At 31.5% G+C, this 119,370-nt stretch overlaps 8 protein-coding genes across 14 annotated transcripts; 3 read left to right on the top strand and 5 right to left on the bottom strand.

Annotated features, from left to right (window-relative positions):
* Positions 1-11,764: 11,764 nt before the first annotated feature.
* LOC114168520 (myb family transcription factor APL-like) lies at positions 11,765-15,923 on the top strand. Of its 2 annotated transcripts, none has more exons than XM_028053372.1 (7): positions 11,765-12,099; positions 12,254-12,330; positions 12,463-12,529; positions 12,648-12,714; positions 12,990-13,032; positions 13,734-14,352; positions 15,790-15,923. In XM_028053372.1, the coding sequence occupies exons 1-7, from the start codon at positions 11,922-11,924 to the stop codon at positions 15,795-15,797; spliced, it is 1,059 nt and encodes a 352-aa protein (XP_027909173.1). In that variant the 5' UTR covers positions 11,765-11,921; the 3' UTR covers positions 15,798-15,923. The 2 variants fall into 2 exon arrangements, with proteins under 2 accessions (XP_027909173.1, XP_027909172.1); XM_028053371.1 differs by having other exon boundaries at positions 11,766-12,099; positions 13,728-14,352.
* A 16,303-nt stretch (positions 15,924-32,226) lies between these two features.
* LOC114170111 (S-protein homolog 5-like) lies at positions 32,227-32,697 on the top strand. Its single transcript, XM_028055599.1, has one exon. It carries the CDS (start codon positions 32,227-32,229, stop codon positions 32,695-32,697), a length of 471 nt encoding a protein of 156 aa, XP_027911400.1.
* A 12,654-nt stretch (positions 32,698-45,351) lies between these two features.
* Positions 45,352-45,792, top strand: LOC114170110 (S-protein homolog 5-like). Its single transcript, XM_028055598.1, has one exon. The coding sequence runs from the start codon at positions 45,352-45,354 to the stop codon at positions 45,790-45,792; it is 441 nt and encodes a 146-aa protein (XP_027911399.1).
* Positions 45,793-59,418: 13,626 nt separating this feature from the next.
* Positions 59,419-66,557, bottom strand: LOC114169928. 3 transcript variants are annotated; one of them, XM_028055331.1, is made up of 13 exons: positions 66,250-66,557; positions 65,839-65,950; positions 65,209-65,405; positions 62,296-62,374; positions 62,019-62,097; positions 61,481-61,527; positions 61,328-61,401; positions 61,006-61,108; positions 60,749-60,910; positions 60,488-60,664; positions 60,099-60,146; positions 59,824-59,880; positions 59,419-59,746 (listed from the first exon to the last, which is right to left on the bottom strand). In XM_028055331.1, exons 1-13 carry the CDS (start codon positions 66,522-66,524, stop codon positions 59,660-59,662), a joined length of 1,497 nt encoding a protein of 498 aa, XP_027911132.1. In that variant the 5' UTR covers positions 66,525-66,557; the 3' UTR covers positions 59,419-59,659. The 3 variants fall into 3 exon arrangements, with proteins under 3 accessions (XP_027911132.1, XP_027911130.1, XP_027911131.1); XM_028055329.1 differs by having other exon boundaries at positions 59,419-59,880; XM_028055330.1 differs by having other exon boundaries at positions 59,419-59,880; positions 61,481-61,524.
* A 5,374-nt stretch (positions 66,558-71,931) lies between these two features.
* LOC114168389 lies at positions 71,932-80,383 on the bottom strand. Of its 3 annotated transcripts, none has more exons than XM_028053180.1 (14): positions 79,914-80,383; positions 78,584-78,716; positions 76,056-76,225; positions 75,685-75,778; positions 75,149-75,227; positions 74,992-75,029; positions 74,645-74,697; positions 74,451-74,553; positions 74,074-74,172; positions 73,908-73,970; positions 73,365-73,586; positions 73,209-73,256; positions 72,329-72,385; positions 71,935-72,248 (listed from the first exon to the last, which is right to left on the bottom strand). In XM_028053180.1, the coding sequence occupies exons 1-14, from the start codon at positions 80,282-80,284 to the stop codon at positions 72,162-72,164; spliced, it is 1,617 nt and encodes a 538-aa protein (XP_027908981.1). In that variant the 5' UTR covers positions 80,285-80,383; the 3' UTR covers positions 71,935-72,161. The 3 variants fall into 3 exon arrangements, with proteins under 3 accessions (XP_027908982.1, XP_027908981.1, XP_027908979.1); XM_028053178.1 differs by having other exon boundaries at positions 71,937-72,248; positions 74,992-75,032; XM_028053181.1 differs by lacking the exon at positions 74,074-74,172 and having other exon boundaries at positions 71,932-72,248; positions 74,992-75,032.
* A 2,191-nt stretch (positions 80,384-82,574) lies between these two features.
* Positions 82,575-92,855, bottom strand: LOC114168390 (E3 ubiquitin-protein ligase RGLG4-like). 2 transcript variants are annotated; one of them, XM_028053182.1, is made up of 11 exons: positions 92,570-92,855; positions 88,899-88,983; positions 88,599-88,739; positions 88,395-88,508; positions 85,548-85,645; positions 85,397-85,470; positions 84,849-84,954; positions 84,235-84,362; positions 83,921-84,050; positions 83,280-83,336; positions 82,575-83,193 (listed from the first exon to the last, which is right to left on the bottom strand). In XM_028053182.1, exons 1-11 carry the CDS (start codon positions 92,774-92,776, stop codon positions 83,107-83,109), a joined length of 1,227 nt encoding a protein of 408 aa, XP_027908983.1. In that variant the 5' UTR covers positions 92,777-92,855; the 3' UTR covers positions 82,575-83,106. The 2 variants fall into 2 exon arrangements, with proteins under 2 accessions (XP_027908983.1, XP_027908984.1); XM_028053183.1 differs by having other exon boundaries at positions 88,599-88,765; positions 92,570-92,783.
* Positions 92,856-96,474: 3,619 nt separating this feature from the next.
* Positions 96,475-100,671, bottom strand: LOC114168816. The gene is made up of 10 exons (XM_028053775.1): positions 100,290-100,671; positions 99,636-99,727; positions 99,373-99,480; positions 99,128-99,210; positions 98,527-98,660; positions 98,151-98,200; positions 97,812-97,904; positions 97,278-97,369; positions 96,837-96,943; positions 96,475-96,739 (listed from the first exon to the last, which is right to left on the bottom strand). The coding sequence occupies exons 1-10, from the start codon at positions 100,497-100,499 to the stop codon at positions 96,698-96,700; spliced, it is 1,011 nt and encodes a 336-aa protein (XP_027909576.1). The 5' UTR covers positions 100,500-100,671; the 3' UTR covers positions 96,475-96,697.
* A 2,415-nt stretch (positions 100,672-103,086) lies between these two features.
* Positions 103,087-111,301, bottom strand: LOC114168973. The gene is made up of 10 exons (XM_028053977.1): positions 111,079-111,301; positions 107,916-108,007; positions 107,663-107,758; positions 106,057-106,139; positions 105,447-105,580; positions 105,018-105,067; positions 104,671-104,763; positions 103,917-104,008; positions 103,437-103,542; positions 103,087-103,332 (listed from the first exon to the last, which is right to left on the bottom strand). The coding sequence occupies exons 1-10, from the start codon at positions 111,298-111,300 to the stop codon at positions 103,293-103,295; spliced, it is 1,008 nt and encodes a 335-aa protein (XP_027909778.1). The 5' UTR covers position 111,301; the 3' UTR covers positions 103,087-103,292.
* Positions 111,302-119,370: the final 8,069 nt, after the last annotated feature.

The following is a 119,370-nucleotide window of genomic DNA, read 5'->3' as shown; positions in this document are numbered from 1 at the left end:
GCAACAAATATTTTTCTTTAAAGCATTTAAACCCCAAATTTGCTCATTGTACAAGACTAAGAATAAATGATTTCAAGAACCATATATATTATCACTTATAAAATTTGCTCATTTAAACTCTTTTTTATTATCACTTAACTAAATCTTAGTTACAACCGTCTATATTAAGAACCAAATATACATAACTGCATACTAAATGAAAGTTTAATATGACATACATCAGGAAGTCTCACAAGTTTATCTTGATGAAAGTTTAGATTTGGTCCTTCAACCCTAAGACAATTACAAATATCTCTTATTCCTTGTCCATGAGAAACAGCCATGGCTCTTTTGAATGCATCTGATGCTGCATTGCAACAATCAGAAGATGGATTAGATTTGTTATTCACCAAATACTCTCCACATAAGCTTAGTAACTTTTCATCTCCATTGCATGTTGCAGGAGCTTGAGAATAACTCAGTGTTGTTACTGTGAAACCATAAGCCATAACAAACATCACAAAACCCAAAACTTTCTTCTCTCCCATCTTCTCTTCAATACCTATGCCAATGCCAACTTTCTTTTCAATGGTAGTGTGATTTTGTTGACTATTTATAGCATAACATTGCTTATATATACACTTATAATATTTATTTTTAGAATAACTTTGAATCCTTGTACAATCTTTTTCAATATTTTTTATAAAAAGTATTAAGTAAGTTGACAAAAATAATTAATGCAAAATATAGTATTATATAAGTTTTTACTATGTATTTAATTCCTAAGGACACACAAACAATGTTAAATGGATTTTTCCAAATAAAGTTACGTTAGTTATAACTATGAATTTTATCTTCGTTAAGTGATATTATAAATCATTTATTAAGTAAATATATTAAACTATTTGTATTATTTTTTATGAATAAAAACTAAATTAGTTAATTTATTATTATAACGATTTTCTTTCCAAAATAATGATAAACTTTGAATTATATATACATAAAAAATGCAAGAATTAAAGATGATTTCGTTCCTGATAAATTTTTATTTAAACGTGTTTTTATTAAAAATTATTATTATATTGTTTGAAGTTAATGTTTTACCTTTCTATTGTCTATTTATTTCCGTCTAGGATATAGTGTTGTTTTGGTAAAACTTAGAAAGAGAATAAAAGTGTGAAAAAATATTGGGAGAGACTGAAGTCAAACAATCAGATTTTACCAGGATCAAAGCATAATGAACCAAAATTTGTTATTTTTTGCTATTATTTAAAAAGTTACTTTATAGAACGTGTTTAAAAATGGAAATTTAGAGTAGTCAAATATTTTCAATACCTGAATTCAAATATCAATTCAGTTAAATATTCCTTAAAATATTAAATGAAGCAATAATACTTATTTAGTCAATTAATTTATTCAATTATTTTCCACGCAGCTATTAATTTAATAAATTTTTAAATTCAAAGTTGATTTACCAAATATTTTTTAAATGTATTAATTTATTTAAATTTTAATAAAAATATTAATTGAATATACGTTATCAAATAATTTTTTTCATCACAAATTTTTATTTAAATAGGCAACAAAACTAAATGTTTTACGATTGTGTTACTATGTATTAAGTTTCATAATTTAAAATATATTTTCCGTTGGAAAAGTTTAAATATATGCTAACATATCAATTCTAATTTAATAAAATAATTATTTTAAAATATTAATTTATTCAATTATTTATTTAAATATTAATCTAATTAAATCATTATTTATTAATTATTTGAATATATCTTTGTTGCTCACGGTCCATGATCCATGTGCAACAGAAAAAAAAGTTAAATTTTGAAAACACACCTAACTAGAGGATGAGAAATCAATTCGTTCATGTTGGTAATGTCCGAATTCATCTCTGTTTTGACGAAGAATTCCTGTATTGACTAAATATTGATATAGGTATGAGAAATATCTGATCTTTTCAATTAGATATGAAAATATACATATCCATCCCGTCGCGTCCTTGTCCTCATCCTCATCCTCATACCCACCATAAACTAATTAACTGGTTATCAATTTAGAATATATATATATATATATATATATATATATATATATATATATATATATATATATATATCCATCAAATTATACTATTAAAAAAACACATTTCTTGTTAATTTTCTTTTTTTTTTTGAAATTTTTTTCTCAAGAAACACTTACAAATTTTGTTATGAATAATAGTCTGTAATAATTTGCTACCAATATTTTTGCAACATATTTTGCGCAAAACAGTTTTTGCATAAAATTTTGTAAGAAATACTATCGAATTTTATAATTTTGTAAGAAATATATTCATGAAAAAATTACCCGTCAATTAAAAATCTTAGAAAAAATAAAAAAAATAATTCTTTTCTTGCAAAATTTATAACAAATTTGCTAGAGAAATCCTATTAAGTTTGAAGTATTCTAGTAGTATAATGTTCATAATTATTTCCATAGAATAATGTTTATAATTATGTTCATACATAAGCTAAAAATATGTTTTGTAAATAATTATGTTTATTTAAACATATCAAAAGGTTTTAATAGTAACGCCCATAATTGTTTAAAAGAAAATAGCAGCATAAATAAACACTCATATTTTAAAACCCACATGCATATATCATGTTTTAATTTGTTAGCAAAATTGAAAAAAAAAAAAAAAAAGTGGTTTGGGACCTTCAAGTTTACCTTGAAAAGGAATATATTCATTGGAAGGAATATATTCATTCGTAACCCACAAAGATGCGTTAAACAAAAGCAAACATGTTGCACACAAAACCGAACCTACGTTTTATGATTTTTTTATAAAAGCATTTCCAAAAAGTGAATTTCGTACTTTTCTTGCTTATCGGAAAGCCATGTAGATCATAGTAATCTATTTAAAAGTCGAGTTTAGAAGAAACTTCTCCAAAAATTTAATAATAATAAAGAAAAATAAAATAATAAAGTGAGCTTATTAAAAAATTTAGTTTACGCATATTAAGAGATTTATATAAATTTTATTTTTTGGAAAAATTTACATGGAAGTCTGTTTATAAAACAAATCCTTAATTGGAAAATATAACTTGCATATAAATTGAAAATAATAACTCTACAAAAAAAATTTAAATAATGACCAATTTTAGTGTCAAAGATATGTTTAGAGACTAATTCAGTGATCAATTTTTTAATTAAAGATCAATTTAGAAATCAATTTCTTTGTTAGTCAAAACATTGGCAGTTAATGTTAGTGATTAATTTAGATACCAATTTATAACATAAATTATTAATTACTAATTTAGAAATTAATTATAATTTTTTATTCATAATATAAACTATTTTAGTTATCAATTTAAAAATTAATTATAATTTTTTATTCATAATATAAATTATTTTAGTTACTAATAATTTTTAGTTTATAAATTAGTATCTAAATCGGTCACTATAGTGTAATTATTTTTGTCACTAAAATTAGTAATTTTAGTAGTCATTATTCTTGTAATGTAGTATATATATAAAAGCTATAGTTAAAAATTCACATAAACTACTCTATAAATTTTATAAATATACACGTTTAGGGCTATTAGATTATAGAGGGAAAGTATAAAATGTACGACAATATAATATTAACAACCTTTTAGATTATCTTGTTAGAAAAGAAGATAGAACAAAATAATGTAATTTAGCATAAGAAACTTTCAAGTTTGAGTCATATACCACATATAAACTTCTAGTTGATAAAATGTGAAGAGTTAATTGTTTTGAGTACATACTTTTATAACTAGGTTTTTGTAAACAACATATACAATGCATCGAAATAGAAAGTATAAGCTTATTTAATATTGGTAAATCATATAAGAATTTTTTAAGGAATTTCATTTCAATATAACAATATCTAAAACAAAAATCTTTGTTTCCATAGTGGATCGTGAAATAATAGTTTGTTTAGCAAATTTTTATGATATTGCATTTCCATCCAAAATAAACACATAATCGAAAGTTGTTTTGTGTCATCAGAATCAAAAATTCAATTTGTATCTATATATACTTCAATAAGAACATAAATTTTTAATGCAGTCCAATTAGAATGATTATGATTATGTATATATTTTTCTAATTTATTGCATATCTATTGCATATGCAATATTAGATCTGGAGAATTTATCAAATATTATATTGATATCAAATATTAAAATATACGAGAAAAAGCAATTAAAACTTTAATGATAATAATTTTCTAAATAGGTGATTATGATAAATCTATACCTTTTTCTTGGTGGCAACCAATAACAATGTCTTGCCTTAAATCTATCCATTTACATCCGATCATTTCACAATCAAAAGAAAGATCAATTAAAAACCAAGTATTATTTTTTTAATAGAATTTATTTCATTATTAGCAATTTCTTTCCAAAAGGAATTTCAATTGATCTCATTACTTCACCATAAATTTTAAGATCATCGCCGAACAAAATAAATAAATAAATAAATAAAAGTCAGGACAAGAATCTAGCCTTTTTCTTCTTTTTACTCATCCTAATTTCATTTTGAACATTAAAATTATCACTAAAATACAAAACAAAACTAGAAGCATCACAAATAGTATTATCATTACAAGACAAGGAAGTCGGTGCTAGAGGTATCACATTTAACGAAAAAACATTTGAATTTATCAATTGGAAAGAATATAAAGTGAAATAGAGAGGAAAAAGTAGGAATAAAAAATAAGGAGAAATGAAACAGATTTATTTATTCTTTTATTTTCTTAATCTTGACATTAATATAGTAAGTTAAGTAAGTTGATTATTTATGGTTTTGATTTTCAGTTTTATTTTCTTAACTCTAATGATTGGTTAGATAATAATGTTGTATATGTTTTCAAAATTTATTTTATATTGTATCGAGTGAGCTTTATTTTTTTCTTTTTTAAATTTAATGCAAAAGTTATGTATTAACTTTAATTTGAAAAGTATTACTAATCGATTATATTGAATCTTGAAATAATTGATGGAATATTTAAGAGTATTAATAATTTTTAATAACTCATCAGTGTATATATATATATATATATATATATATATATATATATATATATATATATATATATATATATATATATATATATATATATATATATATATATATATATTAATTTCTATTTCACATAATTGTTTGTTTTGTTCAAAAGAGATGCTTCCAAAAATAATACATTACCTAATCATAATTATAAGGTGAAGAAAATCGTTTCTCTAATGGATGTGAGTGTAACTATTATATCAATGTACGAGCTAATGTTGAAAAATGTTGGGATCAAGTAATTATGTTCAATTAATTCATTATTAAACAAATTATGTTTAGTTTATAAACTAATTCAAGTTATTATGTGTTGTAATATTTTATGGATGTTCAATCGTTCAATTATGTATTCATTGACTATGTTTGATCGACATGAACTACCTATTTTATTAATTTCTACAACACATTATTTTTTAATTTTTCTTTAAAGTTAAGGTTTTTAATATTTTAAAATTCTTGACATTTGCAATACTTATTTATAATTTCTTTTTATATATTTTATCTTATTATATTGTTTTATCCTTGAGTAATATATCGATGATTTATGTTTTTTCATATGATATTATTGATTTTAGATTGTGCAACAAATTTTATATACGCATGTTTTTCACTGATCTAAACAACACAAAACAAGCAAAACATTAAAAGAAATATGAACAAAATTTGTTGGTGATAGCAAAAGTCAGTCTGTAAAACAAAATTTTAAACGAAAAAGTGACAATTAAAAGTCTATTCTAAAATTCTTTTTGGTAAATTTGATCGAAGAATAAGAAAAATTCATCAGTAATTATTCATTGACATTACTGATGACCATAAATCTATCGGTAATAGTTCATTGGTAATTATTGCAGTTTGGTTCTTCTTTTTCAATTCATTTATATGACAAATTTCATTGAATTTAGTGAAAAATTTGACATCCATTTTATTGACAAACTTAGCAATGGATTTTTAAAATAATTCAATTACACACGGATTTTATCATGCAATGGTCAAACTCAAAAGGCGAGAACTTTGATATTTATTTTACCAACAAAATTTATTGACAAATAATTAAAACATCCAATTATCGACATATTTTACCAATATATCTATTATCGATTGAAATATCTATATATAATAAAGTATAAATTACTAATGAATTTTTTCGACAAAATTTATTGATGGATTTATTCCGGACAGAAATATCTATTAAGAATACAAATTTTAAAATTTATTTCTAAAATTTATCGTCCAATTCTTTTCCATCAATAAAATTTTGTTGATTGTTACAAAATTTCTAGTAATACATGACAAATAATGAAAACTTAAAGTCTTTCAAAAAGCTTCTATACAAACTAGGCCAAGCATAAACACTAAACAGTTGCATCTATTTCTTCATCTATTCACACCAATTAAGGTTGTGGTCATTGCAAAAGAAGAAACAGTTACAAAACAACACACATAAAAAGGATAAACTAATATGCAAAAGAGTTTTCATCTTACAGAAATATAGTTAACATTACATACAAATTGTTCATAAAGGCAAGCTTATCACAATTTAAAGACTTCAACAAAACTCAATTATTCAGATACATGCATTGATATTAGACGCTAACAAATTTTGCACTTGTGATGGCCTCTACTGCTCTAGAGAGTCATCACTAATGGGTATCACCCTACCATATATAAGGTTAGTTCGTTATCATCGTAGGCCAAGGTAAAGTCCTTATACTAGGACCTCTTGCTCTTCTCACCACATACCCCCATCCTTCTCTACATTGAGTCTGGGTGGTTATTAGAGCATTACGATAACTTCTAATACTGAATCCTTATATCAATGCACACACTAATAAAACCCAAAATTAATCTTCCTTGGATTAGTACCAATAATTCTTACACCATTCACATACATAGAATTTATCTTAGTAACTTATAAGAGTACATCAAACACATAAAATCAATAAATATTGAAGAATGAATAACTCTGTTAATCTTGCTTAACAAGAGCATCCACTTGCTTAGAGAATAGTGCCTAAAGACCATCCACTTGCCCAATGACTAAACATATCGAAAAACGACACTAGCACTAGAACTCACAGAGATAAGATCACAAAAAAATTGTCGAACAAAGTCCTGTCATGCCCAATAACCACCAAGTCAGTGAACACTCTAACTTTGGAGTCACTTAGCGAGAATATTCTTGCCTAGCGACTACCAAGTCAGTGGGCTCTCTAACTTTGGTATCGCCCAGCGATGCAACCTCTCACCTAAGAAGTCTACATAATTTGCAGAAAATGCAAATTTGTAGTTTTCTGCTATTCCAATCATACAAATTCTCGCCATAAACATACCAAAATTTGAATTACAACAATCCAACTTATTCCAAATCATTACAAATGAAATATTACTCATTAACTTACTTCAAAATTCATCATACAATCAAATCATGTAATTTAAGAACCTAACGCCCAATTCAACATGTGATGCTCATCACACAACTCAATCATATATGTAATCACAATACAATCATTAAATCAATAAATTGAACGTATATTGAACTTATAAATACTGCAATTAGCTTCCCTTACCTATGAAATAACTTAAACAGCTCCAAGAATACCAAATTCCCTTTTGGCTCACAAGATGCTTTATCTATACCTAGGAACAACACAAACATGATTAGGGCACACCATTGGAACCAAAATTGTCATCTTATTAAAACCTTAATTTTCAATTTTTTTTAACTCTAAAGTGATTTTGGCGATGATTATGTACAAAATATGTCATCGTTTAAGGATATTTACAATGATGGTTAACAATCAAATTATCGTTTTAAGTAACATACAACAAATGGTTCTATAATGAATCATGGATATATTTTCTACATGTTGTTTCTTGCGAATTTTGTCTCGATCGATTTTCTCATGTTGTTCACAACTAAATGGACTTGATATGAGTTCTTCTTCCACACCAAACACTCATGTTTCAATCTAACTAGAGTGTTTTCACATTTAAGTGTCGATGAAAATGAGTAATTTGACATAAAGGTTACTAATTTCACAAACCAATTCACCCAAACACTTAATGAATTTGATCTTCTTTCTACTTGAAATTTCAATGAGAATCTTGTTCATAAGCAATTTGTGTTTTTGTTTGTTTAATAAAGATGGAAATGGAAGTGTAGTAACAATGGATTAAATGTAAGTAAAATGTGGTAAAAACTCAAAGTGGTGGTAAGTGTGTTGATAGAAAAAGTTGTAATAAAGTAACAAGAACGCTAAAGTAAATTGCAAAAGGTAAATTATTGAGGAAAGTAAAGGAAATTGTAACATAAATCAACGAAAGCGATGACTCAAATTGCAACAACCAACATTGACTTCGCCATTTTTCTTGTCCTTGACGTTTATCAAAATGTATGTATTGTTCCACAATTTGTTACACCGTAAAATAAACTTATTTATATTTTATAACCATCCTGGACATTTACAAGATTTGAAGTCAAATTTGAACAAGTTACATATAACTGCCCTAAAACTACCCTTATTAGTTTTTGAGTCTAGGTGGCTTAAGTAATTGATATCCACTAAGTTTCCAAGGCGGTTGTCGCTTTGTCCTTCTCAATTTTCTTCCTGGTTTCAATCAATAGTTGGTCTTCTAGTTCCTTTTTTCCATGATCAATGTTCTAACTGGAGGTGAATAGGTGGCTCTTCACGAGTAACGTGACTGTCTTATAGCATCCATCTCACAAAAAAAAAAAAAAACTTGATTAAATTGACCTTTACTTACCCCATTTTTGTAGAATATAATCCTCTACGGTTTACAGCTAGCAAAATTCAGAAAGTACGAAACAAATCATTGATTACTTTTAAAGATACTATTATCCTTCACTAACACTGTCCTTGTAAAATATGATGTGTCATGGTCCTTTGTTTCTCGTTCTTCAAAAAACTTGACTTTTAATCGGTTGAATGACATAAAATTTGACTTTCAATCAATTGTATGTAATTTATTTCACTAGCCTTTAATCTTACAACGATTAGATTTTTTGAATAATTTCTTCCTACTTCTCAAAACACGTATGATGATTTCACCCATTGTAAAAAATTTTATTTATCAACTATATCTTTATCAATCACTGCTCAAATATTGTTATATACACTTGGAAGCATCATTAACGTCTTTTCAAGTAATGTTTTTCTATTTTTTCATCTTTCTTCTCAATGCCAACATAACTTTTTTTACCTCTTTCTTTTCTCTCCATTTCCGAAAAAAAATAAAATTGGGTTAATATAGTTACATAATGATGAAACTTTATATTTAAAGAGAGACATATTGATACGTTAATAAAAAAGGAGCGGAAGAATACAAAAGCAAATCTATCAAGTGCATGAATATGTTGAGACAAAGTTTTCTACAACAACCTCTACAAGGAAAAAAAATTTGAAGAATAAATTAAAATTAACTTTTCTTGGACTAAAATTTAAATTTTGAAAAAATTAAAAAAATTGGAATAAGTTATAGGAAATAATTTCTATAAACCAGGTTATACAAAAGTAAATTTTAACATATAAAAAAATCAATTTTTTTTATCTTGTTTCTTTATTAGCAATCCTTAAGAACAAATAAATTAATCAAAACATGCTACTAATCACTTAGATTTAGAACCGTGGGAAAAATTATAGAGTCGGTTTTCCAAAAGCACTATTATATAAGCAAATTGTGTATCATTAACTTTCATACTTTTTGAAGTGGAATCTTCCTTTGATTGTCAAAAAAGAAAGCATTTATTCTCATTCGATTTGGAAGAATCACCCCATTTTTTTTTCTTTCTGTTTTCCTTTTAATATTTATCTCCATCATTTCTTAATGTAAGTAAATTGAATTAGAAATTTATTATAATGTGTATTCACTATTTAAGATTATTGGAAGGGAAACTTGAGCAACACAAAAGTTGTAAGGGCTTGAATCTTATAATGCTTTATATCTAGAAGCTCCTCCATATGATTGCAACGACAATATTTACATTTTCAAATATTTTAGGAAAATAATTTTTCCTAAATCATCATATATTTTAGGAAAATAATTTTTATTCTAAATATTTACTTGATATAATTAAATATTATTACATGATTTGTGTACTTTGAGTACCAGCTTACTGATACTACCCTACATATACGTACCTAACATGATTTTTTATATTAGAAAAAACACTATTATATAGATTTTCTCAACTATTTAACTACTAAGTTATATACAAAAATTATGAAACCAATCCAACTTGTTATATATGGTTCTCAAAATTAGATTAGATCAATTAGTTGAATTGGTGAAATCTAAATGCAACTCATTCTTTATCTGGTTTAATTGTGATACAATAATGCACAAAACGGGTACACTAGTAAAAGCAGTTCAATAAAAATAAATTATTATTTTTTTTCTTGAAAAATAAAAGTCAATTTGATATTTTTATTTTTTATCACACATGTTAATTTTTTCCTATTAATAATACTAATGTATATTATTGGAATTTTAATTTAAATAGGAAATGCGTATTTTATTTAAACTTTTATATGTATTTTAAATGTTAAAACTTTTTAAATTGATTTTTTATTTTAGATTTTAACATCATAGAATTGTTAAATTTTAAAAGTGTTTTCATATCTTGAATAGCCGAAAAGAATGGGAAGAACATTGACAAATTAGGCACAAGATTCTTATGGGTACAGTTAGTGATCGATACAAACTTTTCTTTTCCATGTTTTTTTAATATTTATATACTCTTTCTCTAATCTAGATTAGATATGGTGTTGATATTTTATATGATTTGGTCTCATATTTATTATTATTGTATCTTCTTGATAAATTTTCTTCAAAAGATCCATAAATATTATTAGAATTAATTACAATTTTTTTCTATTTTAATATTAATGGTTTTTTTAAGAACAATCTTAATAGAATAAAAGAGCAAAAAAATAAAATAAAATTCACATGTTATCTCTAATTTGTATGTTAAAAGATGTAAACATATTTTGCAGCATGGGAACACTATCTAAGATGTTGTTGATAAGTTCATACTAATGATTATGCTGAAAAGGTTGTCGTACCACGAAACGACCATGCAAACCTGAACGATCAAAATTCTGAGGTTATGCCATATGCCAAACGTACAATTTAATATGTAAAGATCTACTACTACAAAGCATAAGAAAATTGAGAATTATTAATATATATTGAAAAATGAATTTGTATTCATTATTATATTAAAAAAATATAAAAAAACGTGAGAAACTTGAATATAATAATCTCTCTTAGTCAATTAAATTAAAAGTTAATGTTAGTTGCAGAAAGTCGAAGCTGAAAAAATTATAGAAATCAATTTTGATATCAAGGTGAATTAATTATTTTTTTTTTAAATATCAGAGTTTGTTTTTAAATATCATTTTTCTTAATTAATCTGTCTCTCACTTGCTCTCTCTATATTATATACATTATAACATGAAAAATTATAGTTATATATAATTATATGATTGGTATTACAAATGATTTAGTAAATAATAATGAAAGGGTGTGGAATGTGATAGAAAGAGACTGTGTGACTTTTTACAAAGGAGGGTTTGCATGTTAGAATAGGAATGCTTTATTCTTTTTTAACATTTAAAAAAAAAAAAAATGTTTTAATTTAATACATTCTTTTTAAGCAAGGTAGCTCTTCCCTTATTCTCTAGACTTTAATCATAAGAGGTGTGTATGCAGCAGCTATAGCCAAAGGCTTTCACATCTTCATTTCCTCTTCAATAAAAAACGCACCATATTCATCGAATTTGTTCTTCAATTTCTTTGTATTCTTCTCAGTTTCTTCTCTCATCACAGAAATAATGGAAAGAATGTTCCCTCCAAAGAAGCCTTCTACTATGAATTCCCATGACAGACCCATGTGTGTTCAAGGAGACTCAGGCCTTGTCCTCACCACAGACCCTAAACCTCGTCTTCGTTGGACTGTTGAACTCCATGAACGCTTTGTTGATGCTGTTGCTCAGCTTGGAGGACCTGACAGTACTCCTCTTAACACCCTTTTTCTTCTGCTTCAATTTTTCTTGATTTCGTATTAAAAGTCTCACGTCGATAAGAGATAAGAGATAAGAGATAAGAGATAAGAGATAAAGACTAATTTAGTCGGTAACTCTCTTTTGTGTTGTGTGAATTGCAGAGGCCACTCCTAAGACAATCATGAGGGTTATGGGTGTGAAGGGTCTCACTCTTTATCATCTCAAGAGTCACCTTCAGGTTTCAACGCTTCTTTTTCCTTTTTGTTTTCCATTTTGGAACACTTTTGTGACACTGGGTTTCTCTGGCTATCTTGTTGTCTCTCTTTTTCTTCCTTTTGCTTTATGCTAACTCGTTCTTTGAAATTCGTAGAAATTCAGACTTGGAAAACAGCCCCACAAGGATTTCAATGAACACTCTATTAAGGAAGGCATGAGAGGTGCTTAATTACTTAATTAATTACTCTTTTTCTTCTTCTTCTTCATCACTTTCCTTAATTTATTTTAATTTGTTTACATTTCATGAAGTTTTCTTCAACTGTATTTGTATCACTGCAGCTTCTGCTTTAGAACTTCAACGAAATATTGGCTCCTCTTCCGCCATGATTGGTCGCAACATGAACGAGTATGCATACTTCACTATTCCGTCAAATCCATACCACAATAAACAAAACTCCAAGAGAATTGGTTTTCCACCATCTTCTATTCTTTCCATTTACTCATATACTTTTTCGTTTATTAATACATTATTCGTGTGTGTGACTTAACTTATTCTTCAGAAAAAAGTAATTAATTTTTCTTATATCTAAACTCAGATTGTTTCTACAACAAAATATCAATAACATGCACTGAGTTTTTCTTTTGATTTTCTTTAACTGGTTTGTTGGATGCAATATATAGGATGCAAATGGAAGTGCAAAGAAGACTGCATGAACAACTAGAGGTAAAACATTACACTTTAAAGTTCACATGTAATTATGTGCTTCAAAAATCCAAAGATTTGAATAAATTTAGATTCTTTATTAGATTTTTTTATATTAGTTTTCTGCTATACTTTCAAAATATATTAATAGACACTTATTTAAAATATATTAAAAGGACGTTTAAAGTACATACATCAATTTACTTCTAATACTAAGTAGAAAACAATACCAAAAATCTAAAAATTCAGAAGAGGATCTAGTCTCAATTTGAACATACATAGTATATAGGTTTTACTTTTTAGTTAAACACTACTAAAATTTGTCATACTACATGAAATTTTTCTTACAAATTTGTTAAATAAATTTGTAAGAAAAGACTTTTTCTTGCAATTTTTTCTAAAAATTTTAATTGACAAGTAATTTTTTTGTGGATAATCATTTCATACAAAATTATTAAAATTGTAAGTATTTTCTATAAAATTTGTTGTAAAAAGTGTTTTATACAAAATATTTTGGTAGCAATTTCTTGCAATTTTTTTTTTACAATAAAATTTGTAAGTATTTTCTACGAAATTTTTTTTTTAGTATTAGAAACACAAAGATGGAATATATACATGAAGAAAACATTAAACCTTCAAATAAACTCATGTTTCTAAGGTTGTGATAACATAACATGTTTAACAAGAGTTTAGGTGTATTAACTATGATTTGTCAGGTTCAGAAAAACCTTCAACTGAGGATTGAGGCACAGGGAAAATACATGCAAAGCATATTGGAGAAGGCTTATCACACACTTGCAGGTGAAAACATGGGCACAGGCATGAAGGGTATGGGAGGAGGTCAAGGAAGCAGCAGTGACATGGGTGTGATGAAGGAGTTCTGTTCTCTGAATTACCCTTCTTTTCAAGATCTGAACTTGTATGGTGGTGGTGGTGGTGAAAACCTTGAAGGGTTCATGGCATCAAACACTGAGAGTGTTTTTGAGGGAAAGAAGAGGATTTGCAGCTACAGTGGAAGTGGGAAGAGTCCATTGATTTGGAGTGATGATCTGAGGCTTCAAGATTTGGGAACAACTTCATCATGCATCAGCCCTGAAGAGGAGGACCCTTTCAAAGGGGATCACAATAAGGTTCAGATTTCAGCACCATCAATGGATAGTGACCCCATGTCAGAGATCTATGACACAAAGCCATTGATGGTGCATGGAGAGAGTGTAGGTAACAATAGTCACAAGAAATTTGAAGGTTCTATGAAGCTAGAAAAGCCATCACCACAAAGATCACCACTTCAACCAGAAAGGAATAACAGTCCTATGATCAATGCTACTTCCATGGCACAAGGTACAATTATAATTAATCTCCCTTTTGGATGATAATTATTCATAATTATATTAAGGTTTATTTTCACTTTTCACTTTCTCTATCTACATATGCATTTACTTTAGGCTCTCTCTCTATATATATATATACATGCATTTTAGTTCTTTTGAGTTCTCATATGTACTATTTTAATATGATTTATTTATTTTGTTCAATTTAATAGTTTTATAAGTAAAATACTTAATCAAGTCTTTTAGTTTTTGAAACATAATAAACTGATCTTTAAGATGTAATAAGTCTCTCGTTTTAATGAAATATTATTGCATTTTTAAATTTAATTAAAATTTAACTTTTTTGAGTAATATTATAATACCAAGTTAAGCAAAATATAATAAATACTACGATTTAAAAAAGTAATTAAGTTTAACGTATTTTAATATGTGAGTTTTTAAATTCATAGAAATTAAAAATAATATGAATTGGAATTAAAAGGGATCATTTTTATTTTTAGTTTACATAATTAAAATAATTTATTTTAGTTTATATACATAATTTTATTTTTATTTATAATATATATATATATATATATATATATATATATATATATATATATATGATTTTAATTTATTTTAATTTACCGACATATTAATTTCAATCTCTTTTAGTTCTTGTAGTTATAAAGACTAGAAAAAAAAATAGTAAAATAGTATATATTAGAATGAAAAGTTTTCTACCTAATAATAGAAAAAGGTAAAATTTGTTCAAATATAGGAATAATATAAATAATCTAAGGTTAAATAAGTTTTTATAACTTCAAAATTAATTTTATCCCTACAATAAAATATCTCATTAACAACTAATATTAGTGAGCAAAACTTGTTAGTCACTATAATAACAGATTTAAATACCAATTTATAAAATAAAAAATTATTAGTTACTACAATATTTACTATCGTGAATAAAAAATTATAATAGGTCACTAATTAATTAGAGACTAATTTAGAAAGTAATCCTTTTTGGTAACAAAAATGTTTAATGACTAATATCCTTTTTGATAGCTAAATTTTAAAAATCAATTTAGAGATTAATTATAATTCTTATTCACAATAGTATCTATTTTAGTAAGCACTAAAATCGGTTGCTAATGAAATATTTTGTTATAATGTATTGAATTTAATGCTTCATTTTATTGCTCAACATTTAATAAATAAATATTACTTTATTTGTGAAAGTAATTTATTGCTGTTAAATTAATGGTATTGACATATAATTATTCAAATATGGTAAGATATATTGATAAAATTAATCTGTCAACACCTTAGTATAATAGTAACAAAATAACTTGTGATTAGATTAACATATTTATTTTGAAAAATTGAGAGATACCAAAATCTTATTCATTAACCAATAATCTCCTTAATTAATTATGTAATTAACTACAATTTGTATGCGATGTAGGGTTTTGAATTGGTTGTTAGAGATGAGAAGTTGATAAGAAGGTTACTTCCCCCACAGAGCTATATTGTTTATATAAAGCCTTTGCATGGCTAATCAAAGTCTCATTCTAATCTATCATATATGTACTTTAACAACAGCTTCTCTTATGTTCTTACATCTAACATATTCTACAATTTTGGTGGATTATTTAATATTTAATTTTGTTAACATTATACTAATTATTGGTATATATATTATTGTTTGTTAGTCAGTGTAATGTTTATTTTGGTATTATCCGTTTTAAAGTTTGAAATTTTGTTAATTTTTTTTAAAGAATATCTTAAAGAGTTAAAGTAGGATTTATTTAAGGGTCAAATATGTTTTTCGTTCTTCAACTTTTAGTAAAAATTATAATTAGTCCATTTTCGAAATTTTGACTGAATTTAGTCTCTCAACTTCAAAATTGCATAGATTTAGTCCTTTTAACTAAATTTTATTAAGTTTATTTGACGTTTCAAATACGTTTCACGATAACAATTCAGATGTTTATACCATTTGACACATTTTTGCTTCAATACTTGAAAATGTGTTTGAAACGTTAAATAAACTTAACAAAATTTGTTTGAAAAGACTAAATCACACATTTTTAAAGTTGGGAAACTAAATTTGACCAAAGTTTCAAGAAGGGACTAATTCCAATTTTTATTGAAGGATCAAAAATATATTTAACCCTTTATTTAAATCGTCACTATAATATCAACTTTTAAATATATAAGGCTATTAGACATATTAAAACACGACTTTCAACCAAAATATATAAGAGAAATGATAAAATATATAATTGATTATTATTGAATATCTATTATTTTATAAATTATAATTTCTCTTCTTTCATATATTCACATATATATCTAATGGATGGGTAGGTAGAATTTTTTTTTCACACACTTCTGGGTGTACACAAGATAGAACTAGTTTTTCATATCTAAAGAGAGAAAATTTAAAAAGGAAGTAAAATTTAGAATAAATTAAAATTAGCTTATATATAAATAAAATAAAGTTTTTAAAATTTTAAATAGGAGAGTTTTTACAAAATTAGTTTATCTAGAAATGAAGTTGATTTTTTTTAAGTGTTGTTGTGGGAAGAAGTTTCTGTAAATATAAAAATAAAAAACTTTTAAGCAATAAAATTTCACTGAAATGTATTCGGAAATTATTTCCTATACTTAAAAGAAGTGAATTTTTAAAGCTACAATTAATTTATATATATATATATATATATATATATATATATATATATATATATATATTAACTAATTTGTGGAAATTCTCTCGATTTATAAAAGATATTTCATTTAATTTTTCTTATTATAATTCTTTATAAAAAATGTTATTAAAACATATCTCAATTTTTATTTTTTATTTTTGTATATATTCCTTCTGATTTCTTTTGGCGAGTGTGAAGAACATTCTTTGCGTGGTTATTAAGCATTTAATTCTGATATACATACGAATTCAAAGCGAGAGAATATAATGAATCTCTTTTTCAATTAAAGGAATAAGTTGATATAGAAAGAGCATTCTTTGCGTCACTATTAAGCTGTATCTTGTAATTTTATTTTCATAACATAAAATGTCCTTTTTGAAGTTCATTAGTATCCTGGTTGCCATAAGACACACCTGCAACATCCTTAATTTTGAGACCTTGCTTTATGATATCTTCTTCCCTTCATTTGAGGAACCTCCCTTTGCTTACTTATTATAGTGAAACACACAATATTACAATATCACAAGGATTTTAAACATGTATTATGTGGGAATAAGTACTAATCACTATAGGAGAACATGACAACTGGGATTTTGTGTTTCATTCACACTCAAGCTACCATTTGAGCATGACTAAAAATTTCTATAAGATCAACTTTCCTTTGCTTAAAGATTACACCATTCCTATGGTTCCAAATTTCTCCTATAATAGCTAACCACATTCCTCACTAAGCTAGATTTTGTCTACTATTAAGATAAAAAAGATAGAAGTGTTGAAAGTTGGTCCTAACTTTAATATGGTGCACAATGCATACCCTTAGCCAACTGTCACACATATTCCACACCATTTGGGCCACCCTATAAGAGAAGAATAAATGGTCTGTAGTCTCTTCGTGTGCATTACACAAATCACAAAGACTGTTGTAGTTGGACCCCCCTCATTAGCAGATTATCTTTAGTCGGTAATTTATTCAAGAATACCCTTCATCCTAATATTTGAGCCTTTAGGGTTACTCTTATGCTCCACAACATTTTGAACTCGTTGTTCTATACTTCTTCAACAATTCTTTACGATGCTTTATAAGTTGTCTTTACTGAGTACGTCCCATCCCCATCTTCTTTCAATTTCCAAGTATCTACGTGCCCCTTACATAGTTGATTCCCACACAAATCGGGGTCTCCTCCATAACAAATCCCAACACCAGACATTGTCCTCCCAGGGACCGACCTCCCTAATGGCTCCATCTTTACAATTTGATATCAGGTACAGCCTAAGGAACCTACTTTTAAGTGTTTCTTCCCCTACCCATTTGTCTTCCCAGAACTTCACTTTTTTCCCATCACCTAACGCCCACTCAAAGCTATTATCGAACCAAAGAACTTGTAATGTGCTCCCACACACCTTATGTACGTTTATCCACCATCTTGAAGCAGACCTCAATATGTCAAGATCGTTAAGGTTTCTCCACGACCCGTACTTTAACTCAAGGACTTGTTTCCATAACCCATTATCCTCTGTTCCTAATCTCCATTTCCATTTGGCTAAGAGTGTGTCATTAAAATTCCGAATGTTCTTTATGCCCAGCCCCCTGCCTCCTTTGATTTGCATATATTATCCCATTTGACCCATGTTATTTTCTTGGCTTCCGAACTCTACCCCCAAAGGAAGTTTCTTTGCACTTTTAAGAGTTTGTTGCTCACATATTTTGGCATTTTATAAAAGGACAGATAGTATAATGGCAAAGCAAATAGGACAAATTTAATTAGACATACTCGGCCAACCATACTTATAAGTTTTCCTTTCCATTTAGCTAATCGGCTATTGACATTCTCAATCATGGGTTGCCAAAATTGTTTTAGCCTTGGGTTTCCTCCAATTGGCATTCCAAGGTACACGAAAGGAACATCCATATGTTTACAATTTTGGGTGTTTAAGAATACTTTCAACAAAGATGCATCTAGGCCCAACCCCCCGAATTTGGTTTTGGAGAAATTAACCCTAAGACCTAACACTAGTTCAAAACTTCTTAATATAACCTTTAAGGTTTGTGCATTTTGAGCTTTTGCTTCGCACAAGAAGAGGGTATCATCAACAAACTGTAGTAACCCCACATTTGTGTCATTATAGCCAACTTTAATCCCATTGTATAAGTCTTTCTTAATAGCTTGTCTGACTAACCCTGCCAAGTCCTCTACTACAACAAGAAAAAGGAAGGGTGTCATAGGGTCTCCCTTCCTAAAGCCTCTTGTTGGAGCAAACTCCTTAGTGAGACTCCCATTCACTAAAACTAACACCAAGGAGGAGCCCAAGGATTCTTTAATCCAACTGATCCATCTATCACAAAACCCCATTCTCTCTATCATATGATATAGAAAATCCCAGTTGACCGAGTCATATGTTTTTTCATAGTCAATTTGTACTATTTCCAACCTTTTCTTTTTTCGCCTATATTCCTCCACTATCCCATTAGCTACCAAAATACTATCCAAGAGACCTCTTCCTTTGATGAATGTTGATTGAGTACTATCTATAACCTTAGGCAACACAATCTTAAGCCTATTTTCTAGGATCTTAGATATTATCTTGTACACACAACCGATTAGAGAAATATGTCTATAGTCATCTAGGTCGAGAGTGGTTTGTTTTTTTGGTACTAGTGCTATGAAGGAAGCATTACACCCTTTTGGGATCTTCCCCTCTTTCCAGAACCATCTCACCGCATTGTTAACATCGTTCTTCAGCACCTCCCAGTTGTGCTTTAAGAAGAGAAAGTTAAAGCCATCGGGACCTGGACTTTTAGTTTCTCCACATTGGTTTCCTTATCACATATTTCCTTCATTAATAGCATGTTATCCTCCTCATATATTGTTTGAAACTCAATGTTATAGAAGTTAATGTTGAAAGATTTAGGTGCGAAAAACCTTTTTTGGAAGACTCACCTTACTTCCCCCCTTACCATTGTTGGGTCCTCACACTGCAACCCATTCACATCCACCCCTTTTAATTCATTCGTGATCCTCCTCCATCTTATTCTTGAGTGGAAGTACTTTGAGTTAATGTCCCCTTGTTCTATTCATTTAAGTCTTGCCTTTTGATTTAACAATGCACTTTCCTTGTGTAATAGCAGCTTCAACTCGCTTAAGAATTTCATGCGCCTTACCTTATCTACATCCCCAAGATTGCTTACATCATCTTCCCTATCTAGATAATTAATCATTGATTAGTTAAAGTCTAATTTAGAAACTAATTCATTTGGTAACCAAAACCTTGTAACTAATTTTAGATACCAATTTAGTAACAAATTATAATTTTTCATTCATAATAGTTACTATTTTAGTAACCAATAATTTTTACTTTTGTAAATTGGTATCCAACTTGGTCATTATAGTTATTAACAATTCTTGATCACTAAAATTTGTTACTAGTTAGGAGTTTTTTTTTGTAGTGTATATTTAAAAATTTTCATTTCAATTGTTTAGGTGCTTTATGTATATCTTCAAGAACAACTAATTGTGAATTTGGTTGTTATAATTTACTTCGCCATCTTTGTAGTTAGTACGCGAGAAGTTTATAAATATTGATTGGGTTAATGATGTTTTTAGTTTTTGTATTTATACATGAAATTAAGATTTATCCTTCTCTCAAAGTTTATATAAAATTCATTTATGTATTTTAGTAATGCAAGGAATACGTCCTCTAAAAATAGACAACGTTAACATTTAGGTGACATGTCTAACGATCATGCTGACCGGATTAAATGTCACAACACGTGACTAACATGTGGCTACCACGTGGCTGACACATATAATTAAAAAAACAACTTTTTTGTTCAATTTTTTATTTTTATTTTTTTTACATTTTTTTTAAATAATGTATTTCATGCATTACTAAAATATTAGAATGAATTTTATTTAAACTTTGAAAGAAAGGGATAACTTCCAATTTTACATGTAAGTAGAGAGGCCATTACTAAAATATTAGAATGAATTTTATTTGAACTTTGAAAGAAAGTGATAACTTCCAATTTTACATGTAAGTAGAGAGACCAAAATCATACTTAACTCTAATTTAAAATATAAAATAATTAAATTACTGTATTTATTATGCATTTTATTTATTTTTTCAATTTTGTTATAGAAAATGTGATTAGATGACAAACACTTACAATACCTTTGGATTCATAATATAATTAAATATAATTTATATTTTTATCATAAATTATCTAATTAATTTAATTTTTAAAAATAATAAAAATGTTTTTCTATTATTAAATGTTAATAGTTTGAAAATAGAAATAATATAATAGAATGACATGATTTTACTTTGATATAAATTATTTTTATTTTTATCTATATTAATAAAAAATTAGCCAATCTATCACATAATTATATAATAAGATTAATTATAAATAAATAAATTATAGCATTTAAAAATATTTAAAGTTTTTTTTTTTCAAAGTTTAACCGTTCGGTAAATACTTGACTAAATCAACTTATATTAATTTTTAAAAAATATCAAAACTTCAAACACGACTTAAAAGATTGTCTTAAAAATAGAATAAGTTATTTTCATCTCAAAATTAATTTATATAAGTGGTGTTATCATTTGACTTTTATATAATTGAATAATTAATTAATTACTCAAAAAGAATTTATATTTTGTTTTTCATAATCTTATTTCATACAGAAATTTAATTATTTTATATTTTAAATTAGGTTAAGTATGATTTTAGTCTCTCTACTTATATGTAAAATTGAAATTTGTCCCTTTTTAAAGTTCATATAAAATTCATCCATATACATTAGTACTACATGGAATATGTTCCCCATAACCAAAAGAAAAAAATGTAAAAATAAATAAATAAATAAACTGTTTTTTTTTTTTGTAAATTACACGTGACCGTCACGTTCTGACATTTTGATCCAATGAGCATGATTGTTAGACACATCACCTAAAAATTAACTCTACTTGTTCTAGAGGAAATATTCCTTGCTTTACTAAAGTACATGAATATATTTTATATACGAACTTTAAGAGAGAGACGAATCTCAATTTCGCGTGTAAAACACTACAAGAAAACTTCTAAATAGTGACAAATTTTAGTGACCAACAATAATTAATAACTATAGTAACCAATTTAGATACTAATTTACAAAACTAAAAATTATTGGTTACTAAATTGTAATTTAAAATTAGCTACCATAGTTTTGGTCACAAAAAAAAATTGGTCTTTAAAATTAGCTACCCTAGTTTTGGATACCAAAGAAAATTAGTCACTACAAATCAGTTACTAGGTTTTGATTACTAAAATGACTTAATTTCTAAATTTGTCAATAATTAAATAATGACCAAATATAATTTTTTATTTATAGTGACTATTTTAGTAAATAATAATTTTAATTTTTTAAATCAATATCTAAATTGGTTATTATAGTAATTAAATAATAATAGTTTTAATTTTTTAAATTAATATTATAGTAATTAATTATTTTTTATTTCTAAATTTTTATTTGAGGATTTTTTTAATAAAAATATTTTTTATAAATTATATTTGAATTTCACTTCTAAAAGTAACCCCTCAAAATTTGCAGTTTTAACTTTATTAAAACATGTAGATTCTTGATTTACCGCCACATTACTATGACAAATTTCTTTTCTATTGCTTGAGAGACATGTGGACGCTTGAACAATAATGTTTTATATCAATTTTTTGTTACTCTGGAAGGGATTTTGAAGCTACACAAATGATGATATTCTTTTCCATGAAGTTCCTAGAAGATGATAGTTGAGGCAGACAAAGAGCATCTATCTTTCACTCTCCTTTTTAAATTCCTTTACTGTCTTATAGTCCTTCCGAATAACATAATCTGCATATATACACATTTTTCCTCCAACCATTTGAGAAAAAACTTTTAAACGTTACCAATTTTAGTGATCAGTAATTATTAGTAATTATATAACGACTAATTTAGATATTAATTTACAAAATCAAAAGTTATTGATTAATAAAATAGTTACTATTATAAATAAAAAATTATAGTTGATTATTAAATTAAATTGGTCTTTAAAATTAGCTACCAAAGAAAATTTGTCACTAAAAATTATCTACTTAGGTTTCGACTACCAAAATTAGTTAGTTTCTAAACTAGTCTCTAATTAATTGGTGACCGATTATAATTTTTTATTTATAAAAGTGATTATTTTAGTAACCAATAATTTTTAATTTTGTAAATTAATATCTAAATTAGTTGATATAGTGACTAACTATTTTTTGTTTCTAAAATTGGTTTTTAATCGAAGATTTTTTTGTAGTGAACTTTAACAATTGTGTTAAAGTATATATAATTCAATTATATAACCTAAAGGAAATGTCTCTAAAATTTACTTGTATTTTCTGGAAAAAAAAGGGAAAGTTACTTTTATTTAAGAATATATTTGGATAAATTTCATCATAAGTACTTCTATAAAAAAATAAGAGAACAAAAGTTGAAAATAATTTGTTTGTTAAAATTTAGTTTATTCATTATGTTAATTTAAAATTTTATAATATTTTATATTATTGTTATTATTTAACTTGTGCATAACTTAGAGAGATCATATATCATTATTTTTTCTTATTTTTCAAGTATTTATATGTATGGATAAGTTAGTTCAACACATCCTTAATTTATTTAGATTTTTTTTTATGTAAGAATTAGTCGATGTAAAAAATATCTTGTAAGAACAAAAGCTAATGATCATGTATGGTTAACCTCACAGGAGCAAAACTAGAATATGGTACCTCAAAATTTTACTTAATATACACGATAGCTTCTTTCTTGAGTTTTATTTTTTGTTGTTGTGCTAAGCTTCGTGACTATCTTCTGTTATTCTGAGGATTAATTGTTAGAATTATGGTGCTTAATTTAGTCCCATATTGCTTAGAATAGTGAGATGTGGTTATCTATTTTACTATATAAGAGACTCTATGTAAAGCTTTAAGATACACCAGAAATACAAAAATACAAATACTTCTTAGTGTAGTCGTGGATGTAGGCATACACATTGTACTTGTACGCCGAACCACGTTAAATCCTCTGTGTCAGTTTAGAGAAGTAGTAGGAGCTTTGGTCAAAAGCCGCAGCAAAAGCTTTGGTCAAAAGCCGCAGCAGGAGCTTTTGTAAAAGCAGCAAAAGCAATGACATTGGAAGAAGGGAAGGTGAGGATTGGGAAGTTTGATGGCAGTGACTTTGGGTTCTGAAAGATGCAGATAAAGGACTACCTGTATCAGAAGAAGTTGTATCTACCCTTAACAGGGCAGAAGCCAACTAACATGGAGCAGGCGGAATGGGATTTGTTAGATCGGCAGACACTTGGTGTGATCCGGTTGACATTAGCCAAGAATATTGCGTTCAACATCATGAACGAGAACACAACCGTATATTTGTTGAAGGCATTGCCAAATATGTATGAGAAGCCATCTGCAGCCAATAAAGTGTATTTGATTCGCAGACTAGTCAACCTAAAAATGGGTGAAGGTAACTCGATTACTAATCATATTAGTGAATTCAATACAATTATTGCGCAGTTGACATCAGTGCAGATAACATTTGATGATGAGGTGAAAGCATTAATTTTATTATCATCTTTTCCGGAAAGTTGGAGTGCAACTGTTACTGCAGTTAGTAATTCTGCAAGTAATAGTAAGTTGAAGCTTGATAACATCCGTGACTTGATCTTAAGCGAAGATGTTCGCAGGAAAAGTTCAGGGGAATCTTCCAGTTCTAGTTCTGGTTCAACATTGAGTACTGAAACTAGAGGAAGAAGTAGCCAGAAAGTTCGTAATTAAGGCCGAGGCAGATCAAAGTCTAGAGAGAAATCAAAACCAAAATTCCGGAATGATATCACTTGTTGGAATTGTCAGAAAAGGGGTCATTTTACAAATCAATGTAAGGCTCCAAGGAAGAACAACAATTACAAGAGGCAAGATAGTGATCAATCCAGCAACTGATGAAATTGAAGATGCACTATTATGTAGTCTAGATAGTTCTATTGACTCATGGATTATGGACTCAGGTGCGTCATTTCATACTACACCTTCCTTAGAATTATTATCTAACTATGTTCCAAGAAAGTTTGGGAAGGTCTACCTTACAGATGGAAAATCTCTTGATATTATAGGAAGATGTGATATCAATATCAGAACCTCTAATGGAAGTGTGTGGACTTTGAACAATGTCAGACATATTCCTGCCTTAAAGAGAAACTTAATATCTATAGGGCAGTTGGATGATGAAGGTCATTACACCACCTTTGGAGATGGACACTGGAAAGTAATGAAAGGTAATCTTGTTGTTGCTCGTGGAAAGAAGCAAGGATCTCTTTACATGATTGCAGATGAGGATATGATATCAGTTGCAGAAGTTGGCAACAGTTCCTCTTTGTGGCATCAGAGGCTTAGGCATATGAGTGAGAAAGGAATGAAGCTCATGGTCTCAAAAGGTAAAATACCTAACTTGAAGCATGTTGACGTTGGACCTTGCGAACATTGTATCTTTGGAAAGCAGAAAAAGGTTAGCTTCTCCAAAACAAGTAAGTCGTCTAAAGTTGAAAGACTAGCACTAGTGCATACAGATGTTTGGGGGCCAGCTCCAGTGAAATCTCTTGGAGGTTCACAGTATTACGTAACCTTCATTGATGACTCTACAAGAAAGGTATGGGTTTATTTTCTTAAAAATAAATCTAATGTATTTTCTATGTTTAAAAGGTGGAAACAAGAGGTTGAGACTCAAACATGTTTAAAGATTAAATGTTTGAAGTCTAATAATGGTGGAGAATATGACAGTAATCAATTCAAGGAGTTTAGTTCAGAGAATGGGATCAGAATGATCAAGACCGTTCCAGGAACACCAGAACAAAACGGTGTGACAGAAAGAATGAACAGAACCTTGAATGAGAGAGCAAGATGTATGAGAATCCAGTCAGGATTACCCAAGGTATTTTGGGCAGATGCAATAAGCACAACAGCCTATCTCATAAACAGAGGACCATCAGTTCCTTTAGGCTATCAGTTACCTGAAGAAGTATGGTCTGGAAATGAGGTAAACCTTTCACATCTGAAAGTTTTTGGTTGTGCTTCATATATTTTGTTGAACTCTAATAGTAGAGATAAATTGGACCCTAAGGCAAAGCGATGCTATTTCATTGGCTATGGATCTGACATGTATGGCTACAGGTTTTGGGATGACCAAAACAAGAAAATTATCAGAAGTAGAAATGTTACTTTTAATGAAAACATGTTCTATAAGGACAGGACTGTAGAATTTGAAAATGCAAATAAAAAGCCAGAGCAAGTATCATTAGAAGAAATTTCAGAAAGTGATGTAGCCAACAGAAGGCAGAATACAGAAGTAGAGCCTGAGTCAGAGCCCGAGTCACAGTTTGGGTCAGAACCTGAACAAATAGTAGAGTCAGTAACTCCTGAATTACCGACTAGAAGGTCTAGCAGAACAATTGTAGCACCACAAAGGTACTCCCCTTCATTGCATTACTTGTTGTTGACTGATGCTGGTGAGCCAGAGCATTTTGCTGAGGCTATGCAGGGAGGTGAATCTATTAAGTGGGAGCTAGCAATGGAAGATGAGATAAAGTCTCTTCAGAAGAATAAGACATGGTCTTTAACCAAGCTTCCAGAAGGAAAGAAGGTTTTGCAAAACAGGTGGGTCTATCGGTTAAAAAAAGAACCAGATGGCAGCAAACGATATAAGGCCAGACTCGTAGTGAAAGGGTTCCAACAGAGACAAGGAATTGACTTCACTGAAATTTTCTCTCCTGTTGTCAAGATGACTACCATCAGAGTTATCTTGAGTATAATAGCTGCAAAAAATCTTCATCTGAAGCAGTTAGATGTGAAAACTGCAGTCCTACATGGAGATCTTGAGGAAGAAATCTTTATGGCACAACCAAAAGGTTTTGAAGTACAAGGCAAAGAGAATCTTGTATGCAAGCTTCATAAAAGTTTGTATGGGTTGAAACAAGCACCGCGACAATGGTATAAGAAGTTTAATGAGTTTATGAGAAACTCAGGATTTCACAGATGTGAAGAAGATCATTGTTGTTACGTGAAGAAATATGTTGATAGTTATATCATTCTTGCCTTGTATGTTGATGACATGTTGATTGCTGGTGCTAATATGACAGAAATTGATAGGTTGAAGAAACAATCGTCAGAAAATTTTGAAATGAAGGATCTTGGTCCAGCTAAGCAAATTCTTGATATGAGAATTTCCAGGGATAGATCTAAAGGTATTCTAAACTTATCTCAGGAAAAATATATAGAAAAATTGCTTAGCAGGTTCAATGTTGGAAATGCTAAAACCAGGAATACACCTTTGGGAACTTACTTAAAGTTCTCAAAAAGGCAATCTTCTCAGACAGAGGAAGAAGAAAATCACATGTCTAAAGTGCCATATGCATCTGCAGTAGGGAGCTTGATGTATGCTATGGTTTGCACCAGACCTGATATAGCACATGCAGTGGGAGTTGTGAGCAAGTTTCTATCCAATTCCGGAAAGGAGCATTGGGAAGGCGTGAAGTGGATATTGAGATATTTGAAGGGCACTTCAAAGATGCATTTGTCCTTTAAAAGAAGTAATCTCACTTTACAGGGGTTTTCTGATGCAGATTTAGGAGGTGATTTGGATGGTAGAAAGAGCACAACATGTTATATTTTTACGTTGGGTGGCACAGCTATCAGTTGGAAGTCCAAACTTCAAGGAAAAGTCTCCCTTTCAACCACTGAAGCTGAATATATAGCTATCTCAGAAACAACAAAAGAGATTATATGGTTGAAGAATCTTCTAAAAGAATTAGGAAAAGGGCAAGATGAACCTTCATTGTTCAGTGACAATCAAAGTGCCATTTGTCTTGCTAAAAATCCAATTCTTCACTCCAGATGCAAATACATTGAATTGAAGTATCATTTTATCAGAAACTTGATAAATGATGGAGATTTGATTTTGTTGAAGATTCCAGGTGCAGAGAATCCAGCTGATATGTTGACCAAGACTGTCACAACAACTAAGTTGAGGCTTTGCATTGCCTCAACTGGCCTTCGAGAAAATTGATGATGAAGGCACTACACTAGGTGGTAATGTAAATCAAACCCCAAGTGGGAGAATTGTTAGAATTATGGTGCTTGATTTAGTCCCACATCGCTTAGAATAGTGAGATGTGATTCTCTATTTTACTATATAAGAGACTCTATGTAAAGCTTTAAGATACACCAGAAATACAAATACTTCCTAGTGTAGTCGTGGACGTAGGCATACACATTGTACGCCGAACCACGTTAAATCCTCTGTGTCAATTTTTCACTCTTTTATTCTTTCCTTTATTGCCTTGTTCCTAACATTAATGTGTCATATCACTATCAGTTTCATGCAATGCTTCTCACCATTTGTTCAAGCTCAAAAGTGTGGCTCAACAACATTTCTCAAGCTCAGCCAAAGAATCTTTATGATTGTCCTGACTTTGCATCTATCATGGCTGAGCTTCTTCATAATGGCCCAGCTTAGTGCCTGATTTCTCCACTTTTCTCCTGCAGATTAGAGTTAACTTATTAGTTTTCTACTTTTCATTCAACTAAGTGAGATGTTTAATGATGTCTATAAAGGGTTTCATGGATAAAATAAATTTAAGCATGAAATAAGTGTCTAAATTACTATGCATTTTAATATCATGGAGACACTTATCATGTACTATTCACGTTCAGATAACAACTATTAGTTTTGAATAAGAAACCTATACATTTGTGTTTAGATAAAATAATTAGACAAAAAGTGACAATTTTAATTTTATTTTTCAAATTACACACCTTGATTCTTTAGTAATTGAATCATATATTTGTATAGGCCTCGGTTTCCCAACAATCGAAGCCTATACCTCTACACTTTATTAAAAAAAAGAGCAGCAATTTTAATAAATTTGCGAACTTATAAATTTTTGTTCCTTATCAACCGAAGCATATAGGAGAATAGGCTTCCGTTTCTCGACAACTGAAGCTAATAAGTTCGCGATAATTTTAAAAGTGCCATCATATTTTTATATGCTTCGTCTTCTTTAAAACCAAAGCATATAAGACGTTTTCAATAGCCAAATCTGCATTAGTGATACATCATAAGACGCTGGCTCTTTCTAGTAAGAAACCTTATCTTTGTGATATACAAACCTTGTTTGTTTAGCCATGAATGATTGTTTTCCAAAGAATACTCGTATTAGTCAAGACTGATTGTTATCCAAACAATAGTTAGTTTTAGTGAAGAATGGTTGCATTCCAAAATAATACTAGTCTTAGCTATATAATGGTTGTGTTCCAAAGAATATGTGTCTTAGCCAAGGGTGGTTGCATTGAAAATAATGCTATGTGTCTTAGCAAATGGTTGCATCGAAAATAATACTTTGTGTTTAGCCATGATTGGTTACAATTCAAATAATACTGTCAGAAGTGACTACGTTGAAAATAATACTCCATATTTAGCTGAGTGGTTGGGATTCAAATAATACTCAATTTTAGCTAGAAAGTGGTTGTGATACAAACAATACTCAATTTTAGTCAATAATGACTAAGGTCTAAATTATACTTATTTGTATCTTTTGAAAATAATCCACCTAATGAAATTCAACATGTTGATTGAGAACTCAACATAATTTTCATTAACAAACAAATCAATATAAAAACAATGTAAATATTTCTTATCCTTTATATTTTTATATAACATGGTATTTAACTAACTAATGTTTGAAGAAGAGATTTGTGAAAACAAGATTTGAGAAAGTCTTTTTTGGATATTCCATCTGTTCAACTCAAGGTTCCTTATTAGACACAATTTCTTGAGAAATACTTTTTGACAAATTATCTCTCAAGTGAAGCTATCCCTTATTGTACATCATCATCATGATATCTTACAACTTTTTCAAAAATTTTAAAAAGACAATTCAATCATTCTTATCATTTGAAGTGTTTTTTCACAGTGTTTTTCATCCCTTTTAGAGCTATCAAAACGGATAATCCGACCCGACATGACTCGACCCATCACGGGTTGATCACTTAGTGAGCCAATCCAACCTGACTCACTTATTAACGAGCCAAAAAAATTTGAACCCGGTCCGGCCTGACCCACCACGGGTTGGTGGGTTAAACGGGTTGGCTCACATGCTCACTTAATTAAAAAAAATATAATTTTTTTTACTTTTTTCAGTCAAAACTAAATTATAATTCTAATAAAATCTAAATAAACTTCAATACAATCCAAATACAAACTAAAATCACAAAAAATACAAATTATTTATGTGTTGGCTAAAAAAACTACCTAACTTGACCCAAATACAAAGCCAAACTTAACAAAAAACAATTGTGTGACCCTTTATTTGCGGGTTGTTGAGCCAACCCGGCTCACCACGAATTCAATCCAGATGAGCCGGGTTCTACGCGAGTCAAGTGAAAAATCAACTTGTATTGAAATTTATAAAAAAATTTCAACCCAACCCGGCCCGAACCTGTGGTGAGCCGGGTTGGTTTATGGGTCCCAACCCATTTTGACATCTCTAATCCCTTTAGATGTTAGAATACTAATTATTATAATTGGATAAGTCATGTTTGTACTATTGGTATATGCATATGTATACCGAGGTTGATCATTACTAAAAAAACTCATATTTCCCTTGCCAATTTTGTTTAGAAATTTTTGTTGTAGGAAATAATTACAAATTTTGTTATGGATAAACAATTGCAGAAAATTGCTGCCTTTTTTTATAAATATTTTGTATAAAATGTTAGGAATCCAAGTGTGAGTCTAAGTCCACATTGACCAGAAATGAGAAAATAGAGCACCATATAAAGATAAAGACCCATAAACCCATCGCCTTAAGGTTTTGGGTTGAGAGTGGTGTCAGTGTCTTATGTGGTTAGGCTCAGATCTCATTGGTGTTGTTCTCCCCAGTGAAGCCCCCTCCTTATAAACCTGACAAGTGGTATCAGAGCCGATGGTTAAAACCGGCTCCGACGAGTGCAGTATGGTCCTAGTATCGAAAGTCTTCCTGACAGTGTGGGTCAGGTAAAACGTGTCCTGTTAAGAAGAACGGCGGTACAGAAAAGTAGGTGATACCCCCTCCTTAAAAACCTAACATAAAACACGTTTCACAACAAATTTTGTATGAAATACTTACGAATTTTATAATTTTGTAAGAAATAATTACTCACGAAAGAATTATCTGTCAATTAAGATTCTTAGAACAAATAACAGGAAAAAAATTTATAATTATTTTTAATAAATTTGCAAGAAAAATTTCATGTAATATAATAACTTTTAACCGTGAATGCTGCAAATAATTAAGATGGTCACAACTTGAGACTTAGGAAATGTCTTCCTTTCACCTTAAGCTCCTCTTCTATCTCTTCAAGGATCGAATTCTCGGAGGATATTTTATATTATTTTTTTTATTTTTAAAGGATGAAAATACTAAAAAAAATAGAATAAGAGAAAATTAATTTAAAATAATCAATTAAAAATGATGAGATTAGATTTTAATTGCTTCGATAGAAGAAAACTAAAAAATAATTTAAGGCGTATAAATTTTAGTGTTGTAATATTAACTTTGTATACAGTTTGAAATAAAATGTGTTATGATTAATAGTTTGTAGAAAAATATAAGTGAGAAATAAAAAAAAAAGATTTAAATTTTAGAACATTAATTAATAATTATTTTTTTTAGTTTTTCTCCCATTTTAAAAACACAAACAAGAACAGAAAACTCTAAACATATTCACTTAATGTTCCCAATAGGTCTATTTAAGAATTTTTCTTTAAAAAAGTGTTGTTTTGAAGAAAAAAAAAATCACTTTGTTGTCCTGTGATTTTGTTTTCTATGAAAAAAAAAAAAAGAGACATAAACCTCTTACCCACGTATGTTAGTTTTGCATGTACTTTGCATTTCACAAACAAAAGCACTCGCAAACCTCAAATTCAGGTACTACTTTGGTTTCACTTTCAGACGCAAAGGGTAGCAGAAACCCAATGCAAAGAACTGATGCAACAACCTATATAAACACATACAACGTTGTTGTCTTTGTCATAAATCTCCAGCAAGAGAATCATCATCATCATCACAACATGGGACCCTTTTGCAAAACCCTTTTGTTTCTACTCGTTCTCATGGCTACCTATGATCCTGCTACATCCACAAACTCTACCACAGAGACATTATCAGAAGAAGAACCCAAACGCTCTCCCGATGGATTGTTCTTGTTCACCGTACATATGCTTATAGTGAACAAGCTTGGTCACGGCACACCTCTCACTCTTCATTGCAAATCCAAAAACGATGATCTTCAGGTTCATGTCATTCAATATGACCAAAGTTTCAGGTGGAAATTCCGACCTAATTTTTGGGGAACAACGTTGTTCTACTGTTACTTTTGGTGGAGTGGGGGAAGAGGGGCTTATGATATCTACAAGGATCGGAGGGATCATGATAGGTGCACTCATAACTGTGATTGGTATGTCACCAAAGAAGGTGTAGAAGGTTACACAGAAGAGAATAAGAATTATGGCAAAAAACGTAGACGAGACATATTGTTCAAGTGGGACGAAACAGACAAACTTACTAAGGGTGGAGAAGTATAGGATGCTAAATTAGGTCATCACAATATCCATCATCCATGACAATAAATATCTCATGTTTACATGTGATGTATGTTTCAAATATTTAATATAATTTATAAAATATATAAAAATTATGATATTGTTATTAATGACTACTATTATAACATTCCTGGCGTCACCTAATACATCCCAACCCCTCGCTCCAAGTGTCTCCCCACTTCGCAAGGCATGTTGTTGTCAGTGGATATCGAACTCCCAACCTGACCTTTAACACCCTGGTAACGCCAAAGATGCTAGGGGGTGGCGTCAGGGATGTTATAACTATAATCTTATAGGTCAATAGTTTTTACATTTATTTTAGTTTAATCAAATTGATTAATATTTGTTCTCTTTTATTTATAAGAAAAAATATTGTTTGATACCATTTCACGACCATTTGAAAACTTGTATAAGGGTAAAATAGTATTAATAAAAGTTAACTTTTATATTTTTAGAAGAAAAAGAAAATAAATAGTAGTGAGGAGTAATGTTAAATGGTAGTAAAAAAAAAAAAGTGGTGTCAAAATATCATTGTCCTATTCATAAATACTATCAACTACTTATAAAAAGTGTTTTTTAATTTTCCATTATATATTATTTTTTTAAAACATTAGTATTGTTAAGAGGTATTTCGCTACGCTCGTCTGATCTGACAGATAGTTGTATCTTTAAAAAAAAACATATTATTTTATTTGTCTTGTGTAATTGGACTGCTTTTGCTTTAAGGAAAACATTGTGCGTCTTAACCTAGATTTTTTTTAATACTTTGTTTATAAATTTATTTTATATTATTATTATTATTTGTTATAAGAAATTCTTAAAAATATATGCAATGAATCTATTCTCACCTCAGGATTTGAAACAATCATTCAAAAAGATAATAACAAGTGATCATAAATGCAAACACCCTATCAATTTCATTGTTCTTAGTGAGTAGATTTTCAAGAGTTTAAGTTCAAATAACAAACGAGTAGTTATTAAACTTTATATATATACATGGTATGATGCTTTCCCTTTCTTTCTAGTAATTATAAACAATATTCGTCTTGGCTATAATCTATCTAGTTAGGAGTGATTGTATTGAAAATAATATTACGTGTCTTAGCCAAAAATGATTATATCAAAAATAATATTCTATGTTTAATCTTGAGTGGTTGCACTTCAAATAATATCGTAATTTAATCATAAGTAGCTAAGTTGAAAATAATACTCCATGTTTAGTCATGAGTAATTACAGTTAAAATAATCAATTCTAGTAAAAATTTATTGTGATAAAAAGAATATTCAATTTTAGTGAATAATGATCGAGATCCAAATAATACTGATATATGTAACGTCCCATTTAATTATTAAGCGAAATTAAAGGAAAACGTCACACAATATAAGTACAGTAGCAAAAACCTGGGGTCCTTAACACAACCCCGATAAAACTTGGGCACACCACGATGTCAAGGAAAGGCTGAATACGAATACAACATAGAGTGTAGCGTAGAAAATACAGAAAGGAATACATGGGCCGTAGTCCTAAATAAAACAAAAGGAAAACTCCAGCCCAGATGGCTAAGCAGCGGGATCACCATTCGCTTGTTGACCATGAGAACCTCGCCCATCTGCTCCCATCAACCAAGTTGATGATCATCGCAAGAAAGAACAGCCACATACAACACAACCATGCAACAAAACGGGTAAGCTAGAGCCAATCAACATATTCAACATGCAATCAAATATATATTTTCATCATCTCATCCACATAGCAACCAAACATGTTATGACTCTTCATTCAATACACTACGACTCGACTCGACTCATCCGGATACGTATAACTCGGTCGGATTCAGCGGATGCTTGCACTTGTGGTGGATACCCCTGCTCGACCCTGAGCTGCTCGATCCTGAGCTATGTGTTACCAGTGTTACGATGAATCAAAATCTCTCCCACCACAAGGTTAGCCCTTAATGAGTTTCAGGCCTCCTGCTACTCCCACCACAAGAGTCAGTCCGCTCTAAGTGAGACTAACTAGCTCCTCGGAGCGTCAGGATGCAACCTTACCTTGAATCCTTACCTAGTTATACAGATGGGGCACCACCATGAACACCCACTAGCAGGGGCCATGGAATTACGTCCCGACCACTGAAGCGCAACCCCAGAGGTCTCACCGAGAGACCCCAAGGAATTACACGCTGACACAGACCAACATTCATAAAACAACATTAGGAGAATAGCGAAAACATATTTACAACCTCATACTCGTCCATGAGATCTATTCCTCATACGCCTCACATTTTGAATCCATACCTCTGATCATCACCGTCCCATGAGTCTAGGGTCTCATCTCATGACAACACCATGTTCCTTTAATTTCAAACCACCCATTCATTTATTTCTCATGCCAAGTCTCATGCCAATCCATTCATCCACAATTCATGAATCATGCCAAATATATATTTCATACTCAATTATATACATGTCCATCATCACACAATCATACTCAGCCCACATGGTTCATTCGGGAAACATTAAACAACCAAAACACAACACGGTCTCGTCCAGCATCTCGCCCAGGCTGAGGGGTCTCGCTCAGGCTGAGCCTCCCCCTCGCCTAGGTGAGAGTGCCAAAAACAAGGGCAGGAGCAACGCGGGATCTCGCTTAAGCGAGATCCCTCTCGCCTGGGCGAGTTGCCTGCTCGCTCAAAAGTTGAGCGAGTCGCCTGGGCGACTTTTCGTGCAGAGGCCTCCCTGTTTCATCTCGCCTAGGCGAGATTGACTCGCTTGGGCGAGATTAACAGGTCTCGCCACTGTTCTTCACTGTAACAGCCATGGAAACGAACCAAACCAACATGCAAAGCGTTCTCATACCCACATCGAAGGATTTAAAGCATACAAGCAGAAACCAACGCAATCACAGACCAAAACTACTGGAAAACAAGAGCTCTAACTTCCCGTACCTGGGATTCAAGCTAGCAAACGCTCCGACCCGCACAGCGAAGGTAGAACTGTTCCTAGGGAGGTTAGCAGCTGAACTGAATGGCAGAACAGAAGAAAGGAGCGGGTTATTACCAAACCCTAACGATACAGAGAACACAAACCATGAAAGGAAGGAGCATGGGCTGGGGAGTGACTTACGTGAACAAGGACTGAGTTCGAGCTTGAAGGAAGGGGACCTTAGGGTAAACCCTAGCAGAGCTTTTCGTGAGAGCAAGGGGGAAGGGTTGACGGCTGCTGCGTTTCTGTGAGAGTGAAAGTGAGAGTGGGATTAGGGCAGACCTTAGGACCTTATACGTTGGGCCGGCCTTAGGCCCACTAACTTTAGGGCAGAAAAGTTAACATATTTTAAATGGGCCTTACATTCCCTCCAACAACAAAAATTTTCGTCCTCGAAAATGAAAGACTCACCAGGTAAACAGATGTGGATGTGATTTTCTCATGTCCTCCTCTAACTCCCAAGTCGAGTCACCCGTCCTCCGATCCCAAATGACTTTGACAAGACTGACGGTCTTTCCACGACGTTCTTCAACCTTGCTATCCTCAAGAGCGATGGGTGGCACTTCCACTGTGAGATCTTCCCTGATCTGTATATCCTCCGCTTCCAACACGTGAGCTGGATCGAACACGTACTTCCTCAGCTGTGACACATGAAACACTGGATGAAGGTTCGCCAACTGCGGGGGTAAGGCTATCTCGTAGGCTACCGGTCCGATCCTCCTCGTGATCTGATATGGGCCAAGGAACTTAGGCGAAAGCTTCCTTGAGCGTTGAGCCCTTCCCACGCCCGTGGTTCGGGTCACCCTCAAGAATACATGATCTCCTGGTGCAAACTCCAAAGGTCTCCTCCTACGATCAGCATAGGCCTTCTGCCTACTCTGAGAAGCCAACATCCTATCTCTCACCATCCTCACCTTCTCGGTGGTCTGCTCTAACAACTCAGGTCCAACCAACACGGTCTCTCCATCCTGATACCAGCAAAGAGGAGTCCTACACCTCCTGCCGTAAAGAGCCTCGTAGGGCGCCATGCCAATGCTCGCATGAAAGCTGTTGTTGTAGGTGAACTCTACCAAAGGCAATACTTCATCCCAAGCACCCAGATGGTCTAGTATACATGTCCTCAACAACTCTTCTAACGACTGGATCGTCCTCTCAGACTGAGGGTGATAAGCTGAACTCATGGTGAGCTTGCTACCCATAGCACTCTGTAGCGTCTGCCAAAACCGGGATGTGAACCGTGGGTCTCTATCGGAAACTATGCTCGAGGGGACTCCGTGAAGTCTTACTATCTCCTTAATGTACAACTGGGCCAGCTTGGTCATAGACATCCTCAAGTTCATCGCCAAAAAGTGAGCACTCTTGGTCAACCGATCCACTATCACCCAGATAGTGTCATGTCCTCTAAAAGTCCGTGGAAGATGAGTCACGAAGTCCATGGAGATACTGTCCCATTTCCACACCGGTACCTCCAACGACTGTAGAACGCCACCAGGCCTCTGATGCTCCACCTTCGCCTTCTGACATGTCAGACAGGCGGATACAAACTGAGCCACATCCTTCTTCATCCCCTGCCACCAGAAAGTTTTCTTGAGGTCCTGGTACATCTTAGTCATGCCAGGGTGCAAGCTAAGACGACTCTTGTGTCCTTCCTCAAGGATCAACTTCCTCACCTCAGCATCATCAGGAATACATACTCTGTCTCGAAACCTCAGTATGCCATCATCACCCACAACAAAATCCCTAGCCTCATCTGACTCAATCTGTTCTCTAACCCTGTTCAGACTGGCATCCAATAACTGCCTCTCTCTGATTGAGCCCAAGAAGTCACTAGATATAGCAAGGGTACTACACCTAATGGACTCGGACCCCAACTCCACATGTATCCTCATGTCTCTGAATTTCTCTAGTAGCTCTACCTCTCTTATCATGAGGTGTGCCGTATGTACCGTCTTCCTGCTCAGAGCATCTGCCTCTACATTTGCCTTCCCCGGATGGTATAGGAGCTCGAAGTCATAGTCCTTCAGGAATTCCATCCACCTCCTCTGCCTCATGTTCAACTCCTTCTGATCAAACAAGTACTTTAAGCTCTTGTGGTCGCTGAACACCCGAAACTGAGCACCATACAGATAGTGCCTCCAGATCTTCAAGGCGAAAACTATAGCCGCCAATTCCAAGTCATGAGTGGGATAATTACGCTCATGTATCTTAAGCTGCCTTGAAGCATATGCCACCGCCTTCTTTTCTTGCATCACAACCAACCAAGTCTACTGAGACGCGTCGCAGTAGACTTCAAACGGTTTCCCGACATCCGGGATCACTAGTATCGGAGCGCTAGTCAATCTTCTCTTCAGCTCCTGGAAGCTTTCCTCACACTTATCCGTCTAAGTGAAAGGTTGGTCCTTCCGAGTAAGCAAGGTCAAAGGCGCCACTATGTTGGAGAATCCCTCTATGAATCTCCTATAGTAGCCTGCTAACCCCACAAAGCTCCTGATCTCTGTGGCCGATTTAGGACTTTCCCACTTAACCACTGCCTCGACCTTTGCTGGGTCCACTGCAATCCCCTGGGCGGATATCACATGCCCCAAAAACTGAACCTCATCCATCCAGAACTCGCACTTGGATAACTTGGCATACAACTGCTTCTCCCTCAAAACACCAAGCACCAACCTCAGGTGTTCTACGTGTTCCTCCTGCGTCCTAGAGTAGATAAGGATGTCGTCTATGAAGACCACGACAAATTTATCTAGGAAGGGTCGGAAGATCCTGTTCATGTAGTCCATGAACACTGCTGGGGCGTTGTTCACGCCAAAAGGCATAACCACATACTCGTAGTGGCCATACCTGGATCTGAAGGCTGTCTTCTGTACATCGTCAGCCTTTACCAAAATCTGATGGTAACCTGATCGCAGATCTATCTTCGAGAACACTGATGATCCATGTAACTGATCCATCAAGTCATCAATTCTCGGGAGCGGATACTTATTCTTGATCGTCATCTTGTTCAGCTGCCTGTAGTCCACACACAGACGCGAACTCCCGTCCTTCTTCTTTACCAGCAACACTGGTGCTCCCCAAGGCGAAGTACTAGGCTGTATGAACCGTTTCTCCATCAGATCTTCTATCTGTTTCTTGAGCTCTACCAACTCTGCCGGAGCCATGCGATATGGGGCCATCGAGACCGGGCCTGTTCCTGGGACTAGATCAATAGAGAACTCCACCTCTCTACTGGGAGGCAACCCTGGTACCTCCTTCGGAAACACATCCACAAAGTCCTGGACGACTGGTATCACAGACGTCGTCTCTCCTCTCTCCACCTCCATGTGTGTGAAGATCATGTAGCACTGCGCACCGTCCTGTAGTTCCCTCATAACACCCTGGGAGGATAACAACTCATGTTCCTCCGAGTCGGGAAACAACAACTTCTTCTCCCGACAATCTATCAGAATGCGATTGGCAGAGAGCCAATCCATCCCTAAGATCACCTCCAACTCCTGTAGAGGTAGGCAGATTAAGTTCACCCTGTATCTGCGTCCCTCTATCTCCACTGGAAGCCTAGCACACAAAGACGACGTCCTGACCAAACCCGACGCCGGAGTAGACACCGCAAGCTCACACTGCAGCTCGCGCACCGGCAAACCCAACCGTTCCACACAAGCAAAAGACACAAAAGAGTGTGTCGCTCCAGAATCATACAACACACAACATCTCATCCCAGAAATCACATAATAACCCATAACAAGGTTACCTGAACCTGTAGCCTCAGCTCCGGTCATGGCATAGACTCTGCCCGTTGCCTGAGGCCTGTTGCCTCTGTCCCTCCCCTGATGCTGCTGGGGTGCCTGAACTGGAGGGCGTGTCGCTGCCCTAGAAAGGTTGGGGCAATCCCTCCCAAAGTGGCCTTCCCTGCCACAGTTGTTGCACCGACGGTAACCTTCCCTACGTGGACATGCATGCCTCGGGTGGGGTCCTCCGCATGTGTAACACTGCACTCGACCCTACTGAGGAGGAAGACCCCTAGACCCCTGAGACTGATGGTGTGGTCTATCATATGGTCTCCTCCGCTCCTCCTGCCTGGGCCTGGACCCAGATGGTCCACCGATCCTCTGAGGCGGCTGTGGCTGCTGTGGGCGCTGACCTTTCACCTCATGTTTCATCTTCTCCATCACTCTGGCCTTCTCTACCAGAGCAGCAAAGTCCTTGATGGACAAGGGTGCCACCATCAAGCGGATATCTCCCCTGAGGCCGTTCTCAAACTTACGGCATCTCCACTCCTCGTCAAGCGGTTGGGTATAAAAACGGCTGAGGTGTTTGAACCTCTCAGCATACTCTGTGACAGTCTTCCCTCCCTGGGTCAACTGGAGGAACTCCACCTCCTTGGCGTACCGGATGCTGTCAGGAAAGTACTCCGATAGGAATCTCTCCCTAAAACTCTCCCATGACACGGGCTCATCCCTCTCCTCCAGGATGGATCTGGTGCTGCTCCACCAATGCTCCGCCTCTCCCGTGAGCATGTACACAGAGAACGCCAGCCTGTTCTCTGCAGGGCACATCTTCGCATCATAGATGCGCTCCAGGTCCTTCAGCCATTGGTCTGCGGCGTCAGAACTAGTCTTCCCGTCAAACTTCGCCGGGTGGTGCTTCAGAAAGTCCTCCAGACTCCACTCCCTGACTGCAGGTCGCGGTTCAGGACCAAACACAGGGGCAGCCGCCCTGTTCTCCTCCAACTGGCGGAGGGCTTCCATATGCTGCCTATGAGCATCCTCAGCAGCTACTCTCTCAGCCTCCATCTGCTGCATCACAGCCTGCTGCTGCTCAAACGACGCCGCCTGACGCTGCATGGATGCCTCATGCTGCTGCATCATCGCAGCACTCTGCTGTGCCATCGCTGCTACCATTGCCTCTATGGCTCTGGCGAAATCTGGTGCGTCCCCCTGGGATGATTGAGAAGCTCGACGAGGAGGTGCCATAGTCCACTGGCATATAGAAAATCACTTGGTTAGGCTTGATAAAGGCATGAATTTTAACTAAACACTCAGAGACACACAGAGAAAGCTAAGCGGACAATCCAAGTCCACAGACCTAAGGAATGACCGCTCTGATACCATAAATGTAACGTCCCATTTAATTATTAAGCGAAATTAAAGGAAAACGTCACACAATATAAGTACAGTAGCAAAAACCTGGGGTCCTTAACACAACCCCGATAAAACTTAGGCACACCACGATGCCAAGGAAAGGCTGAATACGAATACAACAGAGTGTAGCGTAGAAAATACAGAAAGGAATACATGGGCCGTAGCCCTAAATAAAACACAAGGAAAACTCCAGCCCAGATGGCTAAGCAGCGGGATCACCATTCGCTTGTTGACCATGAGAACCTCGCCCATTTGCTCCCATCAACCAAGTTGATGATCATCGCAAGAAAGAACAGCCACATACAACACAACCATGCAACAAAACGGGTAAGCTAGAGCCAATCAACATATTCAACATGCAATCAAATATATATTTTCATCATCTCATCCACATAGCAACCAAACATGTTATGACTCTTCATTAAATACACTACGACTCGACTCGACTCATCCGGATACGTATAACTCGGTCGGATTCAGTGGATGCTTGCACTTGTGGTGGATACCCCTGCTCGACCCTGAGCTGCTCGATCCTGAGCTATGTGTTACCAGTGTTACGATGAATCAAAATCTCTCCCACCACAAGGTTAGCCCTTAATGAGTTTCAGGCCTCCTGCTACTCCCACCACAAGAGTCAGTCCGCTCTAAGTGAGACTAACTAGCTCCTCGGAGCGTCAGGATGCAACCTTACCTTGAATCCTTACCTAGTTATACAGATGGGGCACCACCATGAACACCCACTAGCAGGGGCCATGGAATTACGTCCCGACCACTGAAGCGCAACCCCAGAGGTCTCACCGAGAGACCCCAAGGAATTACATGCTGACACGGACCAACATTCATAAAACAACATTAGGAGAATAGCGAAAACATAGTTACAACCTCATACTCGTCCATGAGATCTATTCCTCATACGCCTCACATTTTGAATCCATACCTCTGATCATCACCGTCCCATGAGTCTAGGGTCTCATCTCATGACAACACCATGTTCCTTTAATTTCAAACCACCCATTCATTTATTTCTCATGCCAAGTCTCATGCCAATCCATTCATCCACAATTCATGAATCATGCCAAATATATATTTCATACTCAATTATATACATGTCCATCATCACACAATCATACTCAGCCAACATGGTTCATTCGGGAAACATTAAACAACCAAAACACAGCACGGTCTCGCCCAGCATCTCGCCCAGGCTGAGGGGTCTCGCTCAGGCGAGACATGCTCGCTCAGGCGAGCCTCCCCCTCGCCTAGGCGAGAGTGCCAAAAACAAGGGCAGGAGTAACGTGGGATCTCGCTTAAGTGAGATCCCTCTCGCCTGGGCGAGTTGCCTGCTCGCTCAAAAGTTGAGCGAGTCGCCTGGGCGACTTTTCGTGCAGAGGCCTCCCTGTTTCATCTCGCCTAGGCGAGATTGACTCGCTTGGGCGAGATTAACAGGTCTCGCCACTGTTCTTCACTGTAACAGCCATGGAAACGAACCCAACCAACATGCAAAGCGTTCTCATACCCACATCGAAGGATTTAAAGCATACAAGCAGAAACCAACACAATCACAGACCAAAACTACTGGAAAACAAGAGCTCTAACTTCCCGTACCTGGGATTCAAGCTAGCAAACGCTCCGACCCGCACAGCGAAGGTAGAACTGCTCCTAGGGCGGTTAGCAGCTGAACTGAATGGCAGAACAGAAGAAAGGAGCGGGTTATTACCAAACCCTAACGATACAAAGAACACAAACCATGAAAGGAAGGAGCATGGGCTGGGGAGTGACTTACGTGAACAAGGACTGAGTTCGAGCTTGAAGGAAGGGGATCTTAGGGTAACCCTAGCAGAGCTTTTCGTGAGAGCAAGGGGGAAGGGTTGACGGCTGCTGCGTTTCTGTGAGAGTGAAAGTGAGAGTGGGATTAGGGCAGACCTTAGGACCTTATACGTTGGGCCGGCCTTAGGCCCACTAACTTTAGGGCAGAAAAGTTAACATATTTTAAATGGGCCTTACAATATATATATATATATATATATATATATATATATATATATATATATATATATATATATATATATATATATATATATATATATATATATATATATATATATATATATATATTCTAACAATAATCTACCTGGTGACATTCAAAATGATGATTGAGAACTGAACATACTTTTCATTAACAGACGAACCAATTTGACCTGGTTTTTCACAATGTTTTTCATCGCTGTAAGACGTCAAAATAATAATTACTGTAATTAGATATCTAGTAAGTCATGTTTATGTATGATAATTTGGAGAACCCTATTGTTATGTTGACACTCTCACATCACTAAGCTAGAAGAAGTTGAAATTGATTAAGTTAAAAATAAGGGTTAAATATGTTTTTGTCCCTAATTTTTAGTGAAAATTGAAATTAATTTCTCTCCAAAACTTTGATCCAATTTAATTCCCAACTTTTATAACTAAATTTTGTTAAGTTTATTTTACATTTCAAATGTGTTTCATGATTGTTTCTTAGTACACATTGAAGAAAAAAATGTGTTAAACGATGTAAACAACTCAAATGCTATCACGAGATGCATTTGAAATGTTAAATAAACTTAACAAAATTTGGTAAAAATGATTAAATCCACACCGTTTTAAAGTTGAGGGACTAAATTGAGTTAAAATTTTGAGAAGAACTAAGTTCAATTTTCACTTAAAGTTAAGAGATAAAAACATATTTAACCCTAAAATATTGCTAATAATTAGGATGGTCACACAACTATTGTGAGTTGATAAATGTCTTGATTTGATCCTTTCACACAGTGGCGGAGCTACTTGGGGACAGGGAGGGCCCGGCCTCCCAAGAATTGATTTTTTATTTATATATATATATATAATATAAAAATATATTTAAAATTTATTAATTTTTTTAAATTATAGATAATATATTAGAAATTAATAAAAATTAAATTTTTTATTTTTTATTTCTTTTATTTAATGTAAATACATAATAAAACATAAAATTAAATATAATAAAAAATAAAAATATTTAGGTTTAGTTTTTATTTAGAACCCTGATTTTATTTAAAAATTGATAGTAGGATTAGGTTAATTATACCAACAAAACAAATCATCCATATTAAGAGTTTCAATTTTAATGAAAAGATCATTGATATGTTTTGAGGAATTTAACAAAATTTATCATATAAGATTATCAGTTTTTCAAAAATTGGGATCAAATTAAAACAAAAAAAAAAAATTGGAGGACCAACTTAACATTTTTCAACGAAAGCATGAATCAAAAGAGTAATTAAACCAAATATTTATTAACCTAATTTTTATTTTCCTTTTCATTGTTTTTTTAGTTTTTCACAAATTGTAATAATCTCTCACTCTCACATGTCTTCTTTTTGTTTTTAAAAAAAAAAAAGTTAGACATAAACTCATTATATTTCTCATTTATCCTCTTCCTTTCCTGTCTTTTGTCTTATTTTATAATGAAAACATTATTATTTTTTATCTAATGAGCTTTTTGTATATTCTTTTTTTTATGAATATTGAAAAAAATAATAGTGTATTATGTATTAAGAATAATGAATATATTTTTCTTTTAATAATTACATGTCTCAATTTTTTATTAGATTATGATCAATTATTTTTTATTATTTTAAAAAAGTATGTTGATAAAGAATGAAAGAATAAATTAATCGTTTAAGAGTGATGAAAAGAAAATTATTGACTAAAACAAGATAGATTCTACCTCTTCACATATTTTAAAGCATTATACTAATGATAAAAAATGTTCAGTTAAAGAAGTCATTATTTGAAACATTATACTAATGATCGAATCTAATGATTTCAAAATTATATTACTTTGGCTCCTAGACATTTTTAGTCAAGATCCGACACTGCTTTCACAGCACCTTAAACTACTCTTTTAATCGAATTCTTGGAGGATTTTTTGATAATTTTTCTTTGTGTTTTTAAAAGATAAAAAAATTAGAATAATAGAAAATCAATTTTAATTAATTAATTAATTAAAAATGATGAGATTAGATTTTAATTGCTTCGAGAGAGAAAAACTAAAAATAATTTAAGGGTGAATAAATTTTAGTTTTGTAATATTATTTGAAATAAAATGTGTTCTCTCTATAACCGTTTGTAGAAAAACACGAGTGAGAAATAGAAAGTAAATTTATAATTTTAGAACATCAATAATCTTTTTTTTTTTTTTTTAAATAAGAGACATAAACCTTTTACCAACGTTACTTGGTGTAATAGTTTTGCACGAACTTTGCATTTCACAAACAAAAGCACCTCCAAAACCTCAAATTCGGTTGCTATATTGGTTTCACTTTCAGACGTAAAGGGTTGCAGAAAACCAATGCAAAGAAGTGATGAAATGAAACCTGATGCAACAACCTATATAAACACATACAACGTTGTTGTCTTTGTCATAAATCTCCAGCAAGAGAATCATCATCATAACATGGGACCCTTTCGCAAACCCCTTTTGTTTCTAGTTTTCGTGATTATGGCTACCTGTGATCCTGCTACATCCACAAACTCTACCACAGAGACATTATCAGAAGAACCGAAACAGCCTCTGTTTGGATTTTACTGGTACACCGTACATATGGTTATAGTGAACAATCTTGGTGGTGACAACTTACCTCTCACTGTTCATTGCAAATCCAAAAACGATGATCTGCAGGCTCATGTGATAGACTATAAGAGAAGTTTTAGGTGGCACTTTCGTCCTAATTTTTGGGGAACAACGTTGTTCTTCTGTCACTTTTCATGGAGTGGGGGAGAAGGGACCTATGATATCTATAAGACTAAGAGGGATTCTCGTAGGTGCACACGTCACTGTGATTGGTATGTCACCCAACAAGGTGTAGAAGGCTACACAGAAGATGATATGTTTTTGGGGCCACGTAGGAAAGACATAGTCTTCAAGTGGAAAAATCAATGACTCTAAAACATACTAAGATACTAAATTATGTGATCACAAAATCCATCATCCATCACGATGTGTGTGGTGTTGTGTATGTTGAAAATATTTAATAGAATTTAAAAAATAAATATTGTTTATAGAAGAATAATTTTTAACTTTATTCAATTTGTTTTAGTTTAAAAAGACTTATTATTATTTAATCTCTTTTACTTATAAATACTTCAAAACATAAACAAACACAATAGTTCATGAAAAAGTGTTTTTCAATATTTCGTTCTATATTATCTTTTTAAAACATTAATGGTTATAAAGTTTAAAGATATATTTCGATTCACTCGATTAATATGATAGGATTATTGTTTCTTAGAAAAGGAACACATTATTTTATTTTTCCTGTGTAATAGAGGTGTTTTATCTCTAAAGACATCACTTTGTATGTCTCAATCCATACTCTTTCTAATATTTATAATTTTATCTTATATTGGTATTCTTTGTTATAGGAATTGTTTGGTATGATCAATCTTAATATCTCTTTTTTATTATTGTTGTTGTTATTACTATAATTATTATTGTTATGATTATTATTTTATTTTATTTTATTTTGACTGATTCACTAACATAAAAAATCAAGAAAGAACATTAACATCACCAATTTCACTTTGGCAAAAAAAAAATTATTTTTTATGTCCAATAAAGTAGATAATTAGCTAATTTTTACATAAGACCTTGGTCTAGTTCATCTAACTTTCAAAATTGATTTTAAAGTACACATAGCACATGCTCGAAAGTGAATGTCAAAGGCATTGGAGAGAGAAGGGAAACATTTAATCAAGTATACACATTGTAAACTTGATATGTTATTTTTATAGGGTTTGAGACGTTAAAATGTCTCATCTTTTCGTGTTAAGAGTTTTCATTATTAAGATACAATTTGCTTTTTTATTTTAAACTAGAATAATCTTAGACATTTTTTTTATCAGCAAAGAATGAAATTAAATTAAAGAGAACACTTAAGGGGTGTTCTAACCCTTATACAAAACAACCATGAACAAAAGGATGCTCTGGCTTAGTTTCATGCTCCAGTAAACAGAATTTCTAGCCAGAACCGAACCTACACGTAACAACTTTGTAATTGACACTCCTAGAGGGAAAAACATGTAGGTATCCCTTTCATAAGGCCTAAGTATCTGTAGAACCAGCCCAGCCACGTTTTTTGTTGCTGTCATTGTGACCTATACATTGCAACAATCTCTAATTTCAAAATAAGCAATAGTGCTAGGAGGTTACCAGCTCTGCCGTGAAATCAAATTGTTAAGTTTGCAACCAACCCCCTCACATGGTGCTTGTTTGCTCACTGTTTAGAAGTCCCTGTATCGTGATCAGATCTACTTTGACCCTTGGCCTGAGTCTCCTGCTTTTCTTTCCTAACACACATAAACACACGGCATTACCATATCACATAGATTTTAGACAGGTAATTGGGGATAGGCACCAATCACTGTATGAGAACTTAACATCTGAAATCTTGTGTTTCATCCACACCCAAGCCGTCACTTGGGCATAACCAAAAATTTCTATAGGGTCAACTTTCCTATGCTTAAAAATTACCCCATTTCTATGGTTCCATATTTCCCAAATAATAGCTAGCCACATTCCTCTCCAAACTAAATTTTGTTTACTATTAAGGTCAAGAAGATGAAAGTGTTGAAAGTTGGCCCTAGCTTTTACATGGTGCACATTGTTCACCCCTAACCATCTGTCACACATATTCCATACCTTTTCAGACACCCTACAAGAGAAAAATAAATGATCAGTGGTCTCATCATGCTCACTACACAAGTCACATAGACTATGTTGTAGTTGGACACCCCTTGCTTGTAAATTGGCCTTAGTCGGTAATTTATCCAAAAATACCCTCCACCCTAGTATTTGAGCCTTTGGGATTACCCTTGTGGTCCACAACAATTTAAACTCCTTATTCTCTTCTTCTTCATTAGTCCTTTGCAATGTGTTGTAAGCTGACTTTACCGAGAAGACCCTATCTTCGCCGTCTTTCCATTTCCAAGTATCGGGATGACCCTTGCGAAATCGTGGAGTATTAATAATAAGGAGGAATTGTTCCTCCATAGTTGACTCCCAAACTAATATAGGTCTCCTCCAAGTTAGGTCCCAAGTCCATATGTTGTCCTCCCAGTGTCCAACCTCCCCAATAACCATATGTTTACATTCAGACAACAAGTACAACCTAGGGAACCTACATCTAAGTGTTTCTCCCCCTGCCCAATTGTCTTCCCAGAACTTCACTTTTTTCCCTTCTCCTACCACCCATTCTACACTTTTATCAAACCAAAGTCCTTGCGTCGTGCTCCCACACACTTTATAAATGTCTAGCCACCACCTAGATGCAAACCTTGATATGTTAGGATCGCTAAGGTTCCTCCATGATCCGTACTTCGACTCTATGACCTGTTTCCAAAGACCATCGTCCTCCATACCTAATCTCCATTTCCATTTAGCTAAGAATGCAATATTAAAATTCCAAGTGTCTCTTATTCCCAGGCCCCCTATCTCCTTTGATTTGCATATATTTTCCCATTTGACCCACGCTATTTTCCTAGCTTCTGATCCCCATCCCCAAAGGAAGTTTCTTTGAATTTTTAGAAGTTTATTGTTCACACACCTTTGCATTTTATAGAAAGACATGTAATATAATGGCAAAGCAGATAAGATGGATTTAATTAGACATACCTGACCAGCCATACTTATAAGTTTGCCTTTCCAACTAGATAATCGGCTTTTGACATTCTCAATCATTGGTTGTCAGAATTGTTTTAGTCTTGGGTTCCCGCCAATTGGCATTCCTAGATACGTAAATGGAATTTTCATATGTTTACAGTTTAGAGTGTTAGAGAACTCATTTACCATAGACGCATCCAAGCCCAGTCCCCCAACTTTAGTTTTGGAGAAGTTAACCCTAAGTCCTGATACCAACTCAAAACATCTTAATACAGCTTTTAATATCAGTGCGTTTTGAACTTTTGCTTCACACAGGAAAAGGGTATCATCTGCAAACTGCAATAAACCCACTTTAGTTCCATTTGAACCCACTTTTATACCATCATATAAATTTTTCTTAACAGCTTGTCTGACTAACCCTGCCAGGCCCTCTGGAATAGGAAAGGCGCCATTGGATCACCCTGTCTGAGACCTCTTGTCGGGACAAACTCCTTAGTAGGGCTCCCGTTGACCAGAACTGACACCGACGAAGAACCCAAACATTCTTTTATCCACCTTATCCACCTATCACAAAATCCCATTTTGTTCATCATATAGTACAAGAAATCCCAATTGACTGAGTCATATGCTTTTTCGTAGTCAACCTTTACAATTGCCAACCTCTTTTTTGAAGCCTACACTCCTCCATTATCTCATTTGCTACCAAAATGCTATCCATGAGCCCTCTTCCTTTAAGAAACGCTGATTGAGAGTTATTTACAACCTTAGGCAATACATTCTTCAGCCTATTTGCTAGAATCTTAGATATGATCTTGTACACACAACCAACTAGAGAGATTGGTCTGTAGTCATCTAGGCTAAGAGGAGTTTGCTTTTTTGGTACTAGTGCTATGAATGATGCATTACAACCTTTTGGAATTTTCCCCTCTTTCCAGAACCATCTCACTGCTTGATTGACATCATTCTTCAACGTCCCCCAATTATGCTTTAGAAAAAGGAAGTTAAAACCATCAGGGCCTGGGCTTTTTTTCTCCCCACATTGGTTAATCGTCTCCTCTATTTCCTTATCTTTTATTTCCTTCATTAGCAGCATGTTGTCATCCTCAGATATTTTTTGAAACTCAATGTTTTTTAGGTTAATGGTGAAAGATTTAGCCATAATATATTGTTTACTGTCTGGCCAGTGCTCCATCCATTCAGGAGAAACTAAAACCCTATCTATTCTGCTCTTAGCCGTTCCATTATCCTTATACCAAGTATATTTCCTTCCAATCAATGATACATCTACCAGCTCCATAGATTCTATGAACTTATTAAAGCCTTTCACTTCACTTAATGTAGTGTTTCCCCTCGGGTTTAGACCCTTTCTTTCACTAACTTTTCTTACCGCATTAAAATCTCCCAAGACACACCATTGTCTACACACTTCCCCCGATTTTATGCTTATTAGTTCCTCCCACATATGTACTTTTTCATTGAGATTACAGGAAGAGTATACATTAAATATGGCCACTAAAATTGGGTTACTATTAACTGATTTGCAATACTCACTTATGACTCCTATGTACGACTCCCCTACAAAGTGTTTTACTCTCTTGAATTTGTCTTTGTGCCACATTGTTAGGGTCCCTCTTGAGTTTCCCATTGCTAGTTTATTAACCCACTCAATCTTATTGTCACCCCACAAATTATAACAACTAGATGGTTCTAGATCATGTAGCTTAGTCTCTTGGATGCATATCATATCTACTCCTTCACTTGCTATAATCCCTTTTAAGTATTTTCGTTTATGTCCCCCACCTAGACCCCTTATATTTATACTAAAGATTTTCATCGGCAATTATATTCTTCCCTACTTTACTTTTCCCCTTATTCTTATCCCTCTTTTCCATACATTCTAGTTCCTTTAATATTTGTTCCTCTTCACCTGAAAAAGTGGCAACTAATTCTTTTGCTAAGCTCCAAATAGTCACCATTTCAGAATTACTCGATGGGCATCTTGTGGACCAAAACAGTCTATTGCAGTTTAAAATATTGTCATCAGATAATGAATTACTTATAGATTGGACCACTGACCTGAGAAGTTTTCGTTTGGTAGCCTTACCGTTATCCTTCACGCTGCGATTCATGATCGTTGGCCGTTTCTTGCTAGATTCACCTGTCCAGAATTGTCGCCTCTCTTGGAAGACTCTTGGATCCAGAGTAGATTCATTGATTAGAACCATTTGTTTCGTCGATTGGTTTCCACAACAAGCATGGCTTCCGGAGATCGATGGCTCAACGCTGGGATTCATTGATTCAGAGTAGATGTTTACTGGGCCTGCATTCACAGTAGGGCCCAATGCTGTCTCCTTCACAATAGATACAGTGCACCCCTCCCCCTCCCCATCAGAATGTGCTACCCCAAATTTTGGCCCATTATTGAAAGTAGTATGATTGCTGCACATGTTTTTCTTTTCAGAGGGATTGGTTCCCTTTAACCTTTTTTTGTTAACAGGCTCTCTATCTGGCAGCATAGCATCCATCTTAGGCACATACATCCCATTTTCAGCTTTCATGTCGCAACGGTTAGGAATAAAGACGTTACCGACTCCACTTGACATCTCCGCCGTGGCTTGGAAGCTCTAATTAGCATAGGCTACCAGCGATTGAATCGTACGTTCCTCTTCCAACTTTTTCTTCTCCCAACCAAACAAAATATCCTTTTCACCCCATTCTGATTCAGAGCTGAAATCATGCAGTTCGTTACAACTAGTGTTGGTGTCAGAGGAAAAATTATTCTCGTTTGCACAACAACATATTGATTGTGTTCCATCAAAGCTTTCTTCCTCTAGAATCACATTGTAAATATGCCCGTTTATTTTCATACTTTTCTGGACCGAGATTTTCAATCCAAAGGGAACCTTTACTTTTAATCTGGCGAATTCTAAGCATTCCCAATTAAGAGTGTTTTCATCTACCGAGACAAGAACCCCTATTGGAGCCATAATTTGACCAAAGCATTGTTGTGACCATAGATTAAAGGGCAAACCCCTGCATCTAACCCACACCAATTTATTTTGTACTATCTGGGATGGGTTCCAAGGGATAATAGAATCAAAGTTATCCTTCCACCACTCTTTGTTCTCACCCATGAGGTTACCAAGCTCAGCATTGTCAATTCCTTGAAATAATAATGCATTCTCTCCCAAATACTTTATGTTTAATCTGTCGTGTCCTTTTTGTATTACTTCCTCCATTACCGTGTCAATTCTGGAATAGTTAGTTACCCTGCCAATGTGGCTTCCTTCCAACCATTTTATATCAGCTTCTGTCGTATATTAATCACATGCAAGGAGGGTACTACCAATCTCAAACATATTCAAGGTCTCAGGTAGTTTTCATTGGTAAAAGTTGTAATTGTTAGGAGTTTATATAATTAGGAGTTTTCATTAATAGAAATTTCAATTGTTATAGGAGCTTTAATTATTAGGAGTTTATATAATCAAGAGTTTTCGTTGTGTAGAACTTTTCATTATATATGAGTTCTTAGTATATAATATTATTAGTTCAATAGTTTATAATATATCTTTTTGTATTTTGTATTGTGTATATTATTAAGGGTAATAATGTAAACCTTTCCGATTAGTTTAGGTCTGTCCTGCAAAAAATGTGAGTCAAACTTGTTATTCTGCATAGCTATTAGCCCGGGCCTACGAGACCCACTTTTTTTTTAAATAAAAAGAACATGTAGATTCAATTTCAAAGTTTGAAATGTTGGTGAAAGCGCGTTAAATTAACAAAAAGAAAGATGATAATATTTATTTTATTAATGATTTATTTTAAATACAAATCTTATAAGAGCATCACGATAACAAAAAAAATAATCAACATGCTGCTGTGCAAATGAGAACAAATTGTCTTCTGATTTTAGCTCTACATCAGAGTGGTGTGAGAATGACATTTTGGATGATTTTGAAAAGAAAATGATGGGGGAGGACTGCACAATTCAATCGCCGGCACCATGCGTGAATAGGAGCTCCAAAGCCTCACCGAAAAAGTTTAGTGGAAACGGTAACAGATCTCTTCCTAACCGTTGTGAATGGAATGATGAAAATGGGGAACCTATGCCTGACTCGGATGTAGGCCTGCCACAAACAGAACTCTTTAACAAAAAAAGCTTAAAGGTCACTTACATACCTGATAAGCAAACAACTCCGGGTAACAATGTTATTTCTAGCATTGGGCCAACACTGGTGGCAGCCCAATCAGCTAGTGTAGGCTTTTCAGCTTCAATCGTTAAGGAAACACTAATGGGCTCGAATATGAACGCTGGCCTAGGAAATGGGGTTACGCCTACGCTTTCTTTGACCAAAAGTCATAATACGTCTCCATCAGGTCCAAGGCTAGCAAATGAAGAATTGGGGCTTGTTTGTCACATCAGCGGGTTGGAAACTCACGATCAAGAGGGAACGAACCAAGATGTTTCAAAACTCACATTGCACCCTGATTTCAACGTAATCGCGGCAAACGAACCCAAGCACCAGACTCCGTCTCTCAACCGAAATGTAGATCAAGCAAATTTTGGAGGCCAAGGCCGATGCAAAATTCCTATGACAAAGCACATGACTCTGATCAATGAATCGAATCTCGAACCAATGGATTTTAAGCAGAGGAGACAATTTTGGATTGGTGAATCAAGTAAGAAACGACCAACACCCCAGAATTGCAATGTGAAGGAATATAGCAAGGCTAGCAAGCAAAAAGTTATCAAGTCAGTCTTTCAATTTATTTGTAATTCCTTATCTGATGAAAACATGGTCAACTATAATAGATTATTTTGGTCTAAAAAGTGCCCATCGGATGATTCTGAATCTGTTCCAATTTGGACCTTAGCAAAACATTTAGGAATTACGTTTTCAGGTGATGAGGAACAAATTTTGAAGGAATTAAAATATATGGAAAAGAGAGATAAGAACCAAGGGAAAAACAATGAAGGGAAGAAAATAGTTGATAATGAAAATCATTAGCTTCAATATAAGGGGTTTAGGAAGGGTGCATAAATGAAAGTACTTAAAAGGGATGATAGGAAGTGACACTGTGGACATGATTTGTATTCAAGAGACTAAGTTAGGTGATTTACAACCATCTAGTTGCTACAACTTATGGGGTGACAATAATATTGAGTGGATAAATAAACCGACATCAGGTAACTCAGGGGGAGTCCTAACGATGTGGCACAAGAACAAATTGAAAAGAGTAAAACACTTTGTAGGGGACTCGTTCATAGGAGTGATAGGTGAGTATAGTAACTCAATCAATAGTAACCCAATTTTAGTTGTTGTGCTTAATGTATACTCCTCCTGCAATTACAAAGAAAAAGTTGGCATGTGGGAGCAACTAATCAACATAAAAGCAGGAGAAGCATGTAGGCAATGGTGTGTCTTGGGTGATTTTAATGTAGTAAGAAAAATTAACGAAAGAAATGGTCTAAATCCAAGAGGTAACACTTCATTAAGAGAAATGCAAGGTTTTAATAACTTTATTGAATCCATGGAGTTGGTAGATGTACCATTGATAGGAGGGAAATACACCTGGTACAAAGAAAACGGATCGGCAAAAAGTAGAATTGATAGGGTTATAGTCTCACTTGAATGGCTGGATCATTGGCCTGACAGTAAACAATATGTTAAAGGCAGAATAATATCAAATCATTGTGCTCTACTGCTTAAACCGATTACGATAGACTGGGGCCCTAAACCATTCAAAACCATTGATATATGGAAATCTGACCCAACATTCAAGAAGGTGGTAAAACAATCATGGGATTCTTATGCAGGCAACGGTGACCCAATGATAAACCTAAAGGAGAAGCTAAAAAAGTTAAAATTTGACCTCAAAGCATGGAACAGAAAGGTGTTTGGATTCATAGGTCAAAAACAACAAAACCTTCTCCTACAAATTGGCGCTTTAGATAGGAAGGACGACGAAAGCAATCTCAGAGAAGATGATAAGGTAACACGCATGAACCTTTTAAGTGAGTTGAAGCTGCTTTTACACAAGGAAAGTGCAATATTAAATCAAAAAGCAAGGCTTAAATGGATAGAACAAGGGGATACTAACTCAAAATACTTCCATTCTAGAATTAGATTGAGAAGGTTCATGAATGAACTAAAAGGGGTGGAATAGCGTGGATTAGCTGGATTAGAGAGTGCTTGTGTTCCTCAACGGCGTCGGTTCTGGTTAACGGGAGCCCTACGAAGGAGTTTGTTCCCAAGAGAGGTCTTAGGCAAGGAGACCCTATAACCCCCTTCCTATTCCTTATTGTAGCAGAGGGCTTAGCAGGGCTAGTAAGACAAGCTGTTAAGAAAGAATTGTACAGTGGGATAACAGTGGGATCTAAGGGAATTAATGTGGGACTATTGCAGTTTGCACATGATACGCTGTTCTTATGCGAAGCAAAAGCTCAAAATGCATGGGCCTTAAAAGTTGTTTTAAGAAGTTTTGAGTTGGTGTCTGGGCTTAGGGTTAATTTCTCTAAAACCAAAGTTGGGGGGTTGGGCCTGGATGCATCTATGATAAAAATCTTCTCAAAAACCCTAAATTGCAAACATATGAAAATCCCATTTGAGTATCTTGGAATGCCAATTGGAGGGAATCCAAGGCTTAAACAATTTTGGCAACCTATGATTGAGAAGGTTAATAGCCGCTTATCTAATTGGAAAGGCAAACTTATCAGTATGGCTGGTCGGGTATGCTTAATTAAATCTGTCTTATCCGCGTTACCACTATATTACTTGTCTTTTTATAAAATGCCAACATGTATGAGCAATAAACTCGTACATATCCAAAGGAACTTCCTCTGGGGATGGGGCTCAGAAGATAGGAAAATAGCGTGGGTTAAATGGGAAAACATCTGCAAACAAAAGGAGGTAGGGGGACTAGGCTTAAGAGACATCCAAAATTTTAATGTTGCACTCCTAGCAAAATGGAAATGGAGGTTAGGCACGGAGGACAATGGCTTATGGAAACAGGTCTTAGAATCTAAATATGGATCATGGAGAAACCTCAATGACCCCATCATGTTAAGGTTTGCGTCAAGGTGGTGGGAAGACATTCACAAGGTATGCGGAAGCACAATGCGAGGACTTTGGTTTGATAATAGCGTTCAGTGGGTGGTAGGAGAAGGGAAAACAGTGAAGTTTTGAGAAGATAAATGGGTAGGGGAAGAAACACTTAAAGCTAGGTTTCCCAGACTATACTTGATATTAAAGTGTAAAGATAGAGTTATTGGGGAGGTCGGTCATTGGGAGGATAATATTTGGTTGTGTGACCTAACCTGGAGGAGATCTAGATTCGATTGGGAGACAATTGTGGAGGAACAACTCCTCTCTATTATTAGCGGCCAACGATTCTACAAGGGCCGCCCTGATACATGGAAATGGAAAGGAGTTGCAGATGGGGAATTCTCGGTAAAGGCTGCTTACAAAACGCTGCAGGAAACTGTTGAAGAAGAAGAGATAAAAGAATTCAAAATGCTATGGAACACAAGGGTAATTCCAAAGGCTCAAATGTTAGGTTGGAGGGTACTCTTGGATAAATTACCAACTAAGACCAATCTATTAATGAGAGGAGTCCAATTACAACATAGCCTTTGTGAATTGTGTCACGCATACGAAGAGAATGTAGAACATTTGTTCTTCTCATGTAAGGTGTCCCAAATGGTGTGGAATATATGTGATAGATGGTTGGGAGTGAGTACCGTGCATCACGTCAAAGCTAAGGCTAACTTTCAACACTTTCACCTATATGATCTTAATAGTAGACAAAATTTAGTATGGAAAGGGATGTGGCTAGCTATAATTAGGGAAATTTGGAAACATAGAAATGGGGTAATTTTTAATCATAGGAAAGTAGACCCAAGAGAAATTTTTGACCAAGCACAAGTAGCGGCTTGGGTATGGATGAAACATAAGATTCCAGCAATGACGTTTTCATATAGCGATTGGTACCTATCCCCACATACATGTTTAAAATTTCTGTGATTCTATAATTGTGTGTTTAGTGTGATAGGTAAGCAAACTTGAAGGGGAACCGTGAAGATGAGGTGTACATGTGCAAAGGCAAAAGTAACCAAGATGCAAGATTCAACATGTCATATCTAGCACTTTTGCAATCAATTATCATACACCATAAGACGGATGTCGCATCACTACATCAGGAAGGATTTAGTCTTCATATTTGGGTTAACTGCTTGGATGGAGGTGCACACTGGGGTCATTGCCTTTGTCTATCAACAACACTTATACGTACAAAGGCCTTATATACTGATGTATATAAACTTATGGCGTGCGGGTCGGCCAACTGGGTTGTTTCTCTTCGCCTATTCCATAATATCTACCACCACGAACAAATTTAAGGCAGAGAAACATGTACATCTACAAGTTTAGGAGGCATACACACTGATATTACTCCCTGTTGCCGAATCTCCAAAGTTATTTCACGTGGGTTTAGTTTTGTAACAATTTTTTGTTTGGTGGAGCTATGATGCCAACCTAGTGCATCAATGTGTGTAAAATGTTTTATTAAAGGGTTAGAGCACCCCTCAAGTGCTCTTTTTAATTTAATTTTATTCTTTGTTAATAAAAAAAACGATAACAAAAACAGAGTAATTAAAATAAATAACTTGGTAAAAACTTGACTAAACAACATGAAAAAAGAAAATTGTTAAATAAATTTCTAATGCACACTAATGCATACTGATACACACGTTCAGCATCCAAATTTCCAAATTTTTCATGTTTCTCTTTTTACCCTTGTTCAAATGTCTGCAACAACAAAAAAGAAACATCAATCAGAATCTTAAAAAAATGATGCCCAATAATCAAACCCATTTAAGATTCAGTGAGAGCATAAAGTGTTTAAAAGTGAGACTTTTTATATTCTTCGGACATCAATAGAGAGAGGGAATACACGATAAAACATTGCCCCAGTAACAAAAATGGTGACTGTACGTACCTAAGTACCTTATTGGTAGCAATGACAATTAAAAAAAATGACGACCATTGTACTCTCAATAACTATAAACGACTAACTTATTAATTATCTAGACTCCAACGACTAGTGCATTAACCACTCACAACGACTAATTTCTTACAACGGCTAGTTATCCATAATAGTTAACAAATCTAAGTTTATTAAAACCTAACAACAACACCATAAGCAAGCATTGGCTTCTGGTACACTTCTGGAGGATCCAAAACTCAACCGAAGAATGATTGAAAAATTAATGTATTTGTTTGTGACTATACCTAGTCTTTCTTATTATATACACATTTTGTCTTAGTTTATGCAGAAACCTTATAAAAAGCATTGAGTGGCCGTCTTGAGGCTGTCGGATATTTGAAAAAACATTCTGAAGAAGGTATTCTACTTTATTAAAAAAGTATTGTTTTGAAAAGAAAGAAAAAAACACTTTGTTGTCAAGTGATTTTGTTTTTTTTTTTTCATGAATAAATAACAGACATAAACCTTTTACCCACTTTAGTTGATGTTAGTTTTGCACGTACTTTGCATTTCACAAACAAAAGCACTTGCAAACATTATTGGTTTCAGTTTTGGACGTAAAGGGTAGCAAAAAAGTAATGCAAACAACTGATGCAACCTATATAAATATACAACGTTGTTGTCTTTGTCATGAATCTCCACCAAGACAATCATCATCACAACATGAGATTCTTTGGTAGCAAATCCCTTTTATTTCAAGCCCATAAATAAAATATATATATATATATATATATATATATATATATATATATATATATATATATATTCTTTGCCCATAAAAAAATATATCACAAACTCGATGATGCATGAAAATAAATATCTCATGTTGTGGTATGTTAAAAGTATTTTAAGTAGTTTAAAATAAATAAATCAATAAGTATGTATTGTTACTTATATTAAAAAGTGTTTAACGACAACTTTTATAGTTATCAATAGAGTTAATAAAACACGTTGATAATACTTTTGAAAACACGTTCACAAATTATTTCGAAAGAGATAGCCAAACCAGTTTACTAATGAATGAATTTGGTGATCAGTAGTAAAAGTTCAAGCCAACATCATAGTATTATCAAAGTACACAAGCGCAAAAAAATTATTTAATTTCGCTTAATATAGATTTCGGTCTTAAGAAAAGTGAATTGGTCTGATAGTTGCACAACAATATGTTTTTTTGATTTTAATATTTAGTATGAACAATGATATTTTGACTCTTATAATTTAATTTTTATTTTGTATTTTTTGACGTGATTTAATATTGAATATTGATTTTTTCAAAAGGAAAAAAAATTGTGATACATTAATCGATATTCTACACTAAATTACGTAAGGAAGTACAAAATAGAAGTCAAATTATGAGAGTTAAAATATTATTTTCCTATTTGGTATAAATTTTGATATTTTAAAGAAGGATTAAATATGTTTTTGGTCCCTTAACTTTCAGTAAATTTTAGAATTAGTCTATTTCAAAACTTTAGACTAATTTAGTCCTCCATCTTTCGAAATATATAGATTTAGTCTTTTTAATCAAATTTTATTAGGTTTATTTGATGTTTCGTATTCAAAATTGTATTTGAGTTATTCATACTGTTTGAGATATTTTTGCTTTAATATTAAATCAAATACTATTATGAAATGTCAAATAAACTTAACAAAATTTGATTAAAATAAATAAATACACGTATTTCGAAAAATGAATGACTAAATTAATCTAAAATTTCGAAATGGACTAATTCCAAAATTCACTTAAAGTTAAAAGACCAAAAACATATTTATCCATTTAAAGAATAGAAATCTATAATGATGCCGATGAGAATATCTCATTTAATTAACTTTTGTCACCTGCTTTGCTGTTCAAAAATCATATCAACAAAATATTACTGTCCACAGAATTTGATATATTCACACAGAGCACATATAATATACACATGGTCAAATGACCTTTATTTATCAATAATCTTGACTGTCATTGTAAAATGTAATGGTCAAGATTTGCTATTATTGCAAAACATATGTAGCCGAAGTGAAAAACAAAAACATGTCTCTTTAATGTTGTTGCAGAAACACACGTGATGGCATAAATGGCCTGCTATAACTCTTCCCTCAATTAATCAAGAAACAACCTAATACGATTCGTAATCTTCATTCGACATATATGGCACTTGCGAATTTTTGATCCACACTCCAAACATGTCTGCATTTGAACCATTTGCCAACCATCATTGCATGTAAATAAAACATGGAAAAATGGTAGTGTTTTTCTGAGTTTACCATGTGTCCACAACCAAAGGCCATGTTCTTCTCATTGGTTAGGCAAATCGAACAACCCTACATAATTAGTTCACAAATAACTTCACTTCTCTTCAGTAAGCTTCTTCCATGACACAATGTTTCTTATCATTATATTAAATTGGTACGAGAAGTACCATGAAATAAGTTACAAGGTGGTGAATAATTCTTGTACGAAGAAGGTGATGATGAATGTGCTATATATGAAGAAAACAAATTCTATTGTTATTATAAATTCAATTTCTTTCTCTAGTTACCTGTCTTGTAGAGGATAGGTTTCTGCTTAAACTAATTGGCTGCGACACCTGTATAAACAAGAAATTTAAAACCTCTTAATATCCATGCAAAAATAAGTAGAAAAAAAAAAAAATATATATATATATATATATATATAATTTAATATAATATAATACAATGAAACAAAATCATTGTTTAGGAAGAGGTTCACTGAGAATGAGGAAATATAACACTAGTGAGACCTAAAATCAATCATATAAGGTATTGACACCACTCTTAACCCAAAACCTTAAGACAATGGATTTATGGATCTTCGTTCTTATACGATGTTCCACTTTCTTATTTTTATTCAAATGTGAGACTTAGACTCACTTAAATTATCGACCTAGAATAACACAGAAACAAATACCTCAGCACCAGCAACATTGGATTTAACAGTTGAAATTTCAGTGGAAGCATTGACTAACTTCTGCCTTGTGTCTTCTGTTACTCTCACAGGAAATTTAGTCTTCTCAAACTCTAATGTAAGCTTTTTGACATTTTTCTTTTCTTCTTGTAGCTCTATCTTAACCTTAGCACATTCCTTCTGCAGATTTACAATTGCAAAGAACCTTAGAATAATTACACTCTAATTTTCCTTCAAACAATTAATTAGTACTATGAAGATTACCTGCAGCATATGTATATATTCTTCTTGTTTTTTCCTCTCTTTAACTCCACTTTCCACTGCAATCTGCAAGCAGTGTACCCTTTGAGATAAACCGTTAACCATTTGAGTGGCTTGCTTCTCAGCATTTGACATCAATTCATTCTCATGCTTCAAAATGAAAAGCTGAAAATGGAGAAAAAATAAATGTTGAAATCATCAAAATTTTACTGCAAATTGCACAACCCCACTTCAAATTTGGATTCTCATGATGTATTCACCTGGTGTTCATTTTCTTTCCTGAAGCTGTAAAGTCTATCTATAGAATTCCTTGTTCTCACTTCCCATTCGTCACGCTCTGATCGTAACCATTTGTTCTCTTCTCTGACAAAAACCATAAAACATTTTTCATCAGTTTATCAGTTTCACTAACCATGTTGAATTCAAATGTAAAACTTTGAACTAAGACATAAATATAAGAGTCAACAAAATGAAATTCCTGTCCAACTTCTTTCTACAATTCTATTAAGAAAAAATATTGGAAGTATAAAAAAGGGTGAAAACGATAATTGAGATTTCATATAACTACTGCTACAACTGTACTTGATCTTTTTCAATTCTTCTTTTAGGCTTCTCAATTGTTCTTCAACCTCCTTCTGGGGATTCTTGGTTGCTTCCTGCATTACAATGGAAGATGTGAGATCACAAAATAATCATTTTACTTTTCACACATTAAAGTTCAATTGCTAATCATACCTGAGACAAAGAAGTTGGAATCAGGGCCCTAGAACTCGTGTTTCCTGCTGCAAATATCAACCAAACAATGACATAATACACACTTGTTGGAAATAGTCCAAGTATGAGTCAAAAAAAGTCTCACATCAGATAAAATAGACAAAGTTAAACATTATATAAGAATAAAGACTCATAACACCATTGTCTTAAGGTTTTGGTGTAAAAGTGGTGTCAAATGCTTTATATGTGTAAGACCAATATCATATATATGCCGACCACAATCTTTCAATAACCATAACACAAAAAAAGTGTCACTGAAGTGACTGATCACATAACACCATTGCCTTAAAGTTTTGGAGTTAAGGTGATTTCAAAATGTCATATATATAGAACCACAATCTCTCAATAACCATATCATATACATAAAATATATATATATATATATATATATATATATATATAACCCAACAACACCTGGCTATAATCCTGGTTAAGTTTTTCAGATGAATTAACAGAAAATTGGAATGGAACCAAATCAAATGAATAATATGTTAGAGACCTGAGTAAAACTCCAAGCAAAGAGGACTAGATGAATGGACATCATCTTCCACTTCATATGAATTCGCATGATTTACAACCTGTGAAGAGAAAACTAGAATTATAAACTTTAACATTCTTAACTTAGATATTAATTATATTTTCATAATTTGACAGATGTGGAATGGATTTGTACCTTTAAAATGAACAAATTCAGTTTTCTAATTGGTTTCTAGGATTTGATGAGAATCAAATAATTATTAATTAGCAATTCTTTCTTGAATGATTGACCTAGCTACCTGATTTGAATTTTCCATCTCAACAAGACATTGAAGTTTATGCCCTGATCTCCAATCGAAATGTTGGCATGTTCTTGAGCTGAAAAAGATAACAGTAAAAATGTTGAAGCTGTAAACAAAATAACCCAGTAAATCTTTTAGAGAAAAGAAGTTATGTATCATAAATTTATTGAATTTTCGAATCAAAGTCAAACTACTCAAGATGATTTCACACACATCATCAATTGTTCGAATACGATGGTTGCTAATATTCAATAAAACAAATGGTGAATCATGTTGACCAAAGCTAGGTCATATATTAAAAACTAAACCACAAACTGAAGTAAACTACAAATAGTGCCAACATGTTGACATTTGAGTGGATGACATGACTTAGGATAAAGAAGTTGAATAATAAAATAATTTGTATGTGTGTGTATTAATTTAGAATATAGAATGAGTGAGAAAATGCTTCGATCTCAAATTCACGGACATTATTAAAAAATTTCATAGAAATTTTCTTCTAAATTTGTTAAAATAATTTGTAAGAAAAGACTTTTTCCTTTTATTTTTTCTAAGAAGTTTAATTGGTTGGTAATTCCTTCGTGGAAAATTATTTCCTACAAAATTATAAAATTCGTAAGTATTTCTTACAAAATTTGTTGCAAAAAATGTTTTATACAAAATATTTTACAAAAAAATTGGCAGCAATTTTCTGCAGATTTTTTTCATAACAAAATTTGTAAGTATTTCTTGAAAAAGAAATTTCAAAGAAAAATTGACATAAAATATGAATTTTTTTTAGTAGTGAGAAATTGTATCGTTAGAGTTTTTTTTAAGAAAAAATCATAATATCCAAGGTAAAAAAAGGTAATTAAATTATTTTTAATCTAAACTCTTAACATTTACCACTTTTGAGTGTACTGAAATAATATAGTAAATTTATTTTAAAAAGTATCTCATTAGTTTTGAAAAAATAATAATATCTAAATAAGTATTAAGAATGTTTTTTTTTTTGTTTTATTTACACGAATTGTTTGGTTGTGGTGTTTTTAAAATATGTCATCATTTAATTTTAAAAAAATCCAAAAGAGAAGGATAATTAGCATACTTTGATAATATAAAAGTGTTTACATTTTATCTAATTGCATATTCTCATGTATCACAAATTACTTTTCCTTTTATAATAAGTATTTAAATTTATATATAAAATGATTTTAATTTGATTAAAAATGTAAGAAAAAAAGGTAGTTGATTTATATGCAACTTTTTTATACTAACACATAACAAATAAATTAAAAAGAAAAAGACTCATGAAAATCTTTGAAGAAATTCTTTGACATGACATCTTTGTTCATGTATTTGGATTGTTGTTACAACTTGTTTAGTGTTTGCATTTAAAATATCTTCATTTTGACGTTTTCATATTCATATATATATGGTAAATTGTGTAAGAGTCAAGTGTTTTGGAATAATAGTTTGCATTATTTCTAGAACAAGAAAATGTCTAATGTTGCAATTACTCATAAACAGAGATTTCTTTTTATCAATTTGACATGGTTAGAGTTATTTTTAGGAAAGTCAAATATCGAAATACACCTAATTTAGATGATTAATTAAAGATGTGTTAACTTTAGAATTATATTATGATAAATGAAGATACAAATTTACAAACTTCGTAACATTGATATTACCTTAATTAAGACTGATTAATTAACGATGTGATGTGAGAAAGAGTGAATGTTTTTTCATAGATTTAAAAATGATCCTTTATACTGATTAAATCTCATTACTGTTTTTATTTTATTTTTTATCAAAACTTGAATTTTAATACCAAGTTACATTAATAAAAAGATTTATGAAAATGATATCGAATGTTTACTATAATACTGTAAGAGTCAAATTTCATTATTATGTTTATTAATATTCTTTTCAATAGCTATCTCGACGATGAACAAACTCAATTAAGTATAATTTTAACAAATGACGCGTAAACACAAAAATTGTATATATAAACAATGAAATAATATATATATATATATATATATATATATATATATATATTAATTCAAAAAGTTAGGAATAATTTGGAACCAAATTTATAATTTGATTTGAAAAACCATAAACCAATTTTATGTTAAAAAGGTACGAGTTATAAGTTTTCAATTGTTAAACAATAAGGGATTTAAAATAACCAAATACAAGTGGAAAAATAAGCTTCTTCCTAAAACAAAAATTGACTTTTACATTACTATTTTACTCGTTTAACAACTTAGTCAAAATCCTTGACTTTAGATTTGTGTTATCATTTAAGAAAATAATTATAAAGAATCAACTTTTCTAACTAACCTTACACTTTAGCAATAAGTTCCAAAATCATAGCAGTAATAGTAATTTTTAATTAAAGAATAATTCAATCGAATATTTTATCTTTTATGTAACATTGAAAAAAAAATATGAGTACATGATTATTTTAGGAGATCAACATAGATACACTATATCTCACTTCTTCTTTTTCCTGTTCTCTAGTGGGAATTGAAAATTTCACCCCATGATATAATTCTTTAATTAATTCAAAGACTTAACATGTAAATTAAAATAAAATTTCAATTATAAAAGTAACACATAGGATAATCTATCTAAATTCTTTTATTATTATTTTACACAACTTTCTTTACACTTGTGAGTTTCCAAACTAACTTGCACTAAAAAAATATATTAAGACTTGGTGTTAAAACATTTGTTAAATAACATTGAAATGTGGCATGAATATTATATATATTTGTGTAGAAAAGAAAGATATGCATCATATATTAAACTCATTGAGGAATGAAACATTAAATTAAAAAAAAAAAAAACATGAAAACAAAGCATTGACTTGAGATGTTTTGGTTAGGTTGACTTTAGAGTAGGGTTAGAGAATAAGAAACTTACCAATATTTTATGGCTTTGCATCTTGAACACACTTTAGAACTTGGATTTCCACACACTGCACACCCTTCATTATTATTCACAATGCCATTATTTCCACACATCAATGATCTTTCATCACTGTTTTCTCCTCCTTCAATACAGTAAACACCTTCTTCTTCATATATTCTCTCTTCAACTTCATTTGATGAGTGTTTTTCCTGCTCATAGTTAAAATCAAGCACTCAGAATATGACATGTTATTGGTCAAAATCACATTGGAACAAAAATCTCATATTTTTGAGATCTGACATGGTTGAAAGAGAGACTCCACTCAATATGTTTGACCAGGTTTTTCTGTGAAAGTTAGTCATCCAGAAACTGAATACATATACTTTATACTTGTCATGGTTATCTAAGAATTATACAAAAATAATTACAGTGTGAAAACATATTTATAATTTCATAATCAAACCAATCATTCCCCTCCAATATTTTTTTGGTAGGGTTTCTTTAGATTCACTCCACAACTTCTGATATTTTCTTCATAATTTCTATATCATACAGCAAGCATCAAGAGGAAATTGATGTCAACTTGAACATATATATATATATATATGATAACATGGACTGAAAATAATTAAGCAGAAGCACCATGATAAGACATTCATGAGAAGGTGATTCTTGTTGATCTTCTGACCCTTCAATCTCAACACATTCATATCTATGGAAAAGCCTCCAGTGCTTAAAATTGCATGTTTTTGAGCTGATAACAACAACAAAACAATGAAATCCATCAAAACCAATCAAATATGGTGGGAGTTGAATAACGATTCCATGGTTTCTATATTTTGTGCTGAATCTTATCACAAAGCTGCAACAGAACTTTTTGCCGACAAATGCTATTGTTTTTTTCAGCTTTCTGAGGTGTATCAGATGGAAAACTGATTCTGCAAGTGGCTTTGTGATTGAACAAATGTTTGCAACAGTGTGTTTTGTAATTGAATGAATGTAAAAAGCAGAAAGCAAAAAGGGGTGAACAAAAATTTGAGGGTTTATTGTTACCAATATATGGCAGTTTTGCAGCGTGAGCATGTTGAAACTGTGGTGTTGCTTATTAATCTGCCACAGAAGGAGCAAGCACTGTGTTCAGAGAATATGTAGTTGTTTCTGTCATCACTGATCTGCACATGTTCTTTCAAATCATTCTCCTCACTGGAACTGTTGTTATTGGATAACTTGTTTTCTAGCCAGAAAAGCAACCCTAGGAAGGGTAATATCACCAACACTATGATCATAAGAACACAATTTTGAGTCAAGGTTACCCCATAAACATTCATCACGAATGTTTTATTTTCCACTGTTGGATTATCTGCAAGAGTTTAAATGATGATTATATATAGTTCTTCAGCATATCTGAATATATAGTATTAAATTATTTATTTTTATTTATTTATTAATATCGATATTGTCAGACATTAAGTTCATGGAAATTCCATGTCTTCTTCCGTGATAGTTGCTATTATTATTTAAAGGGAAACTTAATAATAAAAAAATAGTTGAAGGGTGATTAGAGGAGAACCGGTCAATAGAAAATATTGAAAGCAATAACTATGGCAATGTTAACCGTTGACCTAACTCATGTTTTGTTAATACTCTCAATAGGTGCCTCTTATGAGGATGATTAGGGGTGATTCATTCAAATAAATTATTTTAATATGATTTTTGAAGTACAATGGTGGAATAGTTTCTGAATTATGTCAATTTTGCATCTAAAATAAAATAACGAAACAATTCCTATATATAATTATGTTAAGTAAACTCGTCCTTGGATTATATATCTAATTTCGTCCTAATTTTAATGGGAAGGTTTTTTATTATTTGCATTGGATGATGTTTGATTTTTCAAATTGAATATTTTTGGTCTTCGTCTATACATTAATACAGTGAAAGTTTTTTTTTATGTTAGTTATTTTGGGACTTTTATCTCCGTCTTAAGTGTGATGTTATTTTAGAACACGTAAATTTATGTTACATGAAAAATATACGACATAAATCCATTAATTTACGTTGGACTACTAAGTTTGGTTTAAAATAGTCTATTACTAATAAAAAAATTACAATGAAATGAATATTTTTGAGTTAATTTCAATTTAATGTGTTATATATATCAAATGAAAATTTTTTACAAAGTTTAAGAGTTGGTGAATAAAAAAATCAAACTTAGGATAAATATTGGGTCGTGCATGAAGAAGATTGAGTTCTTTACAAATTGAAAAGGTAAGATACTTGGAATATGGATACCATTAAACTTGTTCAACTTAATCTTTTTCGTGAGTGACCCAACTTTTGTTCTAAATTTAACTGTTGTGTCATTAATTCTTCTTCAACTTTATCAAAAATTCTTTATTTGATATGCAACCCCCCAAACCGGAACAAATTAAGAAATATTCATTTCATTATAACTTTATTTATTGGTGGTAGAAATGAACAAGGTGAGAATCGATATTCAATTTTTATTTATTGTTTTCAAACTTTTACATGATAATATTTAATTCTCAATCTCAAGTATCTAATGTATACCTTTTTATGTTTGAATCTCACAAAATAACACTTTTTTTTTGTATTTTTTTTCATTATAAAAATTTAATTAATGTTTAAAATAATAAAAAGGTGCAGGTTAAAGTATAATCATAAAAATAAATTGGGTTTAATATATTTTGTCCTAAATTTTAACTCAAGATGTGTTATATTGTGTTTAGGGATGTCAACGGGACGGGTAGGGTACGGGTAGTAGCTCTCCCGTACCCTACCCATTGGATAAATATTCGCCCCGTACCCATACCCATATTTGTCGGGTATCCATTATGCGGGTACCCGTCTATTTTTTTTATATCCGCGGGTATCCACGGGTACCCGCAGGTATTTACAAAATTATTTAAAAAATTAATATTTAATCATAAATTCAAATAAAATAAAATACATCACTGTCATAAGTTTTAAATAAAGTTCAAATAAACTCAAGTTCATACAAGTCCAAATAATTATAAAAATAAATATAAAATGACGGTTCAACACAATGGAAACTCTTTAATTAGTGTTTTGATCAACAAGTCCGTCCACTTTCTACGATTGATTCCTGAAAAATAATCAAATAATAAACCCCAAATGCCACGTGTCAAGTATTCTTATTTTGATTCCATCATTTGACAACAAGCATACCATAAACGTCATTGTCTATATAGGGTTTGATGTATATGCCCAATTTCAAAGAAGGGAAAGAGAAGAATGTCAAGGGATGTACTTGGAAGAAGACAAAGTACCAATATTTGAAGCCGAAAGAATGGAGACAAAAAAAATAAAATGTGCAGCTTAGAAAATATTAGATCAGAATGATTTTTACTAATATATATATATATATATATATATATATATATATAAGGATATTTGTGTGAATTAAAGTTTAGCGGGTACGGGTATTCACGGGTACAGATACTATGATATCCGTACCCGCCCCGTTAACATGCGGGTATAAAAAATACCCGTACCCGCGGATAGCGGGTATCCATTTTTAATATCCATTTCTTATCCATTGCCGGTTTTATCCGCGGGTATGGATATTTTTGACATTCCTAATTGTGTTATAGACTAGCAGTTGAATTAGACTGTGTTGAATGGTATAAATAATTCAAACCTAAACTTGAAACATCACCTAACTCTTCAAAAGAAATTAATGCAATTAAATTATAAGGAGTGTATATATTACTTTTAAAGTTCGAAGATTATATTATATTAAAGTTTGGGACATGATAAAATTCTAATTTAGTATCAAGACCAAAAATATATTTAATCTAATTTATTTCGTGTCAAATTTTAAAGAATAAAAACATATTCAACCTAAATAAATTTTTAGTTAAAAAATAAAATTAAAGATAATCAAATTCACTTTTAAATTTTTTTTAGATATTTATACTGGAAAATAAAAAAAAAAAACGTCGTGTAAAGTATATAAGCTTTTAAGAAGCATAAAAGTAACATATTTATATTAAAAGGTGAAAACATACAATTAAAACAAAATAAAATCTCAAATAAACAAACACCTATCCACATTTCTATCACACTATAATAATATAGTTTTAAGAAAATTATAGAAACAGTTTTAAAATAAATTGCATTAAAAGTTTTATTTTTGTGTTATTAAAATATAAATTATTTAGTTGAAAAATATAATTAAAACAGTTATAAAAATATATGCTTATTTTTTACACTAGAAATTGTGACAGTCCTACATCTAGTTGTCACTGTCAGTCCTTTTTAAACGACTATGATATAACAACTTTTTTTCTACAAGAAAAGTATATAGTCACTTGACCAATAAGGAAAAGGTACAATATTAGTTTTGAAAAAATTGATCACAAATTGAAAGTTGTCACAAATAATATTTATATTTATATTTATATTTATATAAAAATTAAGTCATTACATGAACTTTTCATTAATTAATTTTCTTTACTACTATTTTTTTTTTCATTTTCAAACTTGTCTTTTATGAGTTTTATACTCTCCCTTTGCATACAAAGAGTTTATACAATATAACTTCATCTTGTAAAATTCTCTCGCATGTAAATTTTTCTTGTATGTATTTTATGTAGATTCTTCTAAATAGTTTTTCTGATTTTCTATCAATTCTTTTAAATTGTTGAGAAGTATATTAACTGTTTTCAATATTGTATGTATAAAGTAGCATAGTTTACATTACAAATAAACAAAAAAATATTCTATTTCTAACAAAAAAGGTATTAAAATCATTTAAAAAATTTAGAGTGTTATTGGTGAAAAAAATGTTAATGTCATACAAATAATTAAAAGTTGCATAATATTATTGAAATTGTAAATTTTTGGTAAGAAATAATATTCTGAAAAATATCATATTTATTTCTATGTTATAAACTTAATTATTTTTATTCTTCTAAAGTTTTTTGGTCAACCACCTTTATTGGTCATGGTAAACGAAGGATCTAGAAGTAAATTAATCATGCACGACGACTTTTGAATACGTATGTTCTGTGTTCAAACGCTGTTATAATAATTTCCGAGAAATTTTCTAATTGTTCACGAAATTCAGTATAGTTGAAAATGAAACACTCTTGATTGAAACTTATATTCGACTTATATTTTACGTAACATTCTTTTTATTATTCTCTTACGTAGAATAATAATTTTAGCAATAAGAGTTAAAAGTTTCCCTTTTTAGCTAGATATATTTTAGTTTCTCATATAAATATTTCACAATTACAATTGGATATCGTCAAAAAAAAAATTAATCCAACTACACAAATAAAAAAGAAATTCACTTTCTCTTAAATTATATATATATAGAGAGGGGGGAAAAATTATAAATAAGAAAAATATTTTTTGTCCACAAGTAAATCCAAAACCCTAAATGCATTTTCTAATGCAATTTGCTATAAGTACATGCATCTTACATATACGTTTGATACAATTTATATGGTCGAATCTTTGGTATAAATTTCTATGTAACTATACTTCTCAAATACTTATTGCACAACTACATTAGTAGGTAAAGATTTTTAGTGCAATTATTAAAATGAGTATGTTTTCCACCTTCATGTGTTTGATTGAACATGTGGTGTAGTTTAATGCATGAATGTGCTTCTCATAGTCACATGAACACAATCACATGTATGTGGTCACACCTTTTGTCTAATTTTCTCTACAAGAGTGTTTCTCACATATGTTGTGTGAAGGAAGTTGAATTACACAAAAGTTGGTGAAACATTAATTATAAAAGTTATGAATCTCTTTTTTATTGAACTTTATATATAGAAGATATTTATATTCTTTTATATGTTATTGTTCATATATATCTCTCACATAGTACCATGATGAAATAAAAACAACTTATATTCATATCCATGAATTTCAAAAGAATGAATATCTAGATAAAACAAATCTTAAAAAAAATTAAAATCAAAATCGCTTAATAATTTAGGAATTAATTTTTTCATAATATATTTAAGTGGATGTATAATCAATTTTGTTGGATTAACTTAAGTTTAAAACTCACATCGAATCATCCAATAATTTTAGTTCCACACAAAAGATTTATATACCTTACAAACGGGTAACATGTGTAGAAATATAACTATACAAAGCACAAGTATCCAACTTTGAATAATCCTAGTTAAGAAAAGAACTTTTTTTTTAATTGTTTGTCTCACAAATGTGCATTCTACAGAATTAGAATCCTATGTTTTCTCTCTGAATGAATTTTTACAATATCTCTATGCTTATTTACAATAGAAGACAAAAAAACATTGTCTTTCATTTTGAATGGTTAATATCAATGGCACGATTAAATTAACCAATGGTTTATAGTTATTAGCTAAATATACAAAACTTATTCAACTCGTAGGTAACAAAAGCAGTAGCAACAGGATCAGAAAACTCTGCAGACTAGGGATTACACATTTATTCAGATAAAAAATTCACTTCGACTATGTAAAATTCTTGCAGTGGAAATGTGGAATACATAGGTGTTTGTTCAAGACAACGTTTGCACTTTCTACATTGAAGGGTCAGTTGAAAACATCATTATATACATGTTCCTTTTTGTCTGGGATAAAAGAAGACATGAGGAACTAGATGTGTACATGTAGAAACCATAAGACAAGGTGTGAAAGGGAATGTAACATGTGAAAAACTTTGATACAGGATTATTATATAGGACAATGATACTTCTATTTTTTGACTTTCAATTCTTTATTCTCTGACGTGGCTTAGTGCAAGTCATTGATTTTTTCAAAGAAAAATATAGTGGTACATTAATCAATGGTCTACATTAAACCACGTCAGGGAATAAAGGTTAGAAGTCAAAAAATAAGAGTCATAGTATAATTTTGCTATTATATATATTTGGAGCACACAGAAAATACTATATGAGCATACAAACTTTTTCAACCAGGAAACAGCTTGATGTAGTTTGTGATCTGTTCCCGGCATATAGGACACCTTGATAACTTTGATCCACAGTCTCTGCAAGTCTGCAGAAGAATTGATTACTTGATAGCGATCATGTGTAAATGTGAATAACAAAAAGGAAGAACAGTTTAGAAAAACTCACCATGTGTCCACATCCAAAGGCCAAGTCCTTGTCATTGGAGAGGCATACAGAACAAATCTACATTAAATCAGAGATGACTTTTAGCTTAGAAAGACAGGTCTAGAAGAGTTTTAGATATAGCCATGCTAAAAACAGAGGACATACACTTTTGTAAATTCTTTCTCTCTTTTTAATCTTCTGGCCAAATTCTAAACCAGTTTCAGGCAAAAGCATCATTGAAAAAAATCCCGGATTTGAGAAAGTTATGTCACTTTGAGATAACTTCACTAAAAATAGTGTGTCAAGGTGGCACGATGACTTTAGTGCAAAGCATTTGTATGCTGAAATCATGCCAAAGTGACATAATTTTAGTTAATACATTTTAAACTGAAATCGTGTCAAGATAATACGACTTTAGTTCAGTTTCAGTCGTGCCAAGATAACATGATTTCAGCTTAAAATACTTTGAACTAAATTCGTCTCACCATGCCACTACTTCAAATTTAAAAATGCTTTGAACTAAAGTCATACCACCTTGACACGACTTCTCACAGTGAAGTCGTGCCACCTTGGTATAATTTACCCATTTTAGTAATTTTTTTCAAATATGTTCATTTCGGTAATTTTTCTAAAAAACCTGTTTCAATTTCAAGTTAATTACTTGGTTTTTTATTCAACATTATTGATGCCGATCTAATTGCAGACTCAATCACATTCATTTAAAATTGAGACACAGGAAAACCTATAAAGCTTTGAGTCTACTTGAACATGATTCAACAATGAACATGATTGACTAAAACAGCTCCTTTATGTTAAGATAGGCTATGCTAAGGTGTGTAATAAATAGGCAAACCAATAGGGCAAAGAAACACACATAATGCAAAGCTAAAGAGATATTTACCTTATAATCTGACGTTCTGATTTTCCTATAAAGATCACTGAGTTTTTCCTGAGAACAAACCAGTAGTGAAAAGTATAACATCCAGAGAATCTCCACCTAAATAAAAAGCTTTGATTTGGAACCAACAAATGGAAGAATTGACATATGAATAAGTACCTCAGCAATTGCAGCTCTAGATTCAGCAAATATAAGATCTCTGCGAAAATTCTCCTTAAGATGTTGGGAATGCTCTCTCTCTTCTTGTATCTCTTGTCTTACTGCTTCAACTTCTTTCATGGCTATTTTTGCAGCTTCATGACTCTTGCCAGATTCCACTGTAAGACGTTGAGCACGTTTATGCTCCTCTTGCAGTACTTTCTTCAAGTCAGCACATTCACTCTATACATAAACAATAACTATGAGCAATATTTCTGAACCAAGACATGTAACTTTCATTCATCCGTCAATGAAAACTACAGATAAGGAAATAGCAAGAGGATAAAACATAGGTACAGGTACAATTTCTTAAGTGTTTTGGTACAATTCTCCAATCAAAATTGCAGTTTCATCTTAGTAAATCTATGTTCATATTTAATGAAATACAACTTCAATTCTGATCAAAGAAGCACACAAAAATGTTTAAGGAACTGCATCTAAGTTATATTGGTTGAAACATTTCAAAAAGATCAATACAAAAAGAAAGAGAGAAAGAAAACAGACCTCTAAACATTGTACATGTTCTTCTAGCTGTCTCTTCTCTGCATTGCTTTCTTGCACTGCATTCTGTGTGGTAGTTAAATTAACACAAATAGATTGATACAGAAAAAATAAAATGCACAACTATCGAGCACTCGAAAGTGCAAACTGAATTGGTCAAATTCAAGACCTGCAAGTGGTTTAGCCTTTTATATAAACTATGAATCACTTGGTAGGCTTTCTTTTCAGCATCTGATATTGATTCTTTTTCCTTCTTCAACACAAGCAACTGTAAAAGGGCAAAAGAATGAAGTCCTAAAATGCCTCAATTGCTTGGACAATGCTCAGTGCTCTTGGGACATGTCACTTATTATGACGAGTCCAGTTTCTCTATTGAGTTTTTTGGTACTGTCATCTGCTGAGCATTAAAAACATACTATTTTGATATTTTAAAAGTTTTTTTAATATATTTTAAAACTTTAAAATCAATAACAATAATATATTTTGGAGACACAGCAGAGGAACGATACAGAAAAACCCAGTACATGATCCAAATTCATTAATTACCTGGTAGTTTGATTGTCTTTTGAGGCTTTGAAATTTTTCTCTCTCAAACTTTGCTAGATTCTTCCACTCATCAAGTTCTGATTGTAATAATAAAGTCTCATTCCTTACAATACCCAACAAAAGCAAACACTAAGTTTGATGTTTTCATACAAGTAAACCACAACAGACATCAAGAAGGAATGAAAAAAATTTACCTAGACTTTGCTACTTCATCTTCGACATATAATAACGCTTTGTTGGAAGGATCCTTCATTATAACATACATTTTGTCACAACGAATCATTTCAGACACTCATTTACACTTTCTTTCAAGCACACTTTCTTCTAAGGTTGGAATTCATGAAAGAAAATAATTTTCACATTCATTTTTGTTTTTCTCCTTAAAAAGTCTATAAAGAAATTTATCTAAACAGGGTTAAATGCAGAATCAGAGTTGCATATTTACTGGCACTTGGCATTAATCTCACCTTATAGGAGAAAGTGTGGCAGAAAGAGAGTAAGAGTTTATATTGTTATTTTTCCACAATTGTGTCAATGGTACCTCTGATACTTCAGTTGGAGACTTGAAGCTTGTGCTTCCTGCTGCAAGAGCCAAATAAAGACACAACAGTAACAACTGATGAATCTTTTGGAAAATGTTTCTGATCAATCTTAGCAAAGTGAAGAAAAGTTAGTTTAAAAGGTGAAAGGAATTAAACCTGGATGACACTCCAAAGAAAGAGGACCAGGTGATTGAACATTATCTTCCTCTTCATATGAATTCTGCAGCATTCCACCCTGTGAGGAAAGTGGCTACAATATCATCAACTCTAACATCATCATTACCATTTCATATGTATAAAAACTCAGGGTTTGACACTTTTAACAACTTGGACAGAGAAAAATCAGTTAATCAAGTTCATATGACCAACCCCACCACCATCTCTCATATTTTTTTTCTTCACTAACAAATTCTTAGCTTCATAAATCTTTCTCAAGTCTAGATTCTTTGTTGGTTATTTTTGCTGTCATATGCTAAGCATTTAAAATACACCAATGATGTCGGTGTTTTAAAAATCTTTTTAATATATTTTAAAACATTAAAGTAAGTATTTATCAATGTATTTTGAAGATCTAACAAAGAAACGATATAAAAAACTCTATCAGATAATCCAAATTCATCTTTCTCCATCATTTTTGTTTTCTATAACACTTAAGTTGACATCTTCATGTCGGCTTGAAGGAGTAAATTTACATCTCTGTGGGGTGTTTGTGTTGGAGCTGAATCAACCCTTGCAATGCAGTCCACTTTATGCCATTTCCAGTCCATGATCAAGCACTTCACTGAGCTGAAAAGAAAAAGAAAGGAAAAACAGAAAACTGATAACCCAGCAACTGCATGAAGCTGGAACTGGAATTAATGTAAACAGTTGTCCTGCATCCATGCAATCAGGTGAATCAGAACTGTTAAATTCTGTATGTGTTTGAAAATGTTAGACATTCTCTAATAAACAGTTATCTGAGTTCTTCATATGATGATTTTAGAATCAAAAACATCACAGAATTAATTAAAGTAATTACTAATGGCATTACAGTGAGTTAAAAATTGGAAAGTTTAAGACTAACCAGTATTGCACAGCTTTGCATCGTGAACATCTTGTGGTACTTGGCTTATCACATACTTTGCAGCCATGCAAATTGTTAACATGGTTATTACTAGAAACTTCCACTGCCATATCTGATTCTGGACTCCACAGAACTCCATCTTCAACAGTGGAAGCATTAGAGGCACTCTCCTGACAGAACTCTTATTAATTAGCAATAACATTCTTAATCAAAGATAAAAATGGATATTATTTTATATATTACAAGTTAGAAATTGGGATTAAGTCTAGCTAAACACTATGAAGTGAGTTTACCTGTTTATATGCTTGATTTTAGTTATATCTCTACCATGTTGGATCTCCAACACCCCTTTAGCAACTTGACTTTGAAATTACTCATTTGTGATAAGTTCATAACCATTCAATAGTTGGTGATAATAAAATTGAGTCCAGATTCTTTATTGATTTTTTTGTGCTATCGTCTGTTGAGCATTAAAAATACACTGCATTGATATTTTAAATATCTTTTTAATATATTTTAAAACGTCAAAACGAATGGTAATCAATGTATTGTAAAGATACAGTAGAACAACAACACAATAAAACTCAGCAGAGAATCCAAATTCAACAAAATTTCACTAAATCTCCTAGCACAAAAATATCTTGCCGGTGAACTTGAAAAGATTTCAGATGCTTCAATGATACATACATCATAGATATTGTTATAAAAGGTGGTTTATAAATTTTATTTATATATATTTTATTTTAATCATATTTCCATGTCTGAGATTTCATGCAAATATATATAATGGACGGTAGAGTTTGTAGAAAAGATTTTCTTGATTAGAATTTTTAATATTTTATTAAAAAATTAAAATATTTCATGAAATTTTAAAAATTTATAGAAAAACTCACACAAAACTCATTTATTATATTTTTTTATACAAAATCCATAAAAAAAAGGTTCACAGAATGAAAAAATAAAATTGAATTTCTACACTCCGAGGAACGAAATTCTAAATGATTATGATATTGTGTTAATAAGTAAGATTATATCTAACTCAAGTTTTGAACTTAGAACAACAGGACTATGATATACATAGGTTTATGTTTACTTCAACTTTAAAAAACTATGTAAGGTGAAGTTTGACTCTTAGAATGTAAGGCTTTTGGATATACAAGAAAAAACTCCTTAATCAAAACTTTATCAATTATAAAGTTTTCTTTACTCGTTGAATTGCATTAAGAGTGATCCACCTTTAAGAAGAGTCATTTGAATTATATTTGAAAAATTATATTGAGAGTGAATATGATTACTTAAAATTGTGCCTAATTTTAATCAAAGGATGATTTTTCACTAGAAATATTACCAAAAGTTTTGCTACACAATTCAATTTTCTTTTCTTACATTTTTCACATGGTCGGTTTCAAATAATTGCTACTTTTTTATAAAACATACTTATATTATAGATATATAAAATGTCCAATACTAAATTATAAAAAATAAATAGATATATACAATCAAATGAATTAACCACTTTTTATTTTATTCTTCCACTTTGTCATTTTTTGTGTATTATTTCTACCTTTATGGTGATGTATGCATTCTACTCATTTTTATTTTAAACAACAAGTCATTTGGTTGAATTGCTTTTTTCCTTATACCGACTAAATTACTAATACTGGAATACGCAAGTTGAAGATTATTATGAAAGTTTTTGTACTTGACTCATCATTTAACATTATTGAAGATGACAAATACCATTAAGATAGGATTTTTTTTTTTTTTCTAACTTCCAATCATTCTAATTATTTCTGCACGTTTAAGGCAAAAACACTTCTAAAAAGGAATATTGAAATATTAATAATAACTACATCCGGTATTTTGCATGATTTATGTAAAAAATAATTATTATTCACTATTAAAAAAATACATATTTCTGATCAATTGTTTTTGAAAATATTTGTAAATTTTGTTAGTAATAATGATTTATAAGAATTTGTTTTTAATTTTTTTGTAAAATATTTTACAGAAAATAATTTTTACAGAAAATTTTGTAACAAATTATTACCAATTTAATAATTTTATAAAAAATAATTATTCACGAAAAAATTACCTATCAATTAAAATTTGTAGAGAAATAATAAAAAAGTGTTTTTTTATAAAATTTTATGACAAATTTGTAAAAAAAAATTCACGAAATACGAAAAATTCCAATAGTAATTAAAAAAATTGAATACATATTTATATTCTTTTTTAAACTTTTGATATCGTTAATATGTTATTTGTTACCTGTGATTTCAAGTTGCATTTATAAGAATATTATTTCTTCAAAAATATATCAATAAATATTTTAAAATATATTTAAAAGAATTAATATATTAACACAAAATTCTAATCTATTTATAAACTCTCTTTTTTAATTATTTTACAGTTTGATATGTTATTTGTGACCTGTGGTTTCAAGTTGCATTTATAAGAATATTATATATAACGATCCAACCAAACACAGCCGTTGACAATTGACAATAAACACAAACAAAACTTACCATTTCAGAGTTCTGAACAACCTTTGAGCTTCTTTCATTATCACTTGTTTCTGTTTTATCTGTTGCAACCTTTGATTCATGGCATTCATATTTATGCCTTGATCTCCAATGTATAATTTGGCATTTCATAGAGCTAACAAAGCAATAAAATAATCACTTTAGAAGCAGATTCATAAAAACTTTATTATTTACTGATGTTAGAAGTGGGTAGTTTGTTAACGATCCGATAACGGGTGAAACAGAATGTTCAACAAAATTTCGTTATGATAGGTTTTAACTTGGTTCTGATATCATGTTAGGAGTGAGTTTTAAGCCTAACTCAACCCTACAAAACCGACTTATAAGATGAGGTTTATACCTCATTTATATATTATGAAATTATTTTATCTATAGTTGCGGTAGAACTTCCAACAATTTACATTTTTTGTTTAATTTCCTGGTTCATATTTCATTGAAAAAATAAATATTTTAAGATTTTATGGATGTATTGTTAAATTTGCAAACTCTAACTTGCTAATCAAGAATCATCCTCATTAATTACAATATAATTTAATTGTTAATCACTAAACTACTTTTTGTATTAAAATGGCTGAATCTGCAACTAAGATATTGTGACGTGATCTTTAGTTAAAAATCTTATATATAGTTTAATTTCTTGTGTATCTATCCAGTCTAAAGATTTTCATATTTTTATGAGGATTAGAATTAATTTTAAATATAATCTAAAAAATATTCAATCATCTAATCTAACTATCAATTTTTTAATTAAGGTTGTTTTTTTTTTCAAAACAATGTGATTTTTTTTTATTTCAGAACACGGTTTTAAGGGGCTTTTTTTAAGTTATCTAATGTTTAAACAAATTATAATGATAATAATAAAAATGCTGAGAATAGCATCATTAAAAAATAAGTCTTACAACATCATAACATAAGAGAATATTTGATATCAAATTTTCTAGTTCTTAATCATGCCACTTACTTTTTATACTTCATATATGTGATTTTCTTTTGGTCATTTTTCATTCAACTATTTATTGAGTTCCACAAGTTCCATATATCTAAACCTAACTGGAAAATTTATGACTTGAATTTACTAAAAAAGTTCAAAATAAAATTGAAAACCATTACTGCATCAAAGTTAACAAAAGTTAATGATGAAAGACAAAATGAACATTTAAAAGGATAAATGGCCGAAACATATTTTAAACAAACTTTAACGAATTCATCATATCGAGAGATATTAAATGATAAATAAATAAATAAACAAATTATAATATTGAAATTTAATTAAAAAAATAAAAAACAGATGAAACCATTTGACTGTTCTTACCAATATCTAGCAGACTTACAGCGAGAGCACCTTGTGGTGGCGAAATTTCCACAGAAGGCACAGCCACCGTGTCTCCTCCCATCACCGCCACCGGACACGGTTGTCCGGTGGCAATCTTCCTCATGAAAGTACTGGTCTAACTCGTAAACGTTGTCGAATTCATCAAACTCATCAACCTCATTCACACTGTGATTGCTTTCTGTGTCTTCTGCTAAGTGATACAACAGAAACCAGAATCCAATCACAAGTGTGAAGAACAATATCTGAAGCCATGTTTTGATGCTACGATCAGAAATGGATGCTCCCTTTTCTCCCAAACCAAGCAACCCCAGAAGCCAATTCAGGTCCAATGATGCACCAGAAGCAGCCATCGATCCAAATTCCAAAACTTTTTGCAGAGGGAGAAAGCAAAACCGTTGGAATGTTGATGAGAGAATTGAAGGAGCCTTGGAATGTTGGATGAATATGAAGGTCTTTTATAAGTGTTTTTTTGTTTACTTGCATGATTTTCCATGTTGTTTCACTTTGATTTGTTTAATGATGAAAGTGTAATTACGTAGAAGAAACAAAAGAGTGAACACGTCTAGAATCCATTCTTAATGACCAAGATAAGAAGTAATTAGTATAAATTAAAAATGATTGATTTTTAAATTTGTTATCGAATTGATTTCTAAACTGGTAACTTACATCGGTTACTAAATTATATACAAATTTAGAAACTAATATTTTTAGTAGCTCAAATTTTGGTAATTAATGATAATGATCAATTTAAAAATCTATGTATTATATTAACCATTTAGAAACTATTTATCATGGTTAAATTATTATTGAAGTGAGAAATATAAAAATGAAGAATATGAGTTAAGTGTGTGTGAATGTGAACATTTTCTAAGGTTGAATATTTGAGGTGCATGTGGGGACCAAAGAGCAAAGACCAAATCCAAAATCTTAATTTAATTTGGTTTGGAAGCTAAAGGGGAAATTGAGAAGGCAATTGTGGTGATTGATATTTGACTCAAAAACTGCATATTATTAATAGCAGTTGTCTTCACCTAGAATTTGTATTTATGGCAGTTGTCTTCATGCACAGTTTTTGACTCTGTTTTTGTGATAGATAAGGAATAATTTAAGATTAAGAAGAACTATGTGTCAGGTTTTTGTTACTAACCGCAGTGTGGTCCCTTTTTTTCTTTCATTTTCTTTTTAGATTGAAAGGATAGAACGAAAGAAACAATTAGCTACCGCACAGCAAGAAGTGGAAGAGAGAAACCTCTTGCAGCGTTGAACATAAACATTTTTTTTTTTCCATTTTAAAACTCAGCGTGAAAGTCTTTTGGTAGTAGCAGTAGTATATGTTTGTTTTAAAGATAGAATATGTAAGTTTTAAAGTTTAGTTGAATTTTTAACTTTAATAACTGACGATGAGAGTGGATTATAATTTCAGAAAGTAAATTGATCATCTGAAGCACTTTTAAATCTTGCATGTATCCGGTAGAATTCTAAGTGTAAGTCTAAGTCTCACATCAAATAAAAGTGAGAAAATTGAGCACTATATAACAATCAAAGTTCATAAACTCACTTCACTTCCTTAAGGTTTAAGGTTTTTTAGTTGAGAGTGATGTCAGTATCTTACTTGATTGGACTCAAATTTTATTGGTGTTGTATCTTTCGTGTGAAACTTCCTATATAGACCTAATAATATCCACTAAATGTAATGATATCTTTTCGAATAGGAAAAAAATTTAGATCTAACCTTTTGTAGTTAGACATAAAATGTCTTAGAGGTCTGATGAGGCTTTGTCCAAGACCAGAACAACTATTTTCTTTATCATTTTTGGGTAGTTTTTACTAGATAGTGATTCAGTTTGATCAGTGTTTTGTATAGTTCATCATCATCAATCTCATTTTCAAAAACAAAGTATTTTTTATCATTAACAATCTCATTTTTATAAATTTCAGAAAATTTACAAACTTAATTTATATCAAAATATAAACCTATTTTTTATCATAAATATCACGATCTTAAATTTAAGACTAAAAACTCAAAAACATAAAAAAAATGCAAAATAAAAAAATAAACAAAACGTAAAAATAAACCGTACATATGAGTGGAATTTACAGCAACAATGAACAAGCACGGTGGTAATAATAACTATATATTAAATACACACATGATTATGAAAACTCAAAGAGTATTTTTCATCTATCCCTTTGTAATTTTTAATCTATAACAATATATAAATTTAATTTTTTTTTCACGTTTCAAAATACCAATTTTACTTTTTTTAAATATAATTATTTATTAAATTTTTGAAAATTTACTATTATTTTTATAAACATTTTATAAAATTGTCTGTTTCTTCTTTTTTTCTTTATTTATCAACTGTTATTTTCTCATATATTTCATATTATTTTTAATAAATATAATTTTATTTTATATATTAATTTAATAACATTACAATATCATCATCGCCTACTAATATAATATTACATATATTTAAAAAATTATTCACGTCTGTATTAACGCTAATATTATATAAAATAAATGTCATTTGGGTTCTTTAGTTCACCTACGACTTTTCAAAGATGCATCCTAACTTTCTGATTTAAATGAAAAGATAGAATATTTGACCTGCCCTGTAATTGAGGAAACTCTTCCAATGGTTATCTTGCACAATCCTCTAACCATGCATAAAATTTCAACATAAACAGTATGTACATTCTACAACAACTAAAGTTTCTTCAAATTCAAAGACATTCAAGCGCAAATTGAAAAACTAACAAGACATGCACAATTTTGTCAACACCTAAACCATCACCACAGTGTGAAACCAAACCACCATTTTCTGTGCAACTCCATCATCATTTTTGGGCACTCTTCAAAACCAAGCCATCAATGTTCAAAAGACAGTTTTCTTCTTAACCCTGCTAAGACAAATATTTCCATACACAAAAAGAAGATTGAGTTTCTCTCCTATGTTAAATCAACTTACCTGCTTTAACTCTTCTACAAGTTCTCTTATCCAACTTGTTCTTGAAGAGATAAGTTGATTTTAGTTTAAAGAAACTCAACTCTTTTTGCTTTCTTATTTTTGTTATGGAAAAATTTATCTAAACATATAATTAAGAAAGAAATCTGTCCAAACATATCACTAGTAAAAATACATATTGTACATGGTTTTCCATTCTGCAATCAGCCAGAAAACACCCTCAAACGATTGGTGATCCTCTGACGGCATATTGGACAGTTAGTTAACCTGGATCCACAGTCTCTACAAGTCTGCATTGCAAAATTGTTACAAATATTTCCATATCTGATTTCTATCACTATAAAAGAGAAAGTGACCAAGAATTAATGAGGCTCACCATGTGACCACATCCAAAGGCCAAATCCTTTCTATTTGTCAGACAAATAGCACATGCCTACAGAAAAAAAAAACAACAAAAGTATCATTGTGCTACTTGATACCACAACAAATAAATTGTCTTCAGCATTTTACAGGCTTCCTTTCAGGTTTGTTATTGTTGATGAGCCTTTCGAGAGAAGATTATCGAAAGATGCAATATCAATTAGATACGAGTCAAATCCACATATAAGGGATCGATACTACCTTTAACCTAAAACTTTTAAAACAATAATTTATAATATTTATTTTTATATAATGCTCAATTTTCTCACTTTTATTTAATGCGAGACTTGGAATCACACTTGAATGTCTGACAATTGCTCATATAAGGCATAAATTACAGTTTTGTAAACTTTTTTCCAGCTTACCAACTAAACTTTTTATGTCATGAAAAACATAAAATATAAATTGTGGCTATAACATGTGATCCCGTCAACTAAAAATTTAGAGGTTTAGTGACACAAAAAGGTTTAGATAAGTTGAGAAAGTGTTAACTACGGGGGAGTAACCAAAACATGTTACTTTTTCTAACAAGTTGACAAACTAGAAAGTGATAAAGAACAATATCATGAATCAGATAGGTTTCGATCTTATATATACCATTTGATTTCTCTCATCGTCCATGAAAGTTGTTGGCATATTGCTGAGAACACGAGCTGGTGGCACAAGCCTAGAATAAGGAGCTGGAGGAGGTCTCGGAACAATTTTATTTGACCTTCCTGTTACTCGACTTTGTCCAAAAAAAACAAAGAGAGAAGAAGAAAAAACAATAAATATCCATAAAACAGAGATTGTAATAAATAGTCACCTGAAAGAAAACCACTTTGCTTCTGAGAAATCTGTCTCCAAAATGGACCAAAATATGTTGCAAAGGTTTTCACTTTTCATGTAATGAAAGTATGTAAGGGACCAACCCTAGTAGTCCTAGTTCAATGGCTGCTTTATATTGGAAAGGTATCTCCATTAGAGCAGCCAAAGCAAAAGCAGCTTCTTTTTCGGAGGAGCTTGATTTCTTAGACATTATGTCAGTGAAGTTAACAAACTGCAATAAAAGGGGAGATTATTTTACTATTACAAACACTTGAGATTTAATAAGAGAGAAAATATAAAATTGGAGGGCTCACAATATCCCTCTTTTGATATTCTATTTATAATGATAGAAATCAGATATACTGGGAAGACGAAAGATCAAAAGATTACCCTAGACTCCTAGGTATGACTCAGAATGCACCAGACTAGGTACTAATTATAAGTAGAGTACCAGACTAGGTACTAATTATAAGTAGAGTAGGAAAATGGTTCCCAATAAAGATTTTGTGTCTTGTACTTGATAGCCTGGTTAATTCGGAACTCCCCCTTTGTTGGAGTAGGTTCCTTTCCAGGTTCGAACTCGAAACATTAGGTTCGTTGCAAGGCTCTGATACCATTGTTACGAAAAGGTTAATCCGTTCGTACAAGGATACAAAATCCTTTAACAAATACACAACTAAGGAATTGCTGCCATTCACAATTTTGTGTTGATTCCTACCTGAAAATTGTCAAAGTCGCGAACAGGAATCTTGTCATCAAACTTCTTCATGTCATCCCAAGGTCCATCACCAACTCCAACCAGAACAATAGACAGGGGATATGAACTGACATTAGAAAAAGTAGAGAACAGAAATGTATGGAATTGGTCAGGTAAAACACTAGGAAGATTCCTACCAATAGGCCACAAGCAATTAACTAACATAAAAACTTTGATGCCACGGTTCAATCTAAAATTGGTATAAAGTTTGCAGATCCTTCAGAACTATATGTTGCTGAACAATCAATAAAATACTTCTCTTATATTGGAGAGAAGATGATTATATGGTTTTTATGGGATTATGAGTCTTTTTCTCCTTATATGATGTTTAACTTTGTTATTTGTTATTTCTATATCATGTGACTCGCATTTGAATTATTCTCAACAAGGCTAACTTTCATTTTTGTATAACTTTTTGAATTTCTTTGTAGAAATATTTCCTTTTATAATAACGAGCAATAAATCTCGATAAGCATATAGGCTTTTAGTTATCAATATGTTACATGTACCTTGCATCAGCTATTGCTTTTATAGTTCTTGCTTCTTGTGGACTTAGTTCTCCATCTTTACCGCTTGTTGTAACCTTCAATATTTGAACAACATCATATAAAGATGGGAATTGTATCACATGCTTACAAACACAAAATTAATATTATTTACCTGGCCATCTGCAACAATAACTAACACATGGAATTGGCCATGACTTTGCTCAACTATGTCTATTGCAGCCTCAATCACCGGAGCGTAAGAAGTTGGTCCTTCAAACAAAAACATAGATATTTCTTCAGCCATGGCTATGTCCTTAAGCTTACCAGTGTTATGTTTTATATTAGTACTAATGATGATTTCAAAAGTATCTACCAACACAACCACTTATTCATTGAAAGAGATGAGACCGCAAACATAAACCTTAGAAGATAGACGAAGGAAAAATCACACAAAAAAAATAACATGGTTTGATTGAAATGTAAATGAATTTCAACATACTTTTGCGATAGAATTCGCCATACACAAATTTACAGCTTGAATTTAACTATTAACTTTCGTAATTTTCCCAAAATCTTTCTAGTAGCTCCAAGATTCTTTATATATCAAATTCACCATTCAACTTGGCTTTAACCTTCTCAACCTTAGGCTTAGTATTGCTAGCTATCATAATGTCGTCAACATACAACAACAATATAATGAAACGATCTTCTACAAGAAACTTTGAGTAGACACAAGTATTATACTTGCTCTCCTCAAAGCCAATACTCACAATGAACTTGTCCAACCTCGTGTTTTATTGCCCCGAGGATTGTTTCAATACTTACAAGAACTTGTTTAGCTTACAAACATAATCATTCTTGTGTCCTACCATAAATCCATCTAGTTGTTTCATGTAGATAGTCTCCCTAAGTCTTTGTAAATAAATGCAATCTTAACATTCATTTGTTGAAGATTATCATTCCATTTTATTCCCTCATGAACTTTTTCATCCCTTACCTCTAAGAGTTTTCAGGTCTACATGTTTTGTTCATAATTTTAGTTTTGGTCTTGACAAACTTTCTCCTAAATCACAGAAGTGTGTTTTCTTAGGGTTTACAAGATCACAAAAAGGATACAAATGTTTTTCTCATTTTCTTAATCGTTATTTTGTGTCTGCAGATGTCACCTTTGATGAGTTCTTCCTTTATTTTAGAAGTCAATCTTCACCTCTAACTACCAACATCCTTTAGATTTGTGCTTTACTATAGATGAGAAAACATCATTATAATAAACTCTTATCTAAGTAAAGCCTCTGTCTACTAATGTCGCCTCTAAGTAAACATCATTTATATATGGCAATACTATAGCCATTGACACGTCTGTCTTTATTAGAAGAGTTTGTCTTCCAAATCATCTAAATCTTCACTTTGTAAGAAATAAAATGCTTTATCTTTGTCAGGCTCCACCTAATGTTTTCCCTCTCACCATCATAAGGACACTCACTGCCACATTTTGAAACTCTTGACTTATGACCCATCTGAGTTTCATTGAAGACAACGTCCCAACTGATGATATACTTCTTGAATCCTAACTCAAGATAACATAGTCGTTATCCTTTCACACCTTCTGGATAACCTAAAAACTTGCATCTAACAACACGTGCACCCAACTTTGCTTACTACAAGGTTGTCTCCAACACTAAACACCTTAACATCAAACTTCTCGTTCAACTCCTTCGAACTCAAAGTTGTCTGAATTTCCTCAAAAGAGAGAATCTCTTTTCCATGCAACAAGATTTTCTTGAAATGATCAAGTGTCTCAGGCAACAAACACAACAACAGCAATGCCGAATCCTCACCATCAATATTCTTCAGATCAAGAATCAACTTATTGAATTCATCCAATTCTTTGCTAATTTCCTAATCACTACTCATCTTATATGAGCGCAATGTTTACTTCAAATATAAACGATTTATCAAAAACTTCATCAAGTACAAACTCTTAAGCTTTGTCCATAGTCATATTGCAGTCTTCTACTTGGAGGCTTGCCTCAACGCTTTGTCATCGAGACCAAGAACAATTCTCCAATAGCATTTTCTTGTCCTTTTTTGTGTAGATTCACCTTCTAGAGCTTCAAGGAGACCTTGGTGAACCAAAAGAACATGCATCTTCAACTATCATAATCAGAAATCACTCAAACCAGTTAATCTCGTACTTTCTAAAAGTCATAATGATTGAAATCCACATTCACCGCACCAATTTGTTGTGGAATAGCCTGAATAAATTCACTACAAAATCATCTACCAACACAAACACTAATTCAATAACATAGATGAAATTGCAAACATAAACAGTAGAAGATAAACAATGAAGAATAAGAAAAAATCACAGAAAACAAGATGTGGTTCCATAGAAGTGAAAAAATTTAATCTACATCCATAACAAAATTCATTATGCACATAGATACAACTTAAATTTAGCTATTAATTGTCGTTATAGGTTCCTATATATAACAATATAACTCCTGTAACTAACTTCTGTGAAATGCGCCAAACAAGCAAAGAATTTATGTGAACAGTGTTTCACACTTTAGTCTCAGTAGAAGTTAAAGCACTAGATGTTGAGATTTCTAATTGATTCACTATACTATAAATTACAAAATATAGATTGGTTGGCTTAATTATAGAGATTGGGTCTTTATTTTCAGAGATATATTCTCTTTGTTACTGCTGTATATATATCTATTATTTTTGTAATCATTGAGATAAGCTAATAAAATCCTATTTTACAATACTAGAGACTACTAAGACTTCATTACATAACTGAAAAGATGCATATCTTCTACCAAATGCTCTAAAAAATAGTTAGACGGACTATGAACCTAAATTTTGATTCCATTGTCAAACAACTAAGTAGCCTGAAAATCTACTGCAGTAAAACAACAGGTAGTAGAACAGTCTTTAATCAGAAAGTAGTCTATTACTGCATATTGAGCAAAGTGGTTGAAATAAGAACACAATAAGCTGAGATGAAAATCACCTGAAAGTCTTAAGTTTGGAACAACTTTTTGATAACAAGCCAAAACTTCTTCAAATCCATGGCAAGATGAATGATCAGTGTGAAAGCTAAACACTTCTTGATCATGAGTGGTGGCTGTGTAGATACAACAGAAGTTGAACCATTTTAATATTGGAAAACTAAGTTTCTTGCCAATGATGTTGAGCAACAAGGATTAGGCCTTACCATCACCAAAGCCAAAACAAGGAATCAAGTTGTCATCATCAAACGGAGCCAGAGTCTTGCCAATGATAGTGATGGCTTTCTCATACGGGTTTGGTGTATTTCCAATAGCATGTAAGCTTTTATTGTTGAATGAGATACTTCCTTCAATAACAACATGGATGCATTGGCTTTGTAGGCAAACAGTCAAAAAGCAATCATTTCAAAAGGAAATAATAACCAAATTCAAAGGAAAACCAGAAACCATACATTTTCATGCCAAATTTAGTTCTCAATTATGTCTTCATTTCATCTTAAACTTACCAGTCCATTCATTGCTTTTTGTAAAATCAATTCCAAGGACAAGATTTGATGATTCTAAACCTTCGTTCCTCAAGGCAGTTGTAACCTACATATGATGAACCGTGTGAGATTGGTTCAGTAAATATGCATTATAAATTAAATATCATAAAAAATCAGATAAAATCATACTTATTTTAACTCAATAAATAAATATAATAATTTAAAAAAAAAAGAATAAAGAACTTAGATCCATGTTCCAATATTAGTTGATGTTTCATTTAATACCAGTGGTCCCATTTAAAAAAGATTAAAAAGTCTCGCATTGACCACGTGAGTCACCAAATATAACTATTCACATTAAATAATACATGACATATTTGTTTTTAATATAATCAAAAAATTTAATTATTACAAAAATTTAATTTTATTAATTTAATTCGATTTGGAAATAAATATATATTTAGTTTTTCTTTTTAAGTAATTGATAGGTATGTATACTGGAAAAAGTTAACATTAACATGTAATTAATTTTAAAAATAATCTTTATCATTTATTTATTGTTTTCTAAATTTCATATTTTTAGTATTTATATATTAATATTATTTTTTTTCTTTAATAAACATATATGACAATTATTAAACATCAAATACAAATTTAATTATATTAATTTAAATAAAATTAAGATAATTAAAATTGTTATGTTAAACTCATAATTTTTTATTACATTAAAATAAAATATATCAATAATTATTAATTTATTTTAGCTAAAATTTTATTCCTTATTATCTCAACCAAACACCTTTTATGGAAATCATAATTTGAGGTTCTATTTCATTTTATAGCTCCAAAAGTACTTTTCAGTCCACAAATTATGACTACTGAAATTTGTGCTCCTTTTTCATGTTATAGTTTCCAACACTACTTTGCCAGTGCACACACTATGATTATTCTTTTTACTTTTTAAGGACGAAAACGCGTTTCTTCACCTTTCATAAACATATTCTAGCTAGTGCTTATTCAGATTGGATTACCTTTCGCAAAAACTATTTTAGTGCTACAACTTTTTAAAAAGATATATAAAACTTAGATATAGTTTATAGTTTCTATTTTTTTTTTTTTGGTTTAAAAAAAATAGAATTTTAGTTCAACAGCTTATTCAATTAATGTGTACTTCAGTACATGTTTTTGAAGTGATATTTCAAACTAGGCCAATAACATTTAAATAAAATTAATATTTTAAAAAGTAAGTTTAATTATTTTTTTTCCGTCTAAAATATTAAGTTGAACTTTCAATGTTTTTAAGTCTAAATCTGGTCTTCATTCTACAAAAACTTTACGTAATTTAGTCATTTTGTTAAATTTTTGAAAAGAAATAAATAATTTTTCTTATTTTCTTGATATAATTAACATAATTTATAGTTTTATTTATTGATGTAATTAATATAATTCAGTGTTAATTTTAATAAAAAAAAATTAATCCGTTTCAAAAAAAATTAACAAAAACTAAAAAAATCTTAATGATCAATTCGATATTTTTGAATGAAATCATGATCATTAAACCTAAAAGGTATTTTTAAATTTTGGAAAAATCATAAATCTACAAAATAAAATTTTAAAAAATAATATTAATATTGTTTTCATCAATAACGTTGCTACGTAATTTAAAAACAAAATATTCGAATAAAAATTACTGATCATAAGATCAAGTATTCATGAATATTATATTTTTAAAATATCTAAGACCCTGGTACTCACATTAAATACCAGTTACACCTCCATTTATGACGAAAGAGACATAAGTACGATGGAAGATGGGGCTATAAACAAACGTATCCAACATTTTTTGCCATAAAAAACTTCTTCATAAGTAATTTAAAATTTATTTTCAAGCGAAGTATTTTTTTGAAAAATAGATTTCAATTAGAATTAATTTGAAAATTAAAGGATTTATGTTTGAGTTGAGTGTTCATGTTTTCAGAAAATAGTAAAAATAAATTTGCATCTAAAATAATTTCTAAATACGCGTCACTTAACGAGAGCGTTTAAAATAATTAATGCTTAAAAATTATACAAAGTGGATAAATTACAACAAATTGAAATAAGAAGTACAAATCATTTTTTTGCCCAGAACAGTATAGTTGAATCATTTTAAGAAACATTTTCAATAAATAACTATGTTTAGACAATAACTATGTACAGTTTTTTAAATTAAATGAAGAAAATATTAATATTCTCTAAGATTATGGTTTATATTAAAAAGAATCCTTCACAAACTAGAGCTCCTTTAAATTAAAAAAAAAAAGGTTTAATATTATTTGAGAATAGCAATTAGGATAAAAAATAAATGTATACTTGCATTGATTTATTTGTAAAAATTAACTTATTTTAATTTTTAAAAAGAAAGTTAAATGAAAACAAGAATATATTTTAATTTTTAAATTAATTATTAAACCGTTAATTTCCAAATTAGAAATTCAAAAATTATATTCTTTAAATTATAAATTCTTAATTTCTTTTGGAATATTACAGTACAGCAAAAATAATGCATCATCCTGCAAAACTTTCTTTCAGCTTAAAAAGGATTATTCTCAAAAGATGCGATTCAACCTTAATTCTTTTTTGCCTAACTTTTCTTCATTAGGATAGTTTTTTTCTTTTGCTTTTTTGCCTACCTTTAAATAAGTTACTTCATTCTCATTTTTAAAAAATATCTTTATTTATTTTAATTGCTACAAAGCTTAGATTTTAAAAAATGTTCTTATCATTATTAAACAGTGATGTAACGTTACGAAGTAACAAATCGGGCGACAGAATTATTTTTAGTGTCATATTATTATTTATAAAAAAATGGTACTTTATAAAAGAATAAATATTATGTATAATAACTGAAAGCCTGTTTAAATTTCTTAAATTTAAAACTAGTTTAAATTTACTAAAACAGAGTGAAAAATAATTTTATGTTTTTACTTTAAATTTATCCTTTATCAGATAATTTTAAATCAAAGTTTGAATTAATTTAAAAATTCTTTTACCTCAAAATAAAGTTTTCACAAAATGAAGGTAGAGAGAAGAGAAGAGTAGGAATGAAGAAAAGAGATTATATATATATATATATATATATATATATATATATATATATATATATATATATATATATATATATATTTAAATATGTTTTTTTCTTAATTTTTAATAAATTTTAAAATTAATTAATTTTGAATCTTTAATCCAATTTAATTTTTTAAAAATAGATTAATTCTAAAATTCTAAAATTTATTTAAAATTAAGGATAATATATATATATATATATATATATATATATTCCGTAAAATATTATTTAATCGTAAAAGAAATAATTCAGACAATAATAAAATAATAATTAAATTTATTATTTAAAGCAATAAGAGGAGAAGGGATCTAGATTTTGACCCGACCCAAGAATATCTGTTATGATAATATCCATTTCAGTGGCAAACTTTTCACCTTCAGTCAACGAGCAAATTTGAGTTGAGAAAATACATTAGATGTTTTTTTCGATCTTTTAAAACGATATCTATAAGGTATATATTAATTTTTTTTTAATTATTTTTGTTTTGCAAATTATCAACAAAGATTTTGAACAAACAACAACATAATTTTAAAACCGTTAATTGAAAAAAAAAAAAAAAAAAGAGTATGTAGGAGCAAGGAACCTGTTCAAGCGTAGTGAAGTTATCAGGAATCAGAGCGTATTTCTCTTTCGCAGATAGTTTTCCAGAACCACGGTGTTGCGCCGGTGGTGGCTCTCGCGGTGGTCTTCTTGATGATTCCGGCGACGACGACGGTCGTGGCGTTGGTGACAAGTTTCTGGTTACGGTGGGAGAGGGAATGTGACGCTTCTTGGCTTGCGAGTTTCCCATCGGAGCTTCAACTAGGGATTCAATAATCAATCAAGTTGAAGACATATATATAATTATAAATAATAATTGTAAGCTAAATAGTAATAAAATAAAATAAGTGTAAAAAATTGAAAGAGTTTGGTGAACGAAGACTATCAAATATTAAGTACGCCAAATACTTTCCTCCGCACGTTTTTACGACTGGATTTCTTCAGCAAATATTTCTAATTTTAAGATGATATCATTTTTAAAATATTATTAATTTATGGTCCATTTTTTAGTAAATTGTTCTTGTGTAGCCATTTCCATATCTATTAATATAATTCGACAAACGTTATTACCCTATCTTAGATAACATGTTTTACTTAAGTTAATTTTAAAGATTTTAATTTTGTACAACTATAATTAATGTTGTATTATACAATTATAGTGACTTGAATAAGTTTGTTGCTTGTTGGATAATTTCGATATGTAATAAGTTAATGTTTGAGTTTTTAAAGTGAAATGGTAATCATTTATATGATTGGTGTGAGAGCTACTTATAGGTCAATTAATCCAATTTTGCATGATGAAGGCTTTTACTAAAAGTATAAATTACTTAGATGAATACACCAACGAGTAAAAAGTCAATGAACATATTACTTATTTTGTAGTGAAATTTTGTAGTGAAGTGTCATTAAAAAGAAAGGAACATGTGTGGGACCAAATAAAGTTAAGACATTCTGAGATGTCACGTGTTAGTATCTTATAATTGAATATTATTTAAAAGTTATTTTGTATTGTTTGATTTTTAATATTTTTTATTGACACATAATTAATTAATGAATATATTTTTAGAATATTTTGTTTATTTTTAAATAACTTTATAACTTGTATTATTATGAATTTTGACATTTCAATTAAATTAACGTGTCAAAAACAATCTATTATTTATTATTACATAAAAATTTTATTAAAATAAATAATAAAAGGATATAATTCATGAAAAATTACTCTACGATAGAAAAAAATTTATACCTCACAAGATGTATATAAATTATACTTATTCTGAAAACAATATTAATTAGCGTATGAAGACAGAATGTTATACTAATCATACGCTCTTCATTACACAAATCTAAATTAGTTAACTACAATGAATTTTTTATAAAAAATATGAAAAACATTAAATTACATATACATAACAAAATTTCAAGCACCTGCGTAATCTATGATACTCCAAAGGTCTCTTCCTAATACTCCGATGTACAATTCTTTCACAAATTAAACATGAATCACGTTTTTTATTAAAGCTTCCGAAACCCTAGAGTTAAAACATGTTCTAATGCATAAATTAATTCAAATAAACGGAACATAAGTTAAATTCTGCACTCCCACAAATACTACAAATCTACCCACAACCTTCTTCTAAATATAAGGAAGATCTTAGTTGTGTATATGTATTTCTCTACAAGTTTTCATATTAAGTTTTATTTACTACCGTGATGAGGTTGTTATAGTTGTAATTTAATTTATATAATATTTTGTTTGTATATTTTATGGAAATTTTAATTTTCTTAGGAGTGGAAAATAAAATGAAACTAACCACATAAATAAAAGCAATTTTTATATATCAACAAAATATGACACATATAAGTGGTGCACATTTCTAAAATTTGTAAATCAACATTAAAAAGAGAACCAAGTTTAACAAAATAATTAGCACATTAGAATGTATTTGAAAATAGAGTTCCAATCTAAATTCTTAAATGGTGTTAACTAGGTGCATGTTATTCACCATTGACACTAGTAGCGAAGTGATGGAAAATAAAATGCATTAAAATTTTCCAAAGTTCCAATATTCTTACAAAATCACTAGCGTATCAATTCCAATATTCTCACAGAATCACTAGCGTACCCACAGACTATCCCATGCATGTCTGTATGCATTATTTAAATATACGTGATATTATATTAGTAGGTGATGATAATGTAATGTTATTAAGTTAATATATAAAATAAAATTATATTTTTTAAAAAATAAAGTGAAATATATCAAAAAAGATGATAGAATAACGGTTGATAAATAGAGTAAAAGAGAAGAGCAAAGATAGACGATTTTATAAAAAAATTTGTAAAAATAACAGTCAATTTTCAAAAATTCAATAAATAATTATATTTTAAAGGGTAAATTTGGTATTTTAAAATGTAGATACAAAAGAAGAATCCCTTTTATATATTGTTATAAATAACTAAAGAATTTAATCTCATTTTTGTCATAAAACATATGTAGCATATATGATTCGGGTTAAACTTTGATTCATAGGTTCAATCAACAAAATAATATGAAATGAATTACTAACATACAAATTAACATGAGTTGAAATAAAAAGAAACATCATGACAATTTAAAGATATAATAAGAATTGTAACCAAATGAAAATGAAAAGATGAAGAATATAAGAAATGGATAATACATCACTTAATAGTTGCTCAAAAAAAAGTAAGGTGGGGAATTATTACTTGTATTTCAAACAATGATAAGACTCAAAAGAAAGAGGATTACTTTAGAGTATGGTCAGCCCCAACCTACTCCTAATAAAGCTCCATTTTTTTAGTGACCCCTAAATGAGTGGACAAAAAAAGCCCCACTTATCAAAGTTCCCTCTTAAAATAGCTTACTATTAGAGTCAAAGTCGATTTGATTACAATTGCAATATTTTAATTAACTTCTAAATATTGTTCATAATAACAAATCTTTAAAATGTTTTAAATTGTAAATTGATTTCCAAATATTTTGCATTAATTATAGATCGGTTCTTATTTTTTATCATTTCCATCTTAATATGAAAGTTATGGCCCAAGACTCAATCTAATGTAACTCAACTCAACTCTACTCTACCTAACATGACAACTCTACTCGATTTGATGTGAGTCTGATTCGATTAGGCATGAGGTGACATGACTTGACTAGGGTTGCGCTTGACTCGACTTAGTATGAATTAGACATGACTTGACTCAGTTTGAGGTACACTTGACTCGATTAGGTCTGAGTTGGATCTGGACCGACCTAACCAAAGTAGGGTCCAACCCATCCAGTCAGAGTTAGGCCCGGTCTGACTTGGCTACAGTTGGACCTAACCTATCTAATCGCAATTGTGTTCGGTCCAACTTGACAACAGTTAGGCTTGGCCTCTCTCAATCAAAGGTAGGCCTAACTCAACTTAGCCAGAGTTGGGCTCTACCCGACTCCGGATCAAGTGCTTGTAAAACCTAAAGAGTATTATCATAAACCCACTTGATTAACTGATTCATCAATAATATCTTAATAATTGATATCTCAAACCAAATCATTCATTACATACTTCTACAGTAGCCTAAGAAAAGCTGGTATAACTAGATTATGAAGGTCATGGCTATGCTCTCAAACTTTACATTCTTAGCATTTGCAAACACTAATATGAGTATCAGATTCTATGCATAGACATCACCATAAATTAATGCTGAGCGTCATATAGGATGAAAACAATATTTGTTAGAATATGTATTTTGTACTTTATAAACCATTATCCATTTTTAAATAAGTTGGTTCAGTGAAAGATAAAGAGAAGCAACATACCAAAACAGATATATAAAAAATACATCTATGACACTATGTTTGAGATTTATTGAGATAAATACAATTTTTTTGTTAAATTGTGATACAAAGTTTGACTCTACTGTACTCCATTCAAAATTGGATATCCAAATGAAGCCTATTTTATAGCAATCAGGCCAGCTGTAAATTTCAAAGTTCATAAAATATATATTAACTCCTGATCAAATAATCTTTTCTTCACTGTTTAAAGCAACAATCTGATTATGTTTTACAACAGGGAAAGGTAGAAGATAACCAAAGAAATGGATATGTATTCTATACTGTACATGATGCTTTACATCCATGAAAGGAAGAGAATGCTTCCATCAAGTTGCCTGCAACAATTCTCTGATATCATACCCTTGAAGCTACACACAGAAACAGCAGAAGAAGCATTCTTATTGTTCAATAAAAGTTGATGGTAATAACTAACAGAATTTGCAAACATAGAGTTATGATAAACACCTGAAGAAAAGTAAGAAATAATATCACTCCTGAATTCCAGAAGGCATGGATAGTGATTGGAGTGAGAAGGTTGTGAGTTTGAGCATATGAAAATCCCAAAGCAGTCCCTATGTATGTCACAAGTTTCTGTTATTTTCTTCACAGTATGTGGAAAAACAATACCATCTTTCAATACCATCTGTTATATTTTAAATATTTGTGTAGGAAATGATGAAAACAACAGAAAATCTAAATGAAAAAAAAAATGACGTTTTTTAAATTATTTGTGAAAATGAAAACTGAAAACAAACAACTTCTGAAATAAATAAAGACCTTTTTTTTTCACTTTTTCCCCTTGTTCAAATTAAAGTATTGTGTACTCAATGTCTACCTGAACATTATAATATAAAATTTCCTTGTTTCCATTTCTGAAGATCAAGTTGTGATGTATTTACACCATACCTAGAACAAACAACTGTGGAAATTCTCCAGGAGTGAGATGTGCAAGGGCAAACACACTGGCGCTAATGACAACAGCAACTGGTGTAGGAACCCTGGTGAATCAGAAAATTTGCACCAGTAACAATCAATTCATAGAACATACTTCAACAATTGAGTTGAGGCATCCATGATGCATCTCATTTTGGATACAAGTACATTCACTTATATAGATAACTTTTAATAAGGAAAGCATTAGAGAAAGTTCTTCAAGCTTTGATTTTGTCTAACATTGCTAATCCAAATAACTCAGACCAACACAATTGTTGAAGCCAGCACTTGTTCAAGCCTTATCTGTTCAATTATCTTGCCATTGTATATCTAATTCTCAAAGGGAAAAAGTCCCACTTTGAAGGCAAGCTGTAGTTTCTTTGACATGACTTATTATGGTGTATGGAAATGAAAGAACGGTAAAATTAAAAAGGGAAAAAAAAAACTTAATCAACAAAAAACAACAGGTCTCAAATGGAAAGGAAAAGATATGAAGGCAACCAATACCACTTAGTCAGAGAAGTCATAAAAAATCCTCTAAACACAGTCTCCTCAAGGAGTGGAGCAAGAACACCTGTGATACCCACCAAGCAGGCAGTACTACAATGAAAAGAAACACAATCAAACACTTTCTTGAGAATCTGGGATACAGAATCTTGAAAAGAAACCGTTGAAAAATTTCTTTCATTGATAGAATTCCAGTCCACAACCACAATTTCACCACAATGTTGTGGATTTAGATAGCTCTCTGTAACTACAATTTGGCTCACTTTACTGGAAGTTATCAAAGCATAACTGAAGCAGAAATTGCAATTTTAAATAAGAGAACAGAATATCTTAAATTACCTTAGATTTGAGGATCCAATTAATGGAAGCAAGCGAACAAGAGCATCAGTCTGGAAAGCAGGTTATACCACATGGTGTAAAATCCAGACAAAGAATTAAACACTGTTATAATAGACAAATTTTAACAGCACAACGTAATACTAATATCAAGACTGATTAATTCTGCTAAGGTACATGAGGAAGATATAGCTAATCTGATCCACCTCTAGTTAGCTACGATGTAATTCTAAGATCAGTGGTTCAATACTGACTATTGGAGAATCAGTGATCCTAAATTGCCTCCTTCCATGCTACGGAGAAAATAGTTTTACATAAAGAAAGAAACTAATAATTACATCTGCATTTGCCAGTAAAATTTGAAAAATAGAGCATAAACCTCTCTTTGTGGCGTTTCTCCACTGAAGAAAGACACAGCAACTCCGGTCAATGCAATTGCAATTATGGCACTAACAAGTCCAACCCCAGCCCACAAAAGCCAACCCTTTTGAAGATTGAAAGGTTCCCTCAAATCTGTAACAATGATTTGAACATTGAATGGAAAATTATCAGTGCATAACAAGTTCTAACTCTTTCAAATAGAAGCCAATTGCAGACTAAAACATCAGATTAAAATGAGATTTAAACCAACATACAGAGATATAGCATGTTCATAAAGGCACAAACTGGTATGTATTGGTTGTAGTGAACCTCATTAAATTGGTAATACTTTTTCTAGTCTTAAGGTTTGATGCCTGTCATTAATATAAACATCGAGGAATAACTTTTGCATGAGCACAGTGTCTATAAGTGCAGTCAATAAAGAGCTCTAGATGTATCAAAATAATAATCAAGCTTGTATTGAAATCGATGTTGAAGTTATCTTAATATTATATTGAGCTCTTGATGCACTATACTCATCCTCACACAAATAATGCTCACACTGGAAACCTTTTTGTCCATATCATAGACATAATTGAAAGGCTGTTATATGATAATACCGTATTTGAAGAAGTCTTCAGGAAGTGGCTGGAAAGTGTTGGCAACACTATATATGATTCCAAGTACAACAGCAGTTGTTATGCTGCCAAGACAAATAATAGGAGAAAAATAAGAAAGTAATCCAAAACTTTAGGTCAATGACTCATCCAAAATAAATCAGAAGCATAAAAGTGGAAGTAGTTTCAAAATTTACCAACCAAATTCAAGAATTATGAAGGTATGAGAAACCAAAGGAATAACATACCCCTGATCTAACAAAAGTATCTCTGCCTTATCATCCAAACTTAGCACATCAGGTTGGATCCCAAGATATGGAAGAGCAATTACTTCAGTCAAACCTGTCAACACAAAACTGCCTGGGAATAAATTAGTGGTCCAACATACACCACAAACAGTAACATAGAAATAAATTAGAACTTGTATAAGAAGTCCCCAGATGACATCTTCTCAATTGATTTTCATTATTTCAAGTTTGATATGAAATCATAACAGCTATTCAAAACACACCCTAATCCACAAGCAAGGGAGGTCAATGAAACTGTTTGCCATTCCCAGGGCACCTCCCATCGCCTCAGAATAGGCCATTCCACTCCCGATTCCTGAAAAACAGACAAATAAAAAGAACAATGCAAGTAATTTATACAATTCTTTATAAAGAATTTGATTAGAATCTATTGATAATATAAAAGGTTACTGACAAAAGTAATAATTACTTAAAAAGTATACTTGAGAGATCCATAATTGATCGACAGAGCAAAAATCTTCATAAGCAATGTGTGAAACTAAATTCTTTCAAATATTGTAAACAAAAACAAATAACATAAAGACCTATCTATATATCTCATAGGTGTCACTGCAAGGCACTCACATTCACTCATGCAAAGGGAATCATATCATCATAGTAGATTTAAATTTGGTAATGAATAAACTGAAAAACCAATCACCAGATACCCACATTAAAAAAATATGTTTTTTTCTTCTTCATTTTCTCAGCTTGTCACAAGTAGCATAGAAAATCAAACACTTTTTATTCATCATCAAGCATGGAAATCATAGCACATCAAACAACAATTCCCATGATAATCTATAAACTGAAATTCCGAGAAAGTAATTGCATAGGAAACAAAAATATAAAAAAACAAAGGTGAGAGAGTAGAGTGCCTTGTCTCCAGCGTTGGAGAAGCAAACTGAAGAGAGGGCCCTTTTAGAACCCAAATTCAACTGGGGCAGGAAAAAGGGATTTCTGTGGAGAAAAGCGTGGCTTTGTTTTGAGATGGTTTTGAAGGAAGAACAAATCTTGTGGGAGCCAAAGAGGGTGGAAGGTGATGGTGAAAACACAGAAGAAGCAATGAACATTGAATTTGAAAGCATTATGTAAAGTGGAGATTTTGGAAGTTGGATTCACAAAAGAAGATCTTTGAATGTTAAAGCTTTGGATGATTTTGCCCACAAGCAGAACAGAAGACAGAAGAGTGGATAAGGGTCCTCACTACACTTCCAGTTTCATTACTTCAACTGCTACAAACATTTTGGATGAAATGATGTTTTTGAACTTAGTATTGGTTTACTATTGTTTTTTCTTTTGCAAATAACATAGTTACAAAAAGAAAGAATTTTTAGTGTAAACTAACTAAAAATGTTTAAGTAGTTATTCTAAAAATTATAGGTTAATGGGTGATTATATATTAATATAAAATGTGTACTTTCCAATCATCTTTCAAAATAAAATTAGTTGTACTATGATGATGGCACTCTTGCACAAGCTACAAAATGAAATTCATAATGTGTAATTTCAACTTGCACTTGGTATAAAGTTGAACATTCCAAAGTTATCTTTTAGTTTAGGATTTATTTTCAGTACTGGATTGTTTAATCATAAGAGGTTTTCTTAGTTGTGTTTTAGATTCTTAATTTTGAAATATAAATTTATATTACAAATTTTATTTTAAAATATAAAATTTGTATTTCAAAATATGCAGTCCAAAATATAAAATATAAAAAACATTTCAGATTATAAAATTCAAAATATAAAATATATATTCCAAAACATACCGTCTAAAATAAAATATCTTTTGAATTCTACAATTTATAACGTATTTTTTTTTTTATAAAATAATGCATAAAAGATACTTTTGACATTTCCTGCACCACCTTTTGAGTTTTGACATAAGGATCAAGCTTTATGACAAGTAAAGAGAAGAGTAACACTAAAAGTTGTATAAGTAGTAAAAGTTACTTTTAGATTTAGCTTGATTGCTTATTTACTCTCCAATTTGGTTCAAAAGTTAGTTTCTCCTTAATTTTTTTTTAATTGAGTCTTAATTTTGCTTTATTGTAATAATTGAGTCTCAATTTTTGAAAAATTGACTTAATGTCATGCGTCAATTCATAATTTTTTGTCGTCTACATGTCAAGTAGTGGATGTGACACGTAACACTACTTAACACATAGTACAACATGTCACAATCAATATTAGATATCATTTTCTTGTACTGAATTTAGTCTCACACATACATATCATTGTTTCAATTTAGTCCCATTTTTTTAAATGAATATTATCTCTCACACTAAATTTGTTATTTGTATAAATATTATATTAATATTTGGTTTAAAATTGAGTTCTTTTATTAAATATTTTTGAATTATTTTTAAATCATTTAAATTATTGGATTCCATTTAAATTAATTAGTTTTAATCATATAAAAAAATATTTTTATAATATATTAGTTTTGAATGTTTACTTTTTTTTAAAATAAACTTAAATTTATTTAATAAATATAATATTATATATACGATAACTAACAAAATAATGTTAGGATTTAAACAAAAATATAATATAGAATAATATTTGTCAAACTTAAAAATATTAAAATTTAAAATGAAAATAATTTAAAAAATCAATTTTTATTACATAATTAAAAAATAAAAATACACAATAATGTAGTATATTAAAAAGTCAATTTTAATAAAAATATTAATATAACATTAATACAAATATTTGGGAAGGGATAACATTGATTTATTTTAAAAAAAATTTAAGATTGTTGAAAAAAAAACATATACAAACTAATTGAGAATAAGACAACAACATTTGGCACAATTTGTAACAAGTGACAAAGATAACGTCAAGTGTCACACCACAAGATCTGTCAGGTGGACAATAAAAGAGTTTCAAAAGAAAAATTAAAAATTAAAAGATTAAATACAAAATTAAAAATTAAACATGCAACATTAACTGTTAAGTGACTCTAATGCCGTTTATAATATTTTTTAGAAAAAAAAAAACTAATTAAATCAATATTTAAAAAATTAAGATTCAATTGAAAAAAAAATTAAAATTAAAACTAGATTGAAAAAAAAACTAAAATTAAAACTCAATTGAACCAAAAAGCTAAGTAAAGATTAACTTGAAACTTTCCGGTCAAATTGGAAACAAAAAAATAATTATACATCTGTATTTCTCTTTTAAGAGATCTTATAGAATAAACTTTCAGGAATAGAATTTTTAGAATAAGATTTTTCATAACATGATTTCTAAAATAAGCTTTTGAAAACACATCAAATATATAATACCTTTTAGAATGAGTTTCCAAAAGGAGCAATCCGAGCTCTCTTTTTTTCAAAATAAGTTGTCTATTATTCATTTACAATCGAGAACATAGGTGTAACAACTTCTTTACACCTGATAATGGTAACGATGACAGAGTATAATAAAGGAGCGAATTCTAATATTTTTTTAGTATATTTTTAGTCTTTATAATTAGATGTGAAATTAGGATTTGTCTCTTTCTCAAATTTGATATAAAATTTATTTATATACTTCAATAACACATGGAATATTTATGATGAAAACAATAGTTGATAGAATATTTATTTTGTATTTTATAAGCCATGTTTAAACTTTAACTAAGTTGGTTCAGTGAAAGATAAAGAGAAGCCAAATACCAAAACAGATGTATAAAAAATGCATCTATGACATTTATGTTTGAGAGTTATTGAGATTAATACAACCTGGCCTGCTGACAATTTCAAAGTTCATAGCATATATTGATCAAATAATTTTTTCTTCATTGTTTGAAGCAACAATCCGATTATGTTTTACAACAGGGAAAGGGAGAAGATAAGCAAAGAAATGGGTATGTATTGTATACTGTACATGATGCTCTACATCCATGTAAGCGAGAGAATGTTTCCATCAAGTTTCCTGCAACAATTTTCTGATATCAGCAGAAGAAGCATTCTTATTCTTGAATTAAAGTTGATGATAAAAACTAACAGAATTTACAAATGTAGAGTTATGATGAATACCTGGAAAAAAAAGTAACATATATCACTAGTAAATTCCAAAAGGCATGGATAGTGATTGGAGTGAGAAGGTTGCGAGTTTGAGCATATGAAAACCCCAAAACAGACCCTATGTATGTAACAATTTCTGTTATTTTCTACACAGGATGTGGAAGAACAATACCATCTTTCAAGACAAAGTACACTTTTCTATTTTCATTTCTTTCTCTAAATATAAGTACATAAATGCATTCAATCAAATATTTGAGTTGGAAATAACGAAAACAACAGAAACGTAAATAGAAAAATATGACATTTTTTAAATAATTTGTGAAAACGGAAACTGAGAATAAACAAATTCTGAAATAAAAATACCCTTTTTTTTCACTTTTCCACCTTGTTCAAATTAAATTATTTTGCATTCAATGTCCATCTAAACATTACAATAGAAAATTTCCTTGTTTCCATTTCTGAAGATGAAGTTGTCATGTATTTACACCATACCTATAACAAAGATATGTGGAAATTGTGCAGGACGGAGATGTGCAAGGGCAAACAAACTGGAGATAATGACAACAGCAACTGGTGTAGGAACCCTGGTGAATCAGAAAAATTGCACCAGTAACAATCAATTCACAGAACATGCTTCAACAATTTAGTTGAGGCATCCATGATGCATCTCATTAAGATAAATGTACTATTTTGCATACAAGTATATTCACTTATATAAATAATTTTTCACAAAGAAAGCATTACAGAAAGTTCAAGCTTTGATTTTGCCAAACATTGCTAGTCCAAATAACTCGGACCAACACACTACTATATATATATAATCTCTTAAAGGTAAAATTCCATATATTAGTTCTCAAAGTTGATTAAAGAGCTACCACCTAAATTAAGAGTCCAAATGCATAAATATGGTCAGAAATTGAACTGGAAGGGAAAATAGCTACTAGCTAGCACAATGCAAACTTCACTATACATTCTAATCAACTTTTCTTTTTTATAAGGATAAGCGAAGTACAGAGTAGGTGAAGCTGCACTTGTTAAAGCCTTATCTGTTCAATTATCTTTCCATTGTATATCTAATTCAAAAAGGGAAAAGTACCACTTTCAAGGCAAGCTATAGTTTCTTTAAGATGACTTATTATGGTATATGGAAATGAAAGAACGGTAAAATCAAAAAGGGAAAAAAAACTTAATCGACAAAAAACAACAGGTCTCAAATGGAAAGGAAAATATATGAAGGCAACCGTACCACTTAGTCAGAGAAGTCATAAGAAATCCTCTAAACACAGTCTCCTCAAGGAGTGGAATAAGAACACATGACACAACCAAGCGGCAGGCAGTACTACAATGAAAAGAAACACAATCAATCACTTTCTTGAGAATCTGGGATACCGAACCTAGATGGAAACCTTTGAAAAATTCCTTTCATTGATAGAATTCCAGTCCACAACCACAATTGTCACCACAATGTTGTGGTTTTAGATAGCTCTGCAACTACAATTTGGCTGCATAAGCCTCACTTTACTGCAAGTTATCAAAGCATAACTGAAGCAACAACTGCAATTTTAAATAAGGGAACGGAATATCTTAAATTACCCTAGATTTGAAGATCCAACTAATGGAGCCAAGATAACAAGAGCATCAGTCTGAAAAGCAATTTATAGAAGCATATAAGAGATACCCACATGGTTTGAATTCCAGAAGAAAAAAAGATTAAACGCTGTTATAAAAGGCAAACTTTAACAGCATAAAGTAATACACCTATCAAGACAGATTAATTCTGCTAAGGTAAAAGAGGAAGATATAGCTAATCTGATCCTAGTTAGTTATGACTTTAAGTCGGTAACATACTATAAACTGCTGTGTTGGAATTCTAAGATCAGTGGTTCAATAGTGATGCTACTGGAAAATCAATGACCCTAAAGTGCCTCCTCCCATGCTACAAAGAATATAGATTAACATATAGAAAGAAACTACTAATTACATCTGCAACTGCCAATAAAATTTGAAAATTAGAGCATAAACCTGTCCTTTTGGGGGACCTCCACTGAAGATTGACACAGCAACTCGAGTCAATACATTGGCAATAAAGGCACTAACAAGTCCAACCCCAGCCCACAAAAGCCAACCCTTTTGAAGATTGAAAGGTTCCCTCAAATCTGTAACAATGTTTTTACCATTGAATGGAAAAGCATCAGTGCGTAACAAGTTCTAATTCTTCCAAATAGAAGCCAATTGCAAACTAAACATTGGATTAAAATAAGATTTAAACCAACATGAACCAACATACAGAGATACAGCACGTTCATAAAGGCACAAACTGGTTTGTATTGGTTGTAGTGAACCTCGTTAAATCGGTAATACTTTTTCTAGTCTTAAGATTTGATGCCAGTCATTAATATAAACATCAAGGAATAACTTTTGCATGAGCTCAGTGTCTATAAGTGCAGCCAATAAAGAGCTCTAGATGTATTAAAATAATAATCAACCTTGTATTGAAATCTATGTTGAAGTTATCTTAATATTATTTTGAGCTCTTGATGCACTATACTCAGCCTTACACAAATACTGCTCACACTGGAAACCTTTTTGTCCATATCCTAAACATAATTGAAAGGCTCTTAAATGATAATACCGTATTTGAAGAAGTCTTCAGGAAGTGGCTGGAAAGTGTCGGCAACACTATATATGATTCCAAGTATAACGGCAGTTGTTATGCTGCCAAGACAAATAATAGAAGAAACTAAGAAAGTAATCCAAAACTTCGCATACTTCTTCTTTAACACCAGAAAGAAAATTGGAATAATTATTACGTCTGACGGTAGAAAGGCCAAAGGAGTTTCATACTTTTATTATTTATAGATTGATTAAGTAGATGGCATACAAAAGTTTAAAGCTGTTGGAAATAATGATAATAACAGTTAATGCTTTGAAGAAACAGTATGTTTACATATCACATGATAAAATGCATTTAGTATTCATGAGTACTATTGTCTACAGAGTTGCACTATTAATCTTTCCTAGAATTTGGACTCAAGACCAGAGTCAATCTATTAAATCGGCTTACAAGGTAAGAATTGTCCCAGCTTTATATGAAAGTAAACCACTATTTAGTGGCAACTATGGCAACCTCAACGAGGCACAACTAAGTCAGGCCACGGATCAGCGCAATTAAGGTGGCCTCCCAACACTCCCCCACACACACAAGGTTGCTAAAGTGTCGCAAATGCAAGTGACCCAATAATGTATATAGAATAGGTTTTGATATATTAGAACCTAATTCAACCCCCATGAAATCCATTTGCAAGGTGAGGGTTGTCCAAGTTGTATAAGCTCTATAATCATACTGTGTCAACGGAGACTAAAACACCACCCTTGAAAAAAATTAAGGCAGACCCCAAATAAGTCACAACCAAGGCAGGGCACGGATGACCGTAATTAAGGTGGTTTTCCAACAATATTAGCCTAGGAAATAGAAATTTTTAGTTTCCTGGAAAACTGAGGTTGGGAAAGTATGTTTCTCACGCTTGGTTTACCTTTTAAAATATAACATCCTCAAGGAAATATGTTTCTCACGCTTGGTTTACCTTTTAGCCAAGCTTTTCACAAAAAACTTGTCATGGAGGAGGTGGGAGTCTAACTTTCCCAATTTAAAATAAAAAATTTACTGAAAAATTTACTGAAAAATTTACTGAAAAATTTACCATATTACTCATTAATTCATTTTAAGGTATGAAGAAACTTCCCTCCTACCAAAAGTTCCCTAAGTCTATCAAGAATCTATATATGTAGATTATATATACAGAACCCTCTCTCCTCCCTTTTTAAATCCCCCCTTAAATTCAATAAAAGGAAATGTACAAAGTAAGCCAGCCTTCAAACATTTCACTAAGATACAAGTTTTGAGTCTTAAGAAATGGACTTTAAACCTAATTAAACCTCACAAAATTGAATTTTAAGATGAGATTTACACACTCTTACATACTCTAAATTAGTCTTATTTTGGGATCTCCAACATTGAGCAAGAAGTAATCAAACGATGAAAGCCTAAAGACCTAATGCATATCACTCACTTCCAAGAACATCATGTGATCTTGCTAAGTAAAATGTAGCTTCACATCTTCTCAGCAAGTCAATGACTCGTCCAAAATAAGTCAGAAGCAAAAAAGTGGAAGTAGTTTCAAAATTACCAACCAACTTCAAGGATTACAAAGGTACGAGAGTCGAAAGGAATAGCATACCCTATATCTAACAAAAGCATCACTGCCTCAACATTTAAACTTAGCACATCAGGTTTGAACCTATGAATTGCATCCATCACACCTGTCGACAAAAAACTGCCTGGGAGTAAATTAATGGCCCAAAATACACCACAAACAGTAACAAAAATAAATTATAACTTGTATGGGTAAGAAGGCCCTAGATGCCATCTTCTCCGTAGATTTTCATTATTTCAAGTTTGATATGAAATCATAACAGCTATTCGAAACACACCCAATTACACAAGCAAGAGAGGTTAACGAAACCGTTTGCCAGTCCCAAGGCACCTCCCATCGCCTCAGAATACGCCATTCCACTCCCGATTCCTGAAAAAGAGACAAATAAAATGAACAATACAAGTAATTATTACAATCTTTTATAAAGAATTTGACTAGAATGTATTGATAATATAAAAGTTGTTTACATCATCAATCAATAGTATATTTTCACGCATGGAAAGATTACGGACAAAAGTAATAATTACTTAAAAAATATATTTGAGAGATCCATATTTGATCGACTGAATAAAAATCTTCATAAGCAAGGTGTTAAACTAAATTATTTCATATATTATTGTAAACAAAAACAAATAACATAAAGACCGATAACTCATAGGTGTCACTGAAATGCACTCACATTCACTCATGCAAAGGGAATCATATCATCATAGTAGATTTCAATTTGGTATTGAATACACTGAAAAACCAATCACCAGATACCCACATTAAAAGAATATGTTTTTACTTCTTCATTTTCTTAGCTTGTCACAAGTAGCATAGAAAGTCAAACACTTTTACTCTTCAAGCACAGAAACCATAGAGCATCATTCCGGAAAAGTAATTGCATAGGAAACAAAAATAGAAAGAAAAACAAAGGCGAGAAAGCAGAGTGCCTTTTCTCCGGCGTTGGAGAAGCAAACCGAAGAGAGGGCCCATTTACAACCCAAATTCCAGTGGTGCAGGAAAAAAGGCTTTCTGTGAAGAACTGTGTGGCTTTGTTTTGAGATGGTTTTGAAGGAAGAACAAATCTCCGGCGTAGGAGAAGCAAACTGAAGAGAGGGCCCATTTACAACCCAAATTCCAGTGGTGCAGGAAAAAAAGGCTTTCTGTGGAGAAATGTGTGGCTTTGTTTTGAGATGGTTCGAAGGAAGAACAAATCTTTTGGGAACCAAAGAGGGTGGAAGGTGACGGTGAACACACAGAAGAAGCAATGAACATTAAATTTGAAAGCATTATGTAAAGTGGAGATTTTAGAAGTTGGATTGGCAAAAGAAGATCTTTGAACGTTAAAACTTTGGATGATTTGCCCACAAGAACAGAAGACAGATGAAATGATGTTCGAAAATTTTGGATGAAATGATGTTCGAACTTCGTTTTGGGGCTTCCTATTGGTTTTTTCTCTTACAAGAGTTTGTTGCAATTAGAACGAATTTATATTGTAAACTAACTAAAAAATATTTAAGTAGTCATTCTAAAAATTATATGTTAATGTGTGATTAGATATTATAATAAAATTTGTACGTTCCAATCTCCTTTAAATAGTTGTACTGTTACTATCGCTTTCAAATTCATAATGTGTAATTTCAACTTGCATTGCACTTAGGATAAAGTTCAACATTCTAAATTTATCTTTATCTTCTGGTTTAGGATTGATTTTCTGTTCTGTATATATTAATTAAAAGAGATTTAATAATATATAATTCAGAATATATATTTTTATTTTAGATTGTTTATTTTGAAATACAAATTTACATTATAAATTTATTTCAAAATATAATACTTGTATTATAATATATTCAATCCAAAATATAAAATATAAAACATAGTTTAGATAATACAATTCTAAATACAAAATATATCATCCAAATTTCACAAGTAATTCAAGATAAAGTTAAACATATTTTTTTTCTTTTAAGTTTAAGTGAAAATTAAGGTTAACATATTGCGACATTTAATTACACACATATTGATTTAAAAAATCAATTAAAAAACCAGCAGCATAAAAATTAACCAAAAAAAACAAACTCTGATAACAATTGAAGGTTATAAATCTCATTCATAACATGCACAGAAGAAATTGTTGGATCTATTTTTATTAAATTCATGCATAATAGATATCAACAGACAAGAAATTAAGAAAAAAAAAAAAACCTTGATTGCCAATTATAGTTCCGAAAAGTTTTCCCTTTCAAACATACAAAGGTCTTAACGTGTATCCACGGAGACTAATCTCTATTGCGCCAAGACTTGACCGATGGAACCGACCTACTTCTCTAGCAACGGAAAACTATTGAAATCTTAAAGAGAAAGCTCCTTTTCATAAAAATAAAATAAAATAAAAAAAACTTTTGCATCTACTCTTAGGGTTTTAAAAATAAGCCTCTCATCTAAAAATGTGTTTTTCGAAATTGGTTTTATTCTATCGTCACGCAAGCCCACATTTGCCTCTCTTTTTTTTCTATCTAATATAAACCAAATCGAATCTTTGTTTCGAGCGTCAATAAATCTTATATTAAATCATATTTAATTTTGATTTATCAATTTTGATTAAGTTTTACTTAAAATCAATTTTATATATTCTTAGACTTTTATTAATTGTATTTTTTGTGCTAGTAAAGAGTACAATTAATATTAATTAATTAATTAAAATTAAATTATTTAATTTAATTAATTATATTTTCCGTCCAAAAAATATCAGAACATCCTTGATGATCTTATAGATTTATTACTAAACCAATAATAAATTAATTTATAAAACCACTAAAAAATTAATATAATATTTTTTATTATGTTTTCATCTTGATGTTAGTTCTAAAATAAAGGTATAATTGTCAAAAATTTAACTCAAAATGAATAATTTAAGAAAAACATTTCTTATTTCATTCCTGATATTCTCACCAAGATTTTTATTTATATAAAGACCAAACTCATTATCAAAAAGTTAATGAATTTTTATTTGGTTAATCATATTCGATTATCATTCAACTATCATAATAAAATATTAAATGTTTAATATCAAAATATAACAAATAACTTGTTAAATTTTATAATAATTTCAATTATAAGAAAAACGATATGTTTCTTTAAAAGAATTTTTGATTGAATACTTTTTATTTGAGTTCTATATGTACTATTTTAGTGTAATTAAGATTTTTTTTTTCACACATATTAATCTATCCGAATTAATGATATCTTATCATCAATAACGTATATAATTAAAAATAATTTAAATTAAAATTATATAAAACTTATTTGTAATTATAATAATCTTTCTTATAATAATATGACCTGAATTTTAATAGAGAACCTTTACAAATGAATTCAATGAATATATGACGATGGAATAAATAATAATAATAAATAATAAGCATAATTTTACAGATTTGATCTAAACATACCTCCGATCCATTAATGCCTGAGCCAACTGAGCTATCTCTTTTCCCCTTAGCACCAGGGTTTGTACCTCTTCCTCTTCCATGGAGGCTTTCGCATTGCTGCAACAAAGCCGACGCCGCCACACTGCGTCGCCACTGCCACCGTGCCAGTGCATCAACGGCGCCGTTGCCGACCGGAGACCGCCAGCGCCATTCCCCTCTCCTTCCGCGCAGGAAATACTCCATCTTCTTGATCACACAAGTGCCATCGCCGGCAACATCTCGATCGGCAACATCTCGATCGTCGTCGCGTCTAGGGTTTCCCGCTCCATACTGTTCTGTACGGCTAGAGAGGTTCTTCCCGAAGTTGATACTTCTTCTCTCTCCATCAATCCATGATAGCTGCAGTTCCCGTTGCCTCCATTTCCGTCCAACACAACGTGGCAGCGAGCGCCTCCACGCAACCACCTTCCAGAGCGTCATCATTCACAAAGTATCTGGTTGCCTTTAGAAGGTAGAGCCAAAATGAAATGGTTAGAGAAATTGAAACTGAAAATATTCGAAATAGCATTTACATTATTTAAAGACCGCTGCATGCATTTTCTCCATTATTACCTTCTCATTCCCGCCCTATTGCCACGTAGGCTTGTCAAATGAGTGTAAAATAAAATCCGTTGGGTTTTTTCACGTGACCAGATTTGGGGATGAAGGTCGTTGGTTTGTAACTACTTCTGAGCAAGAAGATTTGTAAAAAAAAAAAAAAAAAAAAGAGATATGCAAGAATAAATAAATGTTTTATCTTAATACCCTATCCACACAGCTACCATATATCTATATATTTATTCATCTATTTATTTATATATCTATATCTTTTTATAACATTTTGAACATGTAATAATTCCTGACACCTTCTCAATTTTTTTCTTAAGAATTCAACAATAAAAATATATTAGTACTTTTTTTTTATAACACTTTTATGGTTTGCAATAAATTCTAAAATCATATTAAGACTTTTTTAACGTAAATTTGAAAAGAATTTAGTAATATAATTATATATAAAAAAAAATTCGTTATTAGTAATATTTTTATTATAATATATAATGGTATACATAAAAATGATTTTCAATAGATAATTCAAATCAATTTAATTTAAAAGAATATTAATATTTTCTTAACATAAAATTTGAGAAATTCTTTCGAAATCCTGCCGCCTTCAAGTTTATTTATAGTATGTGAAAATGTCGAAATATATTCATTAGGAAATATATGCTAATTTCATTTTCATTTACATTTACATTGCTTTTTATTCTTCATTTCATTACTTGCATATATAAATTCAAGATTAGAGTTATGGAGGAAACAAATTTAACCAATTTAACCACTTTTGTGCTATTTATATATATATATATATATATATATATATATATATATATATATATATATATATATATATATATATATATATATATATATATATATCTTTATATTACTCAAGAAATCATGTTCTAAGGTGTTTGAATCTCATGATGAGGTACATTATTAAATATTCTAAGAAATTATTAAATGTTTTTTTAAATAAAATTGAACACTATTTTCATAAACGTTTAATAGGAGTATTTGCAAAAATTATATATTTTAATACAAACAATATGTTATTTGTATTAAGTATTAGATATTAATTGATAAAATTTGATTCATCATTTAATATTAATTATTGAATTACTAAATATTATTCAATATATCGATATAAAATTCACAATTAACACAAACAATATGTTATCTATCTCTATTATGTACTATATATTATGTATTACGTATATGTTTTTAATATTATTAATGGTAGTAGTTATACAATTTAATATGTAGTATAGATAATTTTTTTAATTATTTTATGTTAATTAACTGTTTAACAATCAAACATTGTATTACGTTGATTGAAAATATAATTATAGAACTTACAATATTTTAATAGTTAATTTTACTATTTCATATATTAATTGTATATTATCTATTATATATTATATACTATGTATTATGTATCTATTATTAATTATTAATGTCAGTAGTTATATTGACCTTAATTAAAAAGACAATGATAGTAGTTACACACAAATAATATATTCTTCATATTATTATTTTTTCTTATTAAATCATTTTAATTCAAATTTTAACAATTAATGATATTTTATCGTTTACTTAAAATATAAACTTTTATTTAGTTTATATTTACAAATTGACAAATTATTATTTATATTTAATGAAAAAATAATAATTGTTGTAATAACTTATTAAAATTAGGTATATTATTATTATTATTATTATTATTGTTAAGAGCTATGCAAATTATGTGAACCCCTTACTTTTATTTCTTTGACTTATCTCTTTTTCACTGAACTTAAGTGCACCAACTCATACCATTCTCTCCAGTTCTTCTTCTCTTAAACCCCCCACACTCTCCACAATTCTAATTCTTCTTCTTCTGCAAATTCAGTTCCTGGAAGAGAAACCCTTGCAGAGCTCCCAGTTGACCTTGCTTCCAACTCCCTCCCTCACAGTAAGTCAATTCTTCCAAGTCTGATCCTGTTTTACTCTGAATTCAAAATTCTGCCTCTATTCTGGAATTAATCAGGCGTCCTCCTCTTCCTGTGTTGTAATGACTAAATTCTCTAGGTTGAACTGAAATCCTGAGCCCTCATTATTGAGGAGGTATCTTATCAAGCTCAAACATCATAAAAAGGTAAGGGAATCTAACTATTATCTTATAATTCGTAGAGAAATCTGTTCTAATGACTTTAGATTGCATGTTCAAGTGATGAATTGATGTTTGAACCGTATAATTGAATGTGTGTTAGATTCTGTGGAAAATCTGAGCTTCTGCATGTAGGAATATGTTCATAACCTGGTGTACCGTCCTGGTCGTCCAAGGCCCGACCCAATTCATGAAAGTCTATGAGCCTAGGAATTTGGGCCTAATTGATATTTTATTAAGATATTTTTTATTAAGATATTTTTGATATGAGATATTTTGGGTCAGTCGGTTATGATATTTGTAACTGTTTTGCCTATAAATAAGAGATTAACCCTCAAGGTCAGGGGGAGGATTTTATGGCTTCAGCTCTTTATTGTATGTTAAGTCAGATTTTTATAATTTTCGTCTTCGGTAAAAATATTCAATTTTTTGCCGAAACACACACAGAATTTTATGCTCTTGCTAGACACCTAATCGATTTAAAATCGGACCGACGTCGGCAAGAACACCTGGTATTTTCGCCTGGGTGAGTGGCTCTCGCCTGAGCGAAAATACCAGGAAACCCACCCATGTTCCTGCGCGAAGCCTCGCCTAGGCAAGCTGAGGTCGCTTAAGCGAGAGACACCCTCGTCTAAGCGAACCAGCTTAGCCTGAGCGAGAGTTCGCCTAGGTTTTTAATTTTTTCCACTGTTAGAGCCTCACTCAGGCGAGATTGAATCGCCTCAGCGAGACGACCTCTCGCCTAGGCTAGATTGTCTAGCTTGAGCGAAAGGCACTGCAGTGGGACACTTGATGTTCTATTTTAAAAGGGTGAAATTATATGTTTGAAAGTGATTTTGTGCAATTAGTCTCCTTTGTGAATGGAATGTGTTGCTAATGCTATGTATGATGAAACTTGATGAATATGAACTGTGAGAAGATGTGATTGAGATAGAATTTCAAGGGAAATTCAGAAGAGAATGTTAGTGTGTGTGTGTGTGTGTAAGGACGTGAGGAATCCGTATTGGTTGGTATCCTAAAACTCCAATAATCATTCACGCTCAAATAGAGTAGAATGGATGTCGTGAGGAGTAGCAGGAGGTCCTAGTCTTTGGACTTGATTAAGTCTTAGACGCGAAGGGGACTTACCCTGTGAGTGGTTGGGTGATAACCCCTTGTGCTCAAACTCTGCAGAGTTTGGGAACCTTCACATGCGCAAGCCACCAAGAGCTCCAATGTCACTTACACAATCCGAATATCGAGTCTAGAATTATATAATTGAGTTATGTGTTGTGAATGATTTTATATTGTGGACTGTACGATCTTCTCTCATTTCAGTTAGCTTACCCTTCTTGTTTTATGTTTGTTTCCTTGTGTGTTCTCCTTTGCAATGATCACTTACTATTGGTGTGAACAGAGCCGAATCCAGATGAAGAAACCCCTCTCCTAGACATGAGCTGATCTTGGCTTGGAACTTTTAGTAGTGACCTTTTTGAGTTAGATCCTTGGGGTTTTTAATTGTATGAACTGACTCCACTTTGTATAGACCGTACCACTTCCTTAGGGAATTATATGGTTATTTTGGATGACTCTATCAACACTTTTTAACTGTTTATCCATACTACCTGCTTTGTTGGATCATGATGTGAATATTTTATTTAGTACCATAAAAACTATTAAATGGGATGTTACAAATTAATTTGAAAAATTAATTATTTTTTAATTAATTAAATTTAATTACATTTTTGAAAAACCAAACATTAATTACATATTTAATATATCATATATATTAATCGATAAAATTTGATTCAAAATTTAATATTATTTGTTAAATTACTAATTATTTAATAATTCGATATATAATTATATTATCTTAAAAAATAATTATAAACTCATACTCAAATATTAAAAAATCAAATAAATTAAATTTAGATTTATTAAAAATATTTTGTAACATTCCATTAAATAGTCATGGAACTACTAAACACAATATTAACAAGTCATATGACAAAACATATAGTAACTACAATATTAAAATATTGTTACAGTCATTTAAAAAAGAAGAACTATAACAAATATTAAAATATACAAAAGACATGTCAAAGTGAGCCAATCTGGCTCACACGGGTTGGCTCACCACGAGCCGGGTTGAAAACGAGTGAACACAACCCGACTCACTTTATGGTAAGCCAGAAATGTTGCAACCCGGCTCAACTCACCATGGGTTGGTGGGTTAAGTGGGTTGGCTCACCAACCCACTTAAAAATATATTTATTTATTTAGTTTGAAGTATTTACATACTTAAATATTTTTTTAGAAACCCATGAGATGACAATCACAATAAAATCAAGAACCGATGTCATCATCATACTCACCACCAATATATGATGAATTATTTTCAAGAAAGTATCATATAATCCAAGAAAATATGACTAATATTACACATTTTCTGTCATGCTATTCAACAAAATATAAATAAAAAACTACACATTTTTGTCATGCTTATTTAGAAAAAAATGTTTATAAAACCGTTGCTTGTGTATTTACTATGAAGATTATAGTTAAAGATTAAAGTATCAAAGTATATAACTTGACAATCAAATTAATTAAACATTCAAAGTATTCAAATATTATTGAGCAACATTCTAGCATTTAAAAATATGAAATTATGAACCTATATAATTAAGAGTAGTAAATAATTATTTAAAAAAATAAAAAAAAATGTAAAAAAAAATTGGTGGGTTGAGTGGGCCAACCCACCTCCAACCCGGCTCGAACTCGTTTAACCTGTGGGTTAAGTGAGCCGGGTTGAATTCAACCCACTTTTGAAAAAACTGATTTTTTTCTCAACCCAACCCGGCTCGAACCTGTGGTGAGCCGGGTTGGCTCACAGGTTGAAACCCATTTTGACATCTCTACACAATCAGTGCTGCTGAACTAAAACAGTTACTATTCTTAAGCATCCAAAAGTACTATCTACACATAGTGTCATGCTCTACTGAATAGTATCCTAGCTTCCCGTAAGAGGAGTATCCCCACATGCACTCCCATATGCTCACACTATTAAGTGGTCATTGCAAAAGGGTAACAAACACAACCACAACACCAAACAACAACAAAGGGTAAGCTAATGTATCAATGAATCTTACAACCATAAAAGTCAAATTATAATTATCATGCTAGTACACAACATAATCACCTATACCTATAAATAACAAACACTGACTCAACTATCCGGATACATGCACCAAACATCGAGTCCCCTGGTGGCCTGCACCTGTGAATGGTTCTCAAACTCTGTAGAGTTTGGCCTCAAGGGGTTATCACCCAACCATTAACAAGATAAATCCCCTTCGCGCCTAGGACTTGATCTAATCCAGTGGCTAGGATCTCCTTCTTCTCTTCACCATATAATATACTCCACTCTACTTGAGTTTGAGTAATTAATAGAGAAAGGATACCAATCCAATAATGAATCTTTATGTTGATGCATACAATAAACTTCCACATGGAATTTCTCCTTGAAATCCTTTGCATATCCACATAAAAACCATTTCCAAACACACAATCAATCCAATTTTAAGATAATATATTCCATAGAATTCAAACTAACCTTATTTAATATCTTTACACAGATAAAAACAACAAGCAGTGAACAGAGCAAACAACACTCAGTGCCAAACTTCAGCGCTGAGCGCCAATTGCCTCGCATTTTTCAACGCTTAGCACCAAATACAACGCTTAGCGTCTTTAAATTAAATCCCTCCCAGACCTACAGAGGTCCCAACGCTCAGGCACCGCTCAGCCCGCGCTTAGCGCAATTTGCCTCGCATTTTTTAGCGCACAGACATTGTTCGGCCGACACTCAACGCTATTTGCTTCGCATTTTTCAGCGCTCAGGCACCGCTCGGTCGACGCTTAGCGCTATACCAAAAAACTTTATGAGAAATTGATACCTGTGTATTTCATGACTCAAATTGGCATTCCTACCACTACCACTAGTTTTCAAAAAAAGAGTTTACATCGCAATAAGTGATACCAATTGGGGTCATGAATCATGAAATCATCTTTCTAAATTACAACAATAATTCACACAATGCATTCAAGATTCAATTCACACATAAATTAACAACTCACAACAACCAAACTTTAAATTTTAATTACCACATGAACATGTAAAAAGCATTCATCAAACCTAGCAGCAATTAGCTTCCCTGATCAAAAAGCCTCAACACCAACAGTGATCCTAAACCCCTTTTTGCTACTAGACGCGGAATTCAACCTAGACAGAACAAAAACAGAATCAGGGTATGTAACATCCCGACAGGCCATCTCATCCCATTAATACAGCAGTAACACTTGCCTTGAACGCATAACAACACCCTCGCTCCCTTAGGCTAAAAGCCTTTGTTCAAACAGTTCAGCCTATCTCGCTTAAGCTAGGCCCGCTAGCTTGAGCGAGCCCCTCAAACAGTTGCAACCCGCGAAATCTCGCTTAAGCGAGCTCCTTCTCGCTTGGACGAGACCCTCACTCGCCCAAGATTAAAGTGCCTCGTCTAGGCGACGAGTTCAACGAGACAGTGGAACCACCCTCGAAATCTCACTTAGGTGAGAGGCTCTCGCCTGAGCGAGACGCACCTTCGCTCAAAACAATAAATCCCGCCTGCGCGAGATGTGCAACCAAGCCACGCAAAAACACACGCAAGTTCTCGCTTGGGCGAGACACACTCGCCTAAGCGAGATGGCCTGTCGCCCAAGACCAAATTACCCCACCTGAGCGAGATGCTCGAGCAGAGCCTGAAGCTAAATCCCTATAACTCTCGCCTAGGCGAGTCTGGCTCACTTGAGCGAGAATTGCAGATTTTGGCACTGTTTTACGCACACAACAACAGCAATCGAACCCAAAATACACTCCAAATTTATACCATTCATTCAGCACAATTTCATTAGGCATATGAGCATAATTGGACACGAAAATAGGCCCCAACAACCCAACTTTGCATAATCACAATATATACAATGCATAACCCCATTATATTCATGCATTTAGGCCAAAAATTTAGTAAAACAGTACCAACAACCATATCCCTTGATTCCCTCATGTGCAGCAAGAAATTCAAGCATAGATTCATCCAAATTATGCAAGATAATACAACAAACTCAGAATTTCGATTCAGCTCCCCTAACCTGAGATTTTCCTTTGCCTAGTGTTTGAATTACGCGTCTCCCCTTGAACACCAATGCCCTTCTCCTTGATTCTATCCCAATTCAACTTTCAATTTCCTCAAACCTCACAATTCACTCTAAATTTTCGTATTCCTTTACCTGGGCCACAATCACAAATGCCAAAACCCCTCTTCTCACCTGAATTTACCTTTTAAAGGGTGCCTTAATGTGGGTTAATGCAAAAAAACCCTAAACCATTATTATTAGTTATTTTTCAGCCCCTCTTGGCTGCCCTTACTGCTAGGGTTTTCTATACCCTTTCATATTCAAGTCACAATCAATTATTAGCAAAAACCCAAGTCCCTTCACACAATTTAAGTACTCTCAACCACTTGAGCTATTACTTTTTTCACATCACACCA

This window comes from Vigna unguiculata, chromosome 11 (genome assembly GCF_004118075.2).
Source record: "Vigna unguiculata cultivar IT97K-499-35 chromosome 11, ASM411807v1, whole genome shotgun sequence".
In the NCBI taxonomy this organism is placed as follows: domain Eukaryota; kingdom Viridiplantae; phylum Streptophyta; class Magnoliopsida; order Fabales; family Fabaceae; genus Vigna; species Vigna unguiculata.
Note: the sequence above shows the minus strand (reverse complement) of the source record. Positions and strands in the feature narration are given on the sequence as shown.

Excerpts from the sequence above, each read along its gene's own strand:
- LOC114168520 (XM_028053371.1), top strand. The coding sequence starts at position 11,922 with ATGGAAAGAATGTTCCCTCCAAAGAAGCCTTCTACTATGAATTCCCAT. Across the intron at positions 12,715-12,989 it reads ATTGGTCGCAACATGAACGA|GATGCAAATGGAAGTGCAAA; the intron begins GTATGCATACTT and ends TGCAATATATAG. Across the intron at positions 13,033-13,727 it reads GACTGCATGAACAACTAGAG|GTTCAGAAAAACCTTCAACT; the intron begins GTAAAACATTAC and ends ATGATTTGTCAG.
- LOC114170111 (XM_028055599.1), top strand. The coding sequence starts at position 32,227 with ATGGCTACCTATGATCCTGCTACATCCACAAACTCTACCACAGAGACA.
- LOC114170110 (XM_028055598.1), top strand. The coding sequence starts at position 45,352 with ATGGCTACCTGTGATCCTGCTACATCCACAAACTCTACCACAGAGACA.
- LOC114169928 (XM_028055329.1), bottom strand. The coding sequence starts at position 66,524 with ATGAATGTTTATGGGGTAACCTTGACTCAAAATTGTGTTCTTATGATC. Across the intron at positions 61,109-61,327 it reads GAAGAATTGAAAAAGATCAA|AGAAGAGAACAAATGGTTAC; the intron begins GTACAGTTGTAG and ends GGTTTTTGTCAG. Across the intron at positions 60,147-60,487 it reads CCAATGTTGCTGGTGCTGAG|GTGTCGCAGCCAATTAGTTT; the intron begins GTATTTGTTTCT and ends TTGTTTATACAG.
- LOC114168389 (XM_028053178.1), bottom strand. The coding sequence starts at position 80,284 with ATGGCTGCTTCTGGTGCATCATTGGACCTGAATTGGCTTCTGGGGTTG. Across the intron at positions 74,698-74,991 it reads CTCCAACTGAAGTATCAGAG|GATCCTTCCAACAAAGCGTT; the intron begins GTACCATTGACA and ends GTTATAATGAAG. Across the intron at positions 73,257-73,364 it reads CTAGAGCTGCAATTGCTGAG|GAAAAACTCAGTGATCTTTA; the intron begins GTACTTATTCAT and ends GTTTGTTCTCAG.
- LOC114168390 (XM_028053182.1), bottom strand. The coding sequence starts at position 92,776 with ATGGGAAACTCGCAAGCCAAGAAGCGTCACATTCCCTCTCCCACCGTA. Across the intron at positions 88,509-88,598 it reads TTGTTTTGGCTTTGGTGATG|CCACCACTCATGATCAAGAA; the intron begins GTAAGGCCTAAT and ends GTATCTACACAG. Across the intron at positions 83,194-83,279 it reads CCTTTGGATGTGGTCACATG|ACTTGTAGAGACTGTGGATC; the intron begins GTGAGCCTCATT and ends TTTGCAATGCAG.
- LOC114168816 (XM_028053775.1), bottom strand. The coding sequence starts at position 100,499 with ATGCTTTCAAATTCAATGTTCATTGCTTCTTCTGTGTTTTCACCATCA. Across the intron at positions 99,211-99,372 it reads ATACTTTTGTTAGATCAGGG|CATAACAACTGCTGTTGTAC; the intron begins GTATGTTATTCC and ends TTGTCTTGGCAG. Across the intron at positions 96,944-97,277 it reads TCCACAGTTGTTTGTTCTAG|GGACTGCTTTGGGATTTTCA; the intron begins GTATGGTGTAAA and ends TGACATACATAG.
- LOC114168973 (XM_028053977.1), bottom strand. The coding sequence starts at position 111,300 with ATGGAGTATTTCCTGCGCGGAAGGAGAGGGGAATGGCGCTGGCGGTCT. Across the intron at positions 108,008-111,078 it reads CAGGCATTAATGGATCGGAG|GAATCGGGAGTGGAATGGCG; the intron begins GTATGTTTAGAT and ends TCTCTTTTTCAG. Across the intron at positions 104,009-104,670 it reads ATGACTTCTCTGACTAAGTG|GGTTCCTACACCAGTTGCTG; the intron begins GTACGGTTGCCT and ends CTGATTCACCAG.